Raw genomic sequence first — 126,241 nt, 5'->3', positions numbered from 1 at the left:
CCCACCTTTTTTTACCTTCTTAATATGGACACCCTACCATAATTTGGAGGTACCTTTTTTTTTTCCTTTTTGAGACAGAGTCTCGCTCTGTTGCCCAGGCTGGAGTGCAGTGGCGTGATCTCGGCTCACTGCAATCTCTGCCTCCCAGGTTCAAGTAATTCTCCTGCCTCAGCCTCCTGGGTAGCTGGGATTACAGGCACCTGCCACCATGCCAGGCTAATTTTTAGTAGAGATGGTATTTCACCATGTTGGCCAGGCTCTTCTTGAACTCCTGATCTCAGATCCACCTGCCTCGGCTTCTCAAAGTGCTAGGATTACAGGTGTGAACCACCATGCCCAGTCACAGTGCCTTTTTTTTTTTTTTTTTTTGAGACGGAGTCTCGCTGTGTCGCCCAGGCTGGAGTGCAGTGGCCGGATCTCAGCTCACTGCAAGCTCCGCCTCCTGGGTTTTTACGTCACAGTGCCTTTTTAAAAAAAATTTGTATTTTCTTTTATTTATTTATTTTGAGACAGCGTCTCACTGTTGTTGCACAGGCTGGAGTGCAGTGGCATGATCTTGGCTCACTGCAACCTCTGCCTCCCAGGTTCAAGCGATTCTCCTGCCCTAGCCTTCCAAGCAGCTGGGATTACAGGCTCCTGCCACCATACCAAGCTAATTTTGTATTTTTAGTAGAGACAGGGTTTCACCACCTTGGCCAGGCTGGTCTCGGACTCCTGACCTCAGATGATCCACCCACCTGGGCGTCCCAAAGTGATGGAATTATAGGCGTGAGACACCGTGCCCGGCCCCCTCCCCCTCTTTTTAAAATAGAGACTGGGTCTCCCTTTGTACACTGGGCTGGTCTTGAACTCCTGGGCTCCATGACCATCCCGCCTTGGCCTCCCAAAGTACTGAGATTACAGGTGTGAGCCACTATGCCTGGCCCATTATTTTATATTTTAATATAAATATTTACATTTATGAATTTCCATCAGTGCAACACACACATTTCAACAGCCATTTCACCATCAGTCAGTTCTAACATTTTTAAAAATACCCTTTGTTATTTCTTCTTTGACCTATGAATTATATAGAATTTTTTTTAAGACTCAAACACATGGGACTAAAAAATTATCTTTTGTTATTCTTGCTAGCTTATGTTCTATTGAGGAAATTGAGACTGAAATGGTAAGTAGCAACCCCAAGATCACATAACTCATGGGTGGCTAGGGAGAAGGATGGATTTAAACAGACTTCTGGCTGAGCATAGTGGCTCACGGCTGTAATCCCAGCACTTTGGGAGGCCGAGGTGGGTGGATCACTTGAGGTCAGGAGCTCGAGACCAGCCTGGTCAACATGGTGAAATCCCGTCTGTAGTAAAAATACAAAAGTTAGCTGGGTGTGGCGGCAGGTGCCTGTAATCCCAGCTATTCAGGAGGCTGAGGGAGGAGAATTGCTTGAACCCAGGAAGGGGAGGTCACAATAAGCCGAGATCTTGCCACTGCACTCCAGCCTGGGCGATAGAGGGAGACAAGGTCTCAAAACAAAACAAAACAAACCCCAGACTTCTGTTGGAATAAATGAGTTTGGTTCGGGTAGATGGAGCCTGCAAAGGCGTTTGGAGATCCAAAAGAGGAACTACGTGGCCAGAACAGAGTATTGGATGAACTGATAAGAAACCACAATTCAAAAACAATTCAACAAAATGCCCAGGTCTGTGAAAGCCTGTCTAAATCAGGCCTTGGGTCTCTGTGTACATTGCCTGCTTCTAACAAGGCTCTGCAGCCAGGAGTCAGCTCTCAGGGTTGCATGGCTGGGAACAGAAGCTCAAGGGCAGACCTAAAACACAGCAGTTGGGTAAAATGAAGCTGTCTCCATTTATTTTCTACAGACAGACTAATTTTTATTTTTTAATTTTTTTGTAGAAACAGGGTCTCACAGTACTTGCTTGGCAGCACATATACTAAAATCGGAATTGGGGGTCTTGCTATGTTGCCCAGGTTGGACTTGAGCTCCTGGGCTCAAGGGATCCTCCCACTTCAACCTCCGGAAGTGCTGATCTGACCTCGTAATCTGCCTGCCTCAGCCTCCCAAAGTGCTGGGATTACAGGCATAAGCCACTGCACCTGGCCACTAGTTATTATTATTATTTGAGACAGAGTCTCACTCTGTCCCTTAGGCTGGAGTGCAGTGGCCTGATCTCAGCTCACTGCTGGGGCCCGCCTCCCAGGTTTACGCATTCTCCTGCCTCTGTGCCTCCTGAGCAGCTGCTGGGATCACAGGCGCCCGCCCACCTCGGCCTGCTAGTTTTTGTATTTTTTAGTAGAGATGGGGTTTCACCGTGTTAGCCAGGGATAGTCTCGACCTCCCTGACCTCATGATCCGCCTCAAGTCTCGGCCTCCCAAAGTGCTAGGATTACAGGCTTGAGCCACGGCGCCTGGCCTGTTTGTTTTTGAGATGGAGTCTTGCTCTATCTCCCAGGCTGGAGTGCAGGCACAACTACTCACTGTAACCCTCCTCAGCCCCAGATTCAAGTGATTCTCCGCCTGGTCCTCCTGGAGTAGCTGGGAGATTACAGGCGCTACCACTGCCCCAGCTAATTTTTTGTATTTTTTTTTTATTAGAGATGGGATTTCGCCATGTTCACCAGGGTAGTCTCAAAGTCCTGACCTCAAGTGATCTGCCTGCCCTGGCTTCCCATAATCCGATACGGCTTCTGTTCGCCTTTAATTAATACTTCTACCTGTGCCGCCCTTTACCATCAATCCAGCTTGTCTCTCTCGAGTTCGACACTTCACTTAGATGCATCGATCCTTATTGTTCACAGTCCCATTGACTGTTCTTCCTTCTTCCTCTTTTTCCTTCTTCTTTCTTCCTTTGTCGAGCGCAGGATCATTGTTCATTTCAGCGGACCGGTCTCTAATGATCTGTTTTGCCTCCTGAGTGGCTGTACCAGGCATGTACCATCACAGTTGGCTATTTATTTATTTATTTATTGAGACACAGTCTTGCTCTGTCATCCAGCCTGGAGTGCAGTCCTGTCATCTAGGCTGGAGTGCATTTTAGTATTGCAATTTTTGCAATTGTGTTGATGATCACAGTTCACTGCAACCTCAGCCTCCCGGGTTCAAGTGATTGTCATGCCTCAGCCTCCTAAGTAGCTGGGATTATGGACGTTCACCCCATGCCTGGCTAATTTTTGTATTTTTAGTAGACATGGGGTTTCACCATGTTAGGCTGGTCTGACTTCAAATGATTCACCCACCTCGGCTTCCCAACATGCTGGGATTACAGCCACGAGGCTCAGTCTGGGCTTCCCAAAGTTCTGCTCTTCCTAAAGAAAATTATTCCACTGATTTTATTTATTTATTTATTTATTTATTTATTTATTTATTTTTGAGATGGAGTTACACTCTTGTTGCCCAGGCTGGGGTGCAGTGGTGCGATCTCGGCTCACTGCCACCACCGCCTCCCAGGTTCAAGTGATTCTCCTGCCTCAGCCTCCCGAGTAGCTGGAATTACAGGCATGCACCATCACACCCAGCTAATTTTTTTTGTATTTTAGTACAGATGGGGTTTCTCCATGTTGGTCAGGCTGGTCTCGAACATCTGACCTCAGGTGATCCGCTCACCTTGTCCTCCCAAAGTGCTGGGATTACAAGCGTGAGCCACCGTGTCCAGCCACCAATGATACTTTTTAAAAGCAAGTAAGGACGGCTGGGCATAGTGGGTTCTTGAATCTCACGCCGGAAAGAATTCAGGGCAGGTTCATGGAGTATAGTGAAAGCAAGCTTATTAGGAAAGTGAACGAATAAAAGAATAGCTACTCCATAGACGGGCTGCTGGTTGCCCTTATTTGTTTTTTGAGATGGAGTTTGGCTCTTGTTGCCCAGGCTGGAGTGCAATGGCGTGATCTCAGATCACTGCAACCTCTGCCTCCCGGGTTCAAGCGATTCTCCTGCCTCAGCCTCCCGAGTAGCTGGGATTACAGGCGCCTGCCATCACTAATTTTTGTATTTTTAGTAAGAGATGGGGTTTCACCATGTTGGCCAGGCTGATCTCGACCTCCTGACCTCAGGTGATCTGCCTGTGTAGGCCTCTGAAAGGGTTGGGATTACAGGCATGAGCCACCACACCCAGCCTTGGTTGCCCATTGTGATGGTTCTTTCTGTGGATATGCTAAACAAGGGGTGGATTATTCATGCTTCCCCTTTTTAGATTAGGTAACTTCCTGACTTTGCCATGGCATTTGCAAACTGTCCTGGGGCTGGTGGAGAGTGCAGCAGTGAGGACAACCAGAGGTCACTCTTTTTTTTTTTTTTTGAGACAGAGTCTAGCTCTGTTGCCCAGGCTGGAGTGCAGTGGCGTGATCTCGGCTCACGGCAAGCTCCGCATCCCAGGTTCACGCCATTCTCCTGCCTCAGCCTCCCCAGTAGCTGGGACTATAGGCGCCTGCCACCATGCCCGGCTAATTTTTTGTGTTTTTAGTAGAGACGGGGTTTCACCGTGTTAGCCAGGATGGTCTCGATCTCCTGACCTCATGATCCGCCCACCTCGGCCTCCCAAAGTGCTGGGACTACAGGCATGAGCCGCTGCGCCCGGCCAACCAGAGGTCACTCTCGTCACCATCTTGGTTTTGGTGGAGTTTGGTTGGCTTCTTTATTGCTAAGGGAGGAGACCACCTCTCACGTTGTCTATGCCCAATTTCCGCTTCCAAAGAAAGAAGAAGTAAAAACTAAAAGGCAGAAATGAAATCCACAGGCAGACAGCCCGGCGCCACACCCTGGGCCTGGTAGTTAAAGATCGACCCCTGACCTAATCGGTTCTGTTATCTGTAGATTACAGACATTGTATAGAAAGGCACTGTGAAAATCCCTGTCCTTTTTTGTTCCGATCTGATTACCGGTGCATGCAGGCCTCAGTCACGTACCCCCTGCTTGCTCAATCGATCACGACCCTCTCACACGCACCCCCTTAGAGGTGTGAGCCCTTAAAAAGTACAGGAATTGTTCACTCGGGGAGCTTGGCTCTTGAGACAGGAGTCTTGCCCATGTCCCTGGCTGAATAAACCCCTTCCTTCTTTAACTTGGTGTCTGAGGAGTTTCGTCTGCGGCTTGTCCTGCTACATTGCAACCCGTCTTACCAGCAAGGTCCTTATGACCTGTTATCTTGTGCTGACTTCCCATCTTATCCTGTGACTTAGAATGCCTTTTTTTTCCTTCTTTTTACTGCAACCTCTGCCTCCCGGGCTCAAGCAATTCTCCTGCCTCAGCCTCACAAGTAGCTAGGATTACAGGCACGCACCACCACGCCCGATTAATTTTTGTGTTTTCAGTAGAGACGGGGTTTCACCATGTTGGCCAGGCTGGTCTCGAATACTCGACCTCCACTCGCCTCGGCCTCACAAAGTGCTGGGCCACCGTGCCTGGCAATTTTTTTTTTTTTTTTTTTTTTTTTTGGGAGAACGCCTTCACTGTCTGGGAATGCAGCCCGGTAGGTCTCAGCCTTATTTTACTCAGCTCCTATTCAAGATGGAGTCGCTCTGGTTCACACGCCTCTGACAGTAGCTGCGCTGCCCAGTGCACGCTGTGAGTCCATTTTCCGTGTCACTGGGTTGCAGAAGAGAAGGAAGTTTAATTGTAGGGCTGAGGAATGAGGAGATGGGAGGAAACCTCCAATCCATCTCCCCCAGAAGTTTGGGTCTAGGGTTTTTTTTTTTTTTTTTAGATGGAGTTTTGCTCTGTCACCCAGGCTGGAGTGCAGTGGCAGGATCTTTGCTCACTGCAACCTCCGCCTCCCAGGTTCAAGTAATTCTCTTGCCTCAGCCTCCTGAGTAGCTGGAGTTACGGGCACCCGCTACCATGCCCGACTAATTTTTTGTGTTTTCAGTAGAGATGGGATTTCACTATGTTGGCCAGGCTGGTCCTGAACTCTTGACTTCAGGTGATTCACCTGCCTTGGCCTCCCAAAGTCCTGGGGTTACAGATGTGAGCCACTGTGCCTGGCCAGGGCTGGGTTTTGTTTTTTTTTTTCTTCTTTTTTTTGAGATGGAGTCCCACTCTGTCACTCAGACTGGAGTGCAGTGGTACGATGTCAGCTCACTGCAACCTACACCTCCTGGGTTCAAGCGATTCTCGTGCCTCAGCCTCCTGAGGAGCTGGGACTACAGGCGCCCGCCACCACACCCGACTAATTTTCGTATTTTTAGTAGAGACGGGGTTTCACTATGTTGGCCAGGCTGGTCTTGAACTCTTGACCTCAGGTGATTCACCTGCCGTGGCCTCCCAAAGTCCTGGAGTTACAGGTGTGAGCGTCTGCGCCCGGCCGCAGCTAGGGTTTTTAAGTGTTTTGGTGTGGGCCAGAGTGTGGCCATGCTGAGTGCTGGTGGAGACAGGGACAAGACCACGCAGTGTTCTCATGCTGACCCCGTTCCTCAGTGGGGTCTTCACGCTGGTTAGTGTCAGCTGTTTGGCTGGAATTCAGGGTCTGAAAAAATCTGAAACCATCCTTAAACAAAAGCCTTGTAATTCTAATGTCTCAGAGTTTTATCTATAGGAATCATGCAGATGCAAATTCGTTTGATGACCCTCCTGTCAGAAATCCGATCTACAGGAACAATGAGGAGGCAAACGTGCCCTGTCTAGAGCCATGTGACACTCAGCAGCCAGGACGCGGGCCAGAGTGCAGGCTGATTCACACTTTTTCATTTTTTTTTTTTTTTTTTTTTTTTTTTGAGATAGAGTCTCACTCTGTCACATCCAGGCTGGAGTGCCGTGGTGCGATCTCGGCTCACTACAACGTTTGCCTCCCGGGTTCAAACGATTCTCTTGCCTCAGCCTCTCGAGTAGCTGGGATTACAGGCATGAGCTACCATGTCCAGCTGATTTTTGTATTTTTGTAGAGACGCAGTTTCACCATGTTGGCTGGGGCTGGTCTCAAACTACTGACCTCAAGTGATCCATCTGCCTCAGCCTCCCAAAGTGCTGGGATTACAGGCCTGAGCCACTGTGCCTGGCTTACAAAGGATATTTTAAAGGATATAAATGAACAGCGAAGGAGGAGATGCATTGGGGGAGGTTTAGAGGAGTCCCGAGTGCAGGAGTTTCTGTCCCTGTGGACCTGGGGTGCACCACAGTCCTGGCACATGGGTGCACCCCGGTTCACCAACCAGGAAGCTCTTCTGAACTCTTTCGTGTTTTTTTTTTTTGAGACAGTCTCACTCCGTCACCCAGGCTGTGGCGTGATCTCAACTCACTGCAGCCTCTGCCTCCTGCGTTCAAGTGATTCTCACGCCTCAGCCTCCTGAGTAGCTGGGTCCACAGGTGCACTCCACCATGCCTGGCTAATTTTTCATTTTTTTTTGTAGAGCCAGGGTCTTGCTATTTTGTCCAGACTGGTCTAGAATTCTTGGGCTCAAGCATTCCTCCCATCTAGGCCTCCCAAAGTGTTGGGATTACAGGCATGAGCCACATGATGCCCGGCCCAAACCCTTTCCTTTTGGAGTTTCTGGAGGATTCCTTAGGTGGGCAATGCTGATCACATAGCTGGCGGTTCATAATCAATTCAACCTTCAGCGCCTCTCCCCTCCCTGAAGGCCACTTGGAGCCTGGGGCTGAAAGTTCCTAATGTCTAATCGTTGTCATCGGCAGCCAGTCCCCCGCCCTTGTGGGGTTATCTAGGGGCTTTCCAAAAATCACCTCGTTAACATAAACTCAGGTGTGGTTGGAGGGCCTGGCCATGCATAACAAGAGATACCTCTTTTACCTTTCTCTCTCCATAGCTGCTCTAGGACTAAAGGTCAAATGCTTTAACAAAATATACTCTCTCTCTTTTTTTTTTTGTCAGCTAGAATAGAATTTATTTTGATTGTTTTTATTTTCTTTTTTTTCAGAGAAGGAGTCTCACCGTGTCACTCAGGCTGGTCTTGAACTCCTGGACTCAGGCCATCCTCCCGCCTCAGCCTCCCAAAATGCTGGGATTCCATTCGTGAATCACTGCAGCTGGCCATCTCTCTCTCTCTCTTTTTTTTTTTTTTTAAGATGGAGTCTCTGTCGCCCAGGCTGGAGTGCAGTGGTACAATCTGGGCTCACTGCATCTTCCGGCTCCCAGGTTCAATCAATTCTCATGCCTCAGCCTCCTGAGTAGCTGGGATTACAGGTGCATAGCACCATGCCTGGCTAATTTTTTATTTTTAGTAGCGAGGAGGGGGTGTTTTGTCATGTTGCCCAGGTTGGTCTCGAACTCCTGACCTCAGATGATCCACCCGCCTTGGCCTTCCGAAGTACAGGGATTACAGGCGTGAGCTACCGTGCCCGGCCTCCACAGTGCCTGTCTCTATAGCTGGCATGCTGCCGCTGATATATCCGTCTCCATTTGTGGGACCATTTGCTTCCATTAAATTAACAGTTTACCAAAATTCTGTGCTGAATGCTTTCCACAACATACACTGTTTTATTTAAAAACAATTTTAGGCCAGGTGCAGTGGCTCATGCCTGTAATCCCAGCACTTCGGGAGGCCGAGGTGGGTGGATCGCCCGACATCAGGAGTTCGAGACCAGCCTGGCCAATATGGTGAAACCCCGTCTCTACTAAAAATACAAAAAATTAGTCAGGCATGGTGGCATGTGCCTGCAGTCCCAGCTACTCGGGAGGCTGAGGCACGAGAATTGCTTGAACCTGGGAAGCGGAGGTTGCAGTGAACTGAGACTGCACTACTGCATTCCAGCCTGGACCACAGAGCGAGACTCCATCTCAAAAAAAAAAAAATTAAATATCCGTTATTTATTTTTTTGAGACAGGGTCTCCTCTGTGGCCCAGGCTGAAGTGAGGTGGCACAATCACAGCTCACTGCAGCCTCAAACTCCTGGGTTCAGGTCATCCTCCCACCTCAGCCTCCTGAATAGCTGGGACTACAGGTGCAGGCCATCATGTATGGATAATGTTTTTTGTTTTTGTTTTTGTTTGAGACAGTCTTGCTCTTGTCACCCAGACTGGAGTGCAATGGCGTGATCTCGCCTCACTGCAACCTCTGCCTCCGGGGTTCAAGTGATTCTCCTGTCTCAGCCTCCCAAGTAGCTGGGATTACAGGCACCCACTACCACGCCTGGCTAATTTTTATATTTTTAGTAGAGACAGGGTTTCACCATGTTGGCCAGGCTGGTCTTGAACTCCTGACATCAGGTGATACACCCACCTTGGCCTCCCAAAGTGCTGGGAATACAGGCATGAGCTACCACGCCCAGCCTATGCATGGCTAATTATTAAATATTTTTGTAGAGAATGCATCTTGCTATGTTGCCTAGGCTGGTCTCAAACTCCTGGTCCCTAGAGATCTGCTGGCCTAGGCCTCTCGGCCTGCTGGGATTTATAGGCAGGAGCCACCACAGTTGGCCACAAAGTAGACTTGTTTTATTTGTAACTTAGGAAGTCACAAAAGTTTTTATCCTCTTCTTTTAAAAATTTTAATTTATTTATTTTTGTTTAATTTTTTTTCTCTGCAAGCATTTTTAGAGCTGGGAGCCAGGTACCCTGCAAAATCCAAAATGTGTATTTCCTGTTCTGTCACCTATCACACCTGACCCCGGTGGTCTAGGAAGGGAATTGCACATTAACCTCACCTGGGGAGATTCAACAAGCAGTGCTTCCCCAAAGCCCACTGCAGCCCAATTACAGCTGAATCCCTGAGGATGGGGCCCAGGTGATGTCAAGGTGAGTCTGAGGTCAGCGGTTGGGAATCGCCCAATGTTAATCTCAGTGGGGTGGCTCCACCCTGGGCAGGAAAGGTCTCCACCCTGTGTACTGAGGGCCAATCAGAGACCTCCCCTTTTTATCCAGTTCCTTTGCAGAAAATACAGGCTGGAAGCAAGTCCAGACCTAAGGGAGGTGAGTGCTGGTTCTTGAATCAATTTATTTGTCTCTTCAAGGGAGAAGTAATTAGTGGTTGAGTTTTATATCCAGTTCCTTTGCAGAAATTACAGCCTGGAACCAAGACCTGACCTAAGGGAGGTGAGTGCTAGTTCTTGCATTGATTTTTCTCCTCGTTTAAGGGAGAAGACATTATTGGTTGAGTTTCCACCATAGCCCTTCCCAAGCCTTAATGGTTGGTGTGAGGATGCTGGAAGGATCTTTTTATTTCTTTTCTTTTTTTTTTTTTTTTAGACAGAGTCTCACTCTTGCCCAGGCTGGTGTGCAGTGGCATGATCTCTGCTCACTGCAACCTCTGCCTCCTGGGATTTTCTTGCCTCAGTCTCCTGAGTACCTGGGATTACAGGCACCCGCCACCACGCCCAGCTAATTTTTGTATTTTTAGTAGACACAGGGTTTCACCATGTTGGCCAGGCTGGTCTTGAACTCCTGACTTTAGGTGATCCGTCTGCCTCGGCCTCCCAAAGTGCTGGGATTCCAGGCGTGAGCCACCGCGCCTGGCCTAATGTCTTAAGGACTTCTATTCAAATATAGTTTAGAGGAGCTCAGGAGTTTGAGACTAGTCTGGGCAACATGGTAAAACTGTCTCTCCAAAAAAGACAAGGCCAGTCACAGTGGCTCATGCCTGTTATCCCAACACTTTGGGAGGCCGAGGTGGGCGAATCATTTGAGGCCAGGAGTTCGAGACCAGCCTGCCCAAAATGGTGAAACCCCGTCTCTACTAAAAACACAAAAGTTAGCCAGGTGTAGTGGTGCATGCCTGTAATCCCAATTAGTTGGAAGGTTGAGGCAGGAGAATGGCTTAAACCTGGAAGGGGGGAGGTTGCAGTGAGCTGAGATCGCGCCACTGCACTCCAGTCTGGGACACAGAGGGAGACTCCGTCTTCAAAAACAAAGAAGCCCAGACCTCATGCTGTGTCCAGGCTACTTGTGGGGTGAGGTGGGAGGATCACCTGAGTCGGGAGGTGGGGGCTGCAATGAGGTGTGATTGTGCCACTGCACTCCAGCCTGATGAGAGGTGACCCTGTTTTTTTTTTTTTTTTTGAGACGAGTCTGCCTGTCAGCCCAGGCTTGAGTGGCCGGATCTCAGCTCTCACTGCAAGCTCCGCCTCCCACGCCATTCTCCTGCTCCTCAGCCTCCCGAGTAGCTGGGACTACAGGCTCTCACCACCGGCCTGGCTAGTTTTTGTATTTTTAGTAGAGACAGGGTTTCACCCTGGTTAATGATGGTCTTCTGATCTCCTGACCTGTGATCCGCCTCCACCAAGGCCCCAGTGCTGGACAAGCCGGTCACTGCCTCGCCTGTGACCCTTGCTTTTTAAAAAAAAAAAAGTAGCCGGCGTATACCACCCTGTAATCCTGAAGACTTTTCTTTCAGATCACCTGAGGTCGGGTTGAGATTCTCACTTCCGATCAACAGAGTCCTGCCCTACTGCACAAATCAGCCATGCATGCTTGTATCTCAGTTGAGTTGAAGGCTGAGGTGAGAAGAATCACTTGAACCCAGGAGGCAGAGGTTGCAGTGAGCTGAGATCACGCCGTTGCACTCCAGCCTGGGCAATGAGAGTGAAATTGTCTCAAAAAAAAAAAAAAAAAAAAAAATTCTGGATGCCCTGGCTCACACCTGTAATCCTAGCACTTTGGGAGGCCGCGGCGGGTAGATCACCTGAGGTCAGGAGTTCAAGACCAACCTGGCCAACATGGAGAAACCCGTCTGTACTAAAAATACAAAAATTAGCCAGGTGTGGTGATGCGCACCTGTAGTCCCAGCGTCTCGGGAGGCTGAGGTATGAGAATTGCTTGAACCTGGGAGTTGGAGGTTGCTGTGAGTCAAGATCATGTCACTGTGCTCCAGCCTGGGCAACAGAGTGAGACTCCATCTTAAAAAAAAAAAAAAAGTACTTGGCCGGGCCCAGTGGTTCATACCCTGCACTTTGGGAGGCCGAGGTGGGTGGATCACCTGAGGTCGGGAGTTCAAGACCAGCCTAGCCAACATGGTGAAACCCCATCTGTACTAAAAATACAAAAAAAAATTAGCAGGGTGTGGTGGCACATGCCTGTGATCCCAGCTACTTGGGAGGCTGAGGCAGGAGAATCATTTGAACCCAGGAGGCGGAGATTGCAGTGAGCCTTGCACCATTGCACTCCAGCCTGGGCAACAGAGCAAGACTTTCTGGGGGAAAAAAAAAAAGCCCTGAATTTTTCTAAGTAGATCAAATGTTCTCTCTGCAAAAAGGAAAGGCAACTATATGAGGTAGTGGGTATGTTAATTAGCTTGATTGTGGTAATCATGTCACTGTATATATAACATCGCTCCATGCTGTACACAAGTAAACATTGTATATATGACTTTAAAAATACTTCAAAAATAGAGACAAGGTCTCCTTGCATTGTTGCGTGGCCCAGGCTGGTTGGGAACTCCTGGGCTCACATGCTGTTCCCACTGTGTCCTAAAATTGTATAGATGTAATTATACCTCACAGCTGGGGAAAAAGCTGCTGTTCCCTCCAAGGGTAAAGCTGTCCACCTCTATCACCACCTGGGCTTGGCAAATCATTTTCTGTTATTTATTTTCCAGGCTGCCTCCCTTTTTTTTTTTTTTTTTTTTTTGGAGGCAGAATCTCACTTTGTCACCCAGGCTAGAATGCAGTAGTGCGATCTTGACTCACTGCAGCCTCAGCTTTTTCTGGGCTCAAGAAATTCTCCTGCCTCAGCTCCCCAAGTAGCTAGAGTAGAGATAGGTTTTGGCCTTGCTGCTCAGGCTGGTCTCCAACTCCCCAGATTCAAGGGATCCTGCTGCCTCAGCCTCCCGAAGTGTTGGGATTACAGGTGTGAGCCACCGCGCCCAGCCATTAGTTACTTAGTTTTGAGACAGGGCCTCACTGTGTCACCCAGGCAAGGAGTGCAGTGGCTCTCTGCAACCTCCAAATCGCAGGCTCAGACGATTCTCCTGGGTCAGCCTCCCAAGTATCTGGGACTACAGGCATGTACCACCACCAGGCCTGGCTACGATTTTTTGTTTTGTTTTGTTTTGTTTTTGAGACAGAGTTTCGCTCTTGTTGCCCAGGCTGGAGTACAATGACGCCATCTTGGCTCACTGCAACCTCCGCCTCCTGGGTTCAAGTGATTCTCCTGCCTCAGCCTCCCAAGTACCTGGGATTACAGGTTCCTGCCACTACACCTGGCTGGCTTCTATATTTTTAGTAGAGACGGGGTTTCTCCACGTGGGCCAGGCTGGTCTCAAACGTCTGACATCAGGTGATCCTGCTGCCTCCGCCTCCCAACTTGCTGGGATTACAGGCGTGAGCCACTGCACCTGGCCTTATTTATTTATTTAATTGATTCATTTATTTAAACGGAGTTTCACTCTTGTTGCCCAGGCTGGAGTCCAATGGCGCCATCTCGGCTCACTGCAACCTCTGCCTCCTGGGTTCAAGCGATTCTCTTGCCTCAGCCTCCCAAGTACCTGGGATTACAGGTTCCTGCCACTACGCCTGGCTGGCTTCTATATTTTTAGTAGAGACGGGCGTTTCTCCACGTGGGCCAGGCTGGTCTCAAATGGCTGACATCAGGTGATCCACCTGCCTTGGCCTCCCAAGTGCTGGGATTCCAGGCCTGAGCCACCAAACCCGGCCAGTACAGTTATATTTACATCTGACCTCTTGCTATTTGTTTTCAATGTGTCTCATTCAGTGGAGGGCTGAAATGTTAAACAAGTGGCCCCGGGGGTTGGTGGCGAGGAAGTCTTGGTTTGTAGTGTTTGCTGATTTCTTGTTTTGTTTGTTTGAGACAGAGTTTTGTTCTTGTTGCCCAGGCTCGAGCCTCCACCTCCCAGGTTCAAGTGGTTCTCCTGTCTCAGCCTCCTGAGTAGCTGGAATTACAGGCACCGGCCTCTATGCCTGGCTAATTTTTGTATTTTCAGTAGAGATGGGGTTTCACCATGTTGGTCAGGCTGGTCTGGTGCTCCCGACTTCAGGTGATCCACCCGCCTTGGCCTCCCAAAGTGCTGGGATTACAGGCGTGAGCCACTGTGCCCTGCCATGTTGCTGATTTCCGTGGCATAAACACTCCCCTTTGTACTATCAGTGTGAAATCACGACCCACAGACTTGGTATAGGTACATGTAGGGAGCCCCCATTAGCCAGCACAGGCTGGCCCTAGCATGCCACTGACTCTTCTTTCTTTGTATTTTTTTTTTTTGGTTCGTTCTTTTTACCACGTAGGCCAGGCTGGTCTTGAACTCCTGGCCTCAGGCGATCTGCCCCCCTCGGCCTCCCAGAGTGCTGAGATTGCAGGCATGAGCCACTGTGCTGGGCCAGATTTTCCGTCTCTTAATTCAGTCTACGTGATATTTTAGCACTCCTGGTGCAGCGGGAACAGAACAGTCTCATTCTCGCCACACAGGCAGCTGTTGTTTCATTTAATGATGGTAACTCATGAATTGTTTTTTCTTTCTTTTTTGTTTTTTTGAGACTGAGCCTTGCTCTGTCGCCCAGGCTGGAGTGCAGTGGCGCGATCTCAGCTCACTGCAAGCTCTGCCTCCCGGGTTTCACGCCATTCTCCTGCCTCAGTCTCCTGAGTAGCTGGGACTACAGGCGCCCACCACCACGCCCGGCTAATTTTTTTGTGTGTATTTTTAGTAGAGATGGGGTTTCACCGTGTTAGCCAGGATGGTCTCCTGACCTCGTGATCCGCCCGTCTCGGCCTCCCAAAGTGCTGGGATGACAGACGTGAGCCACTGTGCCCGGCTATGAACTGTTGTTTCTTTTTTCTCCCAGTTCTTCAGCCTTAACCTAAGGTCTCATACGTGGAGCATTATGACATCCCCACAGCTCGAGTGGACGCTGCAGACCCTTCTGGAGCAGCTGAACGAGGATGAATTAAAGAGTTTCAAATCCCTCTTAAGGGCTCTTCCCCTGGAAGACGTGCTGCAGCAGACCCGGTGGTCTGAGGTGGAAGAGGCTGACGGCAAGAAGCTGGCAGAAATTCTAATCCACACGTCCTCAGAAAATTGGATAAGGAGTGCAACTGTGACTGTCTTGGAAGAGATGAACCTCACAGAATTGTGTAAGATGGCAAAGGCTGAGATGCTGGGTAAGTAGAACCTGCGGTGTCCTGGTCATTTGTAACAAAGAAGGAGCCCTGGCCGGGTGCGGTGGCTCATGCCTGTAACCCTAGCGATTTGGGAAGCTGAGCCGGGGGGGAGGGGATCACCTGAGGTCAGGAGTTTGAGACCTGCCTGACCAACATGGTAAAACCCCGTCTCTACTAAAAATACAAAAATTAGCCGGGGGTGGTGGGTGTGTGTAATCCCTGCGATTCAGGAGGCAGAGGCAGGAGAATCCCTTGAACCCGGGAGGCGGAGGTTGCTGTGAGCCGAGATAGTGCCATTGCACTCCAGCCTGGGCAACGGAGTGAGACTCTATCTCAAAAAAATTAGATAGATTTGTATATATACTCATGATCTTAACTTTCTTATTACCTGTTTTGCATTTTTAGCATATTTTAAGAGATGTGGTCTTGCTACATTGCCCAGGCTCTTCACAGCCATAATCACAGTACAGTACAGCCTCAAATGCCTTGCCTTAAGCAATCCTCCTGCCTCAGCCTGTTGAGTAGCTGGAGATACAGGTACCTGTCCTGTGCTTGGCTCAGCATTTTTTTTTTTCCTTCGAGACAGGATTTCAATCTGTTGCCCAGGCTGGAGTGCAGTGGTGCGATCATGGTTCACTGCAGCCTCCAACTCCTGGGCTCATGCTATCATCCCATCTCAGCCTTCCAAGCTCATTTTTTCTTCTCTTTTGTAGAGATAGGGTCTTGCTATGTTGATGAGGCTGGTTTCGAACTCCTGGGCTCAAGAAATTCTCTTGCCTCAGTCTCCCAAGAGGCTGAGATTACAGGTGTGAGCCACCATGTCTGGCAGCATGCTTTTAAACACTTTGTTTTGGAATAATTTTATTATTTTATGTTTTTTTGAGATGGAGTTTTGCTTTGTCGCCAGGCTGGAGTGCAGTGACACAATCTTACTGCACCCTCTGCCTCCTCCGGAAACATTATGGAGAAACGATCTTTGGTCTGGAAGGATACCTATTGACTCTGTTCTGTGGGGGCAAAATTGCTAGGTCATATGGTAATTCTGTGTTTTTGAAGAAGCAAGTTGTTCTATTTTTAAATGCGGGAAAGATTCGAGTTTCTATTTGTCAGGAAATAACATGCTAGTTATTCTAGAGAGAAAAAAAAAAACCAGACAATCTCTAAACCAGGTACTGAATTGTGTCCAGAAAACTTATACTGAAGCTCTAACCGCCTCCCCACCTGCCATGTGACTATGTATTTGGAGATAGGGCTTCAGGAGTAAAGATGAAATGAGGTTACAAGGGTGGGGCCAATAGGACCCAAAAAAAAAAAAAAAAAAAGAATATTTGAGCCAAAGGCAGTGATGTGTTCCTGTAGTCCCAGCTACTCAGGAGTCTTGAGGTGGGAGGATTGCTTGAACCCAGGAGTTTGAATCCAGTCTGGGGAACATATCGAGACCCCATCTGTAAATATATATGTATATATTTGACACTTTTTTTTTGAGACAGGGTCTCACTCTGTTGCCCAGGCTGGAGTGCAGTGGTGAGATCTTGGCTCACTGCAACCTCCGCCTCCAGGTTCAAGTGATTCTTCTATCTGGCCCCCGGGGGGTGGGGTTTCTGGCCCTTTGCCTCATCACTTGGTCTTCTTCTCTTTTTTTTTTTTTTGGTATTTTTAGTAGAGATGGGGTTTTGCCATGTTGGCCAGGCTGGTCTTGAGCTCCTGACCTTGTGATCTGCCCACCTCAGCCTTCCAAAGTGTTGGGATTACAGGCGTGAGCCGCCGCGCCCGGCTGACACTTTATGTATAATAACGTCTGATTTATGCAGTGCAAATTGCTGTGTCAGGCTTACATCTAAGTATTTTACAGAGGCCGGACAGGTGCAAGAAATAGATAACCCTCAGCTGGGAGATGCAGAAGAAGACTCAGAGTTAGCAAAGCCAGGTGGGTAAATACGGTCATGTGGTCATGAGTGTGAGTGTTTGAGAGCGTGCAAGGTTCATCACTTCTTCCTGGTTTTCTTCATTTCTGAGTACAGAATCTTGCTCTGTCCCCCAGGCTGGAGTGCAGTGGTTCCATCTCTGCTCATTGCAGCCCCCACCTCCCGGGTTCAAGCAATTCTCTGCCTCAGCCTCTTGAGTAGCTGGGATTACAGGCGCCCGCCACTACCCCCAGCTAATGTTTTGTATTTTTAGTAGAAAACGGGGTTTCACTATCTTGGCCAGGTTGGTTTTGAACTCCTGACCTCAAGTGATCCACCCACCTTGGCCTCCCGAAGTGCTGGGATTACAGGCGTGAGCTGCCGCGCCCGGCTGACACTTTATATATAATAATGTCTGATTTACGCAGTGCAAATTGCTGTGTCAGGCTTACATCTAAGTATTTTACAGAGGCCGGACAGGTGCAAGAAATAGATAACCCTCAGCTGGGAGATGAAGAAGAAGACTCAGAGTTAGCAAAGCCAGGTGGGTAAATACGGTCGTGTGGTCATGAGTGTGGTGTTTGAGAGCGTGCAAGGTGCATCATTTCTTCCTGGTTTTCTTCATTTCTGGTATTTTTTTTTTTTTTTTTTTTTTTGAGACAGAATCTTGCTCTGTCCCCCAGGCTGGAGTGCAGTGGTTCCATCTCTGCTCATTGCAACCCCCACCTCCCGGGTTCAAGCAATTCTCTGCCTCAGCCTCTTGAGTAGCTGGGATTACAGGCGCCCGCCACTACCCCCAGCTAATGTTTTGTATTTTTAGTAGAGACGGGGTTTCACTATCTTGGCCAGGTTGGTTTTGAACTCCTGACCTCAAGTGATCCACCCACCTCGGCCTCCTGAAGTGCTGGGATTACAGGCGTGAGCCACCGTACCCGGCCCTCATTTCTGGTACTTGGCAAAGTTATTTTTAGAAGAGCGTAATCATCAACCTCAACTGTCCTATGGGCTGTCACTGCAGGTGAAAAGGAGGGACGGAGAAATTCAATGCAGAAACAATCTTTGGTCTGGAAGAACACCTTTTGGCAAGGAGACATTGACAGTTTCCATGACGACGTCATTCTGAGACACCAGCGGTTCATTCCATTCTTGAATCCCAGAACACCCGGGAAGCTAACACCTTACACCGTGGTGCTGCACGGCCCCGCGGGCGTGGGGAAAACCACACTGGCCAAAAAGTGTATGCTGGACTGGACAGACTGCAACCTCAGCCCGATGGTCAGATACGCTTTCTACCTCAGCTGCAAGGAGCTCAGCCGCATGGGCCCGTGCAGTTTTGCAGAGCTGATCTCCAAAGACTGGCCTGAATTGCAGGATGACATTCCAAGCATCCTAGCCCAAGCACAGAGAATCCTGTTCGTGGTCGACGGCCTCGATGAGCTGAAAGTCCCACCTGGGGCGCTGATCCAGGACATCTGCGGGGACTGGACGCAGCAGAAGCCGGTGCCGGTCCTCCTGGGGAGTTTGCTGAAGAGGAAGATGTTACCCAAGGCAACCCTGCTGGTCACCACGCGGCCCAGGGCCCTGAGGGACCTCCAGCTCCTGGTGCAGCAGCCCACCTACATAAGGGTGGAGGGGTTCCTGGAGTCGGACAGGAGGGCCTATTTCCTGAGACACTTTGGAGACGAGGACCAAGCCATGCGTGCCTTTGAGTTGATGAGGAGCAACGCGGCCCTGTTCCAGCTGGGCTCGGCGCCCGCGGTGTGCTGGATCGTGTGCACGACTCTGAAGCTGCAGATGGAGAAGGGGGAGGACCCGGCCCCCACCTGCCTCACCAGCACGGGGCTGTTCCTGCGCTTCCTCTGCAGCCAGTTCCCGCAGGGCGCACAGCTCTGGGGCGCGCTGCGGGCGCTGAGCCTCCTGGCCGCGCAGGGTTTGTGGGCGCAGATGTCCGTGCTCCACGGAGAGGACCTGGAAAGCGCTGGGGTGCAGGAGTCCGACCTCCGCCTGTTCCTGGACAGAGACATCCTCCGCCAGGACAGAGTCTCCAAAGGCTGCTACTCCTTCATCCACCTCAGCTTCCAGCAGTTTCTCACTGCGCTGTTCTACGCCCTGGAGAAGGAGGAGGAGGACAGGGACGGCCATGCCTGGGACATTGGGGACGTGCAGAAGCTGCTTTCCGAAGAAGAAAGACTCAAGAACCCCGACCTGATCCAAGTAGGGCACTTCTTATTCGGCCTGGCTAATGAGAAGAGAGTCAAGGAGTTGGAGGCCACTTTTGGCTGCCGGATGTCACCGGAGATCAAACAGGAATTGCTGCGATGCAAAGCCAATCTTCATGCCAATAAGCCCTTATCCATGACAGACCTGAAGGAGGTCTTGTGCTGCCTGTACGAGTCTCAGGAGGAGGAGCTGGCAAAGGTGGTGGTGGCCCCGCTCAAGAAAATTTCTATTAACTTGACAAATACTTCTGAAATGATGCACTGTTCCTTCAGCCTGAAGCAGTGTCGAGACTTGGAGAAAGTCTCACTGCAGGTAGCAAAGGGGGTGTTCCTGGAGAATTACGTGGATTTCGAACCAGACATTGAATTTGAGAGGTAAGAACTGTTTTCCCATCCCACGCTCCACTAGGAAGAGGCCAGCGTCTCCTGTGCCCTGTGGCTGACGGTCACAATTTCCCTCTGGCTGGACTTTCTTCCAGCTTCACAGTTCAATACGGAGATGCAATTTGGCAATTAGGAATTGGGGCTTTTTTTTTTTTTTTTTTTTTTTGTGGACAGAGTTTTGCTCTTGTTACCCAGGCTGGAGTGCAATGGCTCACTGCAACCTCCTAGGTTCAGGCGATTCTCCTGCCTCAGCCTCTCCGGTAGCTTGGACTACAGCCGCCTGCCACCATGCCCAGCTAATTTTTGTAGTTTTAGTAGAGACGGGGTTTCATCACATTGGCCAGGCTGGTCTTGAAACCCTGACCTCAGATGATCTGCCCGCCTCGGCTTCCCAAAGTGCTGGAATTACAGACCTGAGCCACTACACCCGGCCTGTCTGCACTGTTTGGTCTGCTGCACCACCTCCTTCCCCCTCACCTGTCTTCACTCACTCAGCCCGGCCAGGAATTGAGGCTTAAAAGACAGACTTTTAAGTGTTTAGTTTTCAGGTGGGAATGGTGCTGAATATCCCCAAACACTTGAGCCGTTTCATATATAACAATGGCAGGGAGGTAATTTTTTTTTTTTTTTGAGACAGAGTCTTGCTCTGTCACCCAGGCTGGAGTGCAGTGGCGCAATCTCTGCTCACTGCAAGCTCTCTCGCGAGTAGCTGGGACTACAGGCGCCCGTCACCACGCCCGGCTAATTTTCTTGTATTTTTAGTAGAGACGGGGTTTCACTGTGTTAGCCAGGATGGTCTCAATCTCCTGACCTCGTGATCTACCCGCCTCGGCCTCCCAAAGTGCTGGGAGGCCAAGGAGGGTGTGAGCCACCACACCTGGCTATTTTATTTTTTTTGTAAAACTTAAGATCTATACTCCTAGCAAAGTATGTGATTCAATATTGCTTACTATAGACACTGTTTTAGGTTGGTGCAAAAGTAATTGTGGTTTTTGCCATTGAAATGTGGTTTGCAGACACCCGTCCCCCGACGCAGGTACTAGGCATAGGAGACGAATGTGTGTCCTCCCGCAGGTGCAGCTACGTAACCCTTCCCAGCTGGGCTCAGCAGGATCTTCGCTCTCTTCGCCTCTGGACGGATTTCTGCTCTCTCTTCAGCTCAAACAGCAATCTGAAGTTTCTAGAAGTGAAACAAAGCTTCCTGAGCGACTCTTCTGTGCGGATTCTTTGTGACCACATAACCCGTAGCACCTGTCATCTGCAGAAAGTGGAGTAAGCAGAAACTCCTCTTGCAAAGGAGACCCTGAACCATGACTCAGCTTCTTGCACTTTTTTTTTTTTTAATTTAGAAATGTGTTGTTTCATCTCCATGGATTTGGGGATTTTCCAGCTATGTTTTTTTCTTTTCTTTTCTTTCTTTTTTTTTTGAGACAGAATTTCACTCTGTCACCCAGGCTGGAGTGCAGTGGTGCAATCTTGTGTTTTTAGTAGAGGTGGAATTTCTCCATGTTGGCCAGGCTGGTCTCAAACTTCTGACCTAAGGTGATGCACCCGCCTTGGCCTTCAAAAGTGCTGGGATTACAGGCATGAACCACCATGCCTGGCCCAGCTATCTGTTTTTGTATTTTGTTACCATAGCAGACGGGGTTGTCACCGTGTTAGCCAGTGCATGGTCTCGATCTCACATAGGTACACGTCGTGATCCTGCCCGTCTCGGCCTCCCAAAGTGCTGGGATTACCCAGGTATTGAGCCTAGTATCCATTAGTTGTTTATCCTGATCCTCTGCTTCTTGAGTGTTTTTTTCTTTAGACGGAGTCGTGCTGTGTCGCCCAGGCTGGAGTGTAGTGGCGTGATCTCGGCTCACTGCAACCTCCACCTCCTGGGTTCCCGCCATTCTCCTGCTTCAGTCTCCCGAGTAGCTGGGACTACAAGTACCCACCATAATACCCGGCTAATTTTTTGTATTTTTAGTAGAGACGGGGCTTCACCATGTTGGTCAGGCTGGCCTCGAACTCCTGACCTCAGGTGACCTGCCTGTCTCGGCCCCCGCTAATTTTTGTATTTTTGTTGTTGTTGTTGAGATGGAGTCTCGCTTTGTCGCCCAGGCTGGAGTGCAGTGGCGCAATCTCGGCTCGCTGGAACCTCCGCCTCCCAGATTCATGCCATTCTCCTGCCTCAGCCTCCCGAGTAGCTGGGACTGCAGGCGCCCGTCACCACGCCCAGCTAATTTTTTGTATTTTTAGTAGAGACGGGGTTTCACTGTGTTAGCCAGGATGGTCTCGATCTCCTGACCTCGTGATCCGCCCGCCTCGGCCTCCCAAAGTGCTGGGATTACAGACGTGAGCCACTGTGCCCGGCCTTTTTGTATTTTTGTAGAGTTGAGGTTTCACCATGTTGCCCAGGCTGGTCTCAAACTCCTGACCTCAAGTGATTCTCTTGCCTCGGACTCCCAAAGTGCTGGGATTATAGACGTGAGCTACTGCGCCTGGCCTTCATTTTTGTATTTTTTGTAGAGATGGGGTTTCAACATGTTGCCCAGGCTGGTCTCGAACTCCTGACCTCGGGTGATCCTCCTGCCTCGGCCTCCCAAAGTGCTGGGATTACAGACACGAGCCGCCGTGCCTGGCCAAGAACTTCTAATAGTTTCTAAATGTGGAACAGCTTTTCTTTTATACATGTCTCTACACAATGTGAGGATTGCTCGCTCAAAGTGGAATCTCTTCTGCTTTTCCCTAGGATTAAAAACGTCAGCCCTGACACTGCTTACCGGGACTTCTGTCTTGCTTTCATTGGGAAGAGGACCCTCACGCACCTGACCCTGGAAGGGCACATCGAGTGGGAACGTACGATGCTGCTGCTGCTGTGTGATCTGCTCAGAAATCACAAATGCAACCTGCAGTACCTGAGGTGGGTCTCATGGTCTCCGCTCTCCCCAGTACCCAGAGTCCGCTGCACCGCGTTGCCGGGGGATCTAGGAAAAAGGGTAACCACTTTGGATGCCGTCCCAGACGGGGAATGTATTCCTCAAACAGGCCTGTGTGGGAAGTCAGCCTCTCCTCTTTCCCCTGCCAGCTTGGCTTCTGCGTTGCATAACCAGCTCTCGATGCAAAGAAACCCCCCGAATTCTGTGCTGTGTTCTGGCTTTAGGGACGTGCTATTCCTGACTGCAGCTTGCCTACATGTTGGGATGGAGAGCAGCGGCCCCCAGCCTTTTCTGCAATGGGGGCCGATTTTGTGCAAGAGAATTATTCCCTAGACAGAGGTTCGTGGTAGTTTTGGGATGAAACTGTTCAATTTCAGATCATCGGGCACTGAAGCTAATTGTTGGTGCCTGATCCCTATGCAGTGCTATGATCCCAGCACTTTGGGAGTCTGAGGTGAATGGATCATCAATCTCAGATCATCAGGAGTTAGGTACTCATATGGAGCATGCAACCTTCTCTGCACTCCTATGAGAATCTTTTTTTTTTTTTTTTTTTTTTTTGAGGGGGGAGAGAGTTTTACTCTTGTTGCCAAGGCTGGAGTGCAGTGTTGCGATCTCGGCTCACAGCAACCTATGCCTCCTGGGTTCAAGCGATTCTCCTGCCTCAGCCTCCCGAGTAGCTGGGATTACAGGCATGCACCACCATGCCCAACAAATGTTTGTATTTTTAGTAGAGACGGGGTTTCACCACGTTGGCCAGGCTGGTCTTGAACTTCTGACCTCAAGTGATCCACCTGCCTCGGCCTCCCAAAGTGCTAGGATTGCAGGCATGAGCCACTGCACCTGGCCAGGATAAAATTTTTATTTTGAGAATTAAGCATCAATTTGCCCCTTCTAGTCCCAGCTACACTGGAGGCTGAGGTTGGGAGGATCATTTGAGCCCAGGAGACAGAGGTTGTGGTGAGCTGTGATCATGCCACTGCACTCCAGCTTGGGCAACAGCGAGATCCTGTCTCAAAAAAAATTTTTTTCCTCCCTACAAAATCATCCACACAGGCCATTTTGGTGAAACATTGCACAGAATTGTATTACAATCTCTTGGAGATGTGGCTGGATGTTACTCTAATGGCCATGGGGATACTTGAAAGAGCAGAGGAAAGATTAGATCTCTCCAATAATTCAGGCCGGGGTTGGAGACATGAGTAGAATGAGATAAACCAAAGACATAACGTTTTGGGAAGTCAAGCAGAAGCTAATCTGAGCCAGGCGTGGTGGCTCACACCTGTAATCCCAGCACTTTGAGAGGCCGAGGTGGGTGGATTACCTGAGGTCGGGAGTTCAAGACCAGCATGGTCAACATGGTGAAATCCCATCTCTACTAAAAATACAAAAATTGGCGTGTGCCTGTAATCCCAGCTGCTTGGGAGGCTGAGGCAGGAGAATCGCTTGAACCCGGGAGGTGGAGGCTGCAGTGAGGTGAGATGACGCCACTGCACTTCAGCCTGGGTGACAGAGTGAAACTGTCTCAAAAAAAAAAAAAAAAAAAAAAAAAAAGCTGATAGGTTATACTCTGTCCTCCTAGAAGAATGACTTTTCCCACGCTTTTCACAGGTTGGGAGGTCACTGTGCCACCTCGGAGCAGTGGGTTGATTTCTTCTATGTCCTCAAAGCCAACCAGTCCCTGAGGCACCTGCACCTCTCAGCCAGTGTGCTCCTGGACGAGGGTGCCAAGTTGCTGTACAAGACCATGACACACCCAAAACACTTCCTACAGATGTTGTCGTAAGTCTCCTCTTCCCACGGGCAGCTCCAGTTTAGCTCTGGGGCCATAGAAGAGAAAGGGTAACACCTGACTTGCTGGGCCACCCACGTGGCACCTCTCGCTGACATAAACACCTGCTTCAGGCTGGGCATGGTGGCTCTGCCTGTAATCTCAGCACTTTGGGGGGCTGAGGTGGGCGGATCATCTGAGTTCAGGAGTTCGAGACCAACCTGGCCAACATGGCGAAACCCCGTCTCTATTAAAAATACAAAAAAAACAGGGTGGGTGTGGTGGCTCACGCCTGTAATCCCAGCACTTTGGGAGACGAAGGCGGGCGGATCACGAGGTCAAGAGATCGAGACCATCCTGGCTAACATGGTGAAACCCCATCTCTACTAAAAAATACAAAAAATTAGCCGGGTGTGGTGGCGGGCGCCTGTAGTCCCAGCTACTCGGGAGACTAAGGCAGGAGAATGGTGTGAACCCAGGAGGCAGAGCTTGGCAGTGAGCCGAGATAGCGCCAATGTACTCCAGCCTGGGCGACAGAGTGAGACTCCGTCTCAAAACAAAACAAAACAACAAAAAAAACCAGCCAGACGTGATGGTGCACATCTGTAATCCCAGCTACTCAGGAGGCTGAGCCAGGAGAATTGCCTGAAACTGGGAGGTGGAAGTTGCAGTGAGTTGAGATCGTGCCATTGCACTCCAGCCTGGGTGACAGAGCGAGAGACTCCATCTCAAAAACAAACAAAAGAACACCTGTGTCCTGTGAGGGCTCCAGGTGGACCGCTACATCTTGGCCTTCTCGCATTTCTGGTCTTTCGTGGCCGTGATGACTTGCACAGGACAGGGGGCAGGGGATGAACAGGGAGGGCTGAAGCTGAGGACCCTAGCATGTGGACATCGCCAAGCAGGTTGGAGTTGTGGAAATGTTCTCATCCTTTTACCATTTGTTTCATACTTTTGCAGGTTGGAAAACTGTCGTCTTACAGAAGCCAGTTGCAAGGACCTTGCTGCTGTCTTGGTTGTCAGCCAGCAGCTGACACACCTGTGCTTGGCCAAGAACCCCATTGGGGATACAGGGGTGAAGTTTCTGTGTGAGGGCTTGAGTTACCCTGAGTGTAAACTGCAGGCCTTGGTGTAAGTCTCTGCTGGCTCTGTGTGTGTGTGTGTGTGTGTGTGTATGTGTATGTGTGTACGTGTGCGTGCGCACGTGTGCATGCAAGTGAATTCAAGCAGAAGAGAGAAGAAAGTACTAGTTAATTCATTTCAAATGTAACTTTACGAACTTGACAAGAATTAAAGAATAGGCAGAGGCCAGGCACGGTGGCTCACGCCTGTAATCCCAGCACTTTGGGAGGCCGAGGCGGGTGGATCACGAGGTCAGGAGATCAAGACCATCCTGGCTAACATGGTGAAACCCCGTATCCACTAAAATTACCAAAAATTAGCCGGGCATGGTGGTGGGTGCCTGTAGTCCCAGCTACTTGGGAGGCTGAGACAGGAGAATGGCATAAACCCAGAAGGCGGAGGTTGCAGCGAGCCAAGATCTCACCACTGCACTCCAGCCTGGGTGACAGAGCGAGACTCCGTCTCAAAAACAACAACAAAAACAGGCAGATACAGGTAGAAGCATGCTAATATTTGCATGTCTGCAGAACCTCTTCCTGCTATGAAGGAAGATTTGAGATGGGCAATTGGTTCTTGGATCTGATGCTTTGTGTGTGTTCTTTCAAATTCATATGACATAGCACTGCCTGCTATTGGAGGTAGATTGAGTTATATGGTAGGGCCAGTGACACCTTTTGTAAAATTTTTATTTCCATAGGTTATTGGGGAACAGGTGGTGAATGGCGGGCAAATCACCTAGGGTTCGAGACCAACCCGGCCAACATGGTGAAAACCCATCTCTACTAAAAAATAAAAAAATTAACCAGGCTTGGTTGTGCGTGTCTGTAGTACCAGCTACTTCAGAAGGCTGAGGTAGGAGAATCGCTTGAATCCGGAGGCAGAGGCTGCAGTGAGCTGAGATCGCACCACCGCACTCCAGCCTGGGCAACAGAGCGAGACTCCGTCTCAAGAAAAAAATAAAAAAAACTCAGCCAAAAAACCTTATTTATAAAAACCTAGGTAGCAGGTTGGAATTGACCCATGAACTGTTGTTGGCTGAATCTTGTTACATGGGAAGAAGCTCAACCTGAGTTACCTGTTCACATTAAGATCGTGGTTAGAACAATATTCAAGAGATTGCATAGGGTCGAAGACCTATTTCTGTTCGGAAATTCTAGCTAGTGTTCATTTCTGAGATTTTTTTTTTTTTTTGCATGGAGTCTCACTGTCACCCAGGCTGGAATGCAGTGGTGCAATCTTGGCTCACTGCAACCTCTGGTTCCTGGGTTCAAGTAATTCTCCTACCTCAGCCTCCTGAGTAGCTAGGATTACAGGCGTGCACCACCACACCCGGCTAATTTTTGTGTATATGTATATGTGTGTCTGTGTGTGTGTGTGTGTATATATATATATATATATATTTTTTTTTTTTTTTTTGAGACAGAGTTTCACTCTTGTTGCCCAGGCTGGAGTGCAATGGCGCGATCTCTGCTTACCGCAACCTTCATCTCCCAAGTTCAAGCAATTCTCTTGCCTCAGACCCCCGAGTAGCTGGGATTACAGGCATGGGCCACCACACCCAGCTAATTTTGTATTTTTAGTAGATACGGAATTTCTCCATGTCGGTCAGGCTGGTCTTGAACTCCCGACCTCAGGTGATCTGCCTGCCTCAGCCTCCCAAAGCGCTGGGATTACAGGCTTGAGCCACTGTGTCTGGACCAATTTTTTTTTTTTTTTTTTTTTTAAGTAGAGATGGATTTCACCATGTTGGCCAGGCTGGTCTTGAACTCCTGACCTCAAGTGATCTACCCGTCTCGGCCTCCCACTGCTGGGATTATAGGCATAAGCCACTGCACTGGGCCATTTGCATGCTTTTATGTACAAGCCCACCTGGAAGTAGATAGCTCAAGGTGGAAGGTATACAGTGCTGGAAATAACTACATCACAGGGCATTAGCCAGACGGATAACGGGCTTCTCTTCCTTTGATTATCCTGCAGGTTGCAGCAATGCAGCATAACCAAGCGTGGCTGTAGATATCTCTCAGAGGCACTGCAAGAAGCCTGCAGCCTCACAAACCTGGACTTGAGTCTCAACCAGATAGCTCGTGGATTGTGGATTCTCTGTCAGGCGTTAGAGAATCCAAACTGTAACCTAAAACACCTACGGTAGGCGATTTCCTTTTTCTTTTTTCTTTCTTTTTTTTTGAGACAGGGTCTTGCTCCGTCCCCCAGGCTGGAGTGCAGTGGTGTGATCACGGCTCACTGCGGCTTCAGTCTTCCAGGCTTGATCGGTCCTCCCACCTCAGCCTCCTGAGTAGCTGGGACTACAGGCATGTATTACCATGGCCAGCTAACTTTTTTCTGTAGAGATGAGGTCTTGTCATCTTTTCCAGGCTGGTTTTGAACTCGGAGACTCAAGAATCCTCCCACTTCGGCCTCCCAACGTGCTAGGATTACAGGCATGAGCCATCACGCCTGGCCTCGTTTTTAAAGTTTTTCAAAATCTGGAAATCCTTAATTTCTGTTTTATTTATTTATTTGACATGGAGTCTCACTCTGTCGCCCAGGCTGGAGTGCAATGGCATGATCTTGGCTCACTGCAACCTCCACCTCCCAGGTTCAAGTGATTCTCCTGCCTCAGCCTCCTGGGTAGCTTGGACTACAGATGCCCGCCACCACGCCCAGCTAATTTTTTGTATTTTTAGTAGAGATGGGGTTTCACTGTGTTAGCCAGGATGGTGTTGATCTCCTGACCTCATGATCCGCCTGTCTCGGCCTCCCAAAGTGCTGGAATTACAGGTGTAAGCCACTGCACCCGGTCAATTTCTATGTTTTCAATATCTCAGACTGTATCACTTTGGATCCAGTTTTAAGAGCAAACCCCTCCAGAAACTGAATATAGGTGGGTGGGCACTTCCAAAGTCATGTAGAGGGCCTGGAGAGGTGAAATATAGGTGAGAATGGCCCCCAGTGACCTGGACTTCAGGAACATTGCTGCTTCTGCTGGGATCCAGTAATCAGGAAGCCGTGAGCCTGCCCCCGCTCATAAACCCAGGGAACTGGAGATGGGATACCACCCCAGGAAATGCAAAGCCTCCACAAATGGAACAGTGAGCTGTTTATCACTTCTCTCTCCGAAGCTTGTCAGTTGCATCCTTGGATGCAACCTATTTTCCAACTAGAATCTGCAATCCTAATGAGAAGATAATCTGCATCGTGTCATTACTACTTAGCTTCGCTGTAGAGACAAGAAAAAAAACACGAGAACACAGGGTACTTTTTTTCTTTTTTGAGACGGAGTCTCGCTCTGTCACCCAGACTGGAGTGCAGTGGTGCCATCTTGGCTCACTGCAACCTCAGCCTCCAAGGTTCAAGCGATTCTCCTGCCTCAGCTAAGTAGCTAGGATTACAGGGGTGCACCACCATGCCCAGCTAATTTTTGTATTTTTAGTAGAGACCAGGTTTCACCATGTTGGCGGGGCTGGTCTGCAACTCCTGACCTCAAGTGATCCACCTGCCTCAGCTTCCCAAAGTACTGGGATTACAGGCATGAGCCACTGTTCCTGTCCTCCTGAAGTTTCTTAACCCATCACCCTGAGGAACATTTCAAGCTGCAGGCCAGACCGTGACACCTTACTATTTCCAAAGACTCAAAAGCTCAGTGCAAATAAAGGAGTGGATCACCTGGTGGCTTGTGCCTGTAATCCTAGATTCTCCGGAGGCTGGGGCAGGAGAATCACTTGAACCTGGGAGGCGGAAGTTGCAGTGAGCCGAGATCATGTCATTGCACTCCAGCCTGGGCAATAAGAGCGAAACTGTCTTAAAAAAAAAAATCTAAGGCTTTTACAGTGGCCTACAGGGCCTTATGGTCTCGTCTTACCAGTTATGAGCCAAAATCATTCTACTTTCTCACTAGCTCAGTATTTTATTTACAAGATTCCTTCCCCCAATTAGCAAGCTGGTTCACGATCTAACATCCTTCAGTTTTTTCCCTCATATCACTTTCCCAGAGAGAACTTAAATGACTGGCATAAATCTAGCCAGTGCCTCTCTGGTTGACTTACCTCTATCCTGTTTATTTTAATACCGTCATCCATTGTCTTCAATAGAACACATCCAGATGTCTGCTGTCACTAAAATATTTCTTCATCTCACTCCTCTCTGCATTTCCTCAGTACTGGATCCCCAGCACATATGTTGCTTTTTTTTTTTTTTTTTTTTTTTTTTTTTTTTGAGACCGAGTCTCACTCTTCCACCCAAGCTGCAGTGTAGTGGTGATATGTTGGCTCACTACAACCTCTGCCTCCTGGGTTCAAGCAATTCTCCTGCCTCAGCGTCTTGACTAGTTGGAATGACAGGTGGCTACACCATACCTGGCTAATTTTTGTATTTTCATTGTATGGATTTATTTATGAGATGGAGTTTCACTCTGTTGCCCAGCCTGGAGTGCAGTGGCACGATCTTCGCTCACTGCAATCTCTGCCTCCCAGGCTCCAGTGATTCTTGTGCCTCACCTTCCCAAGTAGCTGGCATTAAAGGCACTCACCACCATGCGTGGCTAATTTTTTGTAGAGATGGGGTTTCACCATGTTGGCCTGGCTGGTCTCAAACTCCTGAACTCAGGTGATCCACCTTCCTTAGCCTCCCAAGGTGCTGGGATTACAGGTGCCTGCCTTCACACCCTGCCTCATCTTTGCATTTTTAATAGAGATGGAGTTTGACCATGTTGGCAAGGCTGGTTTCGAGCTCCTGGCCTCAAGTGATCCACCTGCCTTGGCCTCTTGAAGTGCTGGGATTACAGACATGAGCCATGGCATCTGGCCACTACCTGCTCAGTGAATGCACGGGTTTCCATGTTCTTCCTCAACAGCCTCTGGAGCTGCTCCCTCATGCCTTTCTATTGTCAGCATCTTGGATCTGCTCTCATCAGCAATCAGAAGCTTGAAACTCTGGACCTGGGCCAGAATCATTTGTGGAAGAGTGGCATAATTCAGCTCTTTAGGGTTCTAAGACAAAGAACTGGATCCTTGAAGACACTCAGGTATGGCTTTTTTTTTTTTTTTTTTTTTTTGACATGGAGTCTTGCTCTGTCACCCAGGCCGGAGTGCAGTGGCGCGATCTTGGCTCACCGCAACCCCCGCCTCCCAAGTTCAAGCAATTCTCCTGCCTCAGCCTCCTGAGTAGCTGGGCCTACAGGCACGCCAGCATGTCCAGCTAATTTTTGTATTTTTTTCTTTTTTTTTTTTTTTTGAGACGGAGTTTCGCTCTTGTAGCCCAGGCTGGAGTGCAGTGGTGCGATCTCGGCTCACTGCAAGCTCCGCTCCGTGGGTTCAAGCGATTTTCCTGCCTCAGCCTCCTGAGTAGCTGGGATTACAGTCGCTTGCCACCACGCCCGGCTAATTTTTGTACTTTTAGTAGAGACAGGGTTTCACTGGTCTTGAGCTCCTGACCTCAGGTGATCTGCCTGCCTTGGCCTTCCAAAGTGCTGGAGTTACAGGCATGAGCCACTACACCTGGCCAATTTTTGTAGTTTTTAGTAGAGACCAGGGTTTCACTATGTTGGTCAGGTTGGTCTCAAACTCCCAACCTCAGGTGATCCACCTGCCTCAGCCCCTCAAAGTGCTGGGATTACAGGTGTGAGCCAACACACCCAGCCCTGGGATGGCTGTTTCACATGGTGAATTTCCCATGCAGAGAAGAGTGGTTTTTTGGAAGTGGGTGCACTCTTTGTAGGAATCAACTTAAGGCATCTTTCTATAGCACACTCCTAGCTTAGGAGATAATTTAAAAATTAGATACTTCTCTAAAATGCTCTGTGAATTGAATATTGTCCAACATTCCCCCAAACACTTAGTACTTGGCATACTGACAGTTTAAATCATCCTGGAGTACAGACTGGAAGCTTGTGTGTACGTGTGTGCATGAGCGTACACACGCACACATGCACACACACCCCCCTCATCGCTACATCCAAAAATAGGTAGTTCCCAGAGCTGTCCTGGGTCTTAGCTTTTCAGAGGATCGTACCACAGATGTTCCCATAATTGTGAGCCATGTATATCTTTTAAATGACTTATTTTTATTTTATTTTTTTTGAGATGGAGTCCCGTTCTGTCGCCCAGGCTGGAGTGCAGTGGCTGGATCTCAGCTCACTGCAAGCTCTGCCTCCTGGGTTCACGCCATTCTCCCGCCTCAGCGTCCCGAGTAGCTGGGACTACAGGCGCCCGCCACCACGCCCGGCTAGTTTTTTGTATTTTTTAGTAGAGACGGGGTTTCACCGGGTTAGCCAGGATGGTCTCCGTCTCCTGACCTCGCGATCCACCCGTCTCGGCCTCCCACAGTGCTGGGATTACAGGCTTGAGCCACCGCATCAATGACTTATTTTAACATAATCTACCTCAGTTTCTTCTTGCCTTTTTCTTTTTCCCTTTCCCCTTTCCCTTTTCCCTTTTCTGTCCTTTCCTTTTCTTGAGACAATGTTTTGCTCTGCTGTACTATGTAGCTATGTTGCCAAGGCTGTTCTCAAACTCCTGGCTTCGAGGGATCCTCCTTTGTTGGCCTCACAAAGTACTAGGATTAGAGACGTGAGCCACTGTGCACAGCCCACTTGTCTTGTTCAAGAGTTTAGTTGTAGATACGCATGTAAACTGCTTAACGATGTCTAGTGTTCCATTATTGGAACGCTAAGCATGTGGGAGTTATTTATATCCTGCTCAAGGTCATTGCCAAGGTACGATTTTTCACACGTCTGCAGTTCAAATAATTGTAACCTCTGGCATAAATGAGTTAAGGTTTTAGGGGTATATCATGAAAGTTGAGCTATACAGTGTCATGTTTCTCTTGCTAGTGGGACCATGGTCTGTAATGCCACCAAGGACTATTGGTGACAAATCTCTAACCCTGTGGTCTCTTATGTCATATGTTTTGGATGTATTTCTGTTCTCATTCCTCAGTTCCTCCTCTGGGAGGCCAAGGTGGGAGGATCGTTTGAGGCTAGGAGTTTGAGACCAGCCTGGGCAACATAGCAAGCCAGTGCCTCTACAATGACTACCCCTCATGTTCACAAGCACAGCGTTGCATGCTGCTGTCATGTTAGAGCCACGTTTGCTATGATTAACCCTGGGGTTCACTCTGGCATTCTCTTAGTTCTACTGAAGGTTTGATTTGCCACTAGTTTTTATTTATCTATTTGGAGACAAAGTCTTTTTCTTGTTTGTTTGAGACAGTCTCGCTCTGTTGCCCAGGCTGGAGTGCAGTGGTGCAATCTCACTGCAACCTCTGCCTCCCGGGTTCAAGCAATTCTCCTGCCTCACTGCAATCCTGCCTCACTGCAATTCTCTCACACTGCCTCAAGCAATTCTCCTGCTCACTGCAACCTCTGCCTCCCGGGTTCAAGCAATTCTCCTGCCTCAGCCTCCTGAGTAGCTGGGATTACAGGCACGTGCCAGCATGCCTGGCTAATTTTTGTATTTATTTTATTTTACTTTTTTGAGACGGAGTTTCACTCTTATTGCCCAGGCTAGAGGGCAATGGTGTGATCTCTGCTCACTGCAACCTCAGCCTCCCAGGTTCAAGCGATTCTTCTGCCTCAGCCTCCTGAGTAGCTGGGATTGCGAGCATGGGCCACCATGCCCGGCTAATTTTTTTTTTGAGACGGAGTCTCGCTCTGCCGCCTAGGCTGGAGTGCAGTGGCTGGATCTCAGCTCACTGCAAACTCCGCCTCCCGGGTTCACGCCATTCTCCTGCCTCAGCCTCCCGAGTAGTTGGGACTACAGGCGCCCGCCACTGCGCCCGGCTAGTTTTTTGTATTTTTTTTTTTTTAGTAGAGACGGGGTTTCACCGTGTTAGCCAGGATGGTCTCGATCTCCTGACCTCGTGATCCGCCTGTCTCGGCCTCCCAAAGTGCTGGGATTACAGGCTTGAGCCACCGCGCCCGGCCAATTTTTTTGTATTTTTAGTAGAGATAGTGTTTCTCCATGTTGGTCAGGCTGGTCTCAAACTCCTGACCTCATGATCTGCCTGCCTCAGCCTCCCAAAGTGCTAGGATTACAGGCATGAGCCACTGTGCCTGGCCAAGGACACAGAGTCTTGCTCTGTCACCCAGGTTGCAGTACAGTGGCACGACATTGGCTCACTGCAATGTCCACCTCCCAGGTTCAAAGCGATTCTCCTGTCTCAGCCTCCTGAGTAGCTGGTATTTCAGGTGTCTGCTGCCACGACCAGCTAATTTTTGTATTTTTAGTAGAGACCTCAGTCTCCCAAAGTGCTGGCCCGCCTCAGTCTCCCAAAGTGCTGGCATTATAGGCATGAGCCACCATGCCCCGGCCTGATTATCTAGTTTTCAAATTTATTTTTTAAGGACATATTTTACTGTGTTACCCAGGCTGGAGTGCAGTAGGGCAATCTCCATCTTGTTGCAACCTCCGCCTCCTGGGCTCAAGTGATCCTCCTGCCTCAGCCTCCCGAGTAGCTGGGACTATAGGCATGCATCACCATTCCTGCCTAACTTTTTGTATTTTTGGTAGAGACAGGGTTTTGCTGTGTTGCCCAGGCTGGTCTTGAACTGCTGAGCTCAAGCAATCTGCCGGCCTTGGCCTCCCAAAGTGCTGGGACTACAGGTGTGAGAGACCGTGCCTGGCCATAATCTTTTTTCTTAGATTTATAAGGATCCCCATTGTGTGGGTCTAAATTTCTTTTTAGAAAATGTTTCTGGCTGGGTGCTGTGGCTCACATCTGTAATCCCATGGCTTTGGGAGGCCGAGGTGGACGGATCACTCGAGGCCAGAAGTTCGAGACCAGCCTGGCTAACATGTTGAAATGCCACCTCTTAGGCGGCATTTACAAAACTTAGCCTGTAAATAAAAACTTAGCCAAGCGTGATGGTGCACACCTGTAATCCCTGTTAGGAGGCTAAGGCATGAGAGTCGCTTGAACCTGGGACCTGGAGGTTGCAGAGAGCCAAGATGGCACCACTGCACCCCAGCCTGGGCCACAGAGCAGAGCCAGACCCTGTCCCCCCAAAAATCCCAAAAATGTTTCCTGCTTTGAGTGTTTGAAAACAGGTGTTCAGGCATCCTGGGTAGTTGAGAGTGAATTTCTTGGGACAATGAAACTATAGGCGCCCTGGGAACATTTGTGTTCTCTGATCCCTGCAGGTTGAAGACCTATGAAACTAATTTGGAAATCAAGAAGCTGTTGGAGGAAGTGAAAGAAAAGAATCCTAAGCTGACAATTGATTGCAATGCTTCCGGGGCAACGGCACCTCCGTGCTGTGACTTTTTTTGCTGAGCAGCCTGGGATCGCTCTACGAATTACACAGGAAGCGGGAATCTGGTCTCTAAGATATTTTGTGGATGAAGGTCAGAGGGTCACGTGTTAACACTAGAGTCTGTGTCAAGATGTCAAATTTGACACTGGTTTTCTTGCTGTTTGTGGGAGATTCTGCACAAGTCACACACCCCCTTCACATCACACTACGCACCTTCTCACAGGGATAATAAAGTGAGCACTCTCATTGCAGCTGCGTTTATTGACATGCTCAAGGGTAAACCTGCCATAAACATGCTACTCTGTGCTTAGTCTAGGAAGAAGTATTGCTGAGAAGTTCAGGGATGATTCTGTTGATTCTTCTATTTCTTTTCTTCTCTAACTCAGGCACGCCTTGGTCTAGTTTACTAAGTGCCTGGCGCATCTATGTGATCAGTGTGTCTTTGTGACTTATTTGAGCATATCCTAACCCACGCGTTGACAAACGGGCCAGATAGTTAATATGCTTGGCACTGTGGGCCCCGTGGTCTCTCATCAGCTCTCAGCTGTGCCTTTGTACACGGAAGCAGTGCAGATGATCTGTGCCAAGGGCCTGGCTCACACCTGCGGAGGCTTCCCAGAAACAGCTTGAGGGCCACGGGCAGCCAACCCTGTTCTAATCCATCCTGTTACCCACGAAACAAGCTTCCAGGCACTGTTGCCTTTAATTCAGAAGATGGCCTTGCCTCACACTGGCTCTGCCTGGCTCCTACGGGCCGGCTCCTACTTTCTGTGTGTGTGTGTCTCTCTCTTTGTTTCTCTGTATCTCTTTGTCTGTCTTTCTCTGTCTCTGTGTCTCTATCACTGTTTCTGTGTGTGTGTCTCTGTCTCTTTGTGTGTCTCTGTGTGTCTGTCTCTGGGTCTTTCTGTATCTCTGTCTCTGTATGTGTCTCTCTGGCTGTCTGCTTCTGTGTGAGTCTGTGTGTCTCCCAGCCTGTCTGTCTGCTTCTGTGTGAGTCTGTGTGGCTGTCTCTGGGAGTCTCTGTGTATGTCTCTGTCTCTCGTCTCCCCGGTTCTCTCCTTCCCATTGCCATGGCAAACACAGCTTTTCCACACCCTGTATTTGGTCATTCATATAAAATGCATAGAAGCCACTCTACAATTTTCCTTAAGAATGACAAGTTGTCAGGCTGGGCGCGGTGGCTCACGCCTGTGATTCCAGCACTTTGGCAGGCCGAGGCGGGTGGATCACCTGAGGTCGGGAGTTCGAGACCAGCCTCAACATGGATAAATCCGTCTCTACTAACAATACAAAATTAGCTGGATGTGGTGGTGCATGCCGGTAATCCGAGGTACTCGAGAGGCTGAGGCAGGAGAATCGCTTGAACCTGGGAGGTGGAAGTTGCAGTGAGCCAAGATCACACCATTGCACTCCAGCCTGGGCAACAAGAGCAAAACTCCGTCTCAAAAAAAAAAATAAAAATTGATATATGGGAAGTTATCATGGTCCCAGGCACAAAACAAGGGCATATGGCTAATGCTTTGGGTTGAAAGCTAAGATGACAGTTTTGACTCACTGTTTCCTAGGCTGGAGCGCAGTGGTGTGATCTCGGCTCACTGCAACCTCCACTGCAAGTGAGTCTTCTGTCCCAGCCTCCTGAGTAGCTGGGACTAGAGGTGTACGCCACCACGCCTGGCTGATTTTTTGTATTTTTAGTAGAGACAGGGTTTCCCCATGTTAACCAGGCTGGTTTCGAACTCCTGACCTCAGGTGACCTGCCTGCCTTGGCCTCCCAAAGTGCTGGGATGACAAAGTTCTTTTTGCTAACCCAAGCCTGGAGGTTGAGTGGCTTCAGCACTGAATGGTACCATGAAGGCTGTCATTTATCTTGCTGTTGAGCATTGCTGTCTTTCGTGAGCTCTTGTCAAGATAAATCTTCTCAAACGCTGGAGATCGCCATGGTGTTTAGGGCTACAGTCAGCTGGTAGTGATGCAGACTTTGGGTAACTGTTTAGTGGGATACAGTTCACATCAGTGGGAAGTGTGGTGGAGACACTGAGCGTGAATAAAGGAAGTGGTCCAGGCATGACAGGTGGGGCTGAGTCAACATTTACGGTTCTATGTGGGCATGAGGTTCCTGTGTAGAATTTGCTAAAAATAAAGACACAAAGATAGCAGGTAGAGGCTGGGAGTGAAAACGTTTGGGTCAGATTGCTGCATATTTGAAGTTTTTTTCCCCTAAATATTTTATCTACTTAAAATTTTGATTTTATTTAAGATGGTAGGTTTTATTTTTTTGGTGGGGTGGTGGGGTGGACAGGGTCTCACTCGGCTGCCCAGGCTGGAGTGCAATGGCGTGATCTCAGCTCACTGTAACCTCCATCTCCCAAGTTCAAGCGATTCTCATGCCTCAGCCTCCCGTATCTGGGATTACGTGTGCCTGCTACCACCCCCAGTTAATTTTTATGTTTTTAGTAGAGATGGGGTTTCACCATGTTGGCCAGGTTGGTCTCAAACTCCTGACCTCAGGTGACCCACCTGCCTCGGCCTCCCAAAGTGTTGGGATTACAGGCGTGAGCCACTGTGCCCAGTCAAGATAGTGGTGTTGCTCTGTTGCTCACAGCCAGGTTGGAGTGCAATGGTGCAATCTTAGCTCATGGCAGCCTTGAACTCCCGGGTCAAGCGATCCTCCCACCTGAGCCTCCTGAGTAAGTAGTTGGGATTACAGGTACGTGCCAAACATGCCTGGCTAACTTTAAAATGTTTTACAGAGATGGGGTCTTGCTGTATTGACCAGGCTGGTCTTGAACTCCTGATCTCAAGTTATCCCCTTGCCTCAGCCTACCAAAGTGCTGGGATTACACGTGTGAGCTGCCACACTGGGCTCTTACCCACTTATAAGTAATAAACACAGAACTCCTAAAGTGCTGTGATTACAGGCGTGAGCCACGGTGCCTGGCCAGCATTAATTACCTCTGAAAAGCCCTGTGTCCAAATAGAATCACGCCTGGGGCTAGGGCTTGTACGTGAAGTTTGGCGGGACCAATTCAGACCGTGACAAGGACTGTCCTGTGTGCCACATGATGCATAGCAGCACACCTGGACTTTGCCCAGGAGACACCATGAGCCTGAGCCTGAACCTGCCCCCACTGCAACTCGTGACAACCGAAAAGCTCTCGGGATGTGGCCAGATGTCCCCATGGGGACAAAATCACCCCAAGTTAAGAATGGCTGGCTCCTTTGGGAGGCTGAGGCGGGCGGATCAAGGGGTCAGGAGATCGAGACCATCCTGGCTAACACGGTGAAACCCCGTCTCTACTAAAAATACAAAAAATTAGCTGGGCGTGGCGGCGGGCGCCTGTGGTCCCAGCTACTTGGGAGGCTGAGGCAGGAGAATGGCGTGAACCCGGGAGGTGGAGCTTGCAGTGAGCTGAGATGGTGCCACTGCACTCCAGCCTGGGCGACAGAGCGAGACTCCGTCTCAAAAAAAAAAATAAATAAAAAAGAATGTCTGACTCAACAATTCACAATTGCAAAGATGTGGAACCAACGGAAGTGCCCATTGACTGACAAGCAGGTAAAATGTGGTATCTACGTCATGGAATACTATTCGGCCATTAGAAGGAAGGAAATAATGTCATTTGCAGCAACTGGGATGGAGCTGGAGGCCATTATTCTAAGTGAAGTAACCCAGGAGTAGAAAACCAAAATTCGTATGTTCTCACCACTGCATGCATTCCATCCTGGGCGACACAGCGAGACTGTAATTTATTTATTTTTTTAATTTTGAGGAGGACTCTCAGTCTGTCACCCAGGCTGGAGAGTAGTGGCACGATCTCGGTTCATTGCAACCTCTGCCTCCCGGGTTCCAGCGATTCTCCTGCCTCAGCCTCCCGCGTAGCTGGGACTGGCTCTGGCGGTGGGGGTGCCGGTAAACCTGTTGGTGCTGGTAAAACTGTCAGAAAACGAGTCGCAAGAAGTGTCCGAGAGGGCCAGCGAGGTGACACCTTTGAGGAGGAAGTGGTCAACGTGTGAAATACGATGATGGAGAAGCAATAATGAGGAGGACTGAGCAGGGTCACTGTGTTCCAGGAAGCTCATCAGGGTTGGTCACACACACAGCTTCAGAGGAAGTGTGGGTAGAGAAGCCGGTTTCCAGCAGGTGGGGACCACATGTGAGAGGTCAGAACAAAGGCTGCCAGTGTGGGTTATGTCTTAGGGAACATGGCCCCCTGGAGCCACGGACCAGTGAGGGTCAGTGGGAGTGGATCTCCTGGCTGGGTGCGGTGGCTCAGTAATCCCAGCTACTCTGGAGGCTGAGGCAGGAGAATCGCTTGAACCCGGGAAGCGGAGGTTGCAGTGATCCGAGATGGCAGCACTGCACTCCAGCCTGGGTGTGCAGAGCGAGACTCCGTCTCAAAAAAAAAAAAAGAGTGGTTGATCTCCTAGAAGCAAGACTAGGTGGCGGTTACCAGGGGCTGGGCGTGGCAGGGGAGGAAGATGTTGGTCAAAAGGCACAAGTAGCTGGGCGTGGTGGCTCCTGTCTGTCATCCCAGCACTTTGGGAGGCCAAGGTGGGTGGATTACCTGGGGTCGGGAGTTCGAGACCAACATGGAGAAACCCTGTCTCTACTAAAAATACAAAAATTAGCTGGGCGTGGTGGCATGCACTTGTAATCCCAGCTACTGAGGAGGCCAAGGCAGGAGAACTGCTTGAACCCGAGAGGCAGAGGTTGCAGTGAGCTGAGATCGCGCCACAGAACTCCAGCCTGAGTGAGTGAGAAAGAGACTTCATCTCAAAAAAAAAAAAGTATTCAGTTATAAGATGAGTTACTTCTGGCGATCCAATGTTACACGATGGCGATTATGGTTAACACAAGCAGGTTTTAAATGTCCTTACCCCTGTTACCAGCTGAAGGTGTGAAGTCCTGGGTCCTTGGTGGTGTGAACAAAGCATGGGTCGTGATACACACACCTAGCAAAGCAGAAGTTTATTAAGCACAGGATTACACTCGGAGAGGGGAGAGCAGGCGGACCTCTGCAAAATGAGATCGGCGTCAGTTTGCTGTACTTCGGGTCTTTTGTTTCCTAATTAGGGATATACAACCATTTACTGACCACTGTTCACCAGTATTTACAATGAAGTAAACCATATACAGTTGAATAACACTCGGATTACCACAAAGTTGTATTTCCTGGCTTTTGCTGAACCAGTAAAGCAAATACTGAAAAGATTGAGCCTACACTTTTTTTTTTTTTTTTGAGATGGAGTCTCGCTTTGTCACGAGGCCGGAGTGCAGTGGCGCGATCTCGGCTCACCGCAACCTCCACCTCCCAGGTTCAAGCGATTCTTCTGCCTCAGCCTTCTGAGTAGCTGGGATGACAGGTGTCCACATGTAAGGAATGAGTTGGGGTAAAGAAAAAATACGCAAGTCAGCAGTTTGTCTTTTTGTTTATCTATTTATTTAGAGATGGAGTCTCGCTCTGTTACCAGGCTGGAGTGCAGTGGCGTGATCTCGGCTCACCGCAACCTCCACCTCCCAGGTTCGAGCGATTCTTCTGCCTCAGCCTCCCGAGTAGCTGAGATTACGGGTGCGAGACACTGCGCCCGGCTAATATGTTGTATTTTTAGTAGAGACGGGGTTTCATCGTGTTGCCAGGGTGATATGTAACGGAAAAATCAGATTTAGAGAATAAATTTGACTGGCATGAGGCACCAGAATAATGGGAGGGTGTGGGGCCCATGTGGTGAGTATGTAAATGGATTGATAAGTAGAAGTTCTCAGGGAGGAAAGCGATGGTGGTGTCCAGACAGCATTTAAAGGCCCCTAGTGAGAAGTCTCAAGTCGCAGGCTGTGCCACAGCCCCCGTATATACATTCCTTCATTTGACATATATTTCCTGAGAACCCCTTTAGAGTTGCCGGAGCTGTGAACGCAGCCACTAAATCTGACATAGATCAGTTCACACGAGTTCACGGCGGAGACAGGAAAATGGACATGCATGCCGAATCAGGGTTCAGGTGCTGTTACAAGGAATTAGCAGGTGCTTTGGGATGAGAAAAGTGTCTTGGCCAGGCATGGTGGCTCACACCTGTAATCCCAGCACTTTGGGAGGCCAAGGCAGGGCGATCACCTGAGCTCAGGAGTTCAAGACCACCCAGGGCAACATGATGAAACCCCATCTCTTCTAAAAACACAAAAAATTAACTGGGTGTGGTGGCGCGTGCCTCTAGTCCCAGCTACTTGGGAGGCTGAGCAAAGAGAATCGCTTGAGCCCCAGAGGCGAAGGTTGCAGTGAGCTAAGATTGAACCACTGCACTCCAGCTTGGGCTACACAGTGAGACTCCGTCTCAAAAAAAACAAAAAAAAAAGTGCTGTCTTTGTGTGAAGTCAGAGTTATGGAAACTCTCTTGGAGGAAATGGTATCTACGCAGAGCCCTGAAGAACAAGGCAAGGTATGGATAAAGAAGAGAGAACGGTGGCCAGGCGTGGTGGCTCACACCTGTAATTCCAGCACTTTGGGAGGCCGCGGCTGGTGGATCACCTGAAGTCAGGAGTTCGAGACCAGCCTGGCCAACGTGACGAAACCCCATTTCTACTAAAAATACAAAAATTAACCAGGCGTGGTGGTGCATGCCTGTAGTCCCAGCTATTCAGGAGGCTGAGGCAGGAGAATCGCTTGAACCCTGGAGGTGGAGGTGGCAGTGAGCTGAGATCACGCCACTGCACTCCATCCTGGGCAACAACAGTGAACCTCCGTCCCAACAAAACAAAAACAAAAACAAAAAAAAAGAAGATGGAATTCTGTGGTGCTTTGGGGTAGGAGGAATTGGGGCGTCGTTGGGATGCAGCCAGGACTCATTATTATTTTTTCTTTTCTTTTTTTTGAGACAGTCTTGCTCTATCACCCAGGCTGGAGTGCAGTGGTGTGATCTCGGCTCACTGCAGCATCTGCTTTCTGGGTTCAAGTGATTCTCCTGCCTCAGCCTCCTGAGTAGCTGGGATCACAGACATGTCCCACATCATGCCTGGCTAATTTTTGTATTTGTATTTTTATTTATTTTTTGAGACAGAGTCTTGCTCTATCACCCAGGCTGGAGTGCAGTGGTACGATCTTGGCTCACTGCAGCCTCTGCCTCGCGGGTTCAAGCTATTCTGCCTCAGCCTCCCAAGTAGCTGGGATTACAGGCACACACCACCATACCTGGCTAATTTTTGTATTTTTAGTAGAGATAAGGGTTCATCGTGTTGGCCAGGCTGGTCTCGAACTCCTGACCTCAGGTGATCTGCCTACCTCAGTCTCCCAAAGTGTTGGGATTATGGGCATGAGCCACCGCCCCCGGCAGGATTCACTTATAAAGCTGCTTCTCTATGACTGGCTGTTGCCACAATGCCTCCTGAACCATTCGATACAGACCTATTCTATATTGGTCATTAACTATTTTGAATGGCTTCCTGCAGAGAAAGGGAAGAAAGACCAAAGTAGAAAAAAAAAAATATTTCCATGGCCATCCTGTTAAAGAAGAAGAGATCTTTTCAGAAAAGCCCAGAGTGGTTAAAAGTATGGTTTGCAGTAAGTGGCACAAAAATACTTAGAGCCTAGAAGAGACCATAGGATTTGTCCACAAAAGAAATTCAGCGGCCGGGCGCGGCAGCTCATGCCTGTAATCCCAGCCCTTTGGGAGGCCGAGGCGGGGGGATCTCTTGAGATCAGGAGTTCAAGACCAACCTGACCAACAGGGAGAAACCCCGTCTCTACTAAAAATACAAAATTAGCCAGGCATGGTGGCGCATGCCTGTAATCCCAGCTACTCGGGAGGCTGAGGCAGGAGAATCGCTTGAGCCCAAGGGATGGAGAGGTAGAGGTTGCAGTGAGCCAAAATCATGCCATTGCACTCCAGCCTGGGCAACAAGAGCAAAACTCTGTCTCAAAAAAAAAGAAAAAAAAAACCAGAAAGAAATTTAGCATGTAGTTCTCCCACCCTCTGCGTCGTCCGGGATGCTCTGACAAATGGAATGCCAGTGTCCCCTGTTCCCTGCAGTGACTTCCTCCTCCACGGGTCTGACACAGAGCTCACGCCACCCAGGCTCAACACCAGCTTTCAGTTCCACCCATGGCCACTGCGTCTCATGGTCATTTTTCAAAGAGTCTTTGTGTTTGTTCAACCTTCTCCTGCCTTCCCAGGTGGAAGCTCTGCTGGCTTGCTCTCTAGTCCTCTTCCTGCTGAGCCAATCTTCAACCAGGAGACACACTAGAGCCACCAGGACCAGGAAGGCCAGGCCCATCCGAAGGAGATTCTGGGCAGTGTGGTCCCAGAGGGCAAGGTCTGTGGGCAGCAGGAGAACAGGGTGATCGCTGACAGGGATGTAAGGACACCCTCTTTTTTTTTTTTTTGTACACAGAGCCTCAGTCTTGTTGCCCAGGCTGGAGTACAGTGGCGCGATCTCGGCTCACTGCAACCTCCACTTCCCGGGTTCAAGCGATTCTCCTGCCTCAACCACCCAAGTAGCTGGGACTACAGGCACGCACCACCATGCCCGGATAATTTTTTTCTATTTTTAGTAGAGATGGGGTTTCGCCATATCGGCCAGACCAGTCTCAAACTCCTGACCTCAGATGATCTGCCTGCCTCGGCCTCCCAAAGGGCTGGGATGACAGGCGTGAGCCACTGCGCCTGGCCAAGGACGCCTCTTGTTCCGTTCATCCCGATCTCCTTCCCAGGTCATTACTCTATGCCCAGCTCCTTCCTTCAGAGCCTATGGCCCCAGGTGTCTACTTACCTTTCTGGAGTCCCGTCTCTGTGGCTAAAAGGCAGGTGTCCCAAGAGTCTGCTGATAATAAGGGAAGTGAAGAAAAGAGAATGATGTTGACGTCTTCCGCCCCCGCCCTCCTTCCCTTGGGTCCACCCCATGACGTTCTGCAGCTTTGCAAGGTCCTACCCTACCCTGCAGGTCCCGGGAGCTTCATCCAGCAGGTAAAGCAGAAGGGTCCACAGATGGACAAACCTGAGGAGGAATTCCAGTCTAGAACTCATGAGCATGTATCTTTGCACAAATCATGTCTTCTATTTTTGTTTGTTTGTTTTTTTTTTTTTTTGAGATAGAGTCTGGCTCTGTTCCAGCCTCCCGAGTAGCTGGGACTACAGGCACACGCCACCACACCTGGCTAATTTTTTTCATATTTTTAGTAGAGACGGCGTTTTGCCAGCCAGGCTGGTCTCGAACTCCCAATCTGAGATGACCTGCCTGCTTCGGCCTCCCAAAGGGCTGGGATTACAGGCCTTCCAGGCTGGAGCGCAGTGGTGCGATCTCAGCTCACTGCAACCTCAGCCTCCCGAGTTAAGCGATCCTCTTGCCTCAGCCCTGAGTAGCTGTAATTACAGCGTGTGCCACCACGCCCACCTAATGTTTGTATGTTTAGTAGAGATGGGGTTTCACTGTGTTGGCCAGGCTGGTCTCGATCTCCTGACCTCAAGTGATCCGCCCGCCTCTGCCTTCCAAAGTGCTGGGATTACACGCGGGAATCACACGGCCCAGCCCCTGTCTTCTGTGTAAGCCTCATTTTCCTCATTAAGTCATCATTACCTCTTTCCCCTCACATGTAGTCAAATTCAAAGTCTCACTATTTTTTTTCAATGTCCTAACGGTGCAGCCCCAGCCCCATCCCATCCCCACTGTCATTTTCCAAACATCATTTTCAACCCTCCTGGCCTCATAGTTATTATTTTATTACCCCAGTCATCGTCCTGCCCCAGGGCACAGGCAGAGGCCATTTCCTCTCTCTGGAGCCTCCTTTCTCCTGAGAGCCACGTGACTAACTCAAGTCTGAACGCATTTGTTCAGATGCCTTCTTCTCTGTGAGGTCCATCTGGACAACCCTATTTAATACTGCTACCTGCCATTTCAATCCCTGTAAGTCTGTTCTACTTCGTCTTTTCCTTCCATAGCATCATTTCCTCCTATGTGCTATCCTAACATTGATCCATGGTCTGTCTCCTTCTGCTAGAATCTAAGTGCCACAGAGTCAAGATAGTTGCCTGGCTGACTGTTACAGTGTAGTTCACCGTATATACTATGCACTATATATATATAAAATTATATATATAATATACACTGTATTATATATGATATATGATATATATAATTATATATATAATATACACTGTATTATATATGATATATAATATACAGTGTATATTTTATGTATTTGTTTTGTTTTGTTTTGTTTTGCTTTTGTTTTTTTTGTGAGATGGAGTCTCGCTCTGTCACCCAGGCTGGAGTGCAGTGGCGTGATCTCAGCTCACTGCAACCTCTGCCTCCCTGGTTCAAGCGATTCTCCTGCCTCAGCCTCCCAAGTAGCTGGGATTACAGGTAAGTACCACCATGCCCGGCTAATTTTTGTATTTTTAGTAGAGATGGGGTTTCACCATGTTGGCCAGGCTGGTCTCAAATTCCTGACCTTGTGATCTGCCTGCCTCAGCCTCCCAAAGTGCTGGGATTACAGGACTAAGCCATGGTGCTCAGCCTAATTTTTGTATTTTTAGTAGAGATGGGGTTTCGCCATGTTGGCCGGGCTGGTCTTGAACTCCTGACCTCAAGTGATGCACCATCCTGGCCTCCCAAAGTGCTGGGATTACAGGCGTGAGCCACCGCGCCCGGCCTCAATGAATATTTTGAATGAATGCCATGTTTTTAGTGTCCCTGGGAGGCTCTGATCTCTCCTCTGCGCTTAGAAGGACTAGTTACTCACCGGGAAAGGTGGGGTCTGTAGGTGCAAGGCTGGTGTTCTCAATGTCGCCTGGAAAAGGAGATAAAGAAAAAAAGTAAGGATTTTGGGTTTCCTCCAGTCTTGCCATTCTTTTTTTTTTTTTTTTTTTTTTTTGAGATGGAATCTTGCTGTGTTGCCCAGGTTGCAGTGCAGTGGTATGATCTCGGCTCACTGCAACCTCTGCCTCCCGGGTTCAAGCGATTCTCCTGCCTCAGCCTCCTGAGTAGCTGGGACTACAGGTGTCCGCCACTCCGTCTGGTTAATTTTTGTATTTTTAGTAGAGACAGGGTTTCACCGTCTTGGCCAGGCTGGTCTCGAACTCCTGACCTCGTGATCCGCCCGCCTTACCATTCCTTTCTCTGCTCCCTCCTCCTTCCTGCTTACTGGGCTCCCGGGAAGTGGACGTCCCTTGGACACCCTCCCCATCACTCTCTGGGCATCCCTTAGGGCTCCGGGTAGGACATGGCGGCGGGGGCTGTGGGGAATTGAGCATTTCCTCACCTGTGACCAGGAGCTTCACTGGCTCACTGGGGAAAGACCAGGCATAGTTGTTATAGGAGCCAAAACATCGGTATGACCCTCTGTGGGCTGTGGTCACCGGGCCCATGGGGAACTCTGCCTGGACCTTCCCGTAGCTGCGCTGCACGTCTCTGGATCTTCCCTCCTTGAGCAGTAAGAACATGCTTGTTGCTGTGTCTAGACGGCAGTAGAAGGTCACCTTCTCACCCGAGGTCACTTCGGGTCCAGGATGAACCGAGAGGGTGGGTGTGTCATACATTTCTATGAGAGAAGGTGGGGCCACCGCACCAGAAACTCAGAGATGAGCAGCCAGCTATTTGTATATTTTCTCCTTTCTTTTCTTTTCTTGTTTTTTTTTGAGACGGAATCTCGCTCTGTCGCCAGGCTGGAGTGCAGTGGCGCGATCTTGGCTCACTGCAGTCTCCGCCTCCTGGGTTCACGCGTTTCTCCTGCCTCAGCCTCCCGAGGAGCTGGGACTGCAGCGGCCTGCCACCATGCCTGGCAGCCAGCTTTTTTTTTTTTTTTTTTTTTTTAAATTATTATTTTGGTCAAATACACACAATAGAAGATTTACCATCTAAACCATTTTTTTTGAGACGGAGTTCTGTTTTGTCACTTCAGGCTATGCAGTGGCACAATTGCCTGCACCTTTCTAATTCTGGTGTTCATTATTTCCTCCCTCGGTAGCTGGGACTATAGGTGTCAGCTTTACCACTCCGCTAGTTTTTTGTATTCTTTAGTGAAACGGGTTTCACTGTGTTAGCCAGGATGGTCTCGGATCTCCTGACTCGCGGATTCACCGCTTGGCTCCTCCTGGTGCGCTGGGATTATTAGCGGAGCCATCACACCGCCGCTAAAACCATTTTTTAAAAATGGTACAGGGAGTCTTGCTCTGTTCCCCAGGCTGGAGTGCCATGGCACTATCTTGGCTCACTGAAGCCTCGACCTCCTGGGTCAGGAGTTTGAAACCAGCCTGGTCAACATGGTGAAACCCCGTCTCTACTAAAAATGCAAAAATTAGCCGGGCGTGGTGGCCCATGCCTCTAATCCCAACTACTTGGAGGCTGAGGCAGGAGAATTGCTTGAACTGGGAGGCAGGAGGTTGCAGTGAGCTGAGATTGCACCACTACACCGCAGCTGCAGGGTGTCTGTTCCCGCAAAAAAAAAAAAAAAAAGCTTAAATTTTGAGCTTTTTAGAGAACACTACCTGGCCAGGCGCGATGGCTCACACCTGTAATCCCAGCACTTTGGGAGGCTGAGGCGGGCGGATCACCTGAGGTCAGGAGTTTGAGACCACCCTGGTCAACATAGTGAAACCCTGTCTCTACCAAAAATACAAAAATTGGCGTGGTGCTGGTCGCCTGTAATCCCAGCTACTTGGGAAGCTGAGGCTGGAGAATCACTTGAACCCAGGAGGTGGAGGTTGCAGTGATGGGAGACTGCACCATTGCACTCCAACCTGGGTGACAAGAGTGAAACTCTTCTCAAAACAAACACAAAAACCCCACCACCTGTGATGGGTGAGGGAAGCAAAGTGTTAGCCACTGCGCCTGGCCACAGGCGTTGTTTTTGAGGACATTCCTCAGTCATACCCCTGCACACAAATATCTATCTCAGAATCTGTGTCTTGGAGAACTTGACCGAGGACACATCTGCTCGTAGGACATAGAGACACTGTCTGCAGACAACGCCTTGTAGGCTGAGATTGTGATGCGGATCACCCCTCCTCCAACCTCCTACCGAGACAAGCAGTGTCTGAGTGGGGCTTGGAAGAGTTTATAGATGATGCTCCATCCCGGATGCAGACTGAGCTCACTCTCCAGTTAGAGAACCGGACAGTTACCTGTTACCACCAGATCCAGCCAGTCGCTGCGCTCTGACCAGAGCTCCCCAACCCGATAGATGCAGCTGTATCGCCCTGCCTTGCGGGAGTTCATGTCCGGGATGTGGAATTTGACTCCATTAATCCGTTCAGGCGGTTTTGGTCTCTCCACGGCAAAAAGGCTTCCTTCAAAATGCAGCTGGTATTCAACAGCTCCATAACTTCCCTGGCAACAGAGGGTCGCTTGCTTTTCCTTCGGAACCATGTAAGTGGATTCGGCCCTGATGATGGGTTTTGGGAGAGTCTCTGGAAGGGAATCAGAGGCTGGAGTTCCAGCTGAGCCCCGTCCCCCCAACCGTAGGCTCCACCCTGCTGCTGGCCCCAGGCCCTCCTGGGGAGCCAGCACCCCGCCCCCTCTCCCCAGCTGTGCTTAGGTGGAGGGTGCTTGGCCTGAACCCGAAAGAGTGACCCTGGGCTTTGAAGAAAGGACTCACGCTTCGGGGCGCTGATTCTCTGGCTCAGACACAGCCCTGGAAGACGGGAATAATGAGACCCGTTGCCTCCCAGGCACACCCTGATCCCATTCCCCTTCCATGCAGGAACTCACCGAGGCAGAGCAGGGCACGGAGCGTGGAAGGCATCGCTCAGATTCTACCGGCCGAGTGCTGAGCAGCGGGGTGGGGACTGAGCCCAGCGGGCCAGGGAGATGCACAGGAAGTGGTGGGTGAGCCCCAGCGCCCATCGCCAGGAAGCTTTCATGTTGACTTTTTTCATTAAAACGTTCACCACTCCCCCCTCCACCTCTGACCATAAGCCTACGGAAAGGCCATGGTCCCTCTGACACATCTGCGGTCTAGCCAGCTCCTCTGACACTTGTCTGCTCAGCCTGAAATGCATTTCTGGGTCAGCTTCTCAATTCTGCAATGTGAAGGTGGTACCCAGAGCTGACCGTGAGAAGTCAGGCCTAATGACGCAAAAGAGGAAACCCCCTGAGAATCGTATAAAAACACAGGGAATTTCACAGTGAGATACTGGAACAGGAATGAAAAGAAATTAAAGAAGTGTCACAGAACGAGCCGCAGACAAAACTCCTCAGACACCGGATTAAAGAAGGAAGAGGTTTTTTATTTGGCCGGGAGCATCGGCAGACTCTCGTCTTAAGAGCCGAGCTCCTCAAAAAAAGAAACGCTTGGCCTTTTTAAAGGCTTACAACTCTAAGGGGTCCACGTGAAAGGGTCGTGATAAATTGAGCAAGCGTGGGAAACGTGACTGGGGACTACATGCATCAGGTAACAGAACAAAAAGTTTTACAATGCTTTTTTCATACAGTGTCTGGAGTTTACAGATAACACAAGTAGTTTAGGTCAGGAGTTGATGTTATTATTATTCCTTTTTTTTTTTTTTTTTTTTTGAGAAGGAGTCTCACTTTGTCTCCCAGGCTGGAGTGTGGTGGCGCGATCTCGGCTCACTGCAAGCTCCGCCTTCTGGGTTCACGCCATTCTCCTGCCTCAGCCTCCCAGTAGCTGGGACTACAGGCGCCCGCCACCACGCCCGGCTAATTTTTTGTATTTTTAGTAGAGACGGGGTTTCACCGTGTTAGCCAGGATGGTCTCAATCTCCTGACCTCGTGATCCGCCCGCCTCGGCCTCCCAAAGTGCTGGGATTACAGACGTGAGCCACCGCGCCCGGCCTATTATTCCTTTTTTTAACTCCTAGGGCCGGGTGGTGGTGCCAAGGTTGTCTGGCTATTTATCTTACTTTTGCTTCTTTCTAACTTTTTGCTTTCTGTCTCCTCCTGTCTTGTGAACTAGGCAAGGTTGGGGGAGGAGGGCAGCAGGAGGAGTAGTGGTCTCCTCCTTCCTTAATAGCAAAAGCTCAGTTGTATGTAAGAAAACCCAATTCCCCCTGAGGAAGAGAAAGAGGTAGAATCCTTTAAAAATTAGCTGCCTGTTTTTCTGTCTGTGGCTAGCGAGCCTTATCTCTCTCTTCCCAGGCATTGTGAAGACCCCGTTTCTCCAGCTGTGCAGCCACAAGGTCACTAGGCAGATAAACTCAAGTCGCAAAACATGTTTTTCCTTGAAAAGTACGAAAGAATGTAACGCATATCTCAAAGGAATAACCGTCTTTGTTTCTCACTTCTGTAATATGCTTCCCCCTGCACAGATCTCCCCCGGCCCCATGAAATGCTTAAAAGGTAACCGGACTCTTTGTTCTGAGCTCAGTCTTTTTGGATGTTGATCTGACTGCACCTAACGGAGGAGACCACCCCTCACATTGTCTTATGCCCAATTTCTGCTTCCAAAGAAAGAAGTAAAAACTAAAAGGCAGAAATGAAATCCACAGGCAGCCAGCCCGGCGCCGCACCCTGGGCCTGGTAGTTAAAGATCGATCCCTGACCTAATTGGTTCTGTTATCTATAGATTACAGACATTGTATAGAAATGCACTGTGAAAATCCCTATCTTGGGCTGGGCGCGGTGACTCATGCCTGTAATCCCAGCACTTTGGGAGGCTGAGACAGGCAGATCACGAGGTCAGGAGATCGAGACCATCCTGGCTAACACGATGAAACCCCATCTCTACTAAAAAAAAATACAAAAAATTAGCCGGATGCGGTGGCGGGAGCCTGTAGTCCCAGTTACACGGGAGGCTGAGGCAGGAGAATGGGAGACTCTCTCAAAAAAAAAAAAAAAAAAGAAAAAAAAGAAAATCCCTATCTTGTTTTGTTCCAGTCTAATTGATCTAATTACCAGTGCAGGAGTTTGAGACCAGCCTGACCAACATGGAGAAACCCGTCTCTACTACAAATACAAAATTAGCCAGGCGTGGTGGGGCCTACATACCGGTGGGCATGTACCCGGTCACATACCCCCTGCTTGCTCAATCGATCAGGACCCTCTCATATGCACCCCCTTAGAGTTGTGAGCCCTTAAAAGGACAGGAATTGCTCACTCGGGGAGCTCAGCTCTTGAGACAGGAGTCTTGCCGATGTCCCCTGGCCCAATAAACCCCTTCCTTCTTTAACTCGGTGTCTGAGGAGTTTTGTCTGCCGCTCGTCCTGCTACACACCTAAATAATAATATTAATACATCCTCCTCAACCCCTCGGTCTCTCTGATTCCTAAATTATCCCGCAACGATACCATCTCACACCAGTCAGAATGACCATTACTGAAAAGTCAGAAATTAACAGATGCTGGTGAGATTGTGGAGCAAAGGGGACACTTACTTTTTATTTTTTTATTTTTTTGTTTTCTGAGACCACGTCTTGCTCTTGTTGCCCAGGCTGGAGTGCAGTGGCACGATCTCGGCTCACTGCAACCTCCGCCTCCCAGGTTCAAACGATTCTCCTGCCTCAGCCTCCCTAGTAGCTGGGATTACAGGCATGCCCCACTACGCCTGGCTAATTTTGTATTTTTAGTAGAGATGGGGTTTCTCCATGTTGGTCAGGCTGGTCTCAAACTCCTGACCTCAGGTAATCTGCCCGCCTCGGCCTCCCAAAGTGCTGGAATTACAGGCGTGAGCCACCGTGCCCGGCCCCAAAGGGGACACTGATATACTGTTGGTGGGCGTGTAAATTAGTTCAGCCACTGTGGAAAGCAGTTAGGAGATGTTTCAGAGCACTATAAACAGAGTTACCATTCAGCCCAGCCATCCCATTACTGGGTATATATCCAAAGGAAAATAAATCATTCTACCAAAAAGACATATGCACTTGTATGTTTGTTGCAGCAGGATTCACAATAGGAAAGACATGGCATCAACTCAGTGCCCATCAGAGGTGGATTGGATAAAGACAATGCGTTATGTATACACCGCAGAATGCTATACGGCCTTGAAAAATCACAAGGTTATGTCCGTTGCAGCAACATGGATGCAGCTGGAGGCCATTATCCTAAATGAGTTAACACAGAAACAGAAAACCAAATACTGGCCAGACACGGTGGCTCACGCCTGTCATTCTAGTACTTTGGGAGGCTGAGGCAGGTGGATTGCCTGAGGTCGGGAGCTTGAGACCAGCCTGACTAACATGTGGAAACCCTGTCTCTACTAAAAATACAAAATTAGCTGGGCGTGGTGGCACATTCCTGTAATCACAGCTACTCAGGAGGCTGAGGTAGGAGAATTTCTTGAATCTGGGAGGTGGAGGTTGCGGTGAGCCGAGATGGCGCCATTGCACTCCAACCCGGGCAACAAGAGTGAAACTCCATCTAAAGAAATAAAAAACCACATACCACATGTTCTCACTTATAAGTGAGAGCTAAACATTGGGTAAGGAGAGGAGCAAGGCTTGAAAATTTACCTATTTGGTAATATGCTCACTACTTGGGTGACTGGATCATTAGTGCAAGCCTCAACATCCTGCAATATACTCATTAAAAAACTGCACATGTATCTGCTGAATCTAAAAAGATAAAAATAGGGGTTTTAACGCTGGCTCCTCTGTGTACAGCATACATATGCTTGGATAAGTTAATTGGTTTAATCAGAATGGAATGATAACAGTCTTCTTCAAAGATAGTGCTATAATGTTTCAATAAAATAAACGTGAAAAGAAAAGCTTTTCATTCAAAAAACTTCATAAGAAAAGAAACATTTCCTTTCTTTTTTTTTTTTGAGACAGAGTCTTGCTCTGTCCCCCAGGCTGTGGTGCAGTGGTGCGATCTTTGTTCACTGCAACCTCCGTCTCCCAGGTTCAAGCGATTCTCTTGCCTCAGCCTCCCGAGTAGCTGGGACTACAGACACCCAACACCACGCCCGGCTCATTTTTATACTTTTAGTAGGGTGGGGTTTCACCCGCGTTGGCCCAGGCTGGTCTTGATTTCCTGACCTCAAGTGAATCTTCCTGCCTCGGCCTCCCAAAGTGCTGGGATTACAGGTGTGAACCACCATGCCCGGCCAAGAAACATATCGTTTAAGTAAGTAACTAACTCCACTTAATAAAAAAAATTCTATGCAGAAGTTGTTAAGATCTACAGTAAGAACAAATGTTCTATCACTGTGACGGCTGGCAGAAGAAAGAGAAAAAAATCCCATCGTTTTATATATATATATATAGTTTTATATATATATTTTATATATTTATATATTTATATATAATATTTATATATAATATTTATATATTTATATATAATGTTTATATATATTTATATTTATATATAATGTTTATATATATTTATATATTTATATATAGATGTTTATATATATTTATATATAATGTTTATATATATTTATATATAATGTTTATATATAATATTTATATATTTATATATAATGTTTTATATTATATATAATGTTTTATAATATTTATATATTTATGCATAATGTTTATAGCTATTTATATATTTATATGTTTATATATATTTATATATTTATATATAATATATGTATATATTATTATATATTTATATATAATATTATATATATAATATTTATATATTTATATATAATATTATATATATAATATTTATATATATATATATACACACACACTATGCAAAGTTTTCAGCATTCCTCAGGGCCCAGAATGTGTCCTGGGTGGGTGAGGAACTACTGTACAAGACTAGTTGTATCTTCTTAGAATTTGTTAAATGTGCTGTTATTTTTTTTTTTTCTTTAAGATGGCGTCTTGCTCTGTCCCTCAAACTGGGGTGCAATGGTGTGATCTCAGCTCACTGCAACCTCCACCTCCTGGGTTTAAGGAATTCTCCTGTCGTAGCCTCCTGAGTAGCTGGGATTACAGGTGCATGCCACCACACCCGACTAATTTTTGTATTTTTAATAGAGACAGGGTTTCACCATATTGGCCAGGCTGGTCTTGAACTCCTGACCTCAAGTGATCGGCCCACCTTGGCCTCCCAAAGTGCTGGGATTACAGGCGTGAGCCAGGTCCTCACAGCTGAGCCCCCCTCTCAGCCATAACATAGTTACCTTCACCAAATAAATATAAGAATACTTTTTTATTATTATTTTGAGCTTTTAGTCAGGCATAATTCCAGACTTACAAAAACTGGCAAAAATAGTTTAAAGAATTTCTGGCGAGGCACAGTGGCTCACACCTGTAGTCCTAGCACTTTGGGAGGCTGAGGTGGATGAATTGCTTGGGACCAGTCTGGGAAAAAAAAAATGCAAAAAATTAGTCAGGTGTGGTGCTGCGTGCCTGTAGTCCCAGCTACTTGGGAGGCTGAGGTGAGAGGGTCATCAGAGCCTAGGGAGGTAGAAGCTGCAGTCAGCCATGATCGTGCCACTGCACTCTAGCCTAGGTGACAGAGTGAGACCCTGTCTTTAAAAAAAAAAAAAATTCTGTAATTTCTTCATCCAGATTTCCCCAAAGTTAGCATTTTACTCCATTTGCTGCATCATTCAGCCTTTCTCCCTCTCTCTCCCCCAAAAAAGTGTGTCTAATTTGCATATGATGCCCTAAACCTCTAATCACTTCACGTTATAGTTCCTAAAACCAAGGACATTCTGCTATGTTACTGATGTTCAAGGTCAAGAAATGTCACTGATATGGCACTATTGTCTGATCTATCCACTTTATTCAAATGTCACCCCTTGTTTTACCAGTGACATGTATTTGGTTTAGGATTTAATTCAAGATTACACAATTTATTTAATTGTCATGTCTTTTTTTGTGTGTGTGTGTGAGATGGAGTCTTGCTCTGTTGCCCAGGCTGGAGTGCAGTGGTGCAATCTCAGCTCACTGCAACCTCTGCCTCCTGCGTTCAAGCGATTCTCCTGCCTCAGCTTCCTGAGTAGCTGGGATTATAGGCACCCACAACCGCGCCCAGCTAATTTTTGTATTTCTAGCAGAAATGGGATTTCGTCACGTTGGCCAGGCTGGTTTTGAACTCCTGACCTCAGTTTATCCGCCCACCTCGGCCTCCCAAAGTGCTGGGATTACAGGCATGAGTCACTGTGCCTGGCCTCTTTTAAAAAATAAAACTATAGACTTTATTCTGATTTCACCAGTTTTTCCACTAACTTCCTTTCTTCGCTCCAGGAGCTCAAGTGATCCACCTGCCTCGGCCTCCCTAGGTATTGGGATTACAGGTGTGAGCCATCTGGATCTATTTAATTCAGCCTTAAGCCCACACCTGCATTCCTGGGACTGTCCCTATCTACAGGCTGTAAGCCATGTTTGAGATGATGAATTTCAAGCCATGACTCAACCACTTAAGTGGTAAGTGACACAGAGGATATTACTAATCATTTTTTTTTTTTTTTGAGAATGAGTCTCGCTCTGTCACCCAGGCTGGAGTGCAGTGGCGCGATCTCGGCTCACTGCAAGCTCTGCCTCCCAGGTTCACGCCATTCTCCTGCCTCAGCCTCCCGAATAGCTGGGACTACAGGCACCCGCCACTACACCCAGGTAATTTTTCTTTTTTTTTGTAATTTTTTTTTTTAGTAGGGATGGGGTTTCATCATGTTAGCCAGGATGGTCTTGATCTCCTGACCTTGTGATCCGCCTGTCTCGGCCTCCCAAAGTGCTGGGATTACAGGTGTGAGCCACTGCACCTGGACTTTTTTTGGTATTTAAAAATACAACTTTATTGAGATATAATTTACATGCCATAAAATTACCCATTAAAAATGCATAATTTAATGGCTTAGATTTGGTGGTATTCAAAGAGTTGGTGCAACCGTCAACACAGTCTAATTTTAGAATGTTGTCATCACTGCCCTTCAGAACCCCAGGCCCATCAGCTGCCCATCACCATGATCCCCTCACTTTCCTGGCCCTAGGCAACCACTCATCTACTCTCTCTAAAGACCACAAGGTACTTCTCAAAAATTGTGGCAAAATATACATAATATCAATTTTAATATTTATAAAGTTTTCTAAGTTCAGGTGTGGTGGCTCACGCCTGTAATCCCAGCACTTTGGGAGGCTGAGGTTGGCGGATCACGAGGTCAGGAGATAGAGACCAGCCTGGCCAACGTGGTGAAACCCCGTCTCCATTAAAACACGAGAAATTAGCCGGGCGTGGTGGAGGGCCCCTGTAGTCCCAGCTACTCAGGAAGCTGAGGCAGGGGAATCACTTAAACCTGGGAGACGGAGATTGCAGTGAGCCGAGATCGCGCCAGCCTAGTGACAGAGACTCCGTCTCAAAAAAAAAAAGTTTTCTAAGGCTAGGTGTGGTGGCTCATATCTGTAATCCAAGCACTTTGGGAGGCTGAGGTGGGCGGATCACCTGAGGCCAGGAGTTCGAGACCAGCCTGACCAACATGGTGAAACCCTGTCTCTACTAAAAATACAAAAATTAGCCGGGTGTGGTGGCGCCTGCCTGTAGTCCCAGCTACTTGGGTGCGGGGGTCTGTCCTGCAGATCTCAGCTGTATGACAGATGAGACACGTACTCAGACACCAATACAATTCAGTGAAAGAGCGGGCCTGGGGCTGCCGGCACTAGGGGTCAAAGAGAGTTTGCAGCCCCTCTAAGCTGGCATTGCATTTATAGTACATGAATTTAATTGACAAGGCTTTTTGAGCCAACACACCTGTGGAGTAATTAACCTCCCCTCACCCTGGAGGCCATCCTGCCTGCCGAATGATCAAGGTTGATTTTGGGACCACATGAGTCAACAAGCCTATTTAGATAAAATACTTTACTTGCTTTGTATCTAAGCCCTAAGCTCTTTGGCTCCTGAAAGTCAAACGCTCCCAGCCCATGCCAAACTATCTGAAGCTATGCCAACCTCCTGGCCTTCCAGAAGGTTTGCTTCTTTATTTTATTTTATTTTTTATTATACTTTAAGCTCCTAAGTTACATGTGCTGCTTGCGTGCAGGTTTGTTACATGTAATAGCATTGCCGATGATTGCTGCGCCACATCAGCTTCGTCAGCACCCATCAGCTGCGTCATTTTACATCAGGTATAACTCCCAGTGTAATCCCTCCCCTCCCCATCCCCATGATAGGCCCGATTGTGTGATGCTCCCTTCACGAGTCAAGTGATCTCATTGTTCCAGTTCCCATGCATGGTGAGAACATGTGGTGTTTGTTCTTGAGATAGTTTGCTGAGAATGGTTTCCAGCTACTCATGTCCCTACAAAGGACACAAACTCACCCTTTTTTAATGGCTGCATAGTATTCCATGGTGTATATGTGCCACCATTTTCTTAGCCAGTCTGTCACTGATGGACATTTGGGTTGATTCAAGTCTTTGCTATTGTGAATAGTGCAATGAACATCGTGTGCGTAATGCTTTATAGCAGCATGATTTATAATCCTTTGGGTATATACACAGTAATGGGATGGCTGGGTCAAATGGTACTTCTACTATGACCCAAGAAGGTTTGCTTCTTTCTATTCCTGTGTTTCTCCTGCTACTCTGACTGATCTCCCACACTTGGGAGGTTGAGGCAGGAGAATCCCTTGAACCAGGGAGGCAGAGAGGTTGCAGTGAGCGAGAAATCACACCACTGCGCTCAACCTGGGCGACAGAGTGAGACTCCATCTCCGGAAAAAAAAAAAAGTTTTAAAAATTGTAGTGAAAGCATAACATACAATTCCCACCATCTTAGCCACTTTTAAGTGTACAGTATAATTAAGTGTTAAATGTATTCACAGTGTTGTGAAATGGATCTCCAGAATATTTTCATCTCTATGCCTAAAAGAGTTGTTCAACACATAGAAGTTTTCATTTAACCATTTTGTTGTTGTTGTTGTTTTTGAGATGAGTCTTGCTCCTGCTTCGCCCAGGCTGGAGTGTAGTGAGGTGGCCGATCTCGGCTCACTGCAATCTCCTGCCTCCGGGTTCAAACATTCTCCCTGCCTCAGTTAGCCTCACCTCAGTAGCCCGGTACTACAGGTGCCCACCACCACACCTAGCTAGTGCACTACGTATTTTTATTAGACGGGGGTTTCACCATGTTGGCCAGGCTGGTGCTCAAACTCCTGACCTAAGTGATCCACCACGCCTCTCCAGCCTCCCCAAAGTGGGATTGCAGGTGTGAGCCACTGCGCCCGGCCTGGGAAATATATGCTTCAGAGATGGTTGGATTTTCAGGGCCTATGTGGCTGGCACGTCATCTGAAGAAGTGTGGTCATTGGAAGATATTACTTTGTAGTTTGTCACTCATGCTTGCGTGTTTTGGAAATGAGTCGTTGGATGACTTTTAGAAGCAAAGGGCTTTGGCGGGGGCAGTGGCTCAAGCCTGTAATCCCCAGCACTGGGGAGGGGCGAGACAGGCCCGGATCAGAGGTCAAGAGATCCCGAGACCATCCTGGCTAATACAGTGAAACCCATCTCTACTAAAAAATACAAAAACTAGCAGGCTGAAGTAAAGCTGAGTGCCTGTGAGATCCCAGCTACTCGGGAGGCTGAGGCAGGAGAATGGTGAACCAGGGAGGAGGAGCTTGCAGTGAGCTGAGATCTGGCCTCCAGCCTGGGTGACAGAGCAAGACTCCGTCTCAAAGCAAGGAGCTGTCTGATTGGTGGTAACATAACAATATAAAATGTATGGAGTGGCCGGGCTTTGTGGCTCATGCCTGTAATCCCAGCACTTTGGGAGGCCAAGACGGGTGGATCATTTAAGGTCAGGAGTTTGAGATCAGCCTGGTTAACAAGGCAAAACCCCATCTCTATTAAAATATGAAAATTTAGCAGGGCATGGCAGTGCACGCCTGTAGTCCCAGATACTCCAGGGCAGAATCGCTTGAACCTGGGAGGCGGAGGTTGCAGTGAGCTGAGATTGCGCCACTGCACTCCAGCCTGGGTGACAGAGCAAGACTCCGTCTCAAAAAAAAAATCAGAACAAACTGAAGATATGGGCCAGAACTTGTATAAGGTATGAAAAGCAGTCAATAAAGAGAATTAGAAATACTTTGCTTTTTTTTTTTTTTTTTTAATCACAGGACATGAGTTAAGCCAAGAATACAGTAGAAATTTTATCAGGTAGAGATAAGCTCTCAGTAAAGGATAAAAGTGGGCATAAGTCCTTCCAGTTTCACTGGAAGTAGGACCTTACATTTTTTTTTTTTTTTTTTTTTTTTTTTTTTTTTTTTTTTTTGAGGCCGGGTCTCGCTCTGTCACCCAGGCTGGAGTGCAGTGGCGGGATCTCAGCTCACTGCAAGCTCCGCCTCCCGGGTTCACAGCCATTCTCCTGCCTCAGCCTCCTGGCTGGGACTACAGGCGCCTGGAGCCATAGCCGGCTAAGTTTTTGTATTTTTGAAACCCAGAGGCCGGGGTTCACTGTGTTGCTTAGGATGGTCACCGATCTCTGGCCGCAAGTGATCACGCCGTCTCCGGCCTCCCAAAGTGCTGGGATTACAGGCTTGAGCCACAGCCGGCCTGACCTTACATTTTATAGTATATTTCATGCACATAAGGCTTCACACTGGACGATGAAATTAAATAGTAATCAGTGAAGAAGAACTCACGATATGACCAACCGATTTCCTTTTAATTAAAGTCTGTCAAAGAGAGGTAAAGCTGTGAAAGTTTATAAGAAAAAAGAATGGAAGACTATTTAAGTTTTGTACACAAGGATTTAATGTTTGTACACTTGGTAATATATATGAATATTATGAAAACTAAGTGAAAAAATAAATTAATGAGTTGAGGCAAAACACATGCCTGTGTTCCCCATGTATATAGAAAATCCCATAGAAATAGGGTTTGAAATAAAATAAAATTAATCCCCTGTAGTTATGACTTTCCTTATATCGTTGTAGATGAACAAACCTAACCGGGAGGCTGGGGTAGGAGGATTGCTTGAGACCAGGAGTTCAAGACTTAAGCTCGGGCAACATATGGGGAGAGCCTCACTTCAACAATCAAAAATAAAGGAGGGGGGTTCCTGAATATATTTGGCATGCTTACCAACCATTTATATTTGGGGAAGACAGATTTAAAAATATAAAAAGAAGGCCGGGCGCAGTGGCTCACGTCTGTAATCCCAGCACTTTGGGAGGCTGAGGTGGGCGGATCACGAGGTCAGGAGTTTGAGACCAGCTTGGCCAACATGATGAAGCCCGTCTCTACTAAAAATACACAAAAATTAGCTGGGCATGATGGTGGGAGCCTGTAATTCCAGCTACTTGGGAGGCCAAGGCAGGAGAATCGCTTGAACCCAGGAGGCAGAGGTTGCAGTGAGCTGAGATCGTGCCACTGCACTCTGGCCTGGGCAACAGAGTGAGACTCCATCTCAAAAATAAAAATAAAAATAAATAAAATAAATTTAAAAAAAGAACAATGAAGGAAGAAATTAAACAGGATATAAAAAATCAGAAGACAGATAAAGGTGGAAAACCATAACTGATGTTCAGAAAGGTAGGGGGCAAATCGATCAGTCCTGCATAAGAAAACACCATTTGATTGGTTTGAAAATGCATCTGGCCAGGCGCGGTGTCTCACGCCTGTAATCCCAGCACTTTGGGAGACCGAGGTGGGTGGATCACTTGAGGTGAGGAGTTCGAGATCAGCCTGGCCAACACGGTGAAACCTTGTCTCTACTAAAAATACAAAAATTTAGCCGGGTGCGTTGGTGTGTGCCTGCAGTTCCAGCTACTTGGGAGGCTGTGGCACCAGAATCATTTGAACCCGGGAGGCGGAGGTTGCAGTGAGCCGAGATCGTGCCACTGCACTCCAGCCTGGGTGATAGAGCGAGACTCTGTCTCAAAAAAAAAAAAAAAAGAAAAAAGAAAATGGATTCAAGCTTGTTAGTGCGCTTTTCTCTCTTGTGTCCTTCAAGTAGCTTTGTTGGACTCACAGTCCTGGCTCATCTCTGCCTTCACTTCCAGATGTTTACTTGCAGACACTTGGTGTTCGTGCAAAGGTCCATCCTGGCTGACACATCTGGTGGCTCCAGCTCGGTTCAGCCACATCTGCCGAGGCTTCCTTGTTCAACGCCTTATGGCTGTGCCAATTTTCAACCAGTATGGCCAAGAGAGCCACGAGGACCAGTCCTGCCACGGCCATGCGGATCAAGTTCTGCGTCGTGTAATCTTGGTTTATGGAGTCTGGAGACACAATTCGGGGAGATGAATGGTTGGCGGGTGTGTTTCATTCCATCCCAACCCCAGAGCCCTGAAACGGGAGCCCATTTCCCTATTCGCTTGCCAAAATGTGACTCCCTCAGGCATCTCCTCAATGGGCTCACACTTTGCAAGCACCACATTGATCAGTCACCAAGACTGTGTCCACGGGCAGGGAAGTTCCATAAACTGGGAAGGAGGTGATTACGGGCAGGTTGTGTTTTTTTTTTTTTTTTGGAGACGGAGTCTTGTTCTGTCGCCCAGGCTGGAGTGCAGTGGCGCGATCTCGGCTCACAACTACCTCCACCTCCCTGGTCAAACAATTCTCCTGCCTCAGCCTCCCAAGTAGCTGGGATTACAGGCGCCTGCCACCACGCCTGGCTAATTTTTGTATTTTTAGTAAAGATGGGGTTTCACCATGTTGGCCAGGCTGGTCTCGAACTCCCGACCTCAAGTGATCCACCCGTCTCGGCCTCCCAATGTGCTGGGATTACAGGCGTGAGCCACCGTGCCCAGCCATGTTTTTTTTTTTTTTTTTTTTCTTGAGATGGAGTCTCGTTCTGTCACCCAGGCTGGAGTGCAATGGCGCAATCTTGGCTCAGTGCAACCAACGCCTCCTGGAGTTCAGTGGTTCCTGCCTCAGCCTCTGAGTGGCTGGGATACAGGCTCGCGCCACCACCCGGCCAGGCAAGGTTGTGTTTTTTCTTTTCATTCTCTCCTCACTTGGTGATTTCACTAAATATCTAATCACTCTCTACACCACCGCAGGCAAGGTGGGATCCTGTCAGAATATCTGTAGCTCAACCCTGGATCATGAAGGCAGTCAGGTGGAATCCTGAGGCGATGCTGGGGAGGCAGCTGGACACGGGCATGTGACCCTCAGAACAAAAGGCTGGTCTGAGAAAGAGCCTTTAGAGTCTTCACCACCAGGCGCGGTGGCTCACGCCTGTAATCCCAGCACGTTGTGAGGCCGAGGCAGACAGATCACTTGAGGCCAGGAGTTTGAGACTAGCCTGGGCGACATGGCAAAACCCCATCTCTACTAAAAACACAAAAAGTAGCCTGGTGCGGTGGTGCACGCCTGTGGTCCCAGTTACTTAGGAGGCTGACGCATGAGAATTGCTTCAACCTGGGAGGTGGAGGTTGCAGTGTGAACAGAGACTGCGCCACTGCACTTCAGCCTGGGCGACAAAAAGAGATTCTGTCTCAAAATAAATAAATGAATAAAATAAAAATGGGGATCATGATAGAGATTTTAAAAGTCTTTCCTATGACCTCTCACTCACTATTTGGTCACCAAATGTGGTCACTATTTGACCCCTCACTCACTATTTGGTCACTAAATGGTCACCATGAGTGACTATTTGATCACTCATGGTGGATTCTAGTACGGTTGGCGAGTTCGAGGATTTCCAGCTGCAACTGGAAAGGAGAGGTGTGCTAGACAAGGTTGAGCCTGGTATCTACTGTCTCAACACAGTCCATAAACATGTGACTCTAAAAGTTAGCCCTTCTTGGCTGGGCACGGTGGCTCATGCCTGTAGTCCCAGCACTTTGGGAGGCTGAGGCAGGTGGATCACAAGGTCATGAGATCGAGACCAGCCTGAACAACATGGTGAAACCCTGTCTCTATGGTCCCAGCTACTCAGGAGGCTGAGGATTAGAACTGCTTGAACCCGGGAGGCGAAGCTTGCAGTGAGCCGAGATCGTGCCACTGCACTCCAGCCTTGGCGACAGAGCAAGACTCCATCACAGAAAATAACATATAATAAAATGAGTCAGTCCTTCTTTTCTCCATAGACCACAAGTTTTCAATGAACGCTGTCTGGAGAACTCTAGCGAGGAAGTGAAGGTGGAAAGTGTGATGGGAAGACTTTCTTTCTCCACTGTCCTGGAGTGGGTGAGTCTTTGCCTCTCTTCACATTATTCTCAGTGCACCTCTTCATATTCATATTCCTGCCCAGTGACAAGGCCCTGGACAGCCAACCCGGACACAGGGCTGGACGGCGAGGTACCTACCTGTGACCACAAGCTTCAGGGCATTACTGGGGAAGGACCACAGGTAGGGGCTCCTGTTGTACCAGCCGTAGCACCTGTAGCTCCCTGAGACATTGAGGTCCACAGGACCCAGAGAGAAGTTGGCCGGGTGTTCCCCACTTTGGTGCTGTGGGAGAGAAAGTTCTCCCTCCTTGGCCAGTGAAAATCTATCAAATGGGATGTGTGCTGAGCTGCACGTGACGGAAATATTCTCTCCCGGCATCAACACCGGACCCCGATCCGCAGAGAGGGAAGGTTTGCCATACAAGCCTAAGAGAGAGAAGAGTGAGCTGTTAGCAAGACTTTTCTCCTTTATTTTTTTCTTCTTCTGATTATTGCTATTATTATATATATTTTTTGAGACGGAGTTTTGCTCTTGTTGCCCAAGCCGGAGAGCAATTGTGTGATCTCGGCTCACTGCAACCTCCGCCTCCTGGGTTCAAGTGATTCTCCTGCCTCAGCCTCCTGAGAAGCTGGGATCACAGGCGTGCACCACCACGCCCAGCCAAATTTTGTATTTTTAGTAGAGATGGGGTTTCTCCATGTTGGTCAGGCTGGTCTCGAACTCCTGACCTCAGGTGATCCGCCCACCTTGGCCTCCCAAAGTGCTGGGATTACAGGCATGAGCCACCGCGCCCGGCCTATTATTGTGTTTTGAGATGGAGTCTCGATCTGTCACCGAGGCTGCAGTGCAGTGGCACAATCTTGGCTCACCACAACCTCCAACTCCGAGGTTCAAGTGATTCTCCTGCCTCAGCCTCCCGAGTAGCTGGGATTACAGGCACCTGCCACCACGCCCAGCTAATTTTTGTATTTTTAGTAGAGACGAGGTTTCACCATGTTGGTCAGGCTGGTCTTGAATCTCTGACCTCAGGTGATCCACCCGCCTCAGCCTCCCAAAGTGCTGGGATTACAGGCGTGAACCACAGTGCCCAGCCTCTTTTTTCTTTTTAAAATTTTATTTATTTATTTATTTTAGAGAGGGTCTCACTCTGTCGCCCAGGCTGAGGGCAGTGGCATAATCGCGGCTCACTGCAGCCTCGACCTCCCAGGCTCAAATGATCCTACCATCTCAGCCTCTCAAGTAGCTGAGACCACAGGTGGGTGCCACCATGCCCAGTTAATTTTTTGTTTTTTTTGTACAGATGGGGTCTTACTATGTTGCCTCGGCTGGTCTCCTGGGCTTAAGTGATCTGCCTGTCTTGGCCTCTCAAAGCGCTGGGATTACTGCACCCGGCCTCCCAAAGCACTGGGATTACAGGCGTGAGCCACTGCGCCCGGCCTCTCAAAGCGCTGGGATTACAGGCGTGAGCCTCGGTGCCTGGTCACAGTCACTACTTCAGCCAGGCTTTCAACAACAGCCAGTTCAGCATCAACAGTCATATTCCCATGGACAGTTTAAACCTTTGCTATGAGGAGATGAAATGGCACTTTGCTTCTGTGGTCTTCCCTGCAACAACCCATAACTCAGTCTAGTCATGAGCAACACATCGGACAATTTCCAATAGTGGGAGTACCCTTGAAAGTGATGGACTTCTACTCTCAAAACTGACAAGGCCATGGAAAACCAGCAACATCGGAGAAGCTGTGACAGCCGGGAGAAAGCTAAAGATACATGACACCTGAATGCAATGTGAAACCTGTGTGTGTGTGTGTTTGTGTGTGTGTGTGTGTAACCTCTGTGTGTGTGTGTGTGTGTGTGTGTGTGAGACAGAGTCTCGCTCTGTCACCCAGGCTGGAGTGCAGTGGCGTGATCTCGGCTCACTGCAACCTCCGCCTCCCGGGTTCAAGCAATTCTCCTGCTTCAGCCTCCCAAGTAGCAGGGATTACAGGCACGTGCCACCAGGCCCAGCCAATTTTTTCCATTTTTTTTTTTTTTTTGAGACGGAGTCTCGCTCTGTAGCCCAGGCTGGAGTGCAGTGGCGCGATCTCGGCTCACTGCAAGCTCCGCCTCCCGGGTTCACAGCATTCTCCTGCCTCAGCCTCCTGAGTAGCTGGGACTACAGGCGCCCGCCACTGCGCCCGGCTAATTTTTTGTATTTTTAGTAGAGACGGGGTTTCACCGTGGTCTCGATCTCCTGACCTCGTGATCCGCCCGCCTCAGCCTCCCAGAGTGCTGGGATTACAGGCATGAGCCACCGTGCCCAGCAATTTTTTCCATTTTTAGTAGAGACGGGGTTTCACTGTGTTGGCCAGGCTGGTCTGGAACTCCTGACCTCAGGTGATCCACCCACCTTGGCCTCCCTAAGTGCTGAGATTACAGGCGTGAGCCACCGCGCCCGGCCGCAATGTGAAATCTTGAATGGGATCCCGGAACAGAGAAAGACTATCAGGTAAAAACTAAGAAAATGTAAATAAGCGATAGACTTTAGCTGAGAATCTGTCACTATTTGTTCATTAATGGTAAGAAATGTGCCATAGAGCCGGGCGCGGTGGCTCACGCCTGTAATCCCAGCACTTTGGGAGGCCGAGAGGCAGGCGGATCCGCGAGGGTGGGAATCGAGACCATCCTGGCTAACAGTGAAACCCGTCGTCTACTAAAAATACAAAAAAACTAGCGGTAGGTGAGCACCTGCTAGTCGCAGCTACTCGAGAGGCTGAGAACGGAAAAATGCCGGGAGGGCTGCAGTATCACTACGCCAGCCCTGAAGCTTGTGGCGAACTCCCGTCTCAAAAAAAGTAAAAAAAAAAAGAAATATGCCATAGTAATGTCAGATGTGTGCTCTAAGGGGAAGTGGGTGCCAGATAGCTGAGAACTCTGTGAAGCAGTCATCTCAATTTTTCTTTTTTCTGTAAATCTAAAACTTATCGAAAAATACTCTATTAAAAATAAGAAAAAAAATCACACCAGGGCTGTGGACCCTGGATGTTTCCTTACCTGTCACCACCAGCTCCAGGGTGTCACCGTACTGGAACCTGGAGAGCCCTATCCTATATCGGCACCGATAGCGCCCTGCTTTGTTCGCGTCCATGTGGTCAATGACGAACTCAGGCTTAGTGTCATTCCAAAACCCCAGTTTTTCGCCTCTCTTCTCGTACGTGGAGTTTTTTAGCATCATCAGCCAGGTCAGGTAAGCGTCAGGAATGGCCTGGCACTGGATTCTCACAGACCCACCCCAGGGAACCACAGGACTTGACCTGGTAGATATGAAAGGCGTGGAAAAGTTCCCTGGAAGAAAATTAGGGTATGAAGAACCTGTCATTCTTTATTTAAAGAAAAATTTAGGCCAGGTGCGGTGGCTCACGCCTGTAATCCCAGCACTTTGGGAGGCCGAGGCGGGTGGAACACGAGGTCAGGAGATCGAGACCATCTTGGCTAACACGGTGAAACCTCGTCTCTACTAAAAATACAAAAAATTAGCCAGGCGTGGGGGTGGGCGACTGTAGTCCCAGCTACTTGGGAGGATGAGTCAGGAGAGTGGCGTGAACCCGGGAGGGGAGCTTGCAGTGAGCTGAGTTCCCGCCATGGCACTCCAGCCTGGGCCACAGAGTGAGACTCTGTCTCAATTAAAAAAATAAATAAATAAAAATAAACATGTAAATAATTTATGATGCTGAGGTTTGGGGTACGATGGATCCTGTCGCCCAGGTACTGAGCATAGTACCCAGTAGGCAGTTAGTTTTTCAAGCCCCTCTCTTCCTCCCCGTCTAGTCGTCTCCAGTGTCTATGGTTGCCATCTTTATTTTTTTTTGTTATTATTTTTTGAGACAGAGTCTCGCTCTGTCGCCCAGGCTGCAGTGCAGTGGCGCAATCTCGGCCCACTGCAACCTCCACCTCCCGGGTTCAGGCAATTCTCCTGCCTCAGCCTCCCGAGTAGCTGGGATTACAGGTGCCCGCCACCATGCCTGGATAATTTTTGTATTTTTAGTAGAAATGGGGTTTCACCATGTTATCCAGGATGGTCTCGATCTCCTGACTTCGTGATCTGCCCGCCTTGGCCTCCCAAAGTTCTGGGATTACAGGCGTGAGCCGCCATGCCCCAGCAGCTCTAGGTTCCCCTGGGAAGCACTGAGATGGCAGATCAGGTGGTTCCAACTGCCCTTGCTGAGAAGGACTCACCAGCTTGGGTGGCGACCGAGCGGTGAGGAGCCCTCATTCTCAGAACACTCAGAAGAATGAAACGCCTGATTTCATCAGCCTGCAGAGGAGTGGGTGGTCCTCCCTCCGTAGGCTGGCCGGGGAAGGATACAGCCTGTCTTCCCACCATGCCCTGCCTGGGGGAGCCCCGTGGGCAGAACAATCCTAACAAAGGAAACAGTGGGTGCAGAGCCAGTGATTGTAGGAGGCTCCTCCAAGGCCCAGGAATGGACCAGGTGAGGGAGTCACCCCTCCCCACAACCACAGAGCACTACTGCTAACTTTGTCAAAATACAAGAGTTGGGGGGCCAAGGGAGGCAGATCACTTAAACCCAGGAGTTTGAGACCAGCCTGGCAGACATGGTGAAACCCCATCTCTAAAAAAAAAAAAAAAAAAATTACAAACATTTTCTCGGTATGGTGATGTGTGCTTGTAGTCCCAGCTACTTAGGAGGCTGAGGCAGGAGGATCACTTAGCCTGATAGATGGAGGCTGTAGTGAGCCGAGACTGTGCCACTGCGCTCTAGCCTGGGCGACAGAGCAAGACCCTGTGTCAAAAAACAAAACAAAAAACGAAACAAAACTACAAAACAGCCTTGTGGCTAAGATCCTGTATACTGGCCAGCCCCTTTTAAGTGCCACCTACTGGATCACACGTCAAAATACAAGACTGAAATATTTTGCCAGTATACAACGAAGTGAAAAATCCAGCCACAAATAAAGATTCCGTGCAGAGTCCTGGCATCTGAAAACACCCAGAAATGAAGCTAAGTGACTGTACTCAACTGACATCACAGTTAAAGGAACACCAGCCCTCACACAAGAGAAAGAATCGACACCAAGGCCGGGCACGGTGGCTCACACCTGTAATCCCAGCACTTTGGGAGGCCCAGGTGGGCGGATCACTGGAGGTCAAGAGTTCAAGACCAGCCTGACCAACCTGACAAAACCTGGGTTCTACTAAACATACAAAAATTAGCTGTGTGTGGTGGCACACACCTGTAATCCCAGCTACTTGGGAGGCTGAGACAGGAGAATAGCTTGAACCTGGGAGGTGAAAGTTGCAGCCGTGAGCCGAGATCACGCCACCACACCCCAGCCTGGGCAACAGAGTAAGACTCTTGTCACACAAAAGGAAAAAATAAAAGGAACACAAGAACTCTGGCAACTCAATAGTCCCCTGGAAATCTCGTTCTTAGCTAGATTGAGATGAATGAAACGAGGGACATAGAATTGAGAATCTGGATGGCTGGGAAGCTCATCGAGATTGAGGAGAAATTTGAAACGCAGTGCAAGGAGTCCATGGTGGGGACAAACTGGGTTTTTGAGTTCCCAGAATTCTTTTTCACGTGTCGGGGACTGGTCATTATGCCACAGCCATCAGACAGAGAGGAGTCTGGTCTCTCTTCCCCGTGAGCCCCCACCCCCACTTTACCAGGCAGAGCCCCCCAGCTTGGGACTGCAGAGCAGCTGCCCTACCCTCAGCATCCTCACTGGTGGTGGCTCCGTGTTTCCCTGGGGAATGGCTCCCAGAGGCAACTGATGGCCCCTCTGCCACCGCCATGGCAAGGATTCTGCCCCTGCTGCCTGTGGTCTGAGGAAGAACAAGGAGCCTAGGAGCTTCATTCATGCTTCATTTTATTTTATTATTAGTATTTTTTTTACTGAGCATTTGTAGAAATGATACATATATACACACACATATATACACACACACACATATACACACACACATATATATATCTACACACACATATATATATATATCTTTTTTTTTTTTGAGACGGAGCCTCGCGCTGTCGCCCAGGCTGGAGTGCAGTGGCCGGATCTCAGCTCACTGCAAGCTCCGCCTCCCGGGTTCACGCCATTCTCCTGCCTCAGCCTCCCGAGTAGCTGGGACTACAGGCGCCCGCCACCTCGCCCAGCTAGTTTTTTGTATTTTTTAGTAGAGACGGGGTTTCACCATATTGGCCAGGATGGCCTCGATCTGCTGACCTCGTGATCCGCCCGCCTCGGCCTCCCAAAGTGCTGGGATGACAGGCGTGAGCCGCCGAGCCCAGCCTTCATTCATGCCTCTAGCACACCACAGTCACCGTAAGAGAGGAGCTCAGTCTCCTCTCCCTGCGAGCCCTCAGCCCCCTGCTCTTCACCAAGCCCCAGCCTGAGCCCACAGCACAGCAGCCCCACCCTCTGCGGAGCGTGCCTGGGAGCTGTGGGTCTGCATTTCTCTGTGGCGGAGCTCCCAGAGGCAACTCACAGCCCCTCTGCGGCTGCCACTGCAGTGGTCCTGGCCTTGCTGCCCTCAGACTGGGGAAGGAGCAAAGACTCTGAGTGCCTTAACCACACCTCCCGCAAGCTGCCCTAAGGAGAATAGGCCAGTCTGTCACCCCTGTGACCCACCTGTCCCCGCTGCTCATCACTAGGCAGGGCCCCTAGCTTGGGCCCACAGCGCAGTCGCCCCACTCTTGGCTCATCGCACTACTGATAGTGGTTCCACATCTCTCTGGGGTGGAGTCCCAAGGGACAAGTGAAAGGCTATCTGCCACAGCCACTGCTGAAGTCCCTTCCCCTGCTGCCCCCAAGCCACGGAGGGAACATAAAACCTGAGCTCACCCCAGCGCTGTGATGGGCAGCCTGGGAGTGCGGAGCCCAGATCTGCAGCCAGCGCTTGAGTGGGAGAGGAGCCCACACTTTCAGAGCATGAGAGGGAGCACAGCGGCCGTCATGAGGAATGACCTACTGGCCATTATGCTTAAGCATCACTTACTGGATTGCAGCCCAAACTTCAACACCAAAAATGCTTGCTAATATACCCCCCATTATACCAAGGACAAGAATTTAGCTATCAGTAAAGACCCTGTGCGAAGCCCCAGCCCTCTGAAACCACCCAGAAAAGAAGTCTACTGACTGTACTCAAATTACATCACAGTTAAAAGAAAAAAGAAAAACAATCCAATTGCACCACACTTAAAAGAACATTAGCCCACACGGATGAGAAAGAATTAGCACAAGACTCAAAAAGCAAGTGTCTTCCTTCCTCCAAATTCCCACACGAGCTTCCCAGCAAGGGCTCTTTACCAGAAGGAAGTGGCTGAAAGGACAGAAATAGAATTCAGAATATGAGTAGAAATCAAGGTCATCAAATTCAGGAGAAAGTTGAAACCCAATGCGAGGAATCGAAAGATTACGATAAAATGACACAGTGGCTAATCTATGAAATGGTCATTTTGAAAGAACCGAACGGATCTGATAGAGCTGAAAAACACGCTGCAAGATTTCATAATGCAATCACAAGTATTAATGGCAGAATAAAGCAAAACGAGGAAGGAATCTCAGAGCATGAATACCGGCTCTCTGAACTAATTCAGTCAGACAAAAATGAAGACAAAAGAATACAAAAGAATGAATGAAATTTGAAACCTCTAAGAAACGTGGGATTATGTAAAGAGACCAATAGGCAACCCATTGGGGTCCCCGACAGAGATGGGGAGAAAGCAAGCAACATGGAAACATAGTTTTCCATGTTGGAAAATTAGCCAGGTGTGGTGGCAGCACCTGTAGTCCCAGCTACTCGGGAGGCTGAAGCAGGAGAATGGCATGAACCCGGGAGGTGAAGCTTGCAGTGAGCCGAGATTGCACCACTGCACTCTAGCCTGGGCAACAGAGTGAGACTCCATCTCAAAAAAAAAAAAAAAAAAAAAGGAAAAGAAAAAGAAAAAGAAAAAAATAAATTAAAAAAATAACATGAAGACCTAACTATCCTAAATATTATGCATCTGACACAGAAGCACCCAGATTCATAAAGCGTGTTCTGAGAGACCAACAAAGAGACTTAGACAACCACACAATAATAGAGAGGGACTTTAACATCCTGTCAACAGTGTTAGATCACTGAGGCAAACAAAGATATTCAGGACCTGAACTCAGCACTGGACCAAAGGGACCTGATAGACATCTACAGAACTCTCCACCCCCAAAACAACAGAATCTACATTGTTTTCATTGCCCTGTGGCACATACTCTAAAGTCAATCATGCAATCAGACATACAACAATTCTTAACAAATCCAGAATAGTGAAATCATACCAGGCACATTCTCAGAGCACAGTGGAATAAAAATAGGAATAGATACTAAGAAAACCACTCAAAACTGTACAATGCATGGAAATTAAACAGTCTGTTCTGGAATTTGTGGGTAAATACAGCAGAATCTCTGGGACACAACTAAGGCAGTGTTAAGGGGGAAGTTTATAGTACTAAACTCCCACGTCAAAAAGTTAGAAAAAGTTCAAATTAACAACCTAACATCACAACGAGAGGAACTGAGAGAACCAAGAGGAAATCAACCCCAAAGCTCGTAGAAAACGAGAAATAACCAAAACCAGAGCTGAACAGAAGGAGATTGAGACGCAAAAAACCATTCAGAAGATCAGCAAATCCAGGAGTTGGATTTTTGAAAAAAATTAGTAAGACAGGTGACTAGTTAGACTAATTAAGAAGAAAAGAGAGAAGATCCAGATAAACACAATTAGAAACAACAAAGGGGATATTACCACTGACCCCACAGAAATACAATCATCAGAGAATATTAGGAACACCTCTGTGCACACAAACTAGAAAATCCAGAATAAATGGAGAGATTCCTGGACACATACATCCTTCTGAGATTGAACCAAGAACAAATTGAATCCATGAACAGACCAATAATGAACTCCAAAATTGAATCAGTAATAAAAAGCCTACAGAGCAGGAAAAGGCCAGTACCAGACAAACTCACTGCTGAATCCCATCAGATACATAGAGAAGAGCTGGTACTATATCTACTGAAGCTTTCCAAAAAATTCAGGAGGAGGAACGCCTCCCCAAGTCATTCTACGAGACCAGCATCATCCTGATGCAAAAACATGGCAGAGACACAACAAAACCAGAAAACTTCAGGACAATATCCTTGTTGAACATAAATGCAAAAATCCTCAAGAAAATACTAGCAAACAATCCAGCAGCACATCAGAAAGCCAGTCCACCACCATCAGGTAGGCTTTACTTCTGGGATGCAAGGTTGATTCAATATACACAAATCTTAAATGTGATTCATAGAACAACCCCCCACCCCCGCCACACACATATAATCATCTCAATAGAGCTTTAGATAAAATCCAACATCCCTTTATGCTAAAAAACCTCGACAAACTAGGCATTGAAGAAACGTACTTCAAAATAATAAGGAAGATCTATGACAAACTCACAGCCTACATAATATTGAATGGGCAAAAGCTGGGAGTATTCCCCTTGAAAACTGACACAAGACATGGATGCCCTCTGTCACTACTTCTATTCAACATAGTACTGGAAGTCCTAGCCAGAGCAATCAGGCGAGAAAGAAATGAAAGGCATCCAAATAGGAAGAAAGGAAGTCAAACGATCCCTGTTTGCAGATGATGTGATTCTATACCTAGAAAACCACAGTCTCTGCCCAAACACTTCTTAATCTCATAAACAACTTTGACAAAGTTCCAGGATACAAAATCAATACACAAAAATCAGTAGCATTCCTATGCACCAAAAACATCTCAGCTAAGAGCCAAATCAAGAACAGAATCCATTCACAATTACCACAAAAAGAATAAAATACCTAGGAATACAGCTAACCAGGGAGGTGGAAGATATCTGCAAGGAGAACCACAAAACGCTGCTCAAAGAAATCATAGATGACACAAACAGATGGAAAAACATTCCATGCTCATGGATAGGAAGAATGAATATTGTTCAACACACAAATAATTCAGGCTATAGAAGGAGCTGGAAGAGAGCAGACATGGATGGACATGGGGCTTACACCCATTAGGAGGCTAAGGCAGTAGTAGTTGGGGTGGCAGAATATTCAGTAGTACTCTAAGACTACTGCATGCTTAGTACTGCAGTAGTGCTATAGAATACTAGAATGTTCAGTAGGGTTAGACTATGGCAGCATCCCTTTAAATGAAGTGACAGGAGGAAGTAGGTTGCTAAAACAAAGCATAAGGAAGGATGTTGGGCAAATGACTCCTGACTTCCTCATTCTTGCAGTTTTGAGCATTCAGTAGATTACAGATCCTTCATGGGCAGTCTAACACAGGCAAGGACTAACTATAAATCCAGGCCTGAGCATTAATGAGTCTGAAGGATTTGGCTATAACAAAGTGTGATAGAAATTATGCAAGAGAAACACAGCAGAAACAACTAGAATGGGGACTAAAATAAGAATCTGTGCTTCAGGCTATTCCTCAATTTCTTTATCCTGAGCTTCCAAGAGGGTCTAAAGGGGCTGGGAGAGATTTACAGGACACTTACCTTCCTGTGCCTGAATCCTCTGGCCCAGACAGAGCACTGGAAGAGAGAGATTTATGAAAAATCAAGCTTCCATTTCCAACCTTTATGACAAATCACCCTCTGTAATGATAGACCAGGAAAAGACCAGTACCAGATGGAGACACAGCTCAGTCCCACCAGATACATAAAGAAGAGCTAGTATTTTTTTTTTTTTTTTTGAGACAGAGTCTCGCTCTGTCGCCCAGGCTGAAGTGCAGTGGTGCGATCTCGGCTCACTGCAAGCTCTGCCTCCCAGGTTCATGTCATTCTCCTGCCTCAGCCTCTCGAGTAGCTGGGACTACAGGTGCCCACCACCACACCTGGCTAATTTTTTTGTATTTTTAGTAGAGACAGGGTTTCACCGTGTTAGGCAGGATGTGTGTTCCTGACCGTGTGTTCCGCCTGCCTTGGCCTCCCAAAGTGCTGGGATTACAGGCGTGAGCCTCCGCACCTGGCCAAGAAGAACTAGTATTATTCCTACTGAAACTATTGAAAAAATCCAGGAGGAGGGGCTCCTCCCCAACTCATTCTATGAGGCCAGCATCATCCTGATAACAAAACGTGGCAGAGACGCAACAAAACCAGAAAACTTCGGGATAACGTCTTTGTTGAACATAAATGCAAAAATCTTCAACAAAATACTAGTAACCATATTTCTATATGGGGTTCAATCATATTTTTTCCTTCCACAACAATCACAGTTTTGAGGCTCATTCTTTATTTTTACCTTTCAGATTCCAGCCTCTAAGTCTCTCTTTGATGGGAACCTTGGAACCATCATTAATCCCAGATAACACACTCTAGGTTTAATAAAAATATTAACCCTTGAGTCCCACAAGCTAGGTCGGACTTGGGCAGAGACAAAGTTATAGACATATTGATAAAGACTGCCTTTCCACTAAGGAGGTCAGAATCTCCTTGGCAGCCACGAAAATCTCCTAGTCATACTGTCAAGAGACACCTGGATTATTTTAGGATTTCCCTATTTTCCCCTCTAACCCACTTTTACTCTGAAACTCACCGAGACACAGGAGGGTGGTCTCTTTGGGGTCCATCACGCTGACACGGCCTCAGCCCTGTTGGCCTCCTTTTGATTTACATTAGCAGGATGACAGATACTCTTATGACCATAAGCTCCACAGGAAGTATGAGGAAGTATGAGGACAGAGCCCCTGGTCAGCGAATTTCCACATCTGTTGCCTCACAGCAAAGTGGAACAGTTTGTTCCTGAAGAACTTAGTTCCAGGTTGCTCTTGGGTGGAGCCCAAGAGAAGGCATATATATAAAATTATTATTTTTTTTAATAGAGATGGGGTCTTGCTATGTTGGCCAGGATACTCTCTAACTCCTGGCCTCAAGAAATCCTCCTGCCGAAGACCTATATTTCTCTGTATGTTTCAGATGAGAAGTGAATGAGAAGTGAATTTTCATCAAGCCAGTGTCTAACGGTGTTCAAATCCATCTTTGAACCAGATCCTACATCCAAATGGAAGGGCTTGGGACAGAATATAAGGTGGTGGACACCATTCAGGCAGAGATTGTCTTCACTGGGCCATCAGTCAGAAGCTCCGTGGCTTTGTCTGTTCTGAACCTATGTTTCATCTCTGGGATTCATGGTCTGAGTATATTTACTTGGGCTTGATCAGGCATACAGTGTACCCTTACCCTGGGGATGATCTCAATGCCAGAATGTGGAGGCATTTTCTCTGGCACTCCTTGTCATCTCTAAAGAAAGATCTACTATTTTATTATACTGTTCTTTTTATTTGTATAAATTTAAGGAGCACAAGTGAAATTTTGTTACATGGATATTTTGTGTGGTGGTGAAGTCTGGGCTTTTAATGTAATTATCCTCAAATAATGTACATTGTCGCTCATTAAGTTTTTTTTTTAACTTTTAGGTTCAAGGGTACATGTGAAGGTTTGTTATACAGGTACACTTGTGTCATGGGGGTTTGTTGTACAGATTATTTCATTACCTAGGCACCAAGCCTAGTACAGAAGTGTTGCTTTTCCTGCTCCTATCCCGCCTCCCATCCTCCACCCTAAAGGAGACCCCATTGTCTGTTGTTCCCTTCTTCGTGTTCATGAGTTCTATTATTTAGCTTCCACTCATAGGTGAGAACATGCTGTATTTGGTTTTCTGTTCTTGTATACTTTGCTAAGGATAATGGCCTCCAGCTCCATCCATGTTCCCACAAAAGATATGAACTCATTCTTTTTTATGGCTTCAAATTAATTTTATTTTTAATCTTATTATTTATGTTGTTTTGATTGTAGACTCCTGCCTATCATGAACTCTTCAAGTGTGGAAAGTGAAATATTCGTGATTAAACCTTCTAAAATCTTATTTTCATTTTAATACGTCATCACTTAGGTCTTCCAACGCGCGAAGTAGTTTGAAGTCCTGAGCTTGTCCCATATTTCAGAAAACAGATCCGCTTCCACGTTGGCTGTTTCATTTGTGCAAATTTAAGTGATCTTTTGTTTCACCACATTTTGTTAATTTCCACATACGTATTTACGTTCAGGAAATTTGGAAATATTATGTTCTGGAAATTTGGTGTTGATGATTGCATGAAATTGACCACATTCTACTTTTCTTTTGTCATTGTTGTTGTTGTTACTTATGCCTTATTTATTTATTCCTTTGTTCTCACTTGAATGGGACTTTGGGTGAAAGACAAGTAATGGCTGTACTCTTAGTTGAGTATTTAAAGTGCAGATAGGAGTAGTGGAAAATTCATAGATTGTAAAGGCAGGATGACCTGATTAAAAATACTATTGTTGACTAGGTGCAGTAGCTCACGCCTATAATCCCAGCACTTTGGGAGGCCAAGGTGGGTGAATCACTTGAGGTCAGGAATTTAAGACCAGCCTGGTCAATATGGTGAAACCCAGTCCCTACTAAAAATACAAAAAGTTAGCTGGAGGTGGTGGTGGGAGCCTGTAATTCCATCTACTCGGAAGGCTGAGGCAGGAGAGTCACTTGAACCCAGAAGGCAGAAGTTGCAGTGAGCCAAGATCACTGCACTCCAGCCTGGGCAACACAGAGCGAGACTGTGTCTCAAAAAAGCAAAAAAACAAGAAAACGGTTGTTATGGTTTACAAATGATACGGCTTTCTATTGGGAGAGAGATACTAATTGGTTGAAGTTCAGGAACCTCAGTGGCCATCATTTACTAGTGGGCCGGAACAGATTGCGTCGATTTACCACCACGTTTGCTGTGGTTTCCTCTTTCTGTGGAACAGGAATGGTAACGTAGCCATGGGGTGCCGAGATATTTGGTTAAACATTATTCTGTGTGTGTCTGTGGGGGTGTTTCTGAATAAGATTATCATTGGAGTTAGTGTAATTTATAAAGCAGATTGCAATCCCTAATGTGAGTCGGCCTCATTCAATCAGGTGGGGCCTGAACAGAACAAAAAATTGAACTGGTAATGTAAAATGAAGTTCCTTTTGCCTGGACATCAGTCTTTTCTGGCCCTTGAACTCTCACTGAAGCACTGACTCTTTAGATGTTGCGCCTGCTAGCTTTTTTTTTTTTTTTTTTTTTTTTTTTTTTTTTTTTTTAGATAGAGTCTCACTCTGTCACCCAGGCTGGAGTGCTGTGGCGCGATCTCGGCTCACTGTAACTTTCACCTCCTGGGTTCAAGCAATTCTCGTACCTCAGCCTCTGAGTAGCTGGGATTACAAGCGAGCGCCACTACACCCGGCTAATTTTTGTATTTTTAGTAAAGATGGAATTTCGCCATGTTGGTCAGGCTGGTCTTGAGCTCTGACCTCAGGTGATGTGCCTGCTGCCTTGGCCTTCCAAAGTGTTGGGATTACAGACGTGAGCCACCGTGCCTGGAATGAGCCTGCCGGCTTTTGGACTGTTATGTACACTGCTGACTCTCCTGGTTCTCAGACTTTTGCATGTAGACTGGAACTACACATGGACTGGGTCTCCAGCTTGCAGATGGCAGATCATGGGACCTGTCAGTCTCCATAGTTGCATAAGCCAATATATAAATACCCTATCTGTGTATCAACCATTATATACCTGCCATTATCCACCTATCTGTCTATCGTTATTTGTGATATCACTATATATCTATCATTATCCATCTATCTATCATTATTTGTGATATCATTATCATTATCCATCTGTCTATCATTATTTGACTATCAATCATTACCTATATATCTATCATTATTAGTATTGATTATTTTTTTCTGGAGAACCCTGACTGCTATAGCTTCCACGTTCCTGTCTCAACTGTCACCAATCCCCTTAGCACAGGGTCTGTCATAGCCATTCTGCAGCCCGAGGAATTACGAGCCACATAACTACGTGAATCACAGTGATCCAAGGATTTAGGCGGAGACACAGAGGAATTGAGGCGTCTATTGGTCTCTGCATATTTTGGGATTTGGGATTTCCCAGTAGGGAAATTTGCCTTGAATCTGTCTAACTGGTCAGTAAGAGTTGATTGATAAGTTCCACTCTCCTGGTACAGCATAACCCTAACAAGCCCAAACTGTGACTGGCAATGGAGACCCTCAACCCTCAATGGAGACCCTCGACCCTCGATGGGACTTTACAGTGCTCAGCTGTACCTGTGTGGAGAATTTGTCCCAAACGCCTAAGAAAGGAGGAGGCTTCTGTTCCTTACTTTCTCTCTCTCTCTCTCTCTCTCTTTCTTTCCTTCTTTACTTTCTTTCTTTCGTGGTGAGGACCCTTAAGATTGACTCTCCCATGCTCGCCTCTGCAGCACATATACTAAACTTGGAACGATACAGAGAAGATTAGCATGGCCCCTGCGCAAGGATGACATGCAAATTCGTGAAGTGTTCTATATTAAAAAAAAAATCTCCTCTCCTGGTAAATTTCAAGTATAGAGTACAGTATTGTCAACTATAGTGGTCAAGCTGTATAAGAGACCTTCAGACCGATTCCTCCTGAATACCTGAAACTTTGCATCCTTTGATCAACATCTCCCAATTCCCTCCCCTACACTGACCCTGTAGTTCTAGTGAGTTCCCCAAACTCTGGTGTCTCAATTTCATTTAGTCATTTTCCTGCAGATACATCCTTCCTACTGCCTCTTATTATCCTGAACCTTGGGGGCAGTTTCTGCACCAAGTGGAAATGTGGAAATGAGATATTACAAAGAAAAACCTTTGCCCACCTAGACAGGGATCTGATGTTTTCCAAGAGGACACATGATTACATGTTGAAATGATAATATTTTGAGTCTATTTGGATTATAAAATAATATTTTGGATCTACTAGGTTAATATTTTGGGTCTATTGGGCTAAGGATATTATGGGTCTATGCGATTAACTTAAATTAATTTTATCTGTTTCTTGTTAGCTTTTTATTTTGGATACTAGCGAATTTAAAAGAATGTATGTGGTTTGCATGATGTTTCTACAGGACAGAACTTTTTCTGTAGATTTAAGGGAGTCACAACAAAATTACAAGCATTGTTTTTGGTGAAAATGAGAAAAATTATTACAAATTCACATGGAAAAGCAAATAACCTATAATAATAATAATGGCAATCTTAAAGAGGAAGGAGAAATTGGAGGATTCAGGCTACCAAATGTTAAGGGGTTCTCTAAGGCTACATAAGGTGCAGCATCCTCGTGAGAGTGGACACAGAGAGCCACTAAGCAGGAAAGAGTGTAAAATACATCCGTGTACACAAAGTCCCTTTATAGTTGACAGAGGCTGCCGTGTGGGTTAAGGTAGAAAAGAATGTCTTCTCCATAAATAACATTGGACCAGAGGGTTACACGTAGGAAAAAATAAATCTAAGCTTATTTTCACACTGTAAAAACACTGCTTATTGTTTTATCTTATTATTGTGCATTTTGAGGATTTATTTCTAAAATTCATGAATAAAAATTATATACAGTCGTCCTTCACTATTCGCGGGTGATTGGTTTCAGGATCTCTGCTCTGACACCAAAACCTGCAGGTGCTCAAGCCTCTTACATGAAATGGCACAGCGTTTGCATATGACCCATGCTCATCCTCCTGTGTCCATGAAATCATCTCTAGATTACTTATAATACCGGATACAGCCTACACACTGCTTCATTTGTATTCATTCAACATAGTTTTGCTTTTTGGAACTTTGTGGATTTTTTCTCTGAATATTTTTGATTTATAGTTGGCTCAACAAACACCTGTAAACCCCACAGGTCTGGAGGAGCGACTGTGTATTTATGGTATGAAAGATGATGTGTGGACATGTGTCCCCGTGGAGATGAGACCAACAAGGCCTATGACTCTACAGGTGTTTCATCTTGGAATGGCTCTGCCAGCTTTCCAGGTCTGCAGAGAGTAAGAATATCACTTGTTCATCTCATTCACGATCCTTGCAACCTTCTATGCGTTGCATCGTTGGATGGAAATTGGAGTCCCAGACAGAAATCAGGCTCCACCTGCTTCCAGAAGCTCAGAGTCCAGGGGTGAGAACCCAGTGGAGAACATATGGGGCTATATGGACATAGTAATGATAACACCAGAAACTTTCGGCGAATAAAGAGTCACATTACCTAAAGGATGAGGGCAGAGGTGTTTATTTGAAGAGGAGAGAGCTACGTTGAAATGATAAAAAAAATTTATAAGTTTCACTGTTGACAGAAGGCTGAAAGATAGTCTGAGGGGAGATGGAACAGCATGCGTCTAAGTGCTGTGTTAACAGGGAGTCTCTTGTGTGTTTGGAACTGTGGAGTTCTCAGTGTGATCACACAGCCCAGTAGGACTAGGAAGTAAAGCCAGATTGGGAGAGGTGGGCAGGGGGTCAAGGAAATGGAGAATTGTGGCCAAGCAAAGGGAGTGTATTTTCCTGCAGCAGGCAGTGGGAAACCACAGACATTTGTGTAAGCGAGAGGCACGTTTGGGATTCGTGGTCTGGAGGAAGAGCAATGCCCTAAGATGCAGACTCACACCTTCTGATTCCTGGGCGGCTGGTACATTGAGCTGTGAAGCCGGGTTTTGAGACAGGGTTGTTGTCTCCTAGAAGACCCTTCAAGGCCCACGGTGGTGCTCATGGATAGAAGACAACTTTCGATCTGGGGCTCAGCATTTGGAAGCTCCGTGTACACGCTTGGCCCATGGGGTGTCTTGGGCCCTGAGAAGGGCGAGTGGTTTTTCCCTGTGTGAGAACCTGTTGATCCAACTGTGCTGCATGTCACCCTCCTGAGGGTCTGGTCTGTCGAGTCCTGGAGAGAGGGAAATGTTGGAGTGAGGGAGGGGCCTACATTCTTCAGGACTATTAGGGGAATAAAGCAGTATCCACGAGGCTGGGCCGGAGGAGGACCTACCTCCCTGTTCACTGTCTCTGTCCCCCGCAGGCTCTGGGTCCATTACAGCAGCATCTCGTGGTGGAGACAAAAGTCATCAAAACAGCTGAGAGGGCACGTCTGTCCTCATTTCATGTGCAGAGCCCAACACGCAGCGGAGGACTCTCGTGGTGGGTGCCAGGAGGTCCCTCAGCCAACAACAGCCAGACTCAGGCATTCTGTCTCTCTGAGCCCAAGACCCTTCCCATGAACGGCTCTCACCCCCATCCCATTGATTCTGTCTCCCACTTCTGCCTGTCATGGAACCTCTCCTGGATGTCAGTGGCTGCAGGGATGAGGATACAGTTCAGAATCAGGCAGCCGTCTGGGAGCTGGAAGGCAGGACAGGGTACCATGCCCCCAGAAAGCTCTGCCTCTGTGGCTCCCAACTTGGGCCAGAGACCATCCTGCCGGTGAGGAACACACCCGCGTGCTCCCCATCCTGCTTCCCACACGGCCCGAGGTCTGTGGCCTCACTGGTGAGACTTTACTCTGTTGGAACACCAAAGATGGTGAGAAAGAAGAAGATGGTGAAGAGGATCATGACCACTGAGGTCCCAATCAGAACGGTGTGTCTAAGTCATTTGAGGAACAAGAGACTCCAATAAGAAGCCAATCATAGCAGTTCCTTGTTATGGATTGTCTCTCACTTCTGATTGGGATGGGGTAACCGTGGAATGTCTCCTTAGGGACAAAGGCCTGATGAAGCGGGAGACCCGCAGCTTTCTCCCCTGCTCTGTTTTGAGGAAGGAGGAAGGGGACCAGGAGCCAAGGAACGGGAGCTTCTAGAAACTGGGACATGTGAAGAGCAGATTCGCCTGGGAAACCTTCAGGAGGGAAGGCACCTTGCTGTCACCTTGATTTTGTCGCGAGGTGCATTTCATCCTTTTGAGCTACAGCACTGTAAAAATAATTAAAAGTCGTTTGTTTTCATCCACCAATTTTTGTGGAAATTTGTTATGGCAAACACTAGGAAAGGATTTCAACCGCCCAGCCTGAGCTTAGCCATGGCTGAATCGAGTCAGTGAGTCGAAGTGTGCGTGCAAGGTCTCTTTTTACTGCAAGGCTCTGCCTGCTGAGTCAGCTGGCTGCCTCATATGACCCACAGGAGCTCATTCTGGCAAGTGGAACTCTTTCTAAAACACCTCAGCCTCATTAGATGTTCCTTCCTCTTTCCCTCTTTCAAGTCCCAGGAATTCATCCTCCAAAGCTAGGAAATTCTGCAGGGAGAACAAACACTGCATTTTTCCTGAGAAGGATGCTGATTTGCAATCATTGTTTCAGCTTGTAGAGGTCTCAGTTACAGAAAATTAGAGATTAAGAGAATTCATCACTGAGCCCTGTGCTGGGCCACAAGGTCCTTTGCTGTTGGAGTGTCTGGAGTTCAGAGACATGGTGGAAGACAGGCCCACAATCAGAGCTGGAGGTGCTGGAGCCAAGGCTTGAATCCAGCGCTTTCCACCTCCCAGGTTTCCAAAAGCAGAGATAAGAGGGATTCTTTTACCACCGGTTTTGGAGCTTGGTTCAGTGGGTGAATAACTACTTGAAGGGCCTCAGAATAGAGATGGTACAGAGGTGAGGAAATGAGGGTGCCTGTCCCTCTACTCAAGGGAAATCTTTGAGGTTGGTCTATGGCCACACTCTGTTATCCAACACTGGGCTCTGGGAGTCCTGGGATCCTCTTTCCATAATTTTTGTATAAAGTACCCATTGTCTCGAAAGACTTTAAGATATAGAGGGAAAACAGGAACATCACATTACCTGACTTAAAAATATGTTACAGAGCTGTAGTAAACAAAACAGCATGACGTTGGCATAAAGAAAAGTGCATAGAACAACGGAGTAAAATGAAGAACACAGATATAATCTATGCTGCCTACATTCAACGGCTGTTTTGTTTTTTTGAGATGGAATCTTGCTCTGTCACCCAAGCTGGAGTGTAGAGGTGCAATCTCGGCTCACAGCAACCTCTGTCTCCCTGAATCAGCAATTCCTCTCTTGCTTCAGACTCTCAGTAGTGGTTACAGGCGCTGACCACCATGTTCAGCTAATTTTGTAATTTTTAGTGGAGACAGGGTTTGCTTTCATGTTGGCCAGGCGGGCCTCGAACCCTGGTCTCAGGTGGATCCACCCACCCTTGGCTCCCTCCTGAAAGTGTTGCTGGGATTGCAGGGAGCCACCATGCCCAGCCAATCCAATGCATTTTGGACAAAAGTGTCAAGAACCTACAATCAGGAAAGGACAATCTTTTCAATAAACGATGGGGAAAATGGGCTATCTGCATGCAGGAATGAAACTGCACCCTTCCTCCACCATTCAGAAGAGACAAATCCAAATAGATTAAATGCAGGAGTCTAAGTCCTGAACCATGAAACATGTAGAAGAAAAATATTGGGGAAATAAGCCAGGACATTTTGTCTGGAGAAAAAGCATGGCTTTTGTTTAAAACCCCAAAACACAAGTAATCAAAGCAAAAACAGACCACAGAGATTATATCCAACTAAGCAGCTTCTGCACTGCAAAACCAATAAATCAACAAAGTGAAGAGACAACCCACAGAATGGGAGCCAACAATTGCAAACTATGCATCTGAGACGGATTATAACTGTGAAATACAAGAAGCCTACATAACTCAATAAACAAATAATTTAACTAAAAAATTAGCAAAAGACATGAAGAGATATTTCCACAAACAAAACATATAAATGGCCATCATGTATGAAAGTGTTCAGTATCACTCATCATCAGAGAAATACAAATGAAAATCAATAATGAATTTTCATCTCACCCCATTAAATGGTTTTTATCCATAAGACAGGCAAAACAAATGCTACAAGATGGTAGAGAAAGGAGAACCCTGGTACCCTGTTGGTAGGAAGGTAAATTAGTACAGCATTATGCAGAAAAGTATGGAAGTCCTTTAAGAAAACTACAGTGGCTGGGCAATGTGGCTCATGCCCAGTCCCAGCAGTTTCGAGAGCCGAGTATGGTACTCGTTTGAGGTCGTGGAGTTTGAGAGCAGCCTGATCAACATGGGGAAACCCCGTCTGTACTAAAAAATACGAAACGTGAGCTTGGAAGTGTATGCATGTAATCCCAGCTCCCAGGGAGGCTGAGGCAGAAGAATCATTTGGAATTCAGGGAGGCCTCTGCCTCCCAGGAGGTTGCAATGAGCCTAGATTGTGTCAGTTACACCTGAGCCTGGGCTACAGAGGAAAGCCAGCTCAAAAACAAAAAGAAAACAAAACCAAACAAAAGACTAAAAAAGAATTCTAGTATTCACAAATTCACTCATTGGGTTTTACATCCAAAGGAAAGGACTCCCCAGTGTATGGAAGTTCTATCTGCACTCCCATGACTGTTCCAGCACAGTTCACAGTAGCCATGATGTGGAGTCAACCTACCTGCCCCTCAGTGGGTGAATGGGTAGAGAGAATGTAGTACATACACACAGTGGAGACTACTTCCATCCGTAGAGACAATAATTATCCTGACATTTTGCCACATGGATGGAACTGGAGCTCATTACAAAGATTCCCATTTCTCACCCCTTATGCAGGAGCTCAAAGTGCGGATCTCAAGAAGGTAGAGAGAATGGTGGCTGCGAGGCCGGTGAAGGGAACGGTGGAGGGTAAAACAAACAAAACAAAACAAAACAAAACAGAATATGAATGTATTTATGACCACTAGTCTTTACACTTAAAAACGGTAAAGATGGTCAATTTTAGGTATATTTAACCTTAACAAATATTTTTCAAATGAAAGAAAAGGGTGTAAGTGATTGCTGGTGATGATATGTCTGTGTGGGTGTGAGAGGCCAGGATGGGCTTCTGGGAAATGGGTAAGGCTGAGGGGCTGAGGGAACCCCTGATCTCCCCCAAACTGAGCCCAGTCTGCCTCCTCTGGGTCTGTCCTGACCAGTTTCTCCATCTGCCTGGGTGCCTGCAGCTGACCGCTGACCACCACGCAGGCCATGCAGGAGGGTTTGGAGGTGCCCTCTGCCATGCTGCATCCTGATCCCGCCCTCACACCGAAGCTTGGTCTTCTCTCTGAACCTGTCCGTGCTTCTTTCTATCATCAGCAGCAGTTCCTCAGCTATGGCTCTGGGATCATAAGACATGGGACAGGCATGGGGTTTCCTCACCTGTGACCGGAAACAGCCAGTGGTCACCAGCTTGACCACTGTAGGGTGGGTAATGGAAAGAACCAAAGCATCTGTAGGTTCCTCCATAAGTGGCAGGGCCCAGAGGAAGGTGGCCTGCAATGTTCCATTGACGCTTGGCACTGCAGAGAGACTGTTCACGAGCCTCCCTCCGTGGATAGATGGTGGTACACGCCAAACAGTTCTGGGAGCTGCAGGACAAGGTCACGTTCTCTCCTGCCTGAACAACCATGGGGCCCGGCTGGGCTGAGAGAGAAGGTTTTCATAGACCTGGAAGGAGAAGAGGCAATTTCGAAGCCCTTTACCTGAGCTGAGGAACTTACCTTCTGATCGGCGGACCGACGTTTTGTCTCTTTACCTCTAATTCTGTCTTTATGTTCCAGTTCTTCCACTTTTTCGTCTTTCGGTTCGACCTTACTTCCTCAGTTTGCCTTTTTTCTGACCTCTCGGATTGTTGACTTGATCTTTATCGGAGCTTTCTTGTCTTTGTCTATAACTTTGTATTATTTTATCTATTATTCATTGATCGATCGACGACGCATTAATGGTTGCCCGACACGGTCGACGAATCTTATCTAGGTTATTGATCTGTCTTCATTGTCTGTCTTCGACGATCCATCGACGATCGATCGACATTGACGACCTGAAATTCCTTTCGACCTGTCTCCTTTGTCTTCGAGATTATCTATAGACGAAGACGACCATGGAAATGACTTGTCGACGTATCGACGATCTATCGACGATCGACATCTTTACCATCGACGACACAATTATCGGCAGAATCGATCCATTCTCCATCTATCGATATTTCATCGACGACGACGATCCATCGCACGACGAGCCGACTTTGCTCTTTGTCTTCGAGTTCGGCTGAACTTAACGATCCTTTATGACGGACGACTTTGTCTTTAGTTCCTGTCTTGTTCGATTTCTCCTTCCACCGACTCTTCATTCTTTCTCTCTTTATGTGTCTGTGAGTCTCAGTCCCCTTTACTCTGGCTCATTTCTGTGTGTTTATTTCTTTATTTGATGTTCCTTGATTTCTCTGTGTCTCTCAGGAACTTATCATATAAGGGATTCTGTGGAATATGAGCCTCAGATAGTGTGGCACCTCTAAGTACACACACAGCATACAGGGGTTGGTGTTCTGGGGGCCACGATATCCTGGGACTCCACTGCACCTGAAGGCAGAGGTGTCAGAACAAACATGGCATCTGTAGGTGCCATACAAGGTCTGAGGCCACAGGCTGACCCAGGACAGAAATATGGGTGTCCTTGCCCTCCTAGAAACACTTTGTGGAGGTAAAACAGAAATGAAACTTAACCTGTGCCAGGTCTCTGAGCAAAGTCAGCATGGAAGGACGCCTCTCTCTCTGGGGACATGGGTTCAGTGTCTGGGTGTCCCTTAACTCTTTCTCTTTCTACCTCCCATGGCCCCTGTGTCTGCTGTCCTCTGTTATGACACCTGGTCTGTACTTTGTGTATTCTATTTCTCTGTCTCTGTTGGTACAGACCTCCCAAGTGAGTCTCTCCATAAGAATCCCACACCTATCTTCCTCATGACCACCTAGTTTCCAAGTCCTGATCATTCACTCTGTGTCCCGGTGACAATGAGAAGAATGTCCTGACACTTTCACCTGTGACCATGTCCAGGGGTCACTGGGAGCCGACAAACACATAGGGGAGTGAGGACAGAACCGTAGTGATCTGTAGGTCCCCGAAAGGGCAGACGTCATGGAATTGATGGAGTAGTTGGCCTGGGAACCCCACCATGGAGCTCTCCAACAAGGCAGGGGCTTCAAAGTTCACCTCACTGTGCAGGAAAGAAGTGTCAAACACGGTATCTGAGGAACATTGTAGGGTGACCGGCTCTCTCCTGGATTTCACCAGGGACCTGGGAGGGCCAGGAGGAAGGTTTTCTGTGGACTCCAGAAAGAGAGGTTGTGAGTTTAGAAGGCGCCTCCCTTTGTCATCATATCCATGGCATCTGGAACGAAAGTGAGGGTTCCCTCCCCGCCGTCTCGTCTCTGTACTCCCTCTCTGCAAAATCTCCCCTTGCTCCTTTATATCCCTGTGTAGGTCCCTCCATCTGTGTCCCTCCCTCTCTGTCTTCTGGTTCTAGTAGCCTCTAATTTCCTTCCCACTGGGCTCAGCCTCATCTCTTAGGCTGCTGTGCATTCCTGCTTCCCACTCATCTCTTTCCTGCTTGCCCAGGGGCTGAAGAGGAACCACGCAGGCTCCATGTCCCTGCTCTAGCAGCCTGGTTCAATCTCTTTGGACAAACTGGAGTCCCTGGCAGGAGGAATGAACTGATCAGTAAGGCAGGCATCAGCAGTCCACTCCTGTTCCTGTGGGGATTGGGAGCCTTTCCTGCCACGCCTGTGCCTTCTCCATGGCCTCAGCTTCCACAGGGTGGCTCCTGTGCTGGTTCGAGGAGCACGACCCTCCCTATGTGGATGGAGAGCCTGGTGGTGGCATCAGCGCCCCGCTTCCTTCCTGGGATCTCTCACAAGCCAACCTTCTCCTTGTACGGTATTTCACTAATTGGATTACCACCAATTTTGGACACAGAGTTGACTTTTTTCACCCAGGCTGGAGTGGTGGTGTGGTCTTGGCTCACTGTGCATCTCCTCCTGGATTCAAGAGATTGAATCCAGTCATATTTTACTTCCGCGCCCACCACCATGCCCGGCTATTGTTGTTTGGTTTCCTAACTTGTCCTTGACCATGTTCCTGTGTTGGTTTCTTGTTGCTGCAGCAAAAATTGTCACAAATATGCAGCAGGAGAGAACACACTGATTCCCTTTGCACTTGAGACAGAAATTAGATCCAGTTCTCCTGGGCTGAAATCACATGCCTACAGAACTGTGTTCCTCTCTGATACTCAGCAGAGCGCCTCACTTCTCCAGCCTGTGAGGCCACCTGCCATTGTGGCTCGTGGGCCTTCCTCCCTCCTTCAAAGCCCATACAGTGGCTGACAGTCTCCTACCACGCTGCTCTAATCCCCACCTCTCATCCTCCTCCTTTGTTTGTTGCCTTGTGATTACATTCGAGCCCCTGGGACAGTCCATAGCCATCTCCCCCATCTCAAGGTCAACTCCACAAACTGAGCTCCATCTTCCCTTCAGTCCCCTGCCCTATAAACATAAAGACGGGGTCCACGGATTACCATGTAGCCATAACTGGGGACAGCTATTCCTCCCATCACAGCACCCATTTCCTGTATTCAACTCTGTACCCCAAAGACAGTCAGGTCCTGTGATGGGATCTCAGACACCCCCAGCAGAAGCTCTGGGATTCAGGAGGTGGGACAAGGAGAAGCCCAGGAGCCCTCTGACCTGTGACCCTGATAGCCAGGGGTCGCTGAGAGGCCGACCTCACTCAGTGGGGAGTGCGGTATGAACCCCACATCTTGTAGGTCTCGCGCAGGCCGGGGTCACAGGGCCCATGAGGAAGCTCTCCTGGAATATTCTGCCATGGAAGACAGGAACGGGCTTCTGTCAGCCTTTGTACACAGAGGAAGTTGGTAAAGTTGTAAAGCCCACGACGCATAGTGACACCAAGAGTCACGTCCTCCCTGAGGCACCAGATCGCTGGGCCGTGGGCAGACAGGGAAGGTCTTGTCCTGACCTCACCTGGGGAGAGAAGGAGGCTCCACCTTAGAGAGGAGGATGTGGAGCCGCCTCTCCCTCCCCTGTGCTCAGAAGATTCTTCCCCTTTCCATGTTTCTAAGGCTCCTACCACACCTGGGTGTCCAGGCTACAGGAAGAACCCATCCCACATAGACATGGCGCTCCTACAACAAAGGTGTCAGCTGAGAGCTGAACAAGTGCTGAATAAGGACTCTACTAGATTTTGTAATGCTTCAAGATCACTCACATAAAACAACACAGTAGACACGGCTATGGAGGGCATGTCCTTTGTGAATGGAACATCAGCCAGTGCATGAACTGAGTCCCCATCAGAAGATTTGGAATGTCAGGGTCATGGCTGTGGTTTCCACATCTTCTGGTAGAGTGACAGCAGCCACACTGCAGCCCTCCTTGACCCCGCCATGGAAACACTGGAGGGTGTGAGCTACACCTTGTCCTCAGAGGACCTGCTGTTCCAGCAGCACTGCTTCCTCCCTTCCTCAGTCGCTGACACCACTTCCTCCCTGCACACCTCAGCTTGAGCACCCCAAGCTCACCCGTCTTCACAGAGCTTGACTCAGCCAAGGCAAGAAAGGCCAGAGACTCCAGGTCAGAAGTGAGCCGAGACCCCAGGGTCTCCCCTACTTAGTTTATGAGAGACTGTCTGACAGGACTTCCCTCTCCTGTTTCAGGAAAATCTCTAGGGTGGGGAGATGACACCCAAGGTTTGGGGAAGGACTCACCAGGTGTGGACACAGGCCCTTCTGACCAAGAAGAACCCTGGAAAGAAAGATCATGATGGATGATCCATCTGCAGGCAAACCAGGGCTCTCCCCAAGCTGCTCCCCCATCGGTTGTGTGTCTGGGCAGCCAGGCCCACAAGGAAGGTAAACTCACCTTTGCTGCCCACCTGCCCCTCAAGAGCAGGGATGTTTCAGCTGTGCAGAGACCCAGCCTCCTGATCCAGATCTGCACCAGGCCTAGATCTGGCCACAACAAGCCCATATCTCAACTCCAGGCCCATATCTCCACTCCAGGCTCATATCTGCACTCCAGACCCATATCTCCACTCCAAACCCATATCTCCTTTCCAAGCTCCTATCTCCAACCCAGGCCCATATCTCCACTCCATGCCCTTATCTCCACCTCAGGCCCATATCTCCTCTCCATGCTCATATCTCCACTGCAGGATCCTATCTCCACCCCAGGACCATATCTCCACTCCAGACTCCTAAGTCCACTCCAGGCCCGGATCTCCTCCCCAGGCCCATGTTTCTGCTCCAAACCATATCTCCCTCCAGGCTCCTATCTCCACCCCAGGCCCATATTCCTCCCTCTCCAGGCTCAAATCTGCTCTCCAGGCTCCACTCCAAACCCATATCTCCCCTCTAGGTTCATATCTTCCTCCAGGCCCATATCTCCACCCCAGGCCCATATCTCCACTCAGACCCATATCTGCACTCCACGATCATATCTCCACTCCAGGCCCAGATCTCCACCCAGGCCCAGATCTACACTCCAGGATCATATCTCCACCTATAGCCCATAACTCAACCTCCAGGTCCAGATCTCCTCCAGGCCCAGATCTCCACCCCAGCGCTTCTCCGGGCTGAGCCCCTTCCGACTCACCAACACACGCCAGGCTGGACTCCACTCATGAGCTGCATACAGGCGTGCAGACAGGCGGCCAAGGCCCCAGCTCAGCCTCAGCAGCTGCCAGGGATGTTATCTGCCTGCCATGCAGTTGACGCGGCTGGACCACATCATGGGAGGGTGACGCACGCAGGTCTTTTCCTACCTTGCATGAGGTGCAGCTGGTGCTCACTCAAGAGTGGGAAATGGCTTCCTGGAAATTGTTCTCACTCAGGAACTGACACCTTGGCGCCCTTCTCACTATGATCTTCAGCTCAAAACACGCCTTCAGGATCCAACCTCCCGGACATGAGGTGACTAAAATCTGTGCTGACGTGAAAGATTTTTCATGTATTTTTGTTATTTTTATCTGTGTTTCAAACTCTTCTCCGCGGTGTATGAGTGCAAAAATATCTAATAGGTATTATGAACGTTGTCAGAGCAATTGTGATGAATAAACCATTAGGATGCTTCTATGCTTGTATTTCTAGTATGACAGCAGAACCAGTTTAAATGATTTAAATACCCAGGGAAGGATTATGCAATTATTTACAATCTTAGAACTGTTCTTCATCAGCAAAACCCACAACATGTCAATTCTGGATTTTGTCATTATATTTACAATTTGTTCTTATGACTAAGAGTCCAGAGTCAAGTCATGGTTCGGCTTCTCTGTCTCTCTCTCTCTTGGGCCTCATTTTAAATTGTATGGAAATATCCAGTAACATAATGCTCTAGAAAATCAAGTGTCCCCAGCACTTTGGGAGCTCAGTGGCTGGGATCAACCAGGTCGGGAGTTTCCAGGACCACCCTGGCTAACTTAGTGAAACCATGTTCTCGCTAAAATTTATGTACCAGGCTGTGCTCTGGTGGCTGGCATCTGAATGACAGCTACTCAAGAGACTGAGGCAGGAAAATTGCTTGAACCTGGGAGGTGGAAGCTGCAGTGAATCGAGATTGTGCCTCTGCAGTCCAGCCTGGGTGACAGAGGGAGACTTTGCCTGAAGAAATATAAAAAAAGCCTAGCAAATAACCTATAATAAGAAACTAGGGCTGGGCCGTGGCTCAAGCCTGTAACTACCTGGGAGGCCGAGACGGGCGGATCACGGTCAGGAGATCAAGACTATCCTGGCTAACACGGGTGAAACCCCGCCTGGCTAAGAAACAAAACGAAGTCAAGCAGGTGGCGGCTTGGGTAGTCCCAGCTACTCGGGAGGCTGAGGCCGGAGAATGGCGGAACCCGGGAGGCGGAGCTTGCAGTGAGCTGAGATCCCGCCACTGCACTCCAGCCTGGGCGACAGAGCGACTCCCTGTTCTAGGAGACCAGCCAAATTTAAGTGTTTGTATAAGCCTACATAATGTGCAGCATCCTCAGGAGAGTGAACACAGAGCCCGTTATTGGAAAACAGTGTCTAAAATACATCCGTGCACACACAGTCCCCGCTATAGGAGCTGACAGGTGAGGCTGCCGTGGTTTAAGGAGGAATAGAATGTCTTCTCAATTTAATATGTGGGCTCATGGCGATAGAAAAGTACAACCATATCTCCTCACACTATAAAACCACTTCTTGTTTTTTATCTCGTTATTGTAAATTTTATGATTTATATTTAAAAACTGAGAAATAAATACATACAGTCGTCCTTCACTATTCATGGGTGATTGGTTCTTGGTGATCTCCGCCAGGTACCACGCATCTGCAGATGCTGAAGCCTTACATAAAATGGTCTAGCTTGGCATATAATCTATGCTCATCCTGTATACATGAAATCATCTCTAGATTATTTATAATTCCTGACATGTTTTACACACTCACATTCCGTTTGTGTCCATTCAGCATAGTTTTGCTTTTTGAACTTTTATGGATTTTTTTTCTCTGAATATTTTGATTTATAGTTGGCCCTAATAAACACTCAGTAAACCCCACAGGTCTGGAGGACACTGTGTACGGATAGTATGAAGATGATGTGTGGACATTTGTCCCGTGGAGATAGAGACCAACAGACTATGACTCTACAGATGTTTCAGCTTGGAATGGCTCTGCCTTTCCGTCTGCAGAGAGTAGAATATCACTTGTTCATCCCTGATTTATGATGATTGGAACCTCTATGCTGCATCTTTGGATGAAGTGGAGTCCCAGGGGCAAGTCAGGCTCCACCTCTTCCAAGCTCCAGAGTCAGGGTGAGAGCAGTGGAGGACAGATGGGGTTATATGGACATAGTATTAAACACTGGAAACTTTAGACAAAAAGAACACCTAAGGAATGAGAACGAACACATTTATTTGAAAGAGGAGGAAGCTACACACTTAGAAATCACAACAAGTCACATAAGGTTTGCACTGATGACAGAAGACTGAAAAATAGTCTGAGGAGGTGGAACAGCATGAGGAGAGGTGGAACAGCACGTGTCCTAAGTGCTGTGTTAAGAGGAGCCTCTTGTATGTTGGGGTGTAGGTTCTCAGATGTGTCTTGTACCTCAAGTAGGACTAGGAAGTAAGCTAGTAGGTTGGAGAGGTGGGCGGGGTCCAAGTGAGTGGAGAATTGTAGGCTAAGCAAGAGTCGTTTCTCTCCAGCAGGCAGTGGGAACCCATGAGCGTTGGTAAACAAGACAGAGCCAGCAGATTTGTAGTGTGAGAGAGCAATGCTCTAAGATGCAGAAGTCAAGACTTCAGATTCCAGCTGCTGGTACATTGGAGCTGTGTCAAGCCGGTTTGAGACAGGGCTGTTGTCTCCTAGAAGACCCCTCCAGGCCTGTCTGTGGTGCTTCGTGGGCAGAGACAACGATCTGGGCTCTCAGCATCTGGATGTCTATGTACACGCTGGTATCTGTTGGGGGTGTCTTGGGCCTCCTGGGAAGAGGCTGAGGGTATTTTTCCTGTGTGCCGAGCACCCAGTAGAATCAGCTGTCGTATGTCACCTCCTGAGGGTCTGGTTCATCAGGGGTCCTGCAGAGAGGGAAATTTTTTTTTTTTTTTGAGGCCGGAGTCTGCTGTGTCTCCCCAGGCTGGAGTGCAGTGGCCCGCGTCTCGGCTCACTGCAAGCTCCGCCCGGGTTCCGCCATTCTCATGCCAGCCTCCCAAGTAGCTGGGACTACGAAGCCAGCTACCGTGCCCGGCTAGTTTTTGTATTTTAGTACAGGCGAGGGTTTCACCATGTTAGCCAGGATAGTCTCGATCACCTGACCTTGTGATCCACCGCCTCGGCCTCCCCAAAGTGCTGGGATTACAGGCTTGAGCCACCGCCCGAGGAGGAAATGTTGAGTGAGGGAGGGACTCACATTTTCGAGCCTCTTAGGGAATAAGACTATATCCATGAGGCTACAGCCTTAGAGGACTATCTCCTGTTCATTGTTCTGTCCCCACAGGCTCTTGGTCCCATTACAACAGCATCTGTAGGAGGCGGAGTCATCCGCTGGGAGGGCATCACCAGGTCCTCATTTCGCGAGCGAATGCAACTTACACAGCAGGATGCAGTAGTGCCTGAGGTCCCTCAGCTGCCAACAGCCAGACTCAGACATTCTGTCTCTCTGAGTGCAGGGACCCATCCCATGAAGAGCTGTCCAGTTCCCATCCCAGTGATTCTGCCTCCCACTTTCTGCTTGTCGTGGAACCTTCTCCTGGATGTCAGTGGCTGCAGGGACATGAGGATACAGTTCAGAATCAGGCAATGGTCTGTGAGCTACAGAAGGCAGGACAGGGTGTCTGGTGCTCTCTCTGAAAACCCTGCCTCTGTGGCTCCTGCCTTGGGCAGAGACCATCCTGCTGGTGAGAACACACACCTCGTGCTCCATCCCTCCTCATCCTTCCTCCCCACCACCCACGGCCCTGGGAGTCTCACAGCTCTGCCCGTGAGACTTACTCTTTTGTGGGAGCACCAGCGACCTTGAAAGGAGAAAAGAAAGGAGGATGTGAAGATGATAATTGGCCACCAGTACCTAATCACAGGCAGGTGTCTGAGGGCATTACCTGGAGGAAGATAAATCCAATGAGAAGCTCACCATAACAGTTCCTCTTTGTGGATTGTCTCTCATTTCTTGGTTCCTTGAGCAACCCCATAAAGCTTATCTCTTTAGGACAAGCACCCACGTGGTGGGAGACCCAACTTTCTCCTGCTTTCTCAGTTATAGTTTCATAATAGCACAGAATGTGCCAATGAGACCTGCCTGCTGTCATTATGGATATTTGACCCCGAAGCTTCACTCCTGAGAATTTAACCCTGAGTGTGGGAGGTGGTGCCTATAAGGGGACATGTTTGGGTCATGAAGGGGTGGATCATCATAAATAGATTAATGTTCCCCCACACGACAGGGTTAGCAATTCTCCCTTTATTAGTACTCTGGAGACACGGTTCTTAAAAAGAGCTTGGAAGCTCCATCACACCCGTTTTCCCTGTCTTTGCTGTGTGATCGTCGGTGGTCTCTGCATGCAGCTTCCTTCTCTTCTACCACAGAGTAGGAGCAGCCTGAGGTGCAGCCAGAAGCAGATGCTGGTGTCCTGCCTCTTGGCAGCTTGCAGAACCATAGAAGTGACCAATTCTCTTTTCTGTAAGGGGCAGGCTCAAGTGTTCTTCTGGCAAAAGGGACTAAGGCGGCAGCGTCCTGAGATCAGGAGGAACGTCCAGAACAGCCTGGGCTGTCTTCCTGTTCTTCCAGAGGGAGGGGATGCCATCGCGGTGTAGCACCCAGCTCAAGTGCTTCCTGTGGCTCCAGGGTACAAAGCTTGGAGCTGGGCTGCTTTCTGGGTTCCCCCAGCTGCAGGAGTGCAAATGGGTGACTCCATATGTCTCGAGCAGCTTTTCTGAGCCTTGGGGGACTGGCTCACACTGAAATGCAGGCTTCTGTTGTCACTTGCTGGTTATCTGTTAGTATGAGCACCGCCTATGTCGTAGTGCTCTGTGTGTTCTGTCTCCTGGGTGGCCGGTGGTGACAGAAATTGGCATAGCCCAGGTGCGAGTACAGGAGTGTTTAGAGTGTACCTGGGAGAGACTGGACTGGGATTGATACTCAGTGAATGTGCTTTACAATTTCTATGGCCAGAACCCTCTTGACTCAAACACATTACATTCAGGAAGAAAAGGCATAAAGTGAAATCAAGATCAAAACAGTGAAGTAGAACTGTCATATATCAAACAGCCAGGAAATAATGATGAAGCTCGTGAAGAGCGTGCTCCTTTTTGTGATCTCGGGGTCATATATTAGCTGCTGTTCTACCTGAAGTCGGAGGAAGGACAACCCCCTCCATCATCTATTGCTTCGGTACAACCTGTCCTGTGAATTCGTACAAAAGGTAACCAGGAGATGGTGCTGGTGCTGTCTCTGAGTCCAAGGTCTGAGCTCCAAAGAATGTTAGTTTTTACCTTCCCACGGTCTATCTGTGTCTCTTAATGTCATAGGAAGTAGGGGTGAGATGGGGATTTGGGTGAGGGCAAGTTTTAAGCCATGAACAGAGAACTTTCTCTATTCCAGGGCCTGTGCTGGTGGGTTCAGGGGCCTTTCATATCTTCCATACGATCTCAGGCTCACGGAAAGCAAACAGAGAAGATGTTTTCGGCTGATTTTCTAATGGATAAGATAAAGGATCAAAGAAGTCGTTATAGAGAAACAGAAAAATGATAATTGGGATTGAAGTGCCTTTGTCATTCCTGTATGTTATATGACATTTACGTGTTTTGTATTTTTATTTTCTGTGATGTAGTCTCACTCTGTCATCAGGGTGTGAGATCCAATGGCGATGTGGCTCACTGAAACCTCTGCCTCCCGGGTGGAAGCCATTCTCCTGCTTCAGCCTCCCGAACAGCTGGTATGACAGGCACCCGCCACCACACCCAGCTAGTTTTTGTTTATTTATTTATTTTTTTTTTTTATTTTTTTTTATTTTTATTTTTTTTTTGGTGAGGTCTGCGCTCAGCCAGCCAGGGTGGAGTCGCAGTGGCCTGATCTCGGCTCACTGCAAGCTCCACCTCGGGTTCCCGCCATTCTCCTGCCTCAGCCTCCCAGTGGCTGGGACTACAGGCATGCATGCGGCTAATTTTTTTTTTTTGTATTTTTAGTAGAAGCGAGGTTTTCATTGTGTTAGCCAGGATAGTCACCGATCTCTCCTGACCTCGTGATCAGCCGATCTCGGCCTCCCAAAGTGCTGGGATTACAGGCTTGACCACCCGGCGCCGGCCTGGATTTTGTTTATTTAGTAGAGTTGGGTTTGACCATGTTGTCCGGGCTGGTCTTGAACTCCTGACCTCAATGGATCCATCCGCCTCAGCCTCCCAAAATGTTGGGTTACAGGTGTGAGCCACTGTTCACAACCTCCTGTGTTACATTATAATAGGTCTCTTCCTTTGCACCACACCTCATGTATCAATCAGTCCGCTGCCAGGTATTGATTTACATGTAGGAAAAATAAATCTCAGAAAGAAATTAATGAAGTGAAGATTGAACAATTAGGAAAAATCAAACCAGGCAAGCCCTCCCTGCGAATTATTCTACCTCACATAGACATCTTGTATCCATCTACTTCATTCATTTAGTGTCTAAATACGCAACACATTTCACCAGTGAGGTGGGAATTGCCTTTTCCACAGTCTCCTAGATTCCAGTTATGCACCTGGGCCTTCCTTATGTTCATGTCAGTCACTATAAATCACGTAGGGATTCCTAGTTAGCCCGAGGTGAATCCAAGGGCTGTGCATATAAAACACACACCTCCTTGTCCTCCTTAGTTTCCTGTGTGCCCAGTGCTCTCTGTGTCTCTCTCCGTGCTTTGTAATTCTCCCTCATTCCCAGCATTTGAGGCAGAGCCCCTTCCTTCCACATAAGATTGTTTCACCTTAAGTGCCTTCACAGCTGACTTTAGCATTGTTGTTGGAAAAATCCTTCAAAGCCAATCTTCCAGGAGTTGATCCTCTTTTTTTTCATTAAGATCCACCATTACTATTTGATCAGGTAGAACTTCTCTGTGACCCACTGATAGACACTCCAGCATTATCTGTTATTTAGTTTTAGAATTCTGGTTGGGTGCGTGGTTCACGCCTATAATCCGAGCACTTTGGGAGGCTGAGGCAGTCGGATTACTTACTTTAGATAGGGAGTTGGGAATGGAGCTAGGCCACAGGTGAATCATCCCAGCATCTCTACAGAAAATCTGCAAAAGAATTAAAAGCCCAGAGTGTGGCGGCCAGGTGCCTGTCCCGGCTGCTGAGAGGCACAGAACCCAGAAGAATCACTTGAACCCGGGGTGGAGGTTGCCGGTGACCCAAGATGTGACGCTGCGCTCCCGGCCTGGGGATAAGAAGCTGAGACTCCGATCTTAATAAATACATAAATAAATCCAATTTCGTACGATGTTTCCCAATGGATCAGCCATTTATAGGTCCACTTACATTCATTTCTTATATAGTACCCATACTAGCGTCCAGTGTCCCAAGAGCACAGGCCAAATGCATCCTGTTTGCACTATTTGTGGAAGGCGGAGAATCCACCCCACCCCAAAAATATCCCTGTCTAACCTTCATACCTTGTGAATATGTGATTTTCATTGAAAAAGAGGAATGAAGATTTCCAGAATGGAATCTGATTGCTAATCAGCTGGGGCTGAAAGGAGGAATTATCCTGGATGATATTAAGGGAGATGATGTTAAGATAATCTTAATTGAACAATAGAATCCCAAGAAGTCCATAAAGATGAGGAGAAGAAAACAGGAACATTCTAGAAAGGGCGTGATAAAGGAAGGTGGGTAATAGCATGGGACATTGTCTTTGTGGGTTTGAGGGAAGGAGAAAAGGGACCAGGAGCCAAGGAACGTGGGAACCTCGAGAAACTGGGACATGTGAAGAGCAGATTCTTGCCTGGAACCTTGAGAGGCAACCTTGCTGTCACCTTGATTTACAGCCCTGTGAGATGCATTTCATCCTCTGAGCTACAGCACTGTAAGATAATTAAAAGCCATTTTGTTTTTCATCCGCAATTTTGGTGTGGGGAAATTTGTTATGGCAACAATAGGAAAGGATTCTGGCTGCACAGCCTGAGCATGGGCCATGGCTGAATGAGTCAGTGAGTCGAAGTATTGCGTGCATGAGCTCCTGCCAGAGGCTCATGCTGAGTCAGCCAGGGTTGCCTCATGACCAGCAGGAGGCTCATTCCTTGGCAGTGGAACTTCTCTGAAACACCTCACCCTCATTAGATGTTCCCTTCCCTTCCCTCTTTCAAGCCCTCAAGGGTTTATCCTCCAGTTAGGAATACAGGGAGGAACAAACACTGCATTTTTCCTGAGAAGGAATGTCAGATTTGCAATCATTCTTCCAGCTTGTAGGAGGTCTCAGCTACCACAGAAGATTAGAGATTAGAGACTTCACTGAGCCCTGTGCTGAGGCTATCCCTTTGCTGTTAAGAGTGCTGGAGTTCAGAGATGTGGTGAAGACAGGCCCACAATCAGAGCTGGGGTGCTGAGCCAGGCTTGAATCCAGGCTACACCTCCCAGGTTTCATGAGAATAGAGGGATTCTTTACTCACGGTTTTGGAGCTTGGTTCTACCAGTGGGTGAAAGCCAACTACTTGAAGGGTTTCCTAGAATAGAAACAGGAGAGAGGTGAGAAATGAGGTGCCTGTTCTCTCAGCGAAATCTTTGAGGTTGGTTCCACATTAACACTCTGTTATCAACTTACTGGCTCTGGGAGTCCTGGGATCTTCTTCTGCAGTGATTTTGTATGTATTTGCCCTTGTCTTCGAGACTTTTAAGATATATAGAAACAGGAACATCACATTACCTGACTTAAAAATATGTTACAGAGCTTTGTAGTAAACAAAACAACATGGCGTTGGCATGAAGAAAAGTGTATAGAAGACAATGGAGCAAAATGAAGAACACAGATATAATCTATGCATCTACATTCAATGGCATTTTTTCTTTTTTTTTTTTTTTTTGTAAGAGATGGGAATCTTGCTCTGTTAACCAGGCTGGAGTGCAGAGGTGCAATCTCGGCTCACAGCAACCTCGTCTCCTGAATTCAAGCAATTTTCTTGCCACAGACTCTCAAGTAGTGGTATTACAGTGGTGACCACCATGCTCAGCTAATTTTGTACTTTTAGTGAGTGGGGTTTTACTATGTTGGCCGAAATGGGCCTCGAACTCCCTGGTCTCCAGGTGATTACATCATGGCCTCTGACAGTGCTGGGATTGCAGGTGTGAGCCACCATGCCCAGCCAATCAATGCATTTTGACAAGGTACCAACAACCTACAGTCAAGAAAAGGACAGTCTTTTCAATAGCGATGTATGTGGGGAGGCGGTAGCGGTGGCTCAAGCCTGTAATCCCAGCACTTTGGGAGGCAGTAGGCGGATCCGCGAGGTCAGAGGTCCGAGACCATACAAGCTAACGGTGAAACCCGTCTCTACTAAAAATACAAAAACTAGCGTGGTGGCGCCTGTAGTCCAGCTACTCTGTAGAGGCTGAGGCAGGAGAATATGGCCTGAACCTGGGGCGAACTGCAGTGAGCGAGATGCGGCCCTGCACTCCAGCCTGGGTGACACAGCCCAGCGAGACTCCGTCTCAAAAAAAAAAAAAATAAATAAAAAAAAAAATAAGCGATGTAGGAAAACAGGTTATCTGCATGCAGGGAATGAAATCTGCACCTCTACCTCTCACCATTCACAAAAAGTCAAATCCAAATGGATTAAATACATGAGTCTAAGTCCTGAACCTATGAAACACATAGAAGAAAATATTGGAAAATGCTTCCAACATTTGTCTGAGAAAAGGCATTTTGTTTAAAACCTCAAAAACTGAGTAATCAAAGCAAAAAGCAGGACCATAGGGGATTATCAAACTAAGCAACTTCTGCACTGCAAAACAAGCAACCAACAAAGTGAAGAGACAACCCACAGAATGGGAGCCAATATTTACAGATATGCATCTGAGAGGCGAGTTATAACTAGAAATATAAGAAGCTCACCTTAACTCAATAAAACAAACAATTTAACTAAAAAAAGGAGCAAAAGACTTGAACGAACTTGTTCTCCACAAACCAAAACATATAAATGGCCATCATGTGTATGAAAGTGTTCAGTATCACTCATCATCAGAGAGAAATACAAATGAAAAATCACAATGAATTTTCATCTCACCCCATTAAAATGGTTTATCCATAAGACAGGCAAAACAAATGCTGGCAAGATGGTGAAAGGAGAATCCTATCAACTCTGATATTTGGTAGGAAGGTAAATTAAATTAAGCCATTATGCAGAAAGAGTAACAAGAGTCCTTTAAAACTAAAGGGTGAGCATGGTGGCTCATGCCTGTAATCCAGCACTTTGGGATACCAAAGCGGGTACCTCATTGAGGTCAGGGGTTTGAAACAGTCTGATCAACGCTGGGAAACCCTGTCTGTACTAAAGAAATACGTGGCAGGCATTGTGGCGTACACCTGTAATCCCAGCTCCCAGGGAGGCTGAGGCAGAAGAATCATTTGAATCCAGGAGGCCTCTGCCTCCCAGGAGGTTGCAATGAGCCTATATTGTGTCAGTTGCACTCCAGCCTGGGCTACAGAGGAAAGCTCTCCCTCAAAAACAAAAAGAAAACAAAAACCAAACAAAAGACTAAAAAGAGAATTTTCATAGTATTCACAAATTCACTATTGGGTTTACATCCAAAGGAAAGGACTTCAGTGTATCGAAGTTCTATCTGCACTCCCATGACTGTTCCAGCACAGTTCACAGTAGCTAAGATGTGGAGTCAACCTACCTGCCCATCAGTGGGTGAACGGATAGAGAGAATGTAGTACATACACACAGTGGAGACAACTCATCCATAGAGACAGTAACATCCTGACATTTGCAGCCACATGGATGGAACTGGAGCTCATTACAAAGATTCCCAATTCTCACCCTTATGCAGGAGCTCTAAAGTGGATCCCAAGAAGGTAGAGAGTAGAATGGTGGCTACCAGAGGCCAGGAAGGGAATGGTGGAGGGTAAAAACAAAACAAAACAAAACAAAAAACAAAACATAACAAAACAGAATATAAATATGTTTATGACCACTAGACTTTACACTTAAAAATGGTAAAGGTGGTCAATTTTATAGGTATTTTTAACCTCAACAATTATTTTTTCATATGAAAAGAAAAGGGTGTAATGGTTGCTGGTGATGCTATCTCTGTATGGGTGAGAGGCCAGGATGGGCTTCTGGGAAATGAGTAAGGTTGAGGGGCTGAGGGAACCTCTGATCTCCCCAAACTGAGCCCAGTCTCCCTCCTCTGGCTCTGTCCTGACCAGTTCCTCCATCTGCCTGGGTGCCTGGAGCCCTGACCGCGGACCACCATGCAGGCCATGCAGGAGGGTTTGGAGGTGCCCTCTCTGCCATCCTGCGTCCTGATCCCACCCTCACACCAAAGCTTGGTCTTCTCTCTGAACCTGTCCATGCTTCTCTCCATCATCAGCAGGAAGTTCCTCAGCTATGGCTCTGGGATCATAAGACATGGGACAGGCATGGGGATTCCTCACCTGTGACAGAAATGGGCAGTGGGTCACTCGGGTCTGACCACTGGTAGGGTGCGGTACGGAAAGAACCGAAGCATCTGTAGGTTCCTCCGTGGGTGGCAGGGCCCAGAGGGAAGTTGGCCTGGAATGTTCCGTTGACGTTTGGCACTGCAGGAAGCCTAAGTTCATGGGTTTCCCCCTCCCTGGATAGATGGTATATGTCAAAGGAGCGCCGGGAGCTGCAGGACAAGGTCACGTTCTCTCCTGCCTGCACCGTGGGGCCCGGTTGGGCTGAGAGAGAAGGTTTCTTATATAGACCTGGAAGGAGAAGAGGCAGTTTCTTCAGGGAGGTTCTTCCTTGTCACAGCTCCCCTCACATTTGAGCTGAGAACTCCCTGCCCTGCTGTATGACCTAATGCTCTCTCTGTCTCTCACTCTCCACCCCATCTCTCTTCATGTCTGTTTCCTCCTTCCACTTTCTCTGTCTCTCTAGGTCTCTGACCTCACTTCCCCAGCCAGTGGGATGTTTTTCCTTTTTTATTGTTTTCTCCGCTCTGACCCTCCTTGGAATGTTGACTTGATCTTCCTTTTTCTTTAATTCTGAGTTTCTCACTTTCTGTCTTCTTGCATAACTATGCATCTGCACGATGGGATTTATAATCTATCGAAAATAAGAAGCTCACATAACTGTCAATAAAACAAAGATCTATCTGTAATCTAAAAATATGTAGCAAATAGCTATCTCTGAATCAGATCGTTACTCTCTCTATCAAACAAAAGATCTAAATGGCCAACATGTGTATCTAAAGTATCATGAGTCTAAGTCCTGAACCTATGAAACACATAGAAGAAAATATTGGGAATGAATGTCTCATCAGTACATCCTATCTGATATGTGGGGTTATGTGGAATATGAGCCTCAGAATCCAGTCTGGGGACCCAAAGTACACAACAGACCATACAGGGGTTGGTGTTCATCGGGCCACGATATCCTGGGACGATGACTTCTCCACTGCAAAACGAAGAAGGAACAGAGGTGTCAGAGACAAACCACGGCATGGGAGCTAATAGGTGCCAACAAGGCATCTGAGGCCACAGGGGCTGACTCAGGACTAGAAATATGGGTAGCTCCTTGGGTTACTCCATGGTAGAAATGCTTTGTGGAGGTAAAACATGAGCAATGAAGTCTTGTAACCTGTGCCAGGTATCTGAGCAAAGTCAGCACAGAAGGACGCCTCTCTCTGGGACATGTCTGTGTGTCTGTGTGTCCCCTTTAACTCTTTCTCTCTTTTCTACCTCCCCGTATGGCCCCTGTGTCTGTCCTCTGTTATGACACCTGGTCTGTACTTGTGTCTCCTGTTTCTCTGTCTTTGTTGGTACAGACCTCGCCAAGTCAGTCTCTCTCCATAAGAATCCCACACTCATCTTCCTCATGACCACCTGGGGCTTCCAAGTCCTAGATCATTCACTCTGTGTCCCAGTGACAATGAGAAGAATGTCCAGACACTCTCACCTGTGATCACGATGTCCAGGGGGTCACTGGGAGCTGACAACACATAGGGGGAGTGAGTAAAAGAACTGTAGCATCTGAAGGTCCCTGCAAGGGTAGACATCATGGAATTGATGGAATAGTTGGCCTGGGAACCCCACCATGGAGCCTCCAACAAGGCAAGGGCCTCAAAGTCTCACCCCACTGTGCAGAAAGAAGTGCCTCAAACATTTGCATCTGACTTAACATTGTAGGGGTGACCGCCTCCTGATTTCCCCACCAGGGACCCAGCCAGGAGGGGTTTTCTGTGGACTCCTAGAAAGAGGCTGTGAGTTTAGGCTACGCCTCCCTATCATCAGATACATGGCACTCTGGAATGAGGAGGGTTCCCTCCCACAGTCTGTCTCTCTCCTCCTCTCTGTGTCTCCCCTGTCTTTATCCCCTGGTGCAGGTCCCCATCTGTGTCCTCCTCCTCTCTGTCCTGTCTCTAGTAGCCTCGCTGGACGCCTCTTCCTACTGGCTTCCAGCTTCCCATCCCTTAGGGCTAGTTGTATCTGTTTCCACTCCATCTTTCCTGCTGCTCCAGTGAGGGTGGAAGGAACCACAGCAGGCTGCATGTCCAGGCCTCTCAGCAGCCTGGTCTAATCTGTTTGGACAACTGAGTCCCTGGCGGAGGCAGTATGAACTGATCAGTAAGGCAGGCACCAGTGTCCACACCCCTGTTCCTGGTGGGATTGGGAGCCTCCTGCCAAGTGCCTGTGCCTCCCATGGCCTCAGCTCTACAGGTGCACTCCTGGGTGCTGGTTCCAGGAGCATCGGACCCTCCCTGTGGATGGAGCCTGTGGTGGCATCAGCCCACTTGATCTCTGGGGCTAAGCCTTTGTTTGGTTTTAATTAATTGATTAATTAATTGACTTTTTTGAGACAGAGTGCCACTTTTTCACACTCCAGGCTGAGGCAGTGGTGTGGTCTTGGCTCACTGCAACTTCCTCTCTCCCGATTCAGCTGACTGAGTCCAGTCGCTGGCTTCCACTCCGCCACCAACCACCACTGGCTATTGGGTTTGGCTTCCCTCAACTCTGTCCTTGGAGCTGGTCTCCTGTGTTGGTTTCCTGGGTACACAAGGTAGAAAAAATTATCACAACATGGGCAGCAGGAGAGAGAACACACTGACCTTCCACTTCTGAGACAGAAATTGATCCAGTTCTCCTGGGCTAAAATCAAGTCATCTACAGGGCTGCGCTTCCTCTCTCTGAGAGCTGCTCCCTCTTGACTTCTCCAGCCCAGAGCGCCACCTGCCAGGCTCGTGGTCTCTCCACCTTCAAAGCCCATACAGTGGCTGATGGAGCTCCCACGAGCACTGCTCTAATCCCCCACTCTCATCCTCCTCCTCCTGCTTGGTGCCTTGTGGCCACACTGAGCCCAGGGACAGTCCAGGCCATCTCCCCCATCTCTGTCAACTCACACACCTGAGCCTCCATCTTCCCCTTTCCAGTCCCCTGCCCTATAGCATAAAGAGTCACAGCTCCAGGGATTAGAAATGCAGCCATTGTGGATAATTTTCCCATCACAGCACCCATTTCCCCTGTATTCAACTCCCTTTACCCCAAAAGACAGCCAGGTCTGGGTGATGGGACTCCTGGTGACACCCCTGCAGCTTCCTGGGATTCAGGAGGTGGGACAAGGAGGCCCAGACAGGAGAGCCCTCTGTGACCATGATCGCCAGGGGTTCATTGGGAGGCCGACCACCAGTGGGGAGTCCGGCATGAACCCTCGGCGATCTGTAGGTGGCCTCCCTCATGCAGGCCAAGCAGGGCCCATGAGGAAGCTCTTCTGAATATTCCCAAGGGAAGATGGGAACGTGGGCTTCTGGTCGCCTTTGCACAGAGGGAAGCAGAAGCAGAAGGCCAATGTAATGACAGTAACACTGGCACATGGTCTCTCCTGAGGCACCCATTAGCTGGGGCCAGCAGAGGGAGGCCTTCTCTGGACCACTCTGGGGGAGGCTGGGAGGTTCACCTTAGAGAGGGAGGATGTGGAGCCACCCCTCCTCTCTCGGCTCTGTAGATTGTCTCTTCTAAGGTTTCTTTGGCTTACCTAAGACCGGTGGCCCAGGGCTAGAAGAACTCTATCCAGTATGGATATACACCTCCTACTCAAAAGTGTCAGCTGGGAGAACTTTGGAACAAGCTGAATAAGGACTCTTACTAGATTTTAACACTTCCAAGATGACTCATAAAACAACACAGTACAGAGACTGCATGGAGGCATGTCCTTTAGAATGGAAGACAGCCAGTGCAAGAACTGAGTCCCATTGTAGATTTGGAATGTCAGGTCATGGCTGTGGTTTCCACCTCTTTCTGGTATAGAAATGACAGCCACACTGCAGCCCTGACCATCATGGAAACACTGGAGGTGTGAGTTACACCTTGTCTCAGGAGGACCTGCTGCTCAGCACTTCCCTCCCTTCCTCACTGCTTGACACCCACTTCCCTCCTGCACACCTCAGCTTGGAGACTCCAACATCACCCTAGCCTCAAGCAGAACTGACTCAGCCATGTAAGAAAGGCCAGAGAGGACGAGGTCAGAAGGAGCCGAGCACCCCAGGGTCCCCCTTCTTAGTTTATGAGAGACTGTCTGACAGGACTTCCTCCTGTTTCAGGAAAATCCTCTTTAGGTGAGGAGACACCCTAAGGTTTAGGAAGGGACCTACCCAGGTATGGACAGGCCCCTGGACCAAGAAGAACCCCTGGAAAGAAAGACCATGATGGATGATCCATCTGCAGGCAACCATAGGGCCTCCCCTGCTGCCTCCCCTACCTGGCTGCCTGGGCAGCCAGGCTCCAAGGCTGAAGGTAAACTCCACCCTGCTGCCTACCTGCCTCTCAGCAATATCAGGGATCTCAAAGGCAGAGACCCAGCCCTGATCCAGATCTGCACCCCAGGCCTAGATCTGCCACAACAGGCCCATAGTGTCCATTCCATGCTGATATCTCATTCCAGGTCAGTCCATATATCTCCCTCTAGGCCCATATCTCCCCCAGGGCCTCCAGCATCTCCCTCCAAGCCTCACCCAAACCCATATCTCCTCGACCATACCCCGACAAATGAAAGAGACTCCTCCAATCCAGTCCGAGACCCACCTCCAGGCCCCATCTCCACCCAGCCCCATTCTACCCAGGTCCGGATCTCCCACCCAGGCCCCATTCCTCACCCAGGCCCGGATCTCCCTCCAGGCCCCATTTCCAAACCCATCTCCCTCCAGGCCCCACCCAGGCCCATTCCTCCAGGCCTGCATTCCTCCACCCAGGCTTCATCTCCCACTCCAAAACCCCATTCACCTCCTGTCTCCAGACCTGTATCTCCACCGGCCTGATTCTAATTTGACTTCAATGCGTCAATTCCAATCTCTGGACGATCTCCAGGACGATTTTATCGACTTATTCTACCGCAGTTTATTCTACTTCTGTCGCATTCTCTTCTGCGTAGTCGTATTCTCTACTTCCAGTTCTATCTCTCGGCGTAGTCGAGATTTCACGTCGATTTCACCTTTAGGTTTAATTTATAAGCAGAGAGCCTTTATTCGGTTTTATTCTAACTGCAGGCCGAGATTCTACCTGAGGCCTCCATTTCTCTGCACTCCAGGCCCATTCCACTCCAGGCCCAGATCTCTACCCTCTGCGCCCATTCACCCAGGCCCAGATCTCCACCTCCAGCCCATAACTCCAACCCCTCCAGGTCCAGATCTCCTCCTCCAGGCCCAGATCTCCACCCCAGGGCTTCTCTCCATCGACCCCTTCCAGGACTCCACCAACATACACACCACGCTTGACGCACTACATGAGCCAGGCTGCAGACAGCGGCCCCAGCCTAGCAGCGACAGGATGTTATTCTGCCTCTGCCCATGCAGTTGACGTATTGACCAAGACTGTGGAGGTGACGTGACGCAGGCTCTTCCTACCTTGCAGAGGCAGCGAGTGCCTACCAAGAGTGGAAATGGCTTCCTGGAAATTGTTCTCACTAGAACTGACACCTTGTGTCCTTCACTATGACCAGCTCAAAACACGTCTCAGATCCAACCTCCCGGACACGAGGTGACTAAAATCTGTGCTGACGTGAAAGACTTTTCATGTATTTTTGTTTTTATCTGTGTTTCAAACTCTTCTCCGTGTATAATATGCGAAATATCTAATTGGTATTATGAACGTTGTCAGAGCAATTGCATCTAATAAACCATTAGGATGTTTCATGCTTGTGTTTCTGGTATGACAGCAGAACCAGTTTAAATGATTTAAATACCCAGGGAAGGATTATGCCATTATTTACAATCTTAGAACTGTTCTTCATCAGCAAAACCCACAACATGTCAATTCTGGATTTTTGTCATTATATTTACAATTTGTCTCATGACTGGAGATCCAGAGAGCTCAACCTATGGTCAGCTTCTCTGCTCCGTCTCTCTGCCTCCCATTTTAAATTATTGTATGGAACATCCAGTAACATAATGCTATAAAATCAAGTGCGTCCCCATGCAAGCTGAGGTGGGTGGATCAATGGATGTCGGAGTTGGAGACTCCCTGGCCCATCACTTAGAGAAAACCAAGGTCTCTGCTAAACATACAGTACCCGCCATGCTCTGTGGTGGCAATTCCGTCAGCCAGCTACTCAAGAGGCTGAGGCAGGAGAATCGCTTGAACCCGGGAGTAAGCAGAAGTCACAGGAGCCGAGATTGTGCCACTGCAGTCTAGGGGCCTCTGGGTGACAGAGCCAGGACTCTGGGCCTGAAGAAATATAGTGCTGAGCAACAGCCTATAATAAGAAACTAGAGGACTCCAGCCACCTATACAGGTTTACGCATCCTCAAGAGGAACGAGAGCCCCCCATTGGAAAAACAGTGTCTAAAATACATCCGCACACACAGTCCCAGAGTTGACAAAGGCTGCTGTAGGTGGTTTAAGGAGGAATAGAATGTCTTCTCCATAGATAACACGGGCCCAAGGGTTACACATAGAAAAAAATAAATCTACACGTATTCTCACACTATAAACCACTTCTTGTTTTTTATCTTGTTGTTGTACATTTTTTATGATTTATATTTAAAATTGAGAAATAAAAGTTAGATACAGTCGTGCTTCACTATTCGTGGGTGATTGGTATCAGGATCTCGGCTCAGATACCACAGTCTGCAGGTGCTCAAGCCTCTTACATAAAATTGTACAGCGTTTGCATATAACCCATGTTCATCCTCCTGTATACATGAAATCATCTCTAGATTACTTATAATTCCTGACACAGCCTACACACCATTCCGTTTGTGTCCATTCAGCATAGTTTTGCTTTTTGGAACTTTGTGGATTTTTTCTCTGAATATTTTTGATTTATAGTTGTCTCAACAAACACCTGTAAATCCCACAGGTCTGGAGGAGCGACTGTGTATTTATGGTATGAAAGATGATGTGTGGACATGTGTCCCCGTGGAGATGAGACTAACAAGGCCTATGACTCTACAGGTGTTTCATCTTGGAATGGCTCTGCCAGCCTTCCAAGTCTGCAGAGAGTAAGAATATCACTTGTTCATCTCATTCACGATCCTTGCAACCTTCTATGCGCTGCATCGTTGGATGGAAATTGGAGTCCCAGACAGAAATTAGGCTCCATTCTGCTTCCAGAAGGTCAGAGTCCAGGGGTGAGAACCCAGTGGAGAACATATGGGGCTATACGGACATAGTAATGATAACACCAGGAACTTTCGGCGAATAAAGAGTCACAATACCTAAAGGATGAGGGCAGTGGTGTTTATTTGAAGAGGAGAGAGCTACATCGAAATGAAAAAAAAATTTATAAGTTTCACTGCTGACAGAAGGCTGAAAGATAGTCTGAGGGCAGGTGGAACAGCATGAGGGAAGGTGGCACAGCATGCGTCTAAGTGCTGTGTTAAGAGGGAGCCTCTTGTATGTTTGGAACTGTGAGTTCCTTAGTGTGATCGCAGCCTCCAGTAGGACTAGGAAGTAAGCCAGTTAGATTGGAGAGGTGGGCAGGGGTCAAGTGAAATGGAGAATTGTGGGCTAAGCAAAGGAGTGTGTTTTCCCTGCAGCAGGCAGTGGGAACCACAGACATTTGTAAGCGAGAGAGAGGCACGTTCAGATTCGTGGTGTGAGTAAGAGCGATGCCCTGAGATGCAGACTCACACCTTCAGATTCCTGCGGCTGGTACATTGGAGCTGTGAAGCCGGTTTTGAGACAGGGCTGTTGTCTCCCTAGAAGACCCCTTCAAGGCCTGACGGTGGTGCTCATGGATAGAAGACAACTTTCGATCTGGACTCAGCATTTGGAAGGTCCGTGTACACGCTGGTATCTGTTGGGGGTGTCTTGGGCCTCTGAGAAGGGCGAGTGATTTTTCCCTGTGTGAGAACGCAGTGATCCAACTGTGCATATGTCACCTCCTGAGGGTCTTGTTCATCAGAGTGCTGGAGAGAGGGAAATGTTGAGTGAGGGAGGGGCTCACATTCTTCAGGACTATTAGGGAATAAGGCAGTATCCACGAGGTTGGGCCGAGGAGGACCTACCTCCCTGTTCACTGTTCTGTCCCCCGCAGGCTCTTGGTCCATTACAGCAGCATCTGTAGGAGACAAAAGTCATCAAAGCAGCTGGGAGGGCACGTCTGGGTCATCATTTCATGAGCAGATACCAACACACCGGGGGAGGCCGTAGGTGCCTGAGGTCCCTGCCAACAACCAGACTCAGACATTCTATCTCTCTGAGCTGAAGGACCCATCCCATGAAGAGCTCTGAGTTCCCATCCCAGTGATTCTGCCTCCCACTTTCTGCCTGTCATGGAACCTTCTCCTGGATGTCAGTGGCTGCAGGGACATGAGGATACAGTTCAGAATCAGGTAATGGTCTGTGAGCTGAAGGCAGGGACAGGGCGTCTGGTGCTCTCTGTAGAAATCCCTGCCTCTGTGGCTCCTGCCTTGGGCCAGAGACCATCCTGCCGGTGAGGAACACACACCTGCGTGCTCCCATCCCACTTCCCCACACGACTCTGAGGTCTGTGGCCTCTGCTTCGTGAGACTTACTCTTTTTGTTGGAGCACCAGCGATGCAGGAGAAAGAAGAAGATGGTGAAGAGGATCATGACCACTGAGGTCCCAATCAGAACATGCAGGTGTCCGGGGTTACCTGGAGGAAGAGGAGACTCCAATAAGAAGCTAATCACAGCAGTTCCTTCTTATGGATTGTCTCTCGTTTCTTGATTGACAGGTAACCATGTGGAATGTCTCCTTAGGACAAGCGGCTTGATGGCGGGAGACCCAGCTTTCTCCTGCTCTCTCAGTTATAGCTCTCACAGTCACCATGGAACCTGCTGAACATACAACTGCTTTAGTTTAGATGTTTGACCCCTTGAAACCTCACATTGAAATTTAACCCCCAGTGTGGGAGGTTGGGCCTCTTGGGAGGTGTTTGGGTCATGGAGGTGGAATCACCATGAATAGATCAATGCTGTCCCACACGACGGGGTTAGCAAGTTCTCCCTCTATTAGTACTCTGGACAGCTGGTTGTTAAAAAGAGCTTGGGGCCGGGCGCAGTGGCTCACGCCTGTCATCCCAGCACTTTGGAGGCCAAGATCGGCAGATCACGAGGTCAGGAGATCGAGATCATCCTGGCTAACACGGTGAAACCCCGTTTCTACTAAAAATACAAAAAATTAGCCGGGCGTCGTGGTGGGCGGCTAAGTAGCTGGGTTAGAGGCATGAACCACCATTCACAGCCTTGTATATTATGCTGGAATCGGTCCCTTCATTTGCACCATGCCTCGTCTTTCTATCACTCCTCTGCCAGGTATTGATTTACATGTAAGAGAAATAAATCTCAGAAAGAAATTAATGAAGCAAGGAATAAACAACTAGGAAAAATCAAACCCAGCAAGCCCTCCCTGCAAATGATTCTACCTCACAAACATATCCTGTATCCATCCACTTCATCTACTCAGTGTCTAAGTCAGCACCACGTTTCACCAGTGGGGCGGGAACCGCCTTTTCCACGGTCTCCTAGATTCCAGTTACACACCTGGGCCTCCCTTATGTTCATGTCAGTCACTATTAATCATGTAGGGATTCCTAGTTAGCCCGAGGTGAATCCAAGGGCTGTGAGTATAAAACACACACTCCTTGTCCTCCTTAGTTTCCTGTGTGCCCAGTGTGCTCTTCTGTCTCTCTCCAGTGGTCTTGTAATTCTCCCATCTCATTCCCAGCATTTCAGGCAGAGCCTCTTCCTTCCACATAAGATTGTTTTCACCTTTGTGCCTTCACGGCTGACAGCTGTGTGTGGAAAATCTTTCCGCCAGTCTTCCATTTTTTTCATTAACATCACAAATACGTGATTAGTGAGACCTTCTCTGTCACCTGAAGTTATACACTCAGCATTATCTATTATTTATTTTAAATTCTGGCTGGGTGCCGTGGTTCACGCCTATAATCCCAGCACTTTGGGAGGCTGAGGCGGTCGGATGACTTTAGATTGGGAGTTGGAGATAGACTGGGCAACATGGTGAGACATCGTCTCTACCAAAAATCTACAAAAAGAATTAGCCAGGTGTGGTGGCAGGTGCCTGTAATCCAAGCTACTCGAGAGGCTGAGGCAGGAGAATCACTTGAACCCAGGAGGCGGAGGTTGCAGTGAGCCAAGATCGTGACACTGCACTCCAGTGTAGGGGATAGAGCGAGACTCTGTCTTAATAAAAATAAATAAATAAATAAACAAACAAATAAATAGATTTTATGCACAGATAATTCCCAATAGATCAGCTATTTATAGGTCCACTTGTGCATTCATTTTCTTTCCTCTCGTTTACCCATCTGCAACGTCAGTGTCCCAAGAGCACAGGCCAAATGCATCCTGTTTACTATTTGTGGAAGGCAGGAGAATCCAGCCCACCCCAAAAATGTGCCTGTCCTAGCCTTCATACCTTGTGAATATGTGATTTTACGTGGAAAAGAGGAATGAAGATTGCAGATGGAATTATGGTTGCTAATCAGCTGAACTGAAAAGGAGGGTATCCTGGATGATATTACGGAGATGATAATGGATTATCTTGGTGAATGCAATATAATCCCAAAGTCCTTAAAAGATGAGGAAGAAGGCAGAGAAAGAGGCGTGGACAAGGAAGAAGGGTCTGAGTGATGCCATGTGAGTCGTGACCAGTCTTTGTGGGTTTTGAGGAAGGAGGAAGGGGACCAGGAGCCAAGGACCGTGGGAGCCTCTAGAAACTGGGACATGTGAAGAGCAGATTCTCGCCTGGAACCTTCGGAGGGAAGGCAGCCTTGCTGTCACCTTGATTTTAGCCCAGTGAGGTGCATTTCATCCTTTGAGCTACAGCACTGTAAGATAATTAAAAAGCCGTTTTGTTTTCATGCACCAATTTTGTGGAAATTTGTTATGGCAACAGTAGGAATGGATTCCAACTGCACAGCCTGAGCATGGGGCCATGGCTGAATGAGTCAGTGAGTCGAAGTGTGCGTGCATGAGCTCTGTTCTCTGTTACTCAAGGCTCTTGCTCTGCTGAGTCAGCCAGGGTTGCCTCATGACCAACAGGAGCTCATTCCTTGGCAAGTGGAACTTCTTTAAAACACCTCACCCTCATTAGATGTTCCCTTCCCTTCCCTCTTTCAAGCCCCCAGGAATTTATCCTCCAGTTAAGAATGCAGGGAGAACAAACACTGCATTTTTCCTGAGAAGGATGTGAGATTTGCAATCATCCTTCCAGCTTGTAGGAGGTCTCAGCCGCAGAAGATTAGAGATTAAGAGACTTCACGGAGCCCTGTGCTGGGCCCAGATCCCTTTTGCTGTTGGAGTGTCTGGAGTTCTGAGAGATGGTGGAAGACAGGCCCACAATCAGAGCTGGGAGGTGCTGAGCCAAGGCTTGACTCCAAGGCTTCCACCTCCCCAGGTTTCCAAAAGCAGAGATAAGAGGGATTCTTTACTCACTGGTTTTGGAGTTTGGTTCAGTGGGTGAAGGCCAACTACGTGAAGGGTTTCCTAGAATAGAGACAGGAGAGAGGTGAGGAAATGAGGGTGCCTGTCCTCTACTCAAGGGAAATCTTTGAGGTTGGTTCACGGCCAACACTGTGTTATCCAACAATGGGTTCTGGGAGTCCTGGGATCCTCTTCTCCATAATTTTTGTATGTGTTACCCATTATCTCGAGACTTTAAGATATAGAGGGAAAACAGGAACACACATTACCTGACTTAAAAATATGTTACAGAGCTATAGTAAACAAAACAGCATGATGTTGGCATAAAGAAAAGTGCATAGAACAATGGAGAAAAATGAAGAACACAGATATAATCTATGCATCTACATTCAATGGCTTTTTTTTTTTTTTTTTTTTGAGATGGAATCTTGCTCTGTCACCCAGGCTGGAGTGCAGAGGTGCATTCTTGACTCACAGCAACCTCCGTCTCCTGAATTCAAGTAATTCTCTTGCCTCAGACTCTTGAGTAGTGGTATGACAGGAGCTGACCACCATGCTCAGCTAATTTTTGTACTTTTAGTGGAGACAGGGTTTTACTATGTTGGCCAGGCGGGCCTCTAACTCCTGATCTCAGGTGATCCACCTACCTTGGCCTCTGAAAGTGCTGGGATTGCAGGTGTGAGCCACCATGCCCAGCCAATCCAATGCATTTTGACAAAAGTGTCAAGAACCTACAATCAGGAAAGGACAGTCTTTTCAATAAACGATGTGGGGAAAACAGGTTATCTGCATGCAGGGAATGAAACTGCACCTCTACCTCTCACCATTCACAAAAGTCAAATCCAAATGAATTAAATACATGAGTCTAAGTCCTGAACCTGTGAAACATGTAGAAGAAAATATTGGGGAAATGCTTCAGGTCATTTGTCTAAGAAAAGACATTTTGTTTAAAACCTCAAAAGCACAAGTAATCAAAGCAAAAAACAGACCACAGGGATTACATCAAACTAAGCAGCTTCTGCACTGCAAAACAAGCAACCAACAAAGTGAAGAGACAACCCACAGAATGCGAGCAAATATTTGCAAACTGTGCGTCTGAGACGGGATTTATAACTGGAAATATAAGAAGCTCACATAACTGAATAAAACAAATAATTTAACTAAAAAATGAGCAAAAGACATGAACAGACATTTCTCCACAAACAAAACATATAAATGGCCATCATGTGTATGAAACACTGTTTATTAACACTCATTATCAGAGAAGTACAAATTAGAATCACAATGAATTATCATTTCACCCCATTAAAACGGCTTTTATCTGCAAGACAGGGAAAACAAATGCTGGCAAGATGGTAGAGAAAGGAGAACCCTGGTATCCTGTTGGTAGGAAGGTAAATTAGTACAGCCATTATGCAGAAAAGTATGGAAGTTCTTTAAGAAACTAAAAAGAGACTGGGCATGGTGGCTCATGCCTGTAATCCCAGCACTTTGGGAGAGCGAGGCGGGCACCTGGCTTGAGGTCAGGAGTTTGAGAGCAGCCTGGCCAACATGGGGAAACCCTGTCTGTACTAAAAAATACGAAACGTAGCCAGGCGTTGTGGTGTGCACCTGTAATCCCAGCTCCCAGGGAGGCTGAGGCAGAAGAATCATTTGAATCCAGGAGGCCTCTGCCTCCCAGAAGGTTGCAATGAGCCTGGATTGTGTCACTTGCACTGCAGCCTGGGCTACAGAGGAAAGCTCTCCCTCGAAAACAAAAACAAAACAAAAACCAAACAAAAACCAAACAAAAGACTAAAAAGAGAATTTTCATAGTATTCACAAATTCACTACTGGGTTTACATCTAAAGGAAAGGACTTCAGTGTATCGAAGTTCTATCTGCACTCCCATGACTGTTCCAGCACAGTTCACACTAGCCAAGATGTGGAGTCAACCTAACTGCCCATCAGTGGATGAATGAATAGAGAGACTGTAGTACATACACACAGTGGAGACTACTCATCCATAGAGATAGTAACATCCTGACATTTGCAGCCACATGGATGGAAATGGAGCTCATTACAAAGAATCCCAATTCTCACCCTTATGCAAGAGCTCTAAAGTGGATCTCAAGAAGGTAGAGAGTAGAATGGTGGCTATCAGAGGCCGGGAAGGTAACGGTGGAGGGTAAAAACAACACAAAACAAAAACCAGAACAGAATATAAATGTATTTATGACCACTAGACTTTACACTTAAAAATGGTAAAGGTGGTCAATTTTATAGGTATTTTTAACCTCAACAAATACTTTTTCAAATGAAAAGAAAAGGTTGTAAGGGTTGCTGGTGATGATATCTCTGTGTGGGTGAGAGGCCAGGATGGGCTTCTGGTGAATGGGTAAGGTTGAGGGGCTGAGGGAACCTCTGATCTCCCCAAACTGAGCCCAGTCTCCCTCCTCTGGGTCTGTCCTGACCAGTTTCTCCATCTGCCTGGGTGCCTGGAGCCCTGACCGCGGACCACCACACAGGCCATGCAGGAGGGTTTGGAGGTGCCCTCTCTGCCATCCTCCGTCCTGATCCCGCCCTCACACCGAAGCTTGGTCTTCTCTCTGAACCTGTCCATGCTTCTCTCCATCATCAGCAGCAAGTTCCTCAGCTATGGCTCTGGGATTATAAGACATGGGACAGGCATGGGGTTTCCTCACCTGTGACAGAAACGTGCAGTGGGTCACTTGGGACTGACCACTCGTAGGGTGCAGTACGGAAAGAACCGAAGCATCTGTAGGTTCCGCCGTGGGTCACAGGGCCCAGAGGGAAGTCGGCCTGGAATGTTCCATTGACGCTTGGCACTGCAGGAAGCCTAAGTTCATGGGTCTCCCCCTCCCTGGATAGATGGTACATGTCAAAGGAGCGCCGGGAGCTGCAGGACAAGGTCACGTTCTCTCCTGCCTGCACTGTGGGGCCCGGCTGGGCTGAGAGAGAAGGTTTCTTATATATACCTGGAAGGAGAAGAGGCAATTTCTTCAGGGAGATTCTTCCTTGTCACAGCTCCCCTCACATCTGAGCTGAGAACTCACTCCTCTGATCTATGACCTAATGGTCTCTCTGTCTCTCACCCTCCACCCCGTGTCTCTTCACGTCTATTTCCTCCTTCCACTTTCTCTGTCTCTCTAGGTCTCTGATCTCACTTCCCCAGCCCGTGGTGTGTTTTCCCTTTTTGTATTGTTTTCTTCTCTCTGACCCTCCTTGGATTGTTGACTTGATCTTCCTTTTTCTTTAATTCTGAGTTTCTCACTTTCTGTTTTGTTCATAACCTTCTGCACATTTCTATCTATTATCTATCGATCGATCTATCTATCTACTACCTGTCAATCTATCAATTATCTATCTGTAATCTATATCTATGTATCATGTATCTCTCTATCAATTGTGTGTCTCTCTATCTATCCACCATCTATCTATTATCTATATCTATGTATCATCTGTCTGTTCCCTCTCTCTCTGTCTGCCTCTTCTGTCTTCATCTACATATTCCATTCATTCATCTATCTATCTTATATCTATCTATCTATCTATCATCATCATCATCTCCATGTATCATCTATCTATCAATCGCCATCTATGTATCTATAACCCATCCACCATCTTTACCGTCTACCGTTTTATCATCTATCTATATTCATTCACCCATCTACTATTTGTCTCTCTCCATTGCCTTGTCTTTCTCAGTCTCTAGTTCTATTTGAATTCTGCAATCCATCCCCACATCTTTATCTTTCTGTCTTTGTGCCCTGCCCTCAGGGTTCTGATTTTGTTTCTCCTCCCTTCCATCATTCTCTCCACTCCTCTGCCCTCTTTTTCTGCCTCTTTATGTAGTTCAGAGTCTCTAATCTCCTTCCTTCTGTCCATTCCCTCTGTATGTTTATGTCTTGCTTTCTGGTGTTCCTGATTTCTCTCTCAGTTCTCAGTAATCCTACTACATGTGGGGTTATGTGAATATGAGCCTCAGGAATCCAGTCTGGGGACCCAAAGTATACAGGTTGCGTTCTAGCCACGATATCCGGGATGATGACTCTCCACTGCACGAAGGCAGAGGTGTCAGAATCAACACGGCATCTGTAGGTGCTACAAGGCCTGAGGCCACAGGCTGACTCAGGACAGAAATAAGGGTGTCCTGTTCTCCTGGTAGAAACACTTTGTGGAGGTAAAACAACAGCTTGTAACCTGTGCCAGTACCTGGCTGTGTCAGCACAGAAGGACGCCTCTCTGGGACATGTCTGTGTGTCTGGGTGTCCCCTTTAACTCTTTCTATCTTTTCTACCCCTGTATGGCCCCCTGTGTCTGTCCTCTGTTATGACACCTGGGTCACCAGGTCTCCTGTTTCTCTGTCTCTACAGCACCAAGTGAGTCTCTCTCCATAGAATCCCACACTATCTTCCTCATGACCACCCGGGCTCTGTCCTGATCACACTCTGTGTCCCAGTGACAATGAGAAGAATGTCCGGACACTCTCACCTGTGACAGATGTCCAGGGGGTCACTGGGAGCTGACAACACATAGTGGGAGGAGTGACAGAACCAGAGTATTCTAGGTCCCTGCAAGGTCAGACGCCGTGGAATTGATGGAATGAAGCGGCCTTGGGAACCCCACCATGGAGCTCTCCAACAAGGTGCAAGGGCTTCTCAAAGTTCACCTCACTGTGCAGAAAGAAGTGCTCAAACACGGTGCATCTGACAAACACAGTGCACTGTCTCTCCTGATTTCACCAGGCACTGGAAAACAGAGTAGGTTTTTGTGACTCTGGCAAAAGAGAGGCTTTGGGATTTAGCTACGCTTCCCTTTGTCATCATATCCATGGTACCTGGAATGAGTGAGGTTCCCTCCCGGCTGTCTGCCCTTTCTCCTCCCTCTCTGTGTCTCCCTGTCTTTTATCTCAGGTGTCCCTCCATCTGTGTCCTCCTCTCTGTCCGCCTCTGTCTCTAGTAGCCTCCCACGCCTTCCCATCTGGCCTGCTTCCATCTCTTAGGCTGTTGTATCTGTTTCCCTACCACCCCTTCCCAAGCTGCCCATGGGGGCTGGGAAGAGGAACCCTGCAGCTGCATATCCAGGCTCTTAGCAGCCTGGCCCACCCATGGGATGTCCTGGAGTCCCTGGGAGGAGGAATGAACTGATCAGTAAGGTAGGCACCAGTGTCCACACCCTCCTGTGCCTGGTGGGGATTGGGAGCCTCCTGTCATGCCTGTGTCTTCTCCATGGCCTCAGCTTCCACAGGTGGTGGCCTGGTGCTGGTTCGAGGAGCACGACCCCTCCCTATGTGATGGATTTCAGGTGCATCATGTCCCGCCCTTCCTGATCTCGGGAAGGCTAACCTCTCCTTGTTTGGTTTCCTTTAATTAATTGATTAATTAATTGATTTTTGCATTGTATGCCTGCTCTTTTCACCCAGTGGCTGAGGCGTAGCAACTGGCTCACTGCAACTTCTGCCTCCCAGATTCAAGCTGACAATCCAGTCGTTGGCCTACTGCGGCCCACCACCATGCCCGCTATCAAGCTAGTTTCTTAACTTGTACTTGACCATGTTCCTGTGTTGGTTTCCTGTTGCTGCTGCAGAAAAATTATCCCAAACATGGTGGTGCAGGAGAGAATACACTGACTCCTTCCACTTTTAGAGTCAGAAATTGGATCCAGTTCTCCCTGTGCTAAAATCAAGTCGTCTACAGAACTGTGTTCCCTCTGGAGACTCCGCAGAGCGGTTCTCTTGACTTCTCCAGCCTGTAGAGACCACCTGCCATTGTGGCTCGTGGCCTTCCTCCACCGTCAAAGCCCACAGTGACTGATGGAGTCTCCCACGACGCTGCTGTAATCCCCACTCCCCTCTCCTCCTCCTCTCGTTTGGTGTCTTGTGATTCCACTGAGCCCAGTGGGACAGTCCAGGCCGTCTCCCCATCTCAAGGTCAACTCATCAACAACCAGAGCTCCATCTTCCCCTTCAGTCCCCTGCCCTATAGCATAAAGAGTCACAGGCTCCAGGGATTAGAATGTAGCCATATTGTGGACAGTTATTCTTCCCATCACAGCACCCATTTCCCTGAGTTCAATCCCCCTTTACCCCAGAGACAGTTAGGTCCTGGGTGATGGGACCCTGGTGGACACCCCCAGCAGAAGCTCTGGGATTCAGGAGGTGGGACAAGGAGAAGCCCTGACAGGAGCCCTCTGACCTGTGACCCTGATCACCAGGGGGTCACTGAGTGCCGACCACTCAGTGGGGTAGTGCGGGTATGAGCCCCGACATCTGTAGGTCCCTGCGTGTGCTGGGGTCACAGGACCCATGAGGAAGCTCTCCTGGAATATTCTGCCGGGGAAGATGGGAACGTGGCTTCTGTCATCTTTGTACAGAGTGAAGTTGGTAAAGTTGTTAAGTCCATCACGATAGTAACACCGAAGGGTCACGTTTCCTCCCTGAGGCACCAGAGCGCTAGGCCGGGCAAACAGGAAGGTCTTGTCCTGACCACCTGGGGGAGAAGGAGGCGCCGCCTTAGAGAGGAGGATGTGGAGCCGCCCCTCCCTCCATGTGCTCAGAAGATTCTTCCCCTTTCCATGTTTCTAAGGCTCCTACCACACCTGGGTGTCCAGGGCTACAGGAAGAACCTATCCAGCATGGACATGGCGTCTCCCTACAACAAGGGTGTCAGCTGAGAGCTTTGAACAAGTGCTGAATAAGGGACTCTTACTAGATTTTAACACTTCATGATGACTCACATAAAACAACACAAAGTAGACACGGGATGGAGGGCATGTCCTTTGTGAATGGAACATCAGCCAGTGCATGAACTGAGCCCCCGTCAGAAGATTTGGAATGTCAGGGTCATGGCTGTGGTTTCCCCACCTCTTCTGGTAGAGTGACAGCAGCCACACTGCAGCCCTGACCGTCATGGAAACACTGGAGGGTGTGAGTGACACCTTTGTCCTCAGAGGACCTGCTGCTCCTAGCGCTGCTTCCCTCCCTTCCTCAGTCGCTGACACCACTTCCTCCCTGCACACCTCAGCTTGGAGCACCCCAAGCTCACCCCACTCTTCACAGAGCTTGACTCAGCCAAGGGTAAGAAAGCCAGAGAGGAGCCGAGCACCCCAGGGTCCCCCCTTCTTAGTTTATGAGACACTGTCTGACAGGACTTCCCTCCTGTTTCAGGAAAATCCTCTTAGGTGGGGAGATGACACCCTAAGGTTTGGGGAAGGACTCTTGCCCGTGTATCAGACAGGCCCTCTGGACCAGGAAGAACCCTGGAAAGAAAGATCATGATGGATGAAGTCATCTGCAGGCAAACCAGGGCCTCCCCACCTGCTGCCCCAGGACTGTTTGTCTGGGCAGCCAGGCCCTTGCTGGGCTGAGAAGGTAAACTCACCCTGCAGCTGCCTACCACCTGCCCCGCAGCAGGGGATCTCAGCTGTGCAGGGCCAGCCTCCTGATCCAATTCTGCACCCCAGGCCTAGATCACATACAACAAACCCATATCTCCCACTCCATGCTGTTGCTCTACTCGAGGGCCCGTAGCATATCTCCACCCCAGGCTCATATCTTCCATTCCCAGGCTCACCCTCTGGCCAGGCTCCCTGTCCCAAGGCCCATATCTCCACTCCATTTCCATATCTCCACTGCAGGATCCTCCACCCCAGGCCCCATATCTCCAATCCAGACCCCATATCTCCCTCCCAGGCTCATATCACAATTCCAGGCCCATGTGTCTCCATTTCCATTTACTATCTCCCTCCAGGCTCCTACTCTCCTCCAGGCCCCACAGGATCACCACTCTCCAGGCCCATGGCTTCAGCTCCAAACCCATATCTCCTCCAGGCTTATATCTCCCTCCAGGCCCTATCTCACACATTTCATATCTCCACTCCAAGTCCATATCTCCACTCCAAACCCGTATCTCACTTCAGGCTCCTATCTCCACTCCAGACCCATATCTCTACTCCAGGAACATATTTCCACTCCAGGCTCCTATCTCCACTCAGGCCCAGATCTCCAGCCCAGGCCCAGATCTCCACTCTAGACCCGTATCACCACTGCAGGCCCGGTATCTCCCTCCGCGGCTCATGTCTCTACTCCAGGATCCTATCTCTATTCCAGGACTGCATCTACTCCAGACCCCAAATCTCCTCCAGGCCATCTATCCAGGCCCTGTCTCCACTACAGGCTTCCAGATCTCCACTCCAGGCCCAGGTCGCCACTCCAGGCCCAGATCGCCACTCCAGGCCCATCCCTCCATACCAGGCCCATGTCTCTTCAGGCCCATGCTCCACCCATTTATATCTCCATTCCAGGCCCCAGATCTCCTCCAAGATCATATCTCCACTCCCGGGCCCATAACTCCAGCCTCCAGGTCCAGATCTCCCTCAGGCTAGGTCTCCCTGGCGGCGCTTCCTCATGATTCCTTCCGGACTCCCCGCCTGCATGCAGCTGGCGACCGCCGGCTGGGCATGGTGTTGCGGTCGCAGACAGGCGGCCAGCCCCAGCCCAGCTGTAGCTTTGGGATGTTATCAGCCTACCCATCGAACAGCGTGCTGACCACATCATGGGAGGGTGACGGCGTGCATGAGCTCTTCCCTCTGCTTGCATGTGAGGTGCAGCAGGGTGGCATGGGAAGCTTTGGAAATTGTTCTCACTAGGGCGGCACCTTGTGTCCCTTCACTATGACCAGCTCAAAACCGTCTCAGATCCAACCTCCGGGACCACAGGTGACTAAAATCTGTGCTTTGTGAGAAAAGACTTAATATGTGCACAATTTGTTTTTATCTGTGTTTCAAACTCTTCTCCGTGTATAATATGCGAAATGTCTAATAGGTATTATGAACGTTGTCAGAACAGGTAGCGAAGGCAGATAAACCATTAGGATGTTTCATGCTTGTATTTCTAGTATGACAGCAGAACCAGTTTAAATGATTTAAATACCCAGGGAAGGATGCATGCATTGTTACAATCTTAGAACTGTTCTTTATCATAAAACCACAACATGTCAATTCTGGATTTTTGTCATTTTATCTAGTTGTCTGCTTGACCTGATTCCAGAGTCCCAGCACATGGTTCGCTCTCTGTCTGTCTCTCTGCCTCCCTCATTTTAAATTGTATGGAAATATCCAGTAACATAATGCTATAAAAAATCAAGTGTCCCCCAGCACTTTGGGAAAGCCAGGGTGGAATTTAGGATCCAGCGGAGGTTGGGAGTTCAGAGACCTCCCTGGCCCAGCAAGTGGCCATGTCTCTGCTAAACACTTATACAAAAATTAGCCATGCACGGTGGTGGGCACCTGTCATACCAGCTTCTCAAGAGGCTGAGGCAGGAGAATGCAGCTTGAACCTGGAGGCGGAAGTTACTGATGTGAGCCGAGGATTGTGCCGCACAGTCAGCCTGGGTGGCGAGACTCTGCCACAGAAAGAAATATAAGAAAAGCGTGTAGCAAATAGCTATAATAAGGAAACTAGAGGACTCAGCTACCAAATTTTTAAGGGTTTGCTTATAAGCCCACCACAGGATGTGCAGCATCCTCAGAGAAGCGAACACAGAGGCCCTTACATCGGAAAACAGTGTCCTAAAATACATCAAAATTGCACCACACAGTCCCGTTAGAGTTGACAGAGGCTGCCGTGTGGTTTAAGGAGGAATAGAATGTCTTCTCCATAGATAACACGGGCCCAAGGGTTACGCACAGAAAAAAATAAATCTACACGTATTCTCACACTATAAAACACTTCTTGTTTTTTATCTTGTTGTTGTAAATTTTTTATGATTTATATTTAAAATTGAAAAATAAAAGTGAGATACAATCGTCCTTCACTATTCGTGGGTGATTGGTATCAGGATCTCGGCTCAGATACCACAATCTGCAGGTGCTCAAGCCTCTTACATAAAATGGCACAGGGTTTGCATATAATCCATGCTCATCCTCCTGTATACATGAAATCATCTCTAGATTACTTATAATTCCTGACACAGCCTACACACCATTGCATTTGTGTCCATTCAACATAGTTTTGCTTTTTGAAATTTTGTGGATTTTTTCTCTGAATATTTTTGATTTATAGTTGGCTCAACAAACACCTGTAAACCCCACAGATCTGGAGGAGCGACTGTGTATTTATAGTATGAAGATGATGTGTGGACATGTGTCCCCGTGGAGATGAGACTAACAAGGCCTATGACTCTACAGGTGTTTCATCTTGGAATGGCTCTGCCAGCTTTCCAGGTCTGCAGAGAGTAAGAATATCACTCGTTCATCTGATTCACGATCCTTGCAACCTCCTATGCGCTGCATCGTTGGATGGAAATTGGAGTTCCAGACAGAAATCAGGCTCCACCTGCTTCCAGAAGCTCAGAGTCCAGGGGTGAGAACCCAGTGGAGAACATATGGGGTTATATGGACATAGTAATGATAACACCAGAAACTTTCGGCGAATAAAGAGTCACATTACCTAAAAGATGAGGGCAGAGGTGTTTATTTGAAGAGGAGAGAGCTACATTGAAATGATAAAAAAATTTGTAAGTTTCACTGCTGACAGAAGGCTGAAAGATAGTCTAAGGGGAGGTGGAACAGCATGAGGTAAGGTGGAACAGCATGAGGGTAGATGGAACAACATGTGTCTAAGTGCCGTGTTAAGAGGGAGCCTCTTGTATGTTTGGAATTGTGAGTTCCTCAGTGTGACTGCAGCCTCCAGTAGGACTAGGAAGTAAGCCAGTAGGTTGGAGAGGTGGGCAGGGGTCAAGTGAAATGGAGAATTGTGGGCTAAGCAAAGGAGTGTGTTTTCTCTGCAGCAGGCAGTGGGGACCTTAGACATTTGTAAGCAAGAGAGAGGCACGTTCGGATTCGTGGTGTGAGGAAGAGCGATGTCCTAAGATGCAGACTCACAGCTTCAGATTCCTGCGGCTGGTACATTGGAGCTGTGAAGCCGGTTTTGAGACAGGGCTGTTGCCTCCCTAGAAGACCCCTTCAAGGCCTGACGGTGGTGCTCATGGATAGAAGACAACTTTCGATCTGGGCTCAGCATTTGGAAGTTCCGTGTACACGCTGGTATCTGTTGGGGGTGTCTTGGGCCTCTGAGAAGGGCGAGTGATTTTTCCCTGTGTGAGAACGCAGTGATCCAACTGTGCGTATGTCACCTCCTGAGGGTCTTGTTCATCAGGGCCCTGGAGAGAGGGAAATGTTGAGTGAGGGAGGGGCTCACATTCTTCAGGACTATTAGGGAATAAGGCAGTATCCACGAGGTTGGGTCGAGGAGGACCTACCTCCCTGTTCACTGTTCTGTCCCCAGCAGGCTCTGGGTCCATTACAGCAGCATCTGTAGGAGACAAAAGAACTGGGAGGGCACGTCTGGGTCCTCATTTCATGTGCAGAGCCCAACACACAGGGGGACACTGTAGGTGCCTGAGGTCCCTCAGCTGCCAACAGCCAGACTCAGACATTCTGTTTCTCTGAGTTCAAGACCCCTTCCCATGAATGGCTCTCAATTTCCATCCCGTGATTCTGTCCTCCCACTTTCTGCCTGTCATGGAACCTTCCTCCTGGATGTCAGTGGCTGCAGGGACGTGGACTGAGTTCAGAATCAGCAATGGTCTGTGAGCTGAAGGCAGGACAGGGTGTCTGGTGCTCTCTCCTGAAATCCCTGCTTCTCTGGCTCCTGCCTTGGGCCGGAGACCATCCTGCCAGTGAGGAACGTACACCTGCATGCCTCCCCCCTCCGCTTCCCCACACGACCCTGAGGGTCTGTGGCCTCTGCTCGATGAGACTTACTCTTTTGTTGGAGCACCAGCGATGCAGGAGAAAGAAGAGGATGGTGAAGAGGATCATGACCACTGAGGTCCCAATCAGAACATGTAGGTGTCCGGGGATACCTGGAGGAAGAAGAGACTCCAATAAGAAGCTAATCATAGCAGTTCCTTCTTATGGATTGTCTCTCATTTCTTGATTAAACCAGGTAACCATGTGGAATGTCTCCTTAGGACAAAAGCGGCCTGATGGCGGGAGACCCAGCTTTCTCCTGCTCTGTTTTGAGGAAGGAGGAAGGGGACCAGGAGTCAAGGAATGTGGGAGCCTCTAGAAACTGGGACATGTGAAGAGCAGATTCTCGCCTGGAACCTTCGGAGGGAAGGCAGCCTTGCTGTCACCTTGATTTTAGCCCAGTGAGATGCATTTCATCCTTTGAGCTACAGCACTGTAAGATAATTAAAAAGCCGTTTTGTTTTCATCCACCAATTTTGTGGAAATTTGTTATGGTAACAACAGGAAAGGATTCTAACTGCACAGCCTGAGCATGGGGCCGTGGCTGAATGAGTCAGTGAGTCGAAGTGTGCGTGCATGAGCTCTGTTCTCTGTTACTCAAGGCTCTTGCTCTGCTGAGTCAGCCAGGGTTGCCTCATGACCTACAGGAGTTCATTCCCTGGCAAGTGGAACTTCTCTAAAACACCTCACCCTCATTAGATGTTCCCTTCCCTTCCCTCTTTCAAGCCCCCAGGAATTTATCCTCCAGTTAGGAATGCAGGGAGAACACTGCATTTTTCTTGAGAAGGATGTCAGATTTGCAATCATTCTTCCAGCTTGTAGGAGGTCTCAGCTGCAGAAGATTAGAGATTAAGAGACTTCACTGAGCCCTGTGCTGGGCCAAGATCCCTTTTGCTTTTGGAGTGTCTGGAGTTCTGAGAGATGGTGGAAGACAGGCCCACAATCAGAGCTGGGAGGTGCTGAGCCAAGGCTTGAATCCAAGGCTTCCACCTCCCCGGGTTTCCAAAAGCAGAGATAAGAGGGATTCTTTACTCACCGGTTTTGGAGCTTGGTTCAGTGGGTGAAGGCCAACTACGTGAAGGGTTTCCTAGAATAGAGACAGGACAGAGGTGAGGAAATGAGGGTGCCTGTCCTCTACTCAAGGGAAATCTTTGCGGTTGCTTCACGGCCAACACTCTGTTATCCAACACTGGGCTCTGGGAGTCCTGGGATCCTCTTCTCCACAATTTTTGTATGTGTTGCCCATTGTCTGGAGACTTTAAGATATAGAGAGAAAACAGGAATATCACATTACCTGACTTAAAAATATGTTACAGAGCTGTAGTAAACAAAACACCATGACGTTGGCATAGAGAAAAGTGCATAGAACAACAGAGTAAAATGAAGAACAGAGATATAATCTATGCGTCTACATTCAACGGCTTTTTTTTTTTTTTTTTTTGAGATGGAATCTTGCTCTGTCACCGAGGCTGGAGTGTAGAGGTGCAATCTCGGCTCACAGCAACCTCCGTCTCCTGAATTCAAGCAATTCTCTTGCCTCAGACACTCGAGTAGTGGTATTACAGGCGCTGACCACCATGCTCAGCTAAGTTTTGTACTTTTAGTGGAGACAGGGTTTTACTATGTTGGCCAGGCGGGCCTCGAACTCCTGGTCTCAGGTGATCCACCCACCTTGGCCTCTGAAAGTGCTGG

The 126,241-nt window shown here is 48.2% G+C and overlaps 5 protein-coding genes, 1 long non-coding RNA gene, 1 other non-coding gene and 2 pseudogenes across 24 annotated transcripts in view; 3 read left to right on the top strand and 6 right to left on the bottom strand.

Annotated features, from left to right (window-relative positions):
- The first annotated feature begins 9,218 nt into the window (after window positions 1-9,218).
- NLRP7 (NLR family pyrin domain containing 7) lies at window positions 9,219-34,821 on the top strand. 5 transcript variants are annotated; one of them, XM_031659275.1, is made up of 12 exons: window positions 9,219-9,863; window positions 14,684-14,999; window positions 16,852-16,926; window positions 17,373-17,447; window positions 17,922-19,497; window positions 20,581-20,778; window positions 22,244-22,414; window positions 24,042-24,212; window positions 25,162-25,332; window positions 27,301-27,468; window positions 30,173-30,343; window positions 34,458-34,816. In XM_031659275.1, exons 1-12 carry the CDS (start codon window positions 9,723-9,725, stop codon window positions 34,588-34,590), a joined length of 3,366 nt encoding a protein of 1,121 aa, XP_031515135.1. In that variant the 5' UTR covers window positions 9,219-9,722; the 3' UTR covers window positions 34,591-34,816. The 5 variants fall into 5 exon arrangements, with proteins under 5 accessions (XP_031515135.1, XP_031515136.1, XP_031515138.1 ...); XM_031659279.1 differs by having other exon boundaries at window positions 9,747-9,986; XM_031659276.1 differs by lacking the exon at window positions 17,373-17,447 and having other exon boundaries at window positions 34,458-34,821.
- Window positions 34,822-42,412: 7,591 nt separating this feature from the next.
- On the bottom strand, window positions 42,413-48,363 carry NCR1 (natural cytotoxicity triggering receptor 1). Of its 4 annotated transcripts, none has more exons than XM_009195326.4 (7): window positions 48,267-48,346; window positions 48,154-48,189; window positions 47,681-47,965; window positions 45,820-46,098; window positions 45,301-45,348; window positions 43,332-43,382; window positions 42,413-42,877 (listed from the first exon to the last, which is right to left on the bottom strand). In XM_009195326.4, exons 1-7 carry the CDS (start codon window positions 48,298-48,300, stop codon window positions 42,513-42,515), a joined length of 1,098 nt encoding a protein of 365 aa, XP_009193590.3. In that variant the 5' UTR covers window positions 48,301-48,346; the 3' UTR covers window positions 42,413-42,512. The 4 variants fall into 4 exon arrangements, with proteins under 4 accessions (XP_009193590.3, XP_009193591.3, XP_017808166.3 ...); XM_009195327.4 differs by having other exon boundaries at window positions 43,332-43,379; XM_017952677.3 differs by lacking the exon at window positions 48,154-48,189 and having other exon boundaries at window positions 48,267-48,363.
- On the top strand, window positions 47,807-50,014 carry LOC116271729. The gene is made up of 3 exons (XR_004180455.1): window positions 47,807-47,924; window positions 48,259-48,948; window positions 49,653-50,014. It is a non-coding gene; the product is annotated as an uncharacterized LOC116271729 (long non-coding RNA).
- Window positions 50,015-60,340: 10,326 nt separating this feature from the next.
- FCAR (Fc fragment of IgA receptor) lies at window positions 60,341-74,285 on the bottom strand. Of its 11 annotated transcripts, XM_031659017.1 has the most exons (5): window positions 74,122-74,262; window positions 73,083-73,118; window positions 65,553-65,843; window positions 62,657-62,944; window positions 60,341-60,622 (listed from the first exon to the last, which is right to left on the bottom strand). In XM_031659017.1, exons 1-5 carry the CDS (start codon window positions 74,153-74,155, stop codon window positions 60,408-60,410), a joined length of 864 nt encoding a protein of 287 aa, XP_031514877.1. In that variant the 5' UTR covers window positions 74,156-74,262; the 3' UTR covers window positions 60,341-60,407. The 11 variants fall into 11 exon arrangements, with proteins under 11 accessions (XP_031514877.1, XP_031514878.1, XP_031514883.1 ...); XM_031659018.1 differs by lacking the exon at window positions 73,083-73,118 and having other exon boundaries at window positions 74,122-74,263; XM_031659023.1 differs by lacking the exon at window positions 65,553-65,843 and having other exon boundaries at window positions 74,122-74,258.
- Window positions 74,286-77,842: 3,557 nt separating this feature from the next.
- LOC116271758 lies at window positions 77,843-77,949 on the top strand. Its single transcript, XR_004180512.1, has one exon. It is a non-coding gene; the product is annotated as a U6 spliceosomal RNA (small nuclear RNA).
- Window positions 77,950-79,529: 1,580 nt separating this feature from the next.
- LOC116271754 lies at window positions 79,530-88,157 on the bottom strand (annotated as a pseudogene).
- Window positions 88,158-88,566: 409 nt separating this feature from the next.
- On the bottom strand, window positions 88,567-102,977 carry LOC100999471 (killer cell immunoglobulin-like receptor 2DS4). Its single transcript, XM_031660379.1, has 6 exons — window positions 102,849-102,977; window positions 101,360-101,653; window positions 98,373-98,426; window positions 93,727-93,833; window positions 93,460-93,546; window positions 88,567-88,668 (listed from the first exon to the last, which is right to left on the bottom strand). Exons 1-6 carry the CDS (start codon window positions 102,949-102,951, stop codon window positions 88,567-88,569), a joined length of 747 nt encoding a protein of 248 aa, XP_031516239.1. The 5' UTR covers window positions 102,952-102,977.
- Window positions 102,978-108,608: 5,631 nt separating this feature from the next.
- Window positions 108,609-120,615, bottom strand: LOC101002123 (annotated as a pseudogene).
- Window positions 120,616-125,613: 4,998 nt separating this feature from the next.
- KIR2DS4 (killer cell immunoglobulin like receptor, two Ig domains and short cytoplasmic tail 4) overlaps window positions 125,614-126,241 on the bottom strand; it is an 11,726-nt gene continuing 11,098 nt past the window's right edge. The window contains exon 3 of the mRNA XM_031660267.1: window positions 125,614-125,805. Coding sequence (XP_031516127.1) covers window positions 125,729-125,805 — 77 coding nt within the window. The 3' untranslated portion in view covers window positions 125,614-125,728. The remainder of the gene's footprint in view (window positions 125,806-126,241) is intronic.

This window comes from Papio anubis, chromosome 20 (genome assembly GCF_008728515.1).
Source record: "Papio anubis isolate 15944 chromosome 20, Panubis1.0, whole genome shotgun sequence".
NCBI classification, from domain to species: domain Eukaryota; kingdom Metazoa; phylum Chordata; class Mammalia; order Primates; family Cercopithecidae; genus Papio; species Papio anubis.
The sequence above is the reverse complement of the archived record's forward strand: the minus strand, read 5'-3'. Positions and strand labels throughout refer to the sequence as shown.

Excerpts from the sequence above, each read along its gene's own strand:
- NLRP7 (XM_031659275.1), top strand. The coding sequence starts at position 9,723 with ATGTTAATCTCAGTGGGGTGGCTCCACCCTGGGCAGGAAAGGTCTCCA. Across the intron at positions 9,864-14,683 it reads CAAGTCCAGACCTAAGGGAG|TTCTTCAGCCTTAACCTAAG; the intron begins GTGAGTGCTGGT and ends TTTTTCTCCCAG. Across the intron at positions 22,415-24,041 it reads TGCAACCTGCAGTACCTGAG|GTTGGGAGGTCACTGTGCCA; the intron begins GTGGGTCTCATG and ends CGCTTTTCACAG.
- LOC100999471 (XM_031660379.1), bottom strand. The coding sequence starts at position 102,951 with ATGATGTCTACCCTTGCAGGGACCTTCAGATGCTACAGTTCTTTTACT. Across the intron at positions 101,654-102,848 it reads CCTGGACATCGTGATCACAG|GTCTATATAAGAAACCTTCT; the intron begins GTGAGAGTGTCT and ends TTCTCCTTCCAG. Across the intron at positions 98,427-101,359 it reads ACTGCCCATTTCTGTCACAG|GAAACCCTTCAAGTAGTTGG; the intron begins GTGAGGAATCCC and ends TTTCTATTCTAG.
- NCR1 (XM_009195326.4), bottom strand. The coding sequence starts at position 48,300 with ATGCCTTCCACGCTCCGTGCCCTGCTCTGCCTCG. Across the intron at positions 48,190-48,266 it reads CCGTGCCCTGCTCTGCCTCG|GGCTGTGTCTGAGCCAGAGA; the intron begins GTGAGTTCCTGC and ends CCCGTCTTCCAG. Across the intron at positions 45,349-45,819 it reads AGTGAAGCTCCTGGTCACAG|GCGACATTGAGAACACCAGC; the intron begins GTGAGGAAATGC and ends CTCCTTTTCCAG.
- FCAR (XM_031659016.1), bottom strand. The coding sequence starts at position 66,882 with ATGGTGGGAAGACAGGCTGTATCCTTCCCCGGCCAGCCTACGGAGGGA. Across the intron at positions 65,844-66,734 it reads CTCGGTCGCCACCCAAGCTG|GGAACTTTTCCACGCCTTTC; the intron begins GTGAGTCCTTCT and ends ATTTTCTTCCAG. Across the intron at positions 62,945-65,552 it reads CCTGGAGCTGGTGGTGACAG|GCTTGTATGGCAAACCTTCC; the intron begins GTAAGGAAACAT and ends TCTCTCTCTTAG.